At 31.4% G+C, this 119,506-nt stretch overlaps 8 protein-coding genes and 1 long non-coding RNA gene across 14 annotated transcripts; 3 read left to right on the forward strand and 6 right to left on the reverse strand.

Annotated features, from left to right (window-relative positions):
* Positions 1-7,164: 7,164 nt before the first annotated feature.
* Positions 7,165-10,556, forward strand: LOC107368965 (uncharacterized). Its single transcript, XM_015936865.3, has 2 exons — positions 7,165-7,980; positions 9,044-10,556. Exons 1-2 carry the CDS (start codon positions 7,588-7,590, stop codon positions 10,214-10,216), a joined length of 1,566 nt encoding a protein of 521 aa, XP_015792351.2. The 5' UTR covers positions 7,165-7,587; the 3' UTR covers positions 10,217-10,556.
* A 23-nt stretch (positions 10,557-10,579) lies between these two features.
* On the reverse strand, positions 10,580-64,841 carry LOC107368964 (prolactin-releasing peptide receptor-like). 5 transcript variants are annotated; one of them, XM_089267675.1, is made up of 5 exons: positions 64,702-64,841; positions 64,252-64,542; positions 63,033-64,176; positions 39,262-39,554; positions 10,580-13,388 (listed from the first exon to the last, which is right to left on the reverse strand). In XM_089267675.1, the coding sequence occupies exon 5, from the start codon at positions 12,669-12,671 to the stop codon at positions 10,914-10,916; it is 1,758 nt and encodes a 585-aa protein (XP_089123801.1). In that variant the 5' UTR covers positions 12,672-13,388; positions 39,262-39,554; positions 63,033-64,176; positions 64,252-64,542; positions 64,702-64,841; the 3' UTR covers positions 10,580-10,913. The 5 variants fall into 5 exon arrangements, 4 of the variants coding, with proteins under 4 accessions (XP_089123801.1, XP_015792350.1, XP_025018003.1 ...); XM_015936864.3 differs by lacking the exons at positions 64,252-64,542; positions 64,702-64,841 and having other exon boundaries at positions 39,262-39,389; positions 39,452-39,554; positions 63,033-63,459; XR_016198755.1 differs by lacking the exons at positions 10,580-13,388; positions 39,262-39,554 and having other exon boundaries at positions 63,600-64,173.
* Positions 64,842-65,440: 599 nt separating this feature from the next.
* Positions 65,441-76,179, reverse strand: LOC107368910 (carbonic anhydrase 2). Of its 2 annotated transcripts, none has more exons than XM_015936806.3 (6): positions 75,531-76,179; positions 73,987-74,202; positions 70,611-70,729; positions 70,052-70,268; positions 68,432-68,535; positions 65,441-67,296 (listed from the first exon to the last, which is right to left on the reverse strand). In XM_015936806.3, exons 1-6 carry the CDS (start codon positions 75,583-75,585, stop codon positions 67,171-67,173), a joined length of 837 nt encoding a protein of 278 aa, XP_015792292.1. In that variant the 5' UTR covers positions 75,586-76,179; the 3' UTR covers positions 65,441-67,170. The 2 variants fall into 2 exon arrangements, with proteins under 2 accessions (XP_015792292.1, XP_025018004.1); XM_025162236.2 differs by lacking the exon at positions 75,531-76,179 and adding an exon at positions 74,572-75,227.
* A 4-nt stretch (positions 76,180-76,183) lies between these two features.
* On the forward strand, positions 76,184-77,578 carry LOC107368916 (uncharacterized). Its single transcript, XR_001570231.3, has 3 exons — positions 76,184-76,675; positions 76,951-77,126; positions 77,208-77,578. It is a non-coding gene; the product is annotated as an uncharacterized LOC107368916 (long non-coding RNA).
* A 597-nt stretch (positions 77,579-78,175) lies between these two features.
* On the reverse strand, positions 78,176-79,834 carry LOC107368908 (transmembrane protein 177). Its single transcript, XM_015936803.3, has 2 exons — positions 79,632-79,834; positions 78,176-79,565 (listed from the first exon to the last, which is right to left on the reverse strand). The coding sequence occupies exons 1-2, from the start codon at positions 79,775-79,777 to the stop codon at positions 78,737-78,739; spliced, it is 975 nt and encodes a 324-aa protein (XP_015792289.2). The 5' UTR covers positions 79,778-79,834; the 3' UTR covers positions 78,176-78,736.
* An 893-nt stretch (positions 79,835-80,727) lies between these two features.
* On the forward strand, positions 80,728-81,595 carry LOC107368914 (protein LSM12 homolog A). Its single transcript, XM_015936810.3, has 2 exons — positions 80,728-81,174; positions 81,230-81,595. The coding sequence occupies exons 1-2, from the start codon at positions 80,872-80,874 to the stop codon at positions 81,536-81,538; spliced, it is 612 nt and encodes a 203-aa protein (XP_015792296.1). The 5' UTR covers positions 80,728-80,871; the 3' UTR covers positions 81,539-81,595.
* On the reverse strand, positions 81,192-82,609 carry Rala (Ras-like protein A). The gene is made up of 2 exons (XM_015936809.3): positions 82,482-82,609; positions 81,192-82,063 (listed from the first exon to the last, which is right to left on the reverse strand). The coding sequence occupies exons 1-2, from the start codon at positions 82,596-82,598 to the stop codon at positions 81,557-81,559; spliced, it is 624 nt and encodes a 207-aa protein (XP_015792295.1). The 5' UTR covers positions 82,599-82,609; the 3' UTR covers positions 81,192-81,556.
* A 376-nt stretch (positions 82,610-82,985) lies between these two features.
* On the reverse strand, positions 82,986-84,212 carry Polr2E (DNA-directed RNA polymerases I, II, and III subunit Rpb5). The gene is made up of 6 exons (XM_015936807.3): positions 84,058-84,212; positions 83,904-83,992; positions 83,766-83,827; positions 83,480-83,700; positions 83,278-83,415; positions 82,986-83,192 (listed from the first exon to the last, which is right to left on the reverse strand). Exons 1-6 carry the CDS (start codon positions 84,112-84,114, stop codon positions 83,127-83,129), a joined length of 633 nt encoding a protein of 210 aa, XP_015792293.1. The 5' UTR covers positions 84,115-84,212; the 3' UTR covers positions 82,986-83,126.
* A 987-nt stretch (positions 84,213-85,199) lies between these two features.
* On the reverse strand, positions 85,200-115,402 carry LOC107368907 (uncharacterized). The gene is made up of 5 exons (XM_015936802.3): positions 114,768-115,402; positions 113,534-113,666; positions 101,073-101,145; positions 87,722-87,824; positions 85,200-87,633 (listed from the first exon to the last, which is right to left on the reverse strand). Exons 1-5 carry the CDS (start codon positions 114,864-114,866, stop codon positions 86,596-86,598), a joined length of 1,446 nt encoding a protein of 481 aa, XP_015792288.2. The 5' UTR covers positions 114,867-115,402; the 3' UTR covers positions 85,200-86,595.
* Positions 115,403-119,506: the final 4,104 nt, after the last annotated feature.

Consider the following 119,506-nt stretch of genomic DNA (forward strand, 5'->3'; position numbering starts at 1 on the left):
CAAATCAAGTAGAGAGGATCAATATTTTTGGGACCAAAAGCTACAAATATTTTATATGTTTAGATAATATAAATTTTTTATTCTTTTTATGAATAAATACCTTAAAATTGCCAATAATATGTTGGTTCAGATTTTGAATTGTTAAGCCAGCCAATGTCCAAATTAACCAATTGGTCAAAATACAAATAATAATTGACTTTAACAACTTAATAATACGACTTGCAATATTAAAATACCAATTTTTCAGTTAACTCTTTACTCGAAAGACGGTTTAGATTATGCTTCTAAACCAACAATAAACCATCAACCTGAATAACCAAAAAGTTTTTTCCCCAAAGTCAATAGTAAAAGATACGGATTCTACTTTTTTTCCCCTACCCTGTTTGAACGGTAATTTCTCAGTAACCTGAAGTCCGAGAAAGCTCGATCTATTTTTTGCGATTGAAGTTCAATGAGAGCTTTCATCCTATGTGAAAATTTCTTTTAGAACCCGTTTAGTTTGGCCACAATCTTCCCGCAAAAATTTCATAGTTTGACTTTTTATACATGTATGTATTGTATAGATTGATAAATTAAATTGCCAACAATGTTTTACATAAATTACTGGTCCAACAATTAGACATCAACCAAATTCTATATTTTTTCACCCAGTTCTAATTTTCATGAATTTCTCAGAGGGCATGAGATTCTGAGGACAGGTTTCCTATTTTTCGTCGTTGTAGTTGAATCAGGGCTATCATACTGTGTAATTTTTTTCTTAGAAACCGCTCAGTTCGGCCACAATGTTGACGCAAAAATTTGGTACTTTGACTTTACAGAAAAATGGCTTTTCGGTTAAAAACTTGTCGATGCATATCGAAGCTGTATTTATTCATGGTAAATTCAGTATTACTTTTGACGATTTGAATGGATTCATAGTTTATAGCAAACAAAACTCAACCCAATAAAATTGATCAACTCCAGTTGACATTCACATGCACCAGATGTCGACAGTAAAGTTTATTTCCATTCAAGTTTATACTTTTATTGATGATTTATAATGATGATGATCCATTATCACCGAATAAATATGATGAAAAATGATGTAAAACTAAAATGCAATCAATTTTTCCATTCAATTGATTCCTTCGATCTGCTTGGACAGCTAATCAGAAGCTCATTGATGAGAAATTGATAAAAATATATATTTATTGACGCTATTGAATAATAATTGTGATAATTGATTAATTTTTAAGCCCTATTCTTGACGCTATCAAACTAATTATCAAGTTGATCGAAATCTTTCATGTCTTTTCATTCTTCTGCCAACACAAGATTCTATTGAAAAGCGATTGAAGCAACCTCGTAATAACCGTGATTAATCATGATTGTATAAGAAAAGCATTTTGTCTCTAACAAACTTCTTCTAAGGCGAAATACAAAACGTCAAAACAACAGAAAGTAAAAGCAATAAACAGAAGATGAAAGGCAAAAAATTGTATAATCAAAGGGTAATCAACAAGCAGACAGAGTGATACATCAACATCAGAACAGAAAAAAAGAAATGCAATGATTTTTAACAATATTTACTTGATTATAATGAAACTTTTTCTTCCTTTTTTGCGTTCAAATGACAAAGAATGGATGCTCAATAATCATGGGTGAAATGATGATGATGAAGAAACAAGAAAAAGAAATAAAATTCAACCCAAATGAGTGTTAAATGAAGCATCATTTTATGTTCATTGATTGATCAAATGATCAATATAATCAAGTTTGGCAATAAGTAGACAGAGATGGATAAAAAGAGAAAGAAGACCAAAAAATCCAATCAGAAGTCAGATTAAATGATCGGCAAGGTGAGACTATTAATAGAGGGTCAATTTTGAATAAAGCAACAAAGTAATGCTGGTCGAGCAATGAAAATGTCTGCCTTAAATGTTGTTTCAGCATTCAACTTTATTGGCTATAAATCATCTTTCGCAACCAAAGGAAAAACATTTTGACCAATAGTGTCCATTAAACTTTCCCTTTGTTGGACAATTTGCATGAATGGGCCAATTTTTCAGCTTACTTTTTAACGATTTGCTCTTGAAATAAGCGATTATTGAGCAATTGAATTATGAATAATGTGAGCGTTTGATTACTTGAAACTTTATGTGTTGAGTCCGAACCTCTTTATTCAGATGTTATACTCGGAGGGTAAGGTATAAAAAGCCAGTTCATCAGAGCATTTCATCTTTCTCGATGCAAAGATTGAGCTGGAAAATGTTCTGTCATCGAAAGTTTAAACTAATACTTCACCTTCTAGTTCACTTGCATATACTATTCAATCAATTACAGGAAAAATGGAATAATGGACAATGTTCTTCTCGATTATTAGGAGTTAAATGATTGATTCAACGTTTTGTTTTTCTTTCTTAATTCTTGAATCCAACTGAGAATCTAATCAATTGAAACATTGAGTGAGAAAATAATGAACCAAAAATTGTCATGAAGTGTTTATGAAAAGATTTTACCAATTATTCCCAAAACAAGATTAAACTACAGTACCGGTCAATGAAACTGTCAGTTTCTACATAAAATTCAAAATTGAATATCTCCTGATCTACTTCTGATAAAATCATGATTATGATTTCATTTTGTTTTTGAACATCTAAAAATATGTTTTAGATTTCTCTCACAATTTTATTCAGACAATTTAGTAAATTAAAACTGATTTAAAACGTAACCTCTGTCTAAATTTGATGCAAAAGATTTGAAGTTTATTTTTGATTGAAGTAGATAGATGCTCGAAGCAAAAATAAATCTGAAGCTAAATCCAATAAAGGACATTCTAAATCTGAGACAAAAGTTCAGTTATCGCGGAAATCTTAATCGCAATTAGCCTTAGAATAGGAAAATTATCAAAATTTTAGTTGAATCAATAGATGGCGCTCTTAATTTTTCGTTTATTTTGGCCTAGTTCCACTGTTTTAAGCCCTTTTAAACGAATTTTTCCATCATTTTTTGACCTAATAAGCCGCATCAATTATCGAATATGAAAATAATGTTCAATTTTTGCCGTTTTAACCTCTTTCAAAATTCTAAAATTTAAACTTAACTTATTTAGAAAGCGGTGATTGACTTTGAACGGTCTATAAAGCACGAAGAAGACAATAATTTTATATTTTGAATGCATTAATAGCTAGATTATTCCTTAATTTATTTTTTTCTTAAATATCAAAATTAAAAATCTTGTAATAACTTTGCAGCATTGAAAAATCTGACTGACAGTTTCATTGACCGCTACTGTATATTGTAAGTCTCCTGGAATAATCGATTCAAATTACAACAGTTTACTACTCATCATTCGCAGTATCTCACCTAAGTTAGAATAGATTTGTTAATTATTTTGCTTCCGGTAACAAGATTTTAAGATTAAAAAAGTAAAGAAGATTACCGTGTTTCCGCACAATCAAGCAAAGGGCTTAATTATGATTAATTTTACTTTTAAGCCACTTTTGGCACTCATAGATATGTACTGTGCTTTTAAAGTGATCTCGTTTCTTGCTAACGGTTTGACTTACACAATTACCGAATTCATTTTCGTAGTTAACGCAAATTTGTCTCTGATTTATGAATTAAACTGATTTGACGATAGACAATTTCCCCTATTCGATTTGCATCCTGCATCAATAAACATGGTTCTGTACTTGCGACTTACGGAGATACATCAGAAATTCTTGTTAGGAACCAAATCAACTTTAATCATTGGAATATTCAGATGATTGAGTTTCTCCTGGATTTAGCCAAAAAATGTTGGCGATGAATGAAATAAGGTCGCAAGAAACCTTCATATTGGCAGGATGAAAAACAAAGTGCAAAGATGTCCAGTTATTGTGTTCATCAAATTCATCCCAGTATTAAAGGTTTCCTCTGGTAATGATAATATCCATTATCATCATTGATCAATTGTTTACTCAACAATTCTTTTTTTTTCATCAAAACACCAGATGATGGAATAGGCAAAGAAAAATAACAACAAATACTTTGATGAAACATTATTTGCTCAAGATGAAAGTAGCAAAAAGTGTTGCAGTCTCACTGTGAGTGTTCACCTCACAATCGAACCTTATATCAACAACAGATGAACGCAAATACAAACAATAAATAGAGAGACCAGAGGAAAGGTTTTTTCACCTCAACATCATGATCATCAATGACAAGACCATGGTCAGTTGAAACAAAATCGCCCTTCGAACCCTTAATTCAATTCGACCAATTTTCACTTTTACCTTTCTCGATTCATCAGACAACCCATCAGCCAACTATTCAAAAGGGATTTCTTTTTTTCGCACTTACCATTGTTATGTTGAGCATTATTATACTTATTAATACAATATTATAAACAGTGTTTACTCAGCTTCATCAATTATATTCAATTATATCTTGCAGTTCTGTTAGCAGTAAAATGATACAAAAAAGATGGAGAGAAGTCCATCATCATGATTATATATATTATTGCCTTACTTTGTTGATTTGTAACACCTTTTAACAAGATTACAAAAAACTGTTACCTTGTTAACGATAATTTGTTGGTCTTGTTGATCAGCTTGCAATGAATATCCAGCCAATATAAACATTAATATCGAACCTTACTTTATAATACTATTTATTTACTATTTACTGGTTCAGCAGTTTTTTCCTTCTTTTTATCCTTTCCATTTCTGCTCTTCATCAGAATTCAATGATTACGATAAACTGTGAAACTTGATTAACTTGAAACAATATCTACTATCAACAGTTATATCAATTCGTAATCAACTTGTATTCAAAACGCGTGATGATAAAACACTCTCTATGGCCCATTGATCCTGTTTTTTTTATCAACATCTTTTTCCCTCCTTTCTTTACATCACTCTTGATTGTTCAAGGATACATCGAGTCATTTGATTAATCAAATGAATCAAGTATCTAATTGGTAACCCAGTAAATTTATCCCTTTAATAATGGAAATACAAGTGGAACTTTTAGCTGCTGTTAATAACGTGGTGATAAATACTGAATAAAGAAGTCAATGTTTGACACAAATTGCGATTCTTAACGAAAATTATTGCATTTTCTCATTTATTATTAAACTATTAGACAACAAATTGGATACTCGACTTGAAATGAGCTAATTGATTGAATGCAAAAAAAGTCAACTGAAGTGTTGGCCGAATGCATAATGTTTGGATGGAAAAGTTTTGTAAGAAAACTGAGAAATGACAAATGTAACTAAATATTGAATTATCTAGTTGAGCTAATCAGAACTGTCTACATGATTTGTTATCTGAATGGAAATTGATTTGTTGGAAATGGAAAACACCAAAACCTTGATAATCATGGGTGCAACCCATGAGATTCATGGAATTGATCGGGAGATTATCTGAACACAAGAAACAATGAGTAAGACTGCAAATAAAATTCAATGGAATTATAAAGATAAAGATTCTTTTCTCATTTGGTCCACGCAGATGACGAATAGTTCCTTGTGGTTTTTGTTTGCACTACTAGCCCATTCTGCTAATGCATGAATTTTCAGGATAATTCTGTGAATCAGCAAAGATTTTATCTCGACGACATTGAAAATGGCGATTGCTCTTGATTTTTGTTTCTCAACCAATTATCTCGATTAAACAATGAAACTGTGATTGTGGGTAGAGAACGGAATCTAAAGGGAAATTCAACTGAAGAGTTAACCCAACAGGTTCACATGATGTTTCATTAAAGTCAGTATATTAAACATTCTTCTTACCCACACGAAGTTTATCAGAATTTCATTGCAAATCAAATTGTTATGAAGTGTATGAAAAAGAAATGATGGAAAATCAATTTTGATCAATTTTTGTTTCTTTTTGATTTACTTTTTGTTTTTCTGATTTCAATAACCAAACAAAATTGTTTTCACTTACTGGACTTACGAAACTGGACAATGAAGTAAGAAAAATCAATTCCAATTGAAATGTTCACTTGTGTATGAATTGTATCTTAATGGAAAAAAATGAATTCAAGAAATAAAAATGAAAAAAATGTTCATTGGCTTATCATGACATTAGACTTGCAACAGTCATGCATTTCAATAAATTGACATTTCAAGTTTATATAAGCTCGCAAGATCAATAAGGCAAACTCAATATTAAATGACATATTTTCACCCAATGTGATGGACAAAAGTTTTTCAATTCTCATGAAAACTCGAGATAAATTCAATTGTTGCTCATCAGATACAATATTAATTTTCGGTTGAAATTAGCAATGTAAAAGTTCATTTGGAAACAAACTGAAAGTAAATAAAAATTGAATAAAAGATGAAATTGGATGAGCATAAAAGACTAGAGAAACAAAAAATCAAATTAATTTCATTTCATGGTTAACTTTATGTTGATCCAATTGACATTAAAAACCCTGTTTTCCCTATTAACTCCATAATCATCACCCACTCATTGCTTCATCCTTTACCCTGTAATCATTAGCAAGGTGGTTCAAGTCACTTAATTGATCAACTGTTTGATTTAAATTGCTTTTTTGGATAACATTTCATCTAATTTTCATTCCATTAGAATGGAGAAAAAAAGAGAAATCAAATGTTTAGTCAGAAAAAAAATATCATGTAATTCAGGTTGAAATTGCAATTTTAAATGGTTTGCAAGAAAAACTAAACAAATAAAGTTTAAAATTGCAAAGCAAATGATTGTTCAGCTTTACATGGAAATCGATAATTACGTTGGAAATAAAAGTTATCACAGAAAGTGTATCATCAGATGAACAGAACCAAAACTCTGATTACTGATACAGAACAATGGTGAGAAGATAATAAAAGAATGGAAAATTCATGGAGAAACAACATTGGTGCCAAAAGTTATCTAAATTTTACGAGATTTTCAAATAAATTCATTTCTTTTTTCCTTCCGTATTCACTTTTCATGGAACAATAACCCTTTTTTGAGCAACGAAAAAAAAAGTTTACCAATTTGACTGAAAACTAGACAGAAGATGAAATTATCTGAAATTTGAAAAAATAATAATACATTTAATGTTATCAATGTCTATCAACTCCTCCTCTCTAATAATTAACTATTTTGTTATTTGCAATCAATTGCATAATGAAAAGTTTGCTTGATATAAAAATGTTGATCATTAAATTTCGTTTCATCTGTTAACCCGTTCATATTGATTCAGATGACAGTTGAATTTACCTTTACAGTTTCTTTCAATTTACCATTTACATTCAGTTTCAGTTGATCATCATTAACATTAACATTATTATGCTCATCTCATTACATCCATTATAAACCATAATTAACCATTAACAAGTTGAATATTTTTACGTCAACTTTTGTTACTCTTGTTCAACAATAACATTAAATGTAAAAAGTTGTAAAAGTTGACTTCGTTATTTACAGCATAAAAAGTCGCCTCTAATTAATCTTGTTTTATGACTTTCAAAAGAAACTTTATTCAACCTTACACACACACAGACAGAAAATACGTTTTGTAAACACTAGTTTGCTATCAAATATTTGATTCATAATCAAGTGTAAATTGTGATTATCTAAGCAATAAACTGGAACACACAAGGACAATATGGTAAACAAATTGGTTTATTCTTGGATAACATTGATTATCCTGCTAAGTGATGTTTCACTTGATACAATTCAGTTGAGCCAAGGAATGCCGATGCAAGGGAACACCGAGAGTAAAGTTTATGGGGAAAAGTGGAGGCCTCAGTATCACTTTTCACCTCCAACATCATGGATCAACGATCCAAATGGATTGACTTATTCCAATGGTAAATACCATTTGTTTTATCAATATCATCCAGACTCACTGGTATGGGGTCCTATGCACTGGGGCCATGCTACATCGAGTGACCTTTTACGGTGGGAAAATGAGCCCATTGCCTTGTATCCTGACCAGGGTGGAGCAGCCTTTTCAGGCTCGGCTGTCATTGACTCAACCAACATAACTGGTCTTCAGGTAAGACTGTCAACTCTCATCTCTCCTTTTACACCGATTGACTCTTGACTGTCTTTTCACTTGAATTGACTTTCAACTTTTCACTTTTCAGTTTAAAAGTTTTTGTCTTTACTTGGGTGTTATTTCAATTGTATTTGTTTATATCGCTTTCGGTTATTGCTGCCATTATTATTGTTATGTTTATTTCATTTGATGAAAGCTTCAACTGTTTACCAGAAGCAAAATAGACAACCCAATAACATTGTAATCAATGTGCTGGAACCCAATTCAATTGAAAATAGTAAATTGTTTCCATTGATCAATTGAGTGAAGATAATCAATAATCTGTTCCATTCTTTTTGCTCATCATCATCATTTTCCTTCATCTCCCATCTAATAATATTATCTAATCTCACTCACTTTACTGTCTTACCAGTTCAAGGTCAATACAATAAATGTCCTCAGAATAATTTCTCGATAACTAAATTATTCTTTGTTTTTCTTCCCATTTTCAGATCATTTTACTTCTCTTTCATTTCTCACCATTTGTCCAAACCAATTCATCTTCCTCTAGCCATAACGGTTCAACCAATATCAATTGATAAAGTTAACCTTTATTGTTTCCTCTTTCGCTTTCACAATCAGAGGCTGCTCAAGATTCACCACTTTTTATCATCCAAACTGAAAAAGTCCAACTGAGAATTGTTATCAATGAACTTTGTTCGCCAATCAGTTTACTTGCTTTTTTTGTTCATTTCCTAATTATGATAATAATTGAACAAATGAAAAGTTCACATTTGTATCCAAGCCATGACTACAGAATCTTTATGTCTTTTCATTCACTCATTGATGGTCACTTACAATTTGTTAGTTGATAAAATTACCTAAAGTAAAGATAAAGCATTTATTTTTCTGGTCTTTTGATCATCTGAGTTTGATGGGCGAACTGAAAACCAAAGTTCAATGTTTTTTTACAAAAAGCTTTGTCAATGAAAAGACAGTCTAAAAATTGAGAGAATTGCAGTTAATTTGTTCGTTTATCCAAACAATTTATTAATCATTTATTTTCCAAATACTTTTCCAGAAAACGGCAAATTCAAATGTTTTGGTTGCAATATTTACTCGAAGCAACGACTCATCACCAACTCCACAGACCCAGCACTTGGCTTACAGCTACGATGGTATAACATTCAACAATTATGAAAATAACCCAATCCTGGTTGACCCATCAAAACGCGATTTCCGTGATCCTGCTCTCCTTAAATACGGCGATGGTTACATCATGTCACTTGCCGCTGGTGATGCAGCCATGTTTTACAAGTCAACCAACCTAATTGATTGGACCTATTTGAGTAGTTTCGGAGAGAAGCCAAGTCAAGGTTCACATGGAGGTGTCTGGGAATGTCCTGCTTTGATACGATTTGAGGTCGATGGTCGTGAGCTCTGGGTACTGTTAATAAGCATAAATCCAGGAGGTCCAACTGTTGGTTCAGCAACCCAATACTTTGTTGGAACGTTTGATGGAACACGATTCATAAACGAAAATCCGGCCGAACGAGTTCTCTGGTTAGACTGGGGTCCAGACAATTATGCTGCTGCTATGTACACCAACATTCCTTCACCCAAACCTACCATGGTTGCATGGATGAACAACTGGAACTATGCTGCAAATGAACCAACCACACCATGGAGAGGACAGATGACTCTACCTCGATCCATGGAATTGGTAAAGACGAGTGATAATGATTACCATGTGCAAACCTTTCCAATCGAAGACGTTAAAAACTTGCGAGAATCCCTTTTATACGAATTCAAAGGTGAACCAGTAACTGAATCATTGGCCATCCAGCACAACTCAGATCGATACCATTTAGAGTGCAGCTTCAAGTCTAACCGTACAAGTTTCGGTGCCGTCAAAATAAAACTGATGAACCAAGCAAGCGGCGAACAGGTTACTATGAATTTGGACAATCTTCGAATCGAAGTAGATCGAAGTCAATCCGGGCTGACAAACTTTTCTTCCGACTTTACCAAATTAATTCGAGGTTCCCGTATCTTACCCAGTCCTCAACTCTCTGTTGACCTGTTTTTCGATTCGTCAGCCGTCGAACTCTTTTACGACAAAGGTCTCTCTTCCTTTACTTACCTTGTCTTTCCAACCCAACCCTATGATCTTATCTCAATTGAATGTACCGATTGTACAATAAGTTCATTAAGCATGTACCAAATGAAGTCCATTTGGAAAAATGATTCCTGAAAAGGAACAAAGTTCAATTGTATGATAAAGTTCAATTTGCTGTATGATTATGTAAGATGCATTTTATGCAAAAAAAAGATTTGCAAAAAGATATTCAAGTGTAAAAATTTGACTAGAAAAAGGTAAAAATCCATTTTCTCGTCTTCTAAAAACATAGCATTCTAAAAGGGTTCCCAAAAAGCCTAACTTTATTCATTTATTCAATCAATCATTTCACCCTCAACGACCATGTTGTCCTTTTGCTTAGCAAAACTCAAACCTGCACAAATTGAACCTTTCAATGGGATCCACAAAATGTGTTACAATGAAAGATGAAATAAAAAATGATTTGATTAATCGAGTTTACAAAGTGTTTCAAAAATGTTTCAATAATAAGCTATAGACATTTATTGGTTTTGTCGGTATTAACAATAATATTAATTGCGTTTATGTATCAATAACTGTACAACAGATGAACAATTTTTATTCTTGTCACAAAATGGAAATAAATGTTGAACATTTGTGAATATCTGCGATTATCAACAGATTCGAGAACGAGAAGCGAAAACAAAAACAAATAAACTCGAGTTGCGAGTAAATATAACGTTAGTTGGCGTAAAATACTATCATTGACGCTAGCCGCGTTTCACTTTTCACCTCGTTGGCCGAGTATCACTTGACGATAGCTTGAGATTGAGTCGACACTTGGTTCACACAGCTACACAACTTGAGAAGCAACTGAATCACCGAGAGCTGATCGAACGGTATCAGAGTCTGAATTGTAAGTCAATGAGGTTACCGCTCGTGTGCCCAACAGTGAACAGCTTGGGTTTACTTTTTTGTTTGAACACTGTTGTTGCTCAGTCAACTCGATTGACTCGCGATTAAACTCTTCCTTGGTATTGAGCTGGTCCGAGAAAAGTGAACCTTCCACAGTTTTGGTGGTTGGCGTTGTCGTTAAACTAGACATTGTATTTGTTGGACTCAACGGTAACGAGGTTGGCATTGAAACTATCTCTTTACCCAGTTTAGTTTCCATGGTTGCTGTTGTTATTGGTCGCTTTTCATCATCATCATTGTCTTGCTCATTCTCATCTTGACCAGCGGTGAGGCAGGATTTTTGTGAATCACAGGTACGATGGATAAGCTCATGGCCGTTACAAGTTTTGTCTGATTTGGCTGAATCTCGATTATTACCGATTAACATGGTTTCATTCGTTTTACAGGCACCTTCACCTTCTTGCCCATTGGCTGGTAAAAGGCCGGCACCGGCAACCGAAGTACCTCGACGATAGGAAAAGGGTGGCCCTGAATTGGTATAACAGGGAAGAACTTGTTTAAACTCTTTTCTAAAATTTTCATTCAACCACGCATATAAAAAGGGATTGTAACAGGTGGACGACATGGCCACGGCATGGACAAGGAAAAAGAAAGGCTTAAAGTATCGCCACTCTGAGGCTGGAATATAAAAATCAGTGACCAAATTGTGTATATTCAAGGGTAACCACGAGATTCCAAATATGGCCACCATGGCTATCAACATGCGATTAGTTCGCTTGGTTCGTTCCCTTTCAATTTCATCCTTTTTAACCGACTTTTCTCCCGGCTTGGATCGAGCTCGATCTCGAAGTTTACCGCAAACTCGAATATAACAAAAGGTTATTATGGTAAAAGGTATAACAAACTGTAACACGCTTGTTGAAAAGCCAAAAGCTTTACGTGACTCTTCAACGGGCCAAAACTCGTCGCACAACCAGCGTTCATCTTGATCAGAAGCCATTTTAACAAAAAGTCCGTATGGAAGGGTCAAGAGAGCGGCCGAGATCCAGACAAAGGTGATTATGGTTAGGCAAACGTTGATTCGCATTCGCGGTTTAAAGGGATAAATGATGACAAAAAATCGATCAATTGCTATGGACATTAAGGTGAATGCTGAAATGTACACGGAAACTCCTTGAGCATAGGGAACAAGGTGACACAATATCCTACCGAAGACCCATTCCTTGTAAAAAATGAGATACAAGGGCGTTATGGGCACGGAAAAGATGCACAACAAGATGTCCGATAAAGCCAGGTTGGTGATGAAAAGGTTTGTCACGGTGTGCATTTGCTTGTTACGAAAGACTACATAACAAACAAGTGTGTTGCCACAAATTCCGACGAGAAATATTAGCGCATAGAGGCAATAAAAGAATACTTGGAGTGCCGGGCGATGTTCAAGGTAATCATCGTCCAGTTCGGTTCGCCTTGCAAACGGCTTTTCAATGTCCAATGAAAGAGTTATGTTGTTGAAAAGAGTATAATTTTTTAAACTAATCAGCCCACTATTGGACAAATTGACCATCGAAAAGTCGAGCAGGGAAAGATTTTTAATCAACCCTAGCAAAGTTTCCATTTCAGTGTCGCCATTTGATGAAAAGGTCGACACCGTGACGGGCAAAGGTGTACTTGAAGGTTGACTTGAAGTCGAACTCATGATGAAAGAGAAGCGAAAAGAAGGGCAAAAAATAGGTTGAGCTTTGGACCAACAATGGCAAACGATGAGAACTTAACTTTTAAAATTCACTTTCGACTGTTCACAATGATGGCACAAGAGTAGAAATTTTTAATCCAATTGTTCACAGAAACACGAAAATCTTTTTCATTCCATGGATGGTTCATGATTCACCATTTGAACACTTATCACAATCTTGCTGTGTTTCAAGATAACATTTTCACTCCCAGCCTTTGGATTTTGAGTGGTAAAAGTGAATGGAAAACAATGTCAGGGAAAAGTGTTGCATGTAAATATTGTATCGATAATTGATAAGTAGAGTTGTTTCAACCTGTTGTAATCATTTAATGGGAAGACAACAAGATTCAGAGAGTAAATGGTTCCACCTGAATATGAGTAAAAACGTTCAACGTTTCAACTTTTCTTTTCCTAATTTTGGCCTTTACTCTCTCTTCAAGCATTAGTATTATTAGCAGATAATTGAACTTTTTCCCCAATTCTTTGGAAACTCTGAACACACAAAACACATTTCAAGTGCTCATTTCCTTGTTGATTTTTTGTGGAAACACAAATTAGTTTATTGCTGCTTCTATTGTTGCCGATAAAATGATAATCGTCATCATTAGAATCTTTTTGTTTCTCCAACTTTTCCTCCTCCAAGTTCACCCATTTCCTATTCAGATGGATCCAAGTGATAATCTGTGTAAAGAAGAAGACGAAAGTGAGAAATTGTAAGCAACCAAACAACAGTTAAGATGAAAAGGAAATTCAGAAAACAGAGAAAGAAAAAACATTTTCTTCTTCTAAACATATCTAACTTCCGATTTGTTTACAAGACCTTTTCTTCAGTTTTATTCATCAATTCCACCTCAGTCTTTCCATGAGTCAGGAAAACGAAAAAAAAGCTCAGAAAAAAAAACTTTTGTCTTTTGACGATCAATTGTCAAGATAAAGTTGATTAACTGCAACTTTTATTCTCAAATTGAACAATCAAATTAACATCTTTTTCTTCGGTCAATCCTGTGCATTCATTATGTTATCACTTGAGCTTTTACCCTGAAATGTATACAACATGAACCTTGTTCAAGTTGAACGATCATGTTTTCCCATCAAATATTGTTCTAATGTTACAAAGTTATTAGTTTTTCATTTCATTCCCATTCATCATAATCGCATTTCTTGCATTTCTTTACTTATTCATCGAGTAAATGTCAACAAATTAAGATTCAAATGATTCCTTTCAACGAACATTTTCAATGGATTAAATATTGAACATGAATTTTGGCTCCTCAAATGATAATGTTTCCAGTTTTGAGTAAATACTTTTGCTTTGCTTTAAAAGTATTTGCTTTGTTGTTACATGAAACTAAATGAAAGATAATCTTGTTTAACCTTTTTTCTGTTCATTTTCCTTTTTTTCCATGCAACATCTTTTCTCTTGCCCTGAATTCAGAATCGAGTGAAGAGAAAAAAAATTTCTTGTTTTACGTTACTTCGTCCTTTTCAATACACTTTCATTCATTCCCTTGTTTAATGGTGTAACTTTAGACTTGGTTTCATCTTGTTTGTTTGTTTCATTTGAAAGGTCAAACTTTTCCTCCATTTCTCTTGATGAGACGAGCAAATGAAAAATGAAAAGGCTCATGAGATGAAAATGAATATGAAGAGACTTTTATTTCCTGGTTAGGTTATATCAAATATCATCTGTGCAAAATTTGCTCACTTTTCAAGCTTTGCCCATCACATCGTCTTCATCATTCATATTACATTAAATTATTAAATTTGAATGTAAAGTTTGAAATAAATTTTCACTTTAATTTCGTTTATTGCTCTTTTTAAACCTGAGCTCAACCAGGAATAACATTTCACCTGGCTAATTGAATAGTCTTTTGAAAGTCTCCAAAGTAAACTTAACTCGAAATGAGCTGGTGAATGAAAAGGAAACGAGTTGATAACATCATCAGATAATGAAATGATCATCATTAGCAACATTTGGTTTCAACATTTTTCCTCTTTTTTTCGTTCTCTTTCAAATTCCATTAGTTCATTGAAGTGCAATTGGACAAAAATATCCTCAGATTTCACACTTTTTGTCATATTCATTGGCCCAACAAGTTGCTCGTACAGTAAACTTAGCCAATCATTTGCTCGGTTGAACTGGATAAAGCATAAGAGATCAATCTAGGTTGAAAGTGCTCTTCAGAAGAAAGGAAAACTTTGCGGAAAAAGTTGAAACTTGATTAACTGTTGATGAAATTTTACTACAGTTTTAAACGAAACGAAGTTAATTCAATGCAACAGCTTGAGCCATCAATTTTACAATCATAATGCAAAGTAACCTTGCGATGTAACATTAAAATATCTGGTCCAGTGGCTCAACTCTGCGACCAAAAAAGCCAATTGCAATATCAAGTAAAGCCAATTCATTATTTAAAGTGAGATTAAAAGTGAAAAATTAAGCTAAATGAGGCGCTATGATGGATGATTAAAGAGTTAAAGATAACTGAAAAAGTTTAATTAATAGTCGCAACAAGTGATGCAGAAAGTTGCTTGAAATTTAAATGAAATTAAAACTCAATTTAACCAACGGAATAATTTGCAGTTTTAGTTTAGAAAAATTTCTCGAACGAAAATGTAATCATGATTTACGATTGCAAATTCATTTTAGAATTATTTACTTTATCATTCTTAAAATGCAAAGTTGTTAAAAAGTATGAATTATCGCGTTTTCGTTGACAGTTTCAAGTCGTTCAATTATGCGCTCATCTAATCTGAATACATTTCTGGTGAAATTTATGATCTGATTCATCTTCAACCTTTAAACCTGAAAACGGAAATTAAACTTTTCCGCAAAACTGAACATTCCATTTCAGATTCGCCATTACTCGAGCTTATGCAACTTTGGCACCAAAAGTACTAGAAAGGGTAAAATAAATCTTGAATCTCACGATTTCGAAGATTGTTCAACATGAGGAATGATATGAATTTGATAGCATTAAAGTTGCATAGACATTTAATCCTCTTTAAATATATTTCCCATAAAATTGGATATGATTTGTCATTTTGCCCATTCTTTTCAAATTCAAAGTTCATCTCATAAAATGCTGATAAACGTCAGTGAATCAATCAAAACATGTAACATTGAATCAACAGAAAATCTGAGATTTCAAATGTCCTCGAAAACTTCAAACTCGAGAAATTGGAAAAAAAAGTTTCGGTTAAACACACAGTTTTCCTTGGGTAATGCACAGTTCAAACAGTCGAAAGTTTTCAAGTTTCATTTGCAAATATTAAACGATTAAAACGGAAATTGTATAATATTTGTATTTATTATTGAAACGATCGGTCGAAAGAGAAAAGCATTTCCTCTGTCAATTTTCGCTTGCAAGTATATTTACAATTTATTGATGGAATTATTCTTGAGATAAACTTTTTCCCTGGCAGAATAAACAGCTCATATATTCTTGCATTTCCTGACGATCCAATTTCATTTCTTTACTTTCAACTTGATCCATTCAAGGTTGGTCCATTTAACCATGAAAAATGTGTACCTTTTCCCCTTCAATTTTACCCATAAAAGGTAAAGAGAGAAGGAGAAGCCAGAGAAAAGGTAATAACGAAAGATACCTTAGAGAACATTAGAATTGCAATAAGTTGAAAGATAATGATGATAATAGTGTGAATAAGTTTTGCTCTCTTCTACTTTTTGGGTGAAACTCATTTCAATATGTATGAATATAATGTATTAAGAGTTGACTGATGAGAGCGAAAGTGAACCAAAGAAAAAGATGAAAAGAAATTTTCTCCGATTTGTTGCTCTTCTTCTTTTTTTCCAACATATACAATTGTATTATCGAAATGATTGAGAATCAGAATTGGCAATTGAATAATAAATTTACTTGCAAACGAACTCGGAATCTTGCAGAAAATTTATTGAACCTCGAACAAAATAACAGAAGCAATTGCTGTCAATGGGAATAAAGAATCGCATTATCAATTCGCAGAGAATCATGAGAATTTCATGTTTATCATTTTCTTTTCGAGCAACAGATTATTCTTCATCTTGTTTTCCTTGCAACTTTTCTGGTCAATATTTTTTTCCATTGTCATCTGAACTTGTTTTCCTTCATTACAACTGAACAACTTGGAACAAGTTTTTTTTCCCTGAAAATTTCATTCGAAAATGGTAAAGAGAATTTGAAAGAAAAAAGAAATTTTTTCTCTTTACTTTTTCAATTCTCTTCATTAGCATGATATTATTCTGCAACATATTAGTACAAATTATACTTGTTATTATCATTATTAGCATCATTATGATTCAGTGATAATGCAACATTTGGTTCAACATTTTTAATGAACAGTAAAGAGATTTTGTGTGAATTTTCCTGTTTTTTCATTTCTTTTTTTTCGACTCTTAATGAAACTAATCAAATATAAACTTCATTTTTGTGATTTCTGTTTACTCGATGAATTATTAAATTGTACAAGTTGATTGTTTCCATGTTGAATCTTTTTGTTTCAAGTTTCAATTATTTTCGGCTCAATTAATAGTCTGATTCAATTTCACCGTAAAAATAGAAATTCTGGTCTTTTCTCGTTTCCATAATGAGATGTTATCTACTTTTCCTGTAATCAACAAATCAAGTTTATTTCAACAGAAAATTTTTGATTCGCTTCAAATTGAGTTACATGATTACCTTAACATGAAATCCTTTTAAGATTCCAAGTTAATGATCATCTAATTTTACCCAAAATAGATTAACATTTAACATTTTAAAGATGCAACAATAACTTTTCAGTGTCGAGTTGAAATTCAAGTTGGAAATGAGTTATTGATCACATCTCTTCCATGAATCAGTTAAACTTCAAACTGTTGAACTTTACTGAAACAATTTCAATATCTAAATGGAAACATAAATGATATCGAATTTCGAGCAAATTTTAAAATAAATTCTAATTTCAGTGCAAGCAGCTGGACTCAGGAAGAACAGAAATTGGCTCAGAAAACTTGACAATATATTTAAAAGCAAAACTACTCGATTGCTCAATTCATGGATCGTATTGCATGGATGATCAATTTTTCTTTAAAAATTCGAGTTTTAAAGATTCACACTTGATGTGATCTTTCATGGAAAATTGACCATGAAATTGGAATACAAAAAACAGATTCTTGGTAGTTTATCGATTCAATGTTATTCAACTTTTTTCCAAGAGAATCAGTTGCTAGATAGTTTTCAATCAATTTAGTTTTTCATTGAAATCATTGAAAGGTTCCTCAAAGTTCTGTAGCACCAATTGTCCACGAGTTAGAACAGGCTTAAAGGACAAAAAAGTCTAGTTTACACGATTATCCAAAAACTAAACAGATCGCAAAAATAATAAGGTCCATCATCCATCGAGAAACTATGTAATATTAAATTCATTATACAAACATTGTGTATAAACAATGAAGTATTAATAGTTCATTCAAGATGAACAGCTTTTCAAAGCAAAATAATCAAAATTTTGTAAACAGAACTCTTGAATTTAATCGAATCAGATCTGATCAGAAATAATTTTTGCCATCCAGATGGACTTCAAATTGTTATATAATTTCCCACACCAGATTCAAGGAATTTCATATATGATGAAAGTCGTTCAAAAGCGGCACTGGGGTCTCGAATTTCACTTAACTCTGGAAAAAAACGATCAGAATCAAAAGATAACACATTCAGAGATTCAGTATTTTCAAGAAGAGATTCCATGAGAATTCAAATTTTACCTGAAACTAGAAAATTTTTGAGCCAAATCATTTTAATCTCTTCAAGACTTTCATTGCAAAATTAGATTGTTATTTTTATGAAAAAAATCTCTTTGTTTCATTCAAACCTTAATCCATTTTTTAAACTTTAATTTTCACACATTTTCTAGTTTACTTGAATAATTTGACGAAAGCAAAGGATTAATTCAACTCATTTTAATCTTTGGTTTCATTTGTTTAAATTATACTAAAGATTTCATTTCATTTTCCATTATTTTTAACCATTTCTCATCATTCCTCACCACAGATCAATTTTTCAGTCCTTTTGTTTGAGGTTCATTGTGTAACTGAGTTTTCCTGCAATTCAATGAAATGTAAATGACAAGTAATTACACAGAAAGGTTGAGATAGTTGATGAGACCAACAGAGAAAACAAAGAACAAGAAAAGAAGAAAAAAAAGATGTTGAGACAATTTCATCACCATTTTCATCTTCATCATGAATTTCCATCTTTTCTTCCTTCTTTACTTCAAGTATTCCAACTTGTTCATCTTTTTTCATCTTATTCATCAACAATCTGATTTGCATTTTTCCTACTTTCAACTTCACATTAACTTCATTCTACTTGGAATGTTAATGATGAACAGGCAATAAAGAAAAAAGTTACTGTTAATGCTAACATGATAATATTATTGGAAGAAAAGAAAAATTCTTTCATCATAAGGTAATTTCAAGGTATTTTTCAAGACATGATTTTAATCAGATAATCATAAACATGGAATGTTACCAAATGGACAAACCCACACACAACTTGATATTGCAAATGTCGATTGAAACTTTTGCCCTTCCAGATAAACATTCATTCCAAGAATTTTCCATTCCCTGGAAGAGAAAAAAATGTTTCAAGAAAAACAAACCAATTGAACTGTGAAATGAAAATTTCAAACTCAATCAGGCAAACCATTAAAAGGCTATAATTAGCAAACTTTATAATTACTTTATACTTAGTTTCATGATACATTTAATGTTATTAACTGAGCAATTAAGCTAATTTTATATGTTAATTTTGTTGGAATAAAAATCAATGAGAAATTCAACTTTTCTTAATTTCATGATTAAACATCAATTGATATCTAATGGCATTATAACTTCACTTTGTTTAATATTCTTGTTACCATTAATTGTACTTTCATATTAATAATTCATGTTACTTCTGGTTCACTCTAATTTCATGTTGTTTTATTGAATTATAATCAATTATAGCTTTTACAACATTCAGTTTATTGCAACAACACTTTACTGATTATAGATGATTGAAACTACTTTTATCGTTTAATAACAACGAGAAATCGATGAAATCAATAGGAAAAAGATTTGATGTAAACAACGAAATATTTGTAAACCAGAAAATTTAATAAATTTATCTTCTTATCTGGATCAAAGGGAATCCATTGATTTATAAAATGAACTGAAATTGATTAGAATGGCTTTGCAAGCATTTATCAAGTTTGCTTTTATTTATTAAATTGTTTGTAAAAAAGAATTACGATTTAAATCTTTAATCATCGTAAAGAATTGATTAAAGATCTGCAATTCCAGACTCGAGTTTTCAGTGAATATCTTTTGGGAATAACAGGTTAGAATGAGACAGAATGATGAATCTCTCATGTTATTATTCACAGTTAAATGATGAACATTTACTTATTGAACAAAATTCGTACAATAATCAAATGGATTGAGAATGAATCTTCGAACAGTTAATTAATAGTTGAAGACAATAAAGCAATAAACACGGCTAATTACTTGCTGCTTTAGGCATTTCGAAGAAAAGCTAAATAGAAATGGAAATGAATGTAAATAAGGAAAGTTCGAGGACGGAATGGACTTGGAGAAGTGACGAAGTACTGTGTTCCTCGAGTCTGGAAAACATGGAATCGGAAAATCTTGATCTTGAAGATTCGCTTTTCCGTTTTGGCGTCAAAAGCTGAATCAATCTCAATGGCTTTTCAATTTAGTTTTAAATTGAAATCATTTCGACTTTGGAATGAAAATCAAAAATCATTTTATCTTGAATTTCGAGATTTTCCATTGATTTTCAATCGGAAAATGGGAAAACTTTAAACCACTTGTTCAGGTGAGTTTACTTGAAAGAAAAGCACTAAAACACTCGATCAAAGCCAACAAAAGCTACTCAGTAAAAGGTGAGTAAACCCATGAAAAATAGAGTGACAATCCTTAAAGAGGTTGACTGTCAAAATGCTTCACCATTCAATTATCCTTGTAACCTGATTTAGGTTGTCCTGCATTGTGGCCATGAAAATGGTTCAAATGGTTGTCCCATGTTTTCCCTTAAATCCTTTTCTCTTTCCCCTGAAACTTTGATATTGAACATTTCATTATTAAACACTCACCAAATGGAAGTCTTGATAATATTGATGAGTTATGAACTGAATGAAATGTTATCAAATATCAAATAATAGTCAAAATGTAGGAAAAGGACGAAAAAAATGTTCAATTTTTCTCTGCCTTTTTTAGGTGTTTTCAACTCATGTGAAGCTTTTAATGAAATTAATTCAAACTGAATACCAAATGAGTTGAGAATTATTACTTCTCTTCTATTTTCTGTCTTCTTCTTGCCTTAATTGCATCGGTAAAAAGCTAATGTTTCTCATATTGTCAAAAATGTCATCACTTATCAATGTTGATGTTATTATTGGGAAAGGTTGTGACAAGTAAAGGACTACATTTGACTCTGATGCACTCGTTTATTGGAAAAGTGAAATTGAATGAAAAATTGTAACCTGTGATGACAGTAAAGAAATATAATGAAAATAGTAAATGAACATTCTGAAGATAGTCGAGATTAACTGAATTATAGATTATTGTTAAACCCTATTTTTTCAGTTCTCAACTTTATTACATTGGCATTACACTCGAATGCCAAATGTAATAAAGTTGATGAAAAACGGCAAATGAAATGAAGTGACATTAAACAATGAATTGTAATAAAAATATAACTCATCCATTTGTGTCTATACTTTGAGAAAAGTGTCAACAAACGAATCTTTTTCTTCCATTTCAATCTTTTCCTTTTCCCTTGCAAGCTTCAATTAGACTTCATCAATACATTAATGGCCTGGGAACGTTCAACCTGCAACAGCAATCTCTTACTCTGCAAGGTTCATGGAAAAGGCACTTTATGCAAAGTAAAACAAGAAAAAAGTTCTTTGTTATTGGAATGGGAAAATTTCTAGATCCAGGTAAGAATTGGATGATGGAAAGGTTGATGGGAAGAGTAAAGTTCCAATTTTCCATCGATTCAAGGTGTCTTCGGCAGAATCTAGTTGATGAATGTTTTTCAATATCAAGGTTGGCCAAGAAACGAGTTGAATTGAAATGTTTGGCCAATGTTTAATGTCTAAAACACTCGAGATTCATTTTTTTAAACTTTTCTCTCCATCATCATGATCATTTTGATCATGTTCATCATCCTATTGCTTGTAATCGTCATCATCTTTACCATGCTTTTCAAAGTTTATTTGCTTAACATCATTACGTCAAAAGAGTTTAAAAGAGCTTTGTTAAGAGAGAGAGAGAGAGTTGAGATGATGGTGATTGGAATGACAAAAAACAGATTAGGCGAAGAATAAGAGTTCCATGTTGATGATGAATAGAAATGACATGGGAAGAAAACATGATAAATGGAAAACAATGTTAAGGTTATGGTTAGAATGATGAATGCAATAAAAATAGTGAACAAAATAAGGTGAAAGTGAAAAGCAGAATCAGGTAAAAAGAAGGTAAAAAATGGCATTGAAAATGTTACTTTATGTGTTTCATGAATATTAGGTTCATCATCCATTAGCAAACACTATTCAAGATTCAATGAATATACATGAAGTTAACCATGTTTTTGTGTTTTACGTTTTCTCTTCTTCATGTTCTTCCTTTAGCTTTCCATGTTTTATTTACATTTTTCCAATGAGACTAAAGATGATGATCCAAGAGTGTGTAAACTAAGTAAGTCTTGAGGAGCATCATGATGAATGATGAATGACGGTGATGATGGCAAATGAAGAGCTTGATGAATGAACAAATTTTCGAGTTTGACTTTAATCAAAAGTAAACATGAATTTGTGGTTCAACTTGCTTGTTTAATTTGCTTCGTTTTTTTTACACAAATTTAAAGAGTCAGCTCAATTATATTGATGGTTTTTACGCCTAAAACAAGATAAACAACAATTTTCAACTCTTTCAAAACGTTTAAATCACTTCAATTTTCAAGTGAATTTCAATGTTCAAATCATTCATCTTGCTACAAAGATAGTCAACATGTAAATTAATGAAAAACCAGTAAATTACTTGGCACACAGATGTTGAGCTGCTAAACCAACAATGTTTTTCAATTTTCTAGAATCCAAATTTGCAGCTTTACAATTTCGCTCTGATCAAGGTTCAAGGAAAAAAATGAGAAAAATTCATTTCGAAAAGTGGAGAGAAAATACAAATCAATTTGAAAATCCCTGAAAAAATGATGGAATATTTCAAATAAACAATGATATGGAACTAGCGATTCTTATTTAGTTTAAACCCGATTCTACTCACTTGGAATATACTTTTGAATTTAGCCCAACCTCGTTGAGCCAATTATCCGGTGTCAACCAATGTCATATATCAATGAGAAGCACATAATTTCACCGAGTTTAGACTAACAGTTAATCACTGAAATAAGAATCTTTAAATTGACCATTTCGACTGAAACGAGGAAACATAAATTAAATTAAAGAAACGTTATTAACAGCAAGGTGATTGGCAAACATGAAAAATGCAGCAATAGAGGAAGTTGTGCAAAAAATGCTTCTAGTTTTGATTGTTTCTATGTGAACACATTAGACAGCGCGTATTTCAATTTTAAATCAATTAAATATTATTTTTAATATTTTTTCCAATAAAATTTCAGTTTAAAATTTGAGTGTTTTTTCTTCGCTTTTTTTCCTCTATTTTGACTCTAAGAGCGATACGATTGGATAATAAAAAGACGTTTGAGTTAGGTGATGAGATACTGAAAGCATTCTAAGCTGGAGCTCGTTTACATCGTTATTGATCATTAATGACCAGTAATCAAATCTCCAAGAGCAACTGATAATAAGATGTTCGAGCTTCATTATAGTGACGAAATGAGCGACTTGGGTGTGATTCAGGCACAGTCTATCGGTTATTGCAAAATGCTCTGAAATTCTATTCAAGTTGAATGAATGGAAGCACATTGAAATGTTCAATAGTTAATCAAGAGTACAAGTAATCAATCAAGATAAACTTGAAATGCTGAGACTTTCAAATTGACTGGAATAAGCTTTAATGTAAAGCTTTTTCTTTTCTTTTTGATTAAATCAAGATTAATTTTGAATGAACCCATTAAAATGCACATTCAAAGGGTTGGCAGAAGGAAAAGTCAGGATAATCAAAAGCACATTAAACTGTGCAATAAATCTTTAAAGGTAAGTTTCTTGAGACAACAAAAGGCTTTGAAGAGTTTGCTTTATTGAATATGAATTTCATTTGCATTTTCAATCTCGAGTTTATTAAATTGAACCACAGAGATTCCCATTCAAAAACTAATCATTCTCAATTATCTTTCAACAATGGAATAATTCGCAGAGTTGACTTTTGACTGTTTCACTTCTCTCTCGTTTCAGTCTCCCCTGAGTTTAATCGTCATCAATTTGATATCAACTCACCAAGATATGAACAGAAACTCGAAACGAACAAGAAAAACAGAAATAAAATGAACTCAAGAAGAACCAGCAAAATCGCCTTTTCTCGAATTTTTAATGAGCTTCTTTGGAATCAAAAATTTATGCTGATTTCGATTATGAATTTCGTCTTTAAATTTTTCTTTTACTTCATAAGATATTCAATAAAGAAGAGTTAAAGTTCTGTTTCATTAAAAATTGATGATCACTTCAGAAAAGAAATAATTGCATTGAAAAATCTTATTCGATGATGATCTTCAAAAATGCATTTCATCTCGATTGCAATTAGCTCTTTTTGCGAACTTTTTCAATCTGATAAAATGCAAAATTCGAATGCAAATAATTTACTTTTCTTATGATCGCATTGTGTTCAAAAATACATAAGTTGTTCGGAATGAGCATTAAAAATTACATTAAAAGTTTATTTCATGAGAATATTTCCTATTCATTTGTAGATCTTCCTTATTGTCAAGAGACGATGATGGAGACGAGATTTCATGAATTATGAAATGATTAATCAAATGCAGAAGCAGAAAAAAAGGTAAAACTTGAAATTAATTAAATTAATCGAGACAAATTAGCTTAAATTCAAGTTCATTCATCATTCCAACTTTTTTGTTTCATCAATTTTCTCATCAATATTTATGTTTTTATGTTATATTTAGTTATTTTTGTCTAGCAGAAAGTCATTAAAGGCTAATTTGGTTATTTAATAATATATTTCTGCAGTGAAAGTGATTCCAATCCAAGAATATTTAATCCTTCAAATAATTCAAATTTCGTTGCTAATTCACTGTCGTTATTTAAGCAACTCCGGAGTTTGCAATTCTAATTGAAAATTGAACATATTTGCAGCCTTCTTGTTTAATGTCAAAGCAAAAGTCTTAGTCTTTGGACTGTCGAATGCGAACGATTCAATTCGATTTGCTGCTTCGTCATGTGATTATGCTGGAATATCATCGATATGAGTTTTCATCTTCCAATGACACTTCTTTTCAATATTTCCCTCAAAAAATTGGAGCAACAAAGTTAACGAACTGAAAGAAACTGTGAAAACACTCAAAATTTGCAAAGTTTCTAGAGTTTACAAAAGTTTGAAAAAGTTTCGAGATTTTAAAATTACTCTAACTGGTCGAGAAACGAAAAGGTTTTACCAACAGAGTTCGAGTGTTTGATTGCCAAGTGCCTGTTGGATGACAAAATTAAGGTAAAAGTTGAGCTGTGAATCAGTTAAAGTCACCAAAAGGAAGAGCTGAGTAGAAAGGAAAAGATTGCCATAAATCAAATTTGATTCAATCAAATGAAATTTCCTGAACTATTGATAGACTTTGAAGAGGGAATAAGATGAAAAAAGTTTACTTCTAATACTTTTACCAAAAGTGAAACCATAAATAACCATTTGGGTTCATTTTATTCTCAAAACGATTGGCAACTTGATTAACTGTAATTGAACTTTTCCTATCAAACAATTTGAACAATTGATAAACGTGCTTAGTAAATCTAAACTTTTGCTTTGCACGATTTTTTTATTTCTCCAGATTGACAATTTGCAGAATCACCAAGAAAAGAGTTAAAGAGCAAAGAACGAACATGAAAGAAGAAGAAGAAACAATTTTGTTTTTTCGGTTAACTATCATTTTCTTTCACCTACTAATCTTTATTATGCTGGCCAAGTTAATCAACTTAATGGTCAGTTCTCAAGTCAATGGTAAACATATTGAAATTGAATCATCATCGCTTTAGCATTAGCGAGTTGTCAGATTAGCAGGTGAAATGCAAATTCATAATTCATAAAACTTCTAGTTAATGTGTTAACGTTTAGGTAATTATTATCATTGCCAGTTTCTTCGCCTTCTTAACCAAATGAAATAAAACAAAAATCTAATAATAACTATAACAATGATGATAATAAGGATCAAATTAACTGTAAGGAGAGAAAAGAAGAGAAAAAGTTCACAAGAAAAAGTATCAATTACGATTTAGTTGAAATTAATGGTTGTAACCAAATCGAAATGAAGATGAATTGACAGTCTTTGGCGTTTTTGTTTCTCCATCTTCTTGGGAAAGAAGATGGCAAGAGAAGAAAAAGAAGAAGAAAAAAAGGGTTTCGAATTGGTTCTTTAATAGTTTCCTTTGTACAATCATTTAAGAGATGCTTTCATCTGAAGAAAAAAGAATGAGAAGAAGAAGAAGAAGAAAGAAAATCGAGAAGAGATGCTAATGATGAAAGAGAAGAGTAAAATGATTGTTTTCGTGTAAATAAAAGAGAATGAAGATGAAGGAAAAAAGATGAATGAGAATGGAACGAACCTTCCTTTTTCTTCTCTTCTCTTCTCGTATTTCTCGAACGTCTGAATTCCCTGATTCTACATGGTCTTCTTTTGTCTTTTTTTCTCTTCTATTCCCTGTAAATAACGAGTTCTTTGCTATTCTAATACTTTTTCAATTCACTTGCAAAGTGAACAACAAATAATGCTAACCTTTTACCGTTTCCAGCCTTGTCTACACAATATGCTAATCGAATGACATATTCATGTTTTCCTCATTCCTTCAGTGTTTGTCCCTTTAATGTCAAGTCGCAACACTTGCAACAGCTAATGGTTATTCAATGAGCTTCATGAACAAACCTTTTAGTGACACAAATATGTATCAACTGAAATATGTATCAAAACTATTCAACTTTTCTAGAAACAAAAAGATTCGTAATTGATTTTGAACATTTGTCTGGATAGATCGATGGAAAACTTTTTCTCAAACATTGCTTTTCTCACCAAACTCTACAAAAATGGAGAAAACATTGAGTTTATGGATTTAGTTTTGATTATTTGCTGAAAAGTATTATTGAATTTCATTGACTCATTCATTAAACATATTGAATCGTTTCGTGTTCATTCATATTAAGTAATCGGGAAGAAGTTTGAATCTGATAGTTAAATTAACTTTTGCCTTTTATTCCAAGTTGATTATTCATTTACTTCTTTAATGGAGCAGAAAATGAAAACAATAAATTGCTTTATTATGATATTATTATTACCATGATTATTACTATTATTACCATTATTATTGGAAACTGGGAATTGATTGAAGAGAAAAGATAATGAAGCAGAAATGAGCAAATACATGGCAAAGTTGAGTTTGGCTATTGAATGGCGATGAATAATTTGCTTCAGGTCAAGTGATGATTACATTGGTAAAGATGATTTTTGTGTAAATGAAAAGGATTGACTGTCAATTATGTTAATAGTTTATGATGGTGATGATGCTCTAGTCATCCATATAAATGCTTTTAACCCAAGCAAAATATTGACTCAATTGATTCTATTATTGGATTGGTATAACTTGCGAAAAGTTGCGAATTAATGTTCAGTGAAAACGAAAGTAAAACGAAAAGGATTGCCCAACGAAAATCTGGTTAAAAAGAGAATCACTTGTTTACTTTATAATTGCAATTGCAATTGAAAAAGATTGATCCATTGATTTGCTATTCATTGAAAACTAACCTCATAAAAGCCGTTCACTAGTAAAGTTGCAAACTTTGTTTCCTCGAGTTTCTTTTACCGAGCTTGATACAACTCTTTTGCTTTCAACCAATTTTGCCTGAATTTATATTGATCTCTATCGACAAGAAGAAGAATAGTGTTATTATTGTGTGTAAAATTAAACTCTTTTTGCACTTTTATGTTTCTTTTGTAATAAGAGTTATGAAAATGTTTGCTTTAGGAAATGGATAAACTTTAGATTTGATGACCTTTTCGCATGAATTTCTGTCCAAAAAGAATGAAAAATGTTTATACTTTGCAAATGGACATTTACTTTTGTCGATTTTCCTCTTTAAATTGCAAAATCCTTTTCATCTTTACTTGAATCATTTATTTACGATATTCAAGATGGTAATCTGAGTTAGATCAGTTTCTGCATAAAAATGTTTCGAAAAACAACTTTGCGCTTCTAACAAGCTTCTAAAATGGTTACAAAGAGCTTTTGTGCCAGCATTTCTTCCAACGTAAAACCCAAGTAACAGTTTTACGCTAGTTTTTTACATAAGTTAATATTCTGCAAATCGTTTGAAACAGCTTTTCTCAACGAAATCATGAGATTCCAGAACTCAAAATATACAGCTTTGCATATGAAACGAAACTCATCTCGTATTCAATTGCAGAGAAAATATCATTTTTGGTTTAAACATTTTGCAATTGAAATTAAACAGAACAGAAAATATAAAAAGATTTTATACTTTTCAAGAAACTAAAAACTAAACTTTTCATAAATCAGTCAACCTAAAACTTTGCATTCAGATCAGTCTTTTATTTTATGCAAAACCTAATTAAAACTAATTAGTCAAGTAAAACTTTTGATAATATAAAACCAGGAGATCTCCATACAAACTCCTTCTCAGGTCAAGTTAGCTATCCATGAACAACCAACCTCCAAGCGCTCAATATTAATATACTATTAGAGTTGATTATTCGTTAACCTTTTGTTTGATATTGGATGGGAGGAAACGAAGGCAAAGGGAAATTGTGAGATTAGCTTGGGTTCAAGCGTTAAATTGAGTCCTGAATGGTGCACCTTTAGGCTATGATTTCTTGCTTCTCTTACGATAAAGTTTCGTTTCAATTTGATAAAGAGAGAGAAGAGAGAGGAGAAAAAATTGCAGAATATCAATCCCTGAAGGGATTGAAGGATTGTTGGTTATGATGGTGAATTCAATAAGGTTAAGATGAATCAAATAAAACAAAACACATGGTCAATATTCAGACCAAACAGACATGAAGTCAAAATATTCAATTTAAACAAGTTTATTCAAAATTGTTAAAGATGATGAAGAAGCAATTGACAGATTCAACTAAAAGTAAATTAACACCAAGAGGACAATACAGTAATGATACAAAAACTAGTTAAGTTTAAACAGACGACAAAAGTACACCATCGACATACAATATACACCATAACCTGTTAAGGTGACATTTTAGGTATTTATAGTAGGCAGGTAAGACAGCCCTTTTGAGTCCTCGGTGAGTAAGAGTTTGTTTGACGGTTAAGATGGACAAGTGGAAGAAAACCAAGGAATGTGAGTTCCTCTAGGGATTTGTGTTTGTTGATAGCAAGAGGTTGAAAATAGCTTAAGCAGGTAAAAATGGTCAAGTTGAAGGGTCAAAATAGCTTCTAGCTTTAAGGGGTGAAATTGGGTGTTTTAGTAAGTTAGAATAGGTGAATAGTAAATGATTAAAAGAAAGATTAAGTTATTAGGTTGAGTGGTTGAGATACAGTGGACACTTTCCCTAGGACTTTGAAGGAGTCATAGTTCATGGAGAAACTGAGGTTTTCTCATGAACTATGAGTCGTACAGGTAAACAAATGTTACCACCAGATTTGTCTCAACGAGAGGAAGCTAACGATATGTAGAAATATCGAGGAATAATAGAGGTTCCTGATTCAGTAGCTACATATGGAGAAAAAGTCAAAAAGTCAAAAATTGAAATGAATTTAGATTAAAGGTAAATCATGACTAATAAGTCATATTGAACATTTAGATAGATAGAAAGGTTAGTTTAAGTTATAGTAAAACAAGTAATGTTGATATTTTCAACCAACAGCCTCCCTTGCTAGGAACAAACACAATTAACTGATGTTGAGCAAATTGATACATTTACTCAAATTTGCTGGTGTTAACGATTTGGTTAACATATCGGCTGGTTGTTTAGTTGTCGGAATGTATTCAATTCTTATTTTACCATTCTCTTGATGGTCTCTAATAAAATGAAAACGCATATCAATATGCTTGGTCAGTTTTGGTAAGCAACTATTTTTCGATAAAAGTATCGCTCCTTGATTGTCGCTGTAAATGGTGATTGGAGTGGTCAAGTTAACATGTAATTCAGTTAGCAACTGAATGTACCACAAAACATCTTTAGTACATTCACTAATTGAAACGTATTCTGCTTCGGTAGTTGATAGGGCAACACTTTTCTGGAGTCTTGAAGCCCAAGAAACTGGTGAATCTCCAAGTGTCACAGTAAAACCATTTGTTGACTTTCTTTTAACGAGATCACCACCAAAGTCAGCATCACAATAACCATTTAATTGAAGATCAGGATTGGGATAATTGTAGATGATGCCATGATCAATTGTACCTTTAAGGTACCGGAAGATTTTCTTGATTGCTCCCCAGTGAATGTCATTATAACACGAATTGAATTGACTTGCTTTGTTGACCTGAAAGGTAATATCAGGTCGAGAGATGATAGAGAGGTACAGAAGAGCACCAACAGCCTCTTGATATGGAATCGATGCATCAGGTGGATCATTAGTTGCAATCAGTTTAATGTTAGGATCGCCAGGAGAACCAATTGGTTTGCAATTTTCCATGTGGAAACGTTTCAGCAATGATTTAATGTAAGCTGATTGCTTGATTTTAATTGATGAACGATCTGGACTCTGGATAATCTCCATACCTACAAAAACTTGAGGAGATTGGAACTTCATATCGAAAGCTTTTGACAAGACATTAGTTAATTTTTCAAGTTCACTTTTGTTAGTACTAACAACAAGTCCATCGTCAACATAAATGACACAAATAGTTAGGGAATTTTGATTATTGACGAAAATACATTGATCAGCTTTGCATTGAGTGAATTTATGGTTTGAGAAGAACTCAACAATTTTTGCATTCCACTGTCGTGGAGCTTGTTTCAGGCCATACAAGCCTTTCTTTAATTTAAACACTTTACCACTTTTATCGTCAAATCCAACTGGTTGCTGCATAAAGATCTCTTCATAGAGATCACCATAAAGAAATGCAGTTTTAACGTCAAACTGTAACAAATACATTTTATTAGCGGCAGCAATTGAAAGTATTGCTCGTATTGAGTCGTAACGAGCAACTGGACTGTAAGTCTCGAAGTAGTCCACTCCATATTTTTGAGAGTAACCTTTAGCTACCAATCTAGCTTTGAACCTCTCAATAGTTCCATCACTTTTTCGTTTGATTCGGTAAACCCATCGACAGGAAATTACTCGTTTACCTTTTGGAAGTTCAACTAAGTCATAAACATTGTTATCATTTAAAGATTTCATTTCATCTTTCATTGCGTTTAACCAATTAACTGAGTCTGTTGAACTCATCGCTTCATCATAACTTAATGGTTCCAATATATTGTCAGAAATTGAAGCAAGACACATGTTAACAAATGAATTTCCTTTTAAATTTAGGTTGGTTACTTCGTCCTCATCAAGTGGGTCATAAATGATAGTCTCATCACTATCAGAGTCATTGTCATCTTCATTTTCATTTTCATCATTCACTCCACATAATTTTTTCAAGTTAACAACTTCGTCATTATTAACACTATCAATTGTAGCTTCTCCATTGTCATCATTTTCGGAAAACTTGACATTACAAGTTACACTAATTTTGTTTGTAAAGGGATCGTAAACACGATAGTTTTTTGTTGATTCGGTGTAACCGATAAATATACACTTCTTAGACTTTGCGTCCCACTTCTTCCTTTGTTGATCAGGTATTTTAACATAGACAACACAACCAAACACTCGAAGATGGTCGTAACAAGGTTTTTTATTGTACCAAAGCTCATATGGTGTTATACCTTTATGTTTTTTGTTAATTACTAAATTCATGACATAAACAGCAGTGTTCATGGCTTCGGCCCACAGTCTTTTAGGTAATTTACTTCTGAACAACATCGATCGAGCTAATTCAGCAATCGACCGATTCTCTCTCTCAATCAGTCCATTTTGTTGAGGAGTATAAGGACAACTCAACTCGTGAGTAATAACATGGTTTTTCAAAATTGCTTCAACTTTACAATTAACAAACTCTAGTCCATTGTCGGACCTCATTATTTTTACCTTTGAACTGGTAACCTTTTCTGTTTCTTTAACATATTCATCAATTTTAGTAAAAGTATCTGATTTATGAGTAATGAAGTAAATTGATCGAAGTGAACTGAACTCATCTTTAATAACTAATGCATAATTTGAACCTCTGATTGATGACACTTCCATTGGACCAACTAGATCACAATGGAAAGCTTCACCAACCTTTATCTCTCTAGGTACTGCAGTCTTGAATGACTTGGAACACATTTTACCCTTCATACATCCATCACAAACAAATTTATTAGGATCACAATCAATCTTTATTCTAGGTAACAAACCTTCTTTGGACATTTCAATGATTTTATGGACATTAACATGGGCAAGTCGTTTATGCCACTCACTTAGTGATGCATCTCTAGCAATCAAAGCAAAATTATTTTCATCTTTTCTTGTCTTCAAATTTAAAACAAAGGAATTACCAACTGGTCTGCAAGTCATCAATACTCTACCAGTCTTACTATCAGAAATTTCAGTTCCTTCTAATGAGGAGAATAACTTGTAACCTTTTTTCATTGCTTGCATCCAGGAGAACAGATTGAATTTACCAAGTCGAGGGGTAAATAACACATTTTCAAGTTTACACTTATTCCATTTTTCACCATCAAAACATTCAGCTAATACTGTACCTTTAGCTATACCAGTAATTTTATTTCCATCTCCAATAGTCAAAGGTATTGGCTCTTCCAATTCAACAAATTCACTAAAACTATTAATGTCACTGGTACAGTGATAAGAACAACCTGAGTCCCAATACCAAACTAACTCATTTGATCTATTTTCATGAGCTGTATAAGCAATATCATGTTCGTTACTCATTTCATTTTCATTGTTATTTAAAGCTACATTAGCTTGTTGATTGTTATTTCTGTTTGAATAATTATTTCTATTGCTGGGTAAGTTTACATTGTTAGGACGCTGAAAGTTTCTATTTCCTCTGAAATTATTGTTGTTATTGCTCGAGTAATTATGTCTGTTAGAGTTGTTGTTGTTATTGGAATAGTTGTTACTTCTGTTTTGATTGGTGCATCTGTTTGAATTATTTCTGAAGTTATTTGATTGAGAATTCAGATTGTTTCTTTGATTGTAGTGATTGTTATTTCTATTGAAATTATTGTTGTTGTTTGCTCTTCTTCTACAATCATTCTTCAGGTGTCCTTTAAGACCACAATTGAAACAAAATTTATCTTTCACATTATAATGAATTTTATTCGCAGGTTTAACTAACAAGGCTTCACCTTTCTTACTTGGGTTACCTTCATTTATACGTTTCTCTGTTCGCAAGAGATTAGCTTTCAACTGAGCTAGCGTAATTGAATCACCTGTATCTATTCTCATTTCAATATTTTGTCGGAAATTTTCATAAATAATCGGTAAATCATCTAAAACTTTCATTACAAGATTTTCTTCATCAACATCAATTTTACGATCTTTATTTAACTTAATAGCAGTCTCAAGTTCGGAGAAATAACTAGCAACTGTATGAGCCGAAGTGAACTTTACTTCAATGATTTTTCTCTTGACACTGAATGAGCTTTGTTTAGTTCGCTCTTCTTTAAAATTAATGATATTGGTAAACATTTCATGAGCAGTGGTAGCATTAATAAATAAACTTGTTAGACTTACATCTTCGGAATCGATGCTAAGCATGATTAATTGTTGAGCAGTGGAATCCTTGACATCCCATTCATTGATTTCGGTGTTTCTTCTGGTGATGTCACGTTGAGTGAGAGTAAGAATCTCATCAGCATTATATTCAGATGGACGTGATGATGAACCGTCGAGGACTTGAAGTATTCCTTTGGATTTACAGATGGTTTCGATGGATCTTTTCCAAACATAATAATTTGATTTGGTTAATTTAATTACTTGGATATCGTTGGTAATCATGATGGTGTTGTCGGTGATGAATATTCAGAAAGATGATGTACAAATGTAAACACAATAGCCAATATTCAGGCTCAAAGATTTAGTATCAAAATACTGGTGACAAACAAACACAAGTCAGCAAAGCGTGACCCTGCCCATAACCTGTTGGTTATGATGGTGAATTCAATAAGGTTAAGATGAATCAAATAAAACAAAACACATGGTCAATATTCAGACCAAACAGACATGAAGTCAAAATATTCAATTTAAACAAGTTTATTCAAAATTGTTAAAGATGATGAAGAAGCAATTGACAGATTCAACTAAAAGTAAATTAACACCAAGAGGACAATACAGTAATGATACAAAAACTAGTTAAGTTTAAACAGACGACAAAAGTACACCATCGACATACAATATACACCATAACCTGTTAAGGTGACATTTTAGGTATTTATAGTAGGCAGGTAAGACAGCCCTTTTGAGTCCTCGGTGAGTAAGAGTTTGTTTGACGGTTAAGATGGACAAGTGGAAGAAAACCAAGGAATGTGAGTTCCTCTAGGGATTTGTGTTTGTTGATAGCAAGAGGTTGAAAATAGCTTAAGCAGGTAAAAATGGTCAAGTTGAAGGGTCAAAATAGCTTCTAGCTTTAAGGGGTGAAATTGGGTGTTTTAGTAAGTTAGAATAGGTGAATAGTAAATGATTAAAAGAAAGATTAAGTTATTAGGTTGAGTGGTTGAGATACAGTGGACACTTTCCCTAGGACTTTGAAGGAGTCATAGTTCATGGAGAAACTGAGGTTTTCTCATGAACTATGAGTCGTACAGGTAAACAAATGTTACCACCAGATTTGTCTCAACGAGAGGAAGCTAACGATATGTAGAAATATCGAGGAATAATAGAGGTTCCTGATTCAGTAGCTACATATGGAGAAAAAGTCAAAAAGTCAAAAATTGAAATGAATTTAGATTAAAGGTAAATCATGACTAATAAGTCATATTGAACATTTAGATAGATAGAAAGGTTAGTTTAAGTTATAGTAAAACAAGTAATGTTGATATTTTCAACCAACAAGGATAATATTTATATACAAATAAACGACATTGAGGGATGAAAATTTATACATATTAGCAATATGATAACCTTAAGTAAAAAACTTGTTTCTCTGGAATAAATGTTTTCTCGGTCAACTTTATCCATGCAATCATCATCATCTTCTTCGACCAATCATTTTCTGCTGATTTTGTGCTCAAAAAGTTTACTTGAAATATTGATCTTTGCCTTTTCTGAGTAAATAGATTTACTTTTTATATTAACCTTGTTAGAAGAGCGAGAGAGTGCCAGAGTGATAAAGATAATAATTTAATGAATAATATATTAATTTATTCAATAAAAGACTTTCATTGAATGAGTAACATCAGGAGAAAATGTAAACTGGAAAAGAAAATGAAATCTCAAGTTGCCTTTTATAATTGGTCGATTCTGTAGAGTAAGTGATTCAATTTTTATGATGAAATGAAGAAACAATTATTGTTGAAACATGAAAATCAGATTGTTATTGATCGCAATTATGTAACAATAAAAAGGAAACTTGTATCATGTTCAACATGAAATTAGGTTCAACAGATTTGGGGAATAACAATTGGAAATTATAATGGAATATCTGATTGAAACGATTGAATGAGAATATCAATGATATAATGATATTCGAGAAGCACTAAACATGAAATGCAAATAAATATAAATAGAAGAGTCAAAATTAAAGTTCAAGTATGCCTCAACTCAAGTTACTAATAATTCTTGCCTCATCAACTGAATTTGATATTTGCAAGCAACATTAAAAATTACAAAAGTTTATTTCATGACAATATTTCAACAGACAATTTTCCCTATTCACTTGCAAATCCTCCTTGAATTGAATCCCAGGAAAAGGTTAAAAGTTACGAACAAATTAACACCAAGAATCAGGTGCATCTCACCTGTGAAAGTGATTAATGATGCTAATGACAATGATCATAATGATGTTAACACTGAACAAGTGTTTAATCAAATAATTAGATTAATATGAAATGCTAATTCTGCTCCAATGGATAAACTATTAACTTCATTTACCCAGAAAAACTTGCTGACTGAAACAGAATCCTTTTTCGCTATAAAATTGCGAAAGTAAGTGATGATTTTGAGCACAACGAAAGAATCTTCCAGTTAGCTTTTGACTCGAAATGGACGAAAGAAGACGGGAAAACGAAAATGTTATCTTGTTTCCTGTCTCAACCCTTTCGATGTGAAATTACTTTTCTTACTTTTCTCAACTTTTCATCTTCTTGTTAGCATCCTTTTTCACCTTTAACTTTTCACTTTAACAGATGCTAACTTTTACCTTTTCACCAAAGGTTATCAATCAAATTTGTTCACCTTCTTCTTAATCAATGTTCATCAATTTTCTCATCACCCACTTATCCATAGTTTGGTCTTCCATCAACTGTCAGCTTTCCATCGCACTCCAAGCTCATTCATCATTCCCTGTTGGCTGAAACGATGAGAGAGAGAGAGAAAAACTGATATTGTTTACAAGTAAACAAAGAAAAAAAAGAGAATCAAAAGAAAAGGATAAAATCAAAGCTTATAACAATCCAAATAAACGATAAACTCTTGAACCTCATGTTTCACTGGAAAAAAGTGTACTAATGAAATTGTTGGTGAAACTCACCAATCAATAGTGAAAAGAGAAAAGGAAAAGTTTAAAGGAATCATGAAAATGGATTATAAAGTGATGAAAAGATGAGCAAAAAAGCGAGTGAAAAAGAGATAAGGAAAATCATGAAATATCTAATATAATCTGATGAGAAAAGTGAAATGGTTTTTTCTTTACAGGGAATTGTGACAGTCATGATGAGAAGCAAATTACTCGAGAAGAAAAAAGTTGCACATTCTTGTCATCAAACTCTTCTTCTCAGCATTTTATTATTATTATCATGAGGAAAAAATGTATTCCATAAAATGATGAGAGGAGAAAGTTGCAATGAAATTTTCTTCCTCTTTTTACTGACACTAATAAAAGCCCTCCAGAGATACTTGAATCATCATGAGTAGTGAAATTAGTAGTTAAATGAAAAAAAAGTTGAATCCATAAAAAAAGCAAAATTGAATTTTCTCCACCAGATTTGAACTTTCGAACTCAACATTTTTCTTCGAATCGGTAAATTGATAAGATTGATTGGAACGAACATTTGGCTCTTCATTGTGTTCATGATAAAGTTGCAAGGAATGAATCATGAACATTTCTCGTGATTTCTTTTCATGATAATTTTCGACCAGCAGTTATCATTATCATGGTAATGATGATTACTGTTTGGCTTTTTGTTGAGCAAAACTAATGAGGGAAAAGTTTGGATTTTGGTAATAAAATGAGAATAACAAGTTTCCATAAAGTGCATTAAAATGGGGAAAACAAAGAGAAGAAAAAAATGACTTTTGTTGGAATGATGATCATGATGGTCATGATGATGGTTATGAGAATTTTGGATGAAAATGAGAGGAGAAAGAAAGTCAATCAAAATTGAGTTATCAAGTGTTGCTACTCAATTTATGGTTACAAGAATTGCTATGTGTGTTGACCATTTTCTTGTGTCTGTTGAGGTCAATCCTCTGTGGACAAATAGTTGCCTCTTGTTAGACCATTTGTTGGATCTTGTCTTAATTGACCATCATTAACAGTTTTACCAGTTATAAGATGAAAGAGTTGTTGAAAAAGAGTCCAACTCTTGGTGTAATTCATTTCAATGGTTGACACCTTTTTTTTGCCTTTTGCGTTTTCTTCCTTCTTCAACTCCAGACTCAATTATTGTTCACTTAATTTATGGTTCAACCCTTTTTGTTTCATTTCATCCCAAATGTTGACCAAACTCCAAGATTAATTGCAAAATAAAACGCTCAAGAACAACATGGAAAAATATTAGTTTACCTTAATTTTTTCCTCATTTTCGTTGCACAAGCTGAACAATAATAAATGAATAATTGGATGGATAAAATTTCAAAAATTGTTACCCAACAAATTAATCATAACATTCAGTTGTTTATCCAGTTATGCAATGGCCAAGTTTGTATCAAGTTCAATAAAATTGTGGCAATTAATTGCTTCCCAAGTGCTTTATTATTTTTGTTAATTATGAATTGATGAACCAAGTGAGAAGGTTAGTTTTTTTTAAATTCACCGCTACAATGATTGAGCGTTGCATTCATAATTTACAGAGCAGTCTCAATACGAACGATATTTTACATTATTTTTCATTTCATCCTAGAAAATATGATTTGCCTTTGATGTCTCGTCACTGGTAGATTGTTTAAAGGATATTTTTCTTGTGCAAAAGAGTTTATACATGAATAGTCTCTCTGTAGTCTCACCTATGGAAACCTTGTTACGACTTTTACTTCCTCTAAATGATCAAGTTTGAACATCTTTCCTGCACAAAACAGTCTCACAAACCGTTGCCTAGTTTCAATTGACCAGCATGGTTAAATTGGTATATCTTTACAGCGAAGACGATATTTCATTTAGATTTTTAATCTTACAAGCGAAGTGCCTGTAGATTTCGATGCAATATCTTTACTTAGAAGGGCTCAAGTATCTAACCTAACCCAACCTAATCTAACCTGACACCGCACTAACGAAACAAAGTAAAAGTACATAAATTTATCTGATTTCTCGTCATCAAATACAAGATGAGCCAGAAAAATTGCAAAAAACTGTTCAAGCAAGGGCATCTCCCTTGTTAGGAAATTTACTACGTAGGTAAAGCCCTTTCTTGATATTCAACACATTAATTGGCTTTGTTGCTATTTTCATCTCGGGTTTATTTGCCATCTTAATTTCATTGTCTGTCAAATCTATTGTACTCATTACATCAACAATTTTACAATTTCGTCTTATGTTGTTAGTTAATTATGCAAGTTGTAAAATTTTGAATAAAGGTTAATTTATCCAGTTGAGTTGTCTGATTGAACAATGGTTCAAACAAAATCAACTTTAACAAAGAATCGCTGGAAGGAAAGTTATTTTGAATAGAAATTACAAGTTTCCGTTGAATCGAGCAACAGTCTTCTAATTTTTCTCAACTTTCTCTCTCTAATCCTTAATTCATCTTGCAACAATTAATCAAATTGTCACTCCAACCAATTGTCCAATGCTATCTTGAATCCTAATTCCAATTTCCCCTTTTCCATGCAAACTTTTCTTCTCCTTTTCCCAATTCTCTCGATATTCAAAGGTTAATACCAGACTAAAGAAGGTTATTCAAGGTTGATTAAATCTCACCTTTATCTGTCAACTTGGCAACTTGAAAGTAAACTTGAAACTTTGTCCAATCGCATCTGATTTTCCCTGTTGGCACAACGTTACTTCACACAGAAACTGGATCAATCTCAATTACAACAGATTAATCACTAAAATGGAAGAGTTGATTAGAGCAATTTTATCCACCATTAAATTATCATGAAAACCATACAGCTTTCTCCTTCTTCCAACTGAACAATCCAAGAAAAGGGAAACCAGATAAACGAACTTGTAAACCATACAGAATCAGAAGCTCGAAACATTCCAAATCGATTCTGTTCAAAGAAAAAGAAGAAGAAGAAAAAAAGAAAGATATTGATTCTGTTGTCATTCCATGAACATTTGAATTTTCAATGCTTGTAAATGTTTCCATAAGAGAGGTGAGAATATTATTCTTTATCATTCCCAGATTTATCAGATTATGCAATATTTGGCTCGACATTTCCTCAAAAGTAAACTAAGAAGCGAATGAGAAAAAAACTCATAACATTTTGATCCTCTTTTCTTTTACTCTGAAAATGTATTGATATAACAAGATGAGAAAAGAAAATTTTTTATCAGAATTTAAAGCGCAACAAGAAAAATTTTCTTCTTCAGTTTCAATTCTTTTCGAAAAACTCTTGAAATATACTTTTTCCATGGTAATAGCATGATGAGAGGAGAAATTATTTCCATTATTATTAGTATCATTTTTTATTATTATGATTATCATTTCAATTTGGAGGGAAAAAGTTAAATCTCTTGAAAGAGAAAAAGTAAACCAAAAGAAAAAGTTGAAACTTGAATTGAATTTTAAAGCATTTTTTCCATGACAGATTCAGTGAGGAAAGAAGAGAAAGGAATAGAGAAAATTCAATTATATTATTATGTGAATCGAAAAGAGAAAAGTGGAAAAAATATTTCAAATCAATTGTCAATCTTTACCAATGATTTAATTTCATGTAAAGGAATGAAAGTATCATTTGGAATTGAAATTTGTAAAGTTGAACAATTTGCAATTTTGGACAACTTTTTGGTTCAAAATTCCATTTTTTATCCTTTAATCATTTCATCCGATTCAAGTTGAAAAGTCAATTTAATTGTCAACTTTATCAGTCTTCATTTGCTTCATCAATTTCAAGAGCTTTATGAGCTTTAGTTACTCATTAAAAAGTTAATCAATGTCGAGAGGAAAAGTTGATAAACAATAATGAAACTTAAACCGGGACTCAATCCCAGTTGATTTGAAATGTTGTTTTAAATGAGCTTTGATTTATCCTCTTCTGTCATCATTTGTGGTCATTGTCAAGCGACTCATTAAAAAGTTTTTCAACTTTTCGAGAGAAAAAAATTCTGTTTTCGAAAAAAATTTCAACTAAACCTTCAAGGCAATGATTGCAACTTAAATTGGCACCAATTTTGTTGATTCTCATTCTTTACCTGAGGAAATAATCAGTTGAATAAAGTTGAATATCATTTGGCAAGGTGAATATCAACTGAGAAAATCAAAGTATTTTTTTGTTGCCAAAAAAGAAGTAAAATGTTTGATTGTGAAAACTTTGAAAAGATTAGGTTTTATGAAATGGAAATTGAAAAACAAGTGGAAAACTGAATAAAAGAAAATCAGAGAAATGAATTTTTAGATTCCCTGAAGGTTACCAGAATAGAGGGAAAAAAGGTTTTTGCCATTTCTTCATGAGAAGAAAAAGGAAAGAGAAAGATTGAAGAGAATAAGTTGAGAGAAGAGAAAAAAGAGAAAAAATAATACAAATTGTTCAGATAACTCAGGCTAATATGGATGATAGCTTATTTACTGAGCAACAATTTGAATAAAGAATTGTTTTGCAAGAAAAATGGCTCAAATAGAATGGATATTTTAATATCTAATTGGTAATAAATTATGAGTTTTGTGCTCTTTTCAAGCGATTACAATGAAAAGAAAGTTTCATTGTTGACTTTGAGTATAAATAAAAAGGAAATATCATGTTAATATCATGTGAATGGAGTTATTCCGATTTCAGTTTCTTTCCTTGAAAATGCTTTGAATTTTCAATGTCAATTTGATTTACGAACACAACAAAAGGGTCAATTTTGGGTTTTCTCAGCTTGAATAGAATCTACAATTGAATTAGCTCAATGAAAATGTATTAAAGTTATCAGAGTTTTTCACTCCCAGTGTCTTTTGTTTCACTTGTAGCTAGTTGCAGTTGCAGGCTGCCAAACTGTTTGGTAACAAGTCGAGTGAAAAGTTTAGCTTGTCTGGACAAATTGAGAGAAACAAGGTTAAACAAGTTTCTATGATTTTTATTGTCAACATTTAAACTCTATCTTTTAGTTTTCATTTTTAGTTCAACATTTTCTCAGTCAATTGTGATCTTCTTTTGTTCGCTTTCGGTGCAAATTTGAATCCTCATTTTCAATGTTATCTTATTCATACAAAAGGTAAACAGTTGAAGTTCAACTTTTGAAATGACAGTGCAAAGGCAAACAAAAGTAAAAGATACAACTTGGCTGTGCAATTGATCATGTTTAATAATGATGACAAAATTTTCTGTTTCAAGTTGATTTGCTCAAGATTTACACAGACGACTATCAATCAACACTCCAAATTATCTGAAAATGTTTCCTGGTTCTGTCAATAGCTCAAGACTAAAATAGAATCGAAAATGAACTGAAGATTTTATTTACAGAAATTGAAATTCATTGCTGCATTAAACATAAGGTACATCAATGGCGAGACTATAGTTATGATAGTTTCAATGATTTTTGCACGATCTTTTTCTAGAAATAAGTAAATATTAGGAGTTCACAAGATTTTCAATGTTTCAACCGAATAATTATCATAATTTTGTGAGTCAAAGCATATTGTTACAAGTTAACTTTGAAAAGAGATCAAGTTGAATGAACATTAATTTATTAAGCTAATTAAGTTTTGATATTTATTCAACATACACTTTTGTACGAAAATAGAAAATTTGATCTCTCAAAATAAGTGCATTGGTTTTTACAATAGTATCAAGTTTTGTGGAAAAATCTGTAACCATAATTGTACAAAAACTAATCAGTTTCATCGAAAAATATCGATCAGAGAAACTTTTTTTCTTTAATGAACTTCCATTTATACTCCTACGAACTCACTGGCTCTCAACGCTCAACTCGAAAGTAAATTGTTTTCAACCCTTTTCTCAAAACTACGTATTACGATAAGTCAAACATCGAATAACCACAATTTCGCTATTCTTTTCTTTAGCAAACGATGATTCGAATACTTTCAATTGTTTGAGTATCCATTCTGAGTATCATTATAAGAATATTGACGGTTAATGGTTGAACAATTTTTGCATGTCGATCAATACATTGTGCACCATTTGAGTGGTCAATGGTTTGAACTGTTATTTCATATTTATCGCATTTCTATCAAACTATATATTCTTATTGATAAATATCTTTGCAATATGAGCCGAAACCTTCGAAACATTGATCAAAGTGCAAAAAGCGCAGCAAGAGAAAATATTTAATGACACAAAACTGTACAATGTTTGAAGAAAGTGAACAAATGAGAAATTGGCTTTGATGCTTGGCTTGATGGTAACAGAAAGTCAGGGAAACAAAAATGCTGATAGCAACAGTTTCCATTGAAGAGTCATCAATCATTTGGTGCAAAATTTTCATTTCCAAATAAAAGGACGTAAACGCTGGAAGCAATCAATTCATTTCAACCTTATCAAGATAATAACTTAATTAACGTGCCAATTACACAAAATTCATTTTCACCAGCATTTAGTGACACAGCATGAAGCAGAAATACTCGGGTGAAACAGAAAAAAAACTCGATAAACAAATGGAGTAGACGAAAGAGTGGAAAAAGAAAATCACAGAACAAAAAATTGTACAGAAAGAGAAAGTTAATGAAAAGCGTTAATGAAACACGCTCAAGCAGATCAATTGATTAGAGAAATAAAAGAATGTAATTAAAGGAACATTGATTGATTACAGAAAATTTTGAAACTATTCAAGTCTCGAATCTATGGAACAACAAAAAATGCGTTCGTTTTTATCAACTTTTTTCTCTCTTTGCCTTCTTCAACCTTTTCTCGAATCGTAAACAAAAGAAAATCGAAGATTTCATGAATCAATGAACAATGACATTGGCAAAGTATTAATTATATTGCATTAAATCAAATGAAATGCAATTTGACATAAAGATTAATCTGCAAAACCTTCAGATGTAATTAATCAAAGTTGGTAACATGTTTTTCGTTTCCTTCATCCATTTGCCTTCTGATCAGTTTGATTTACAAAAGAAGAAGAAAGATTCGGAGTGAATTTGATTAAAATGTAACTTTCAACGTTTCCAGCGAATAATGTTGAACCTGTTTACAGATTCGTTGACAATAATAATATTATCAAGTGAACATTTGATAGCCTAAAGAAACAAGAGGCAAACAATATAACATAATAAAGAAGATAATCTACAAGAGTTTAATAACTTTTCATCCTTTTCTCTTCTTCTTCTCGCCTTCTTTTTTCCATCTTCTTCATCCATTGTCTTGTTCATTGATCGATAAATAAGATGAGTAAACATGAAGGCAAACAGAGACAACAGAAAATCTGTTCAGATGAAAGATCAAATGTAAATAATGTTTGACATTGATAAAGTTTCTCACTTTTTACATTTTCTTTTTTAACTTTGTTTTATTCTGTTTGTCATCTTTTTTCGCTACTCATTCAGTAAATGTGCTTTTGTTTTGTCATGATAAATGCTGTGCAAATTCATGATGAAATTTGCTATTTGTAAAAGAGCAAAAGAAGTTGATTTAGTCTGTTTTCCTCTTTAATAAAGGATAATTTTTTGTCTAAATATGTTGCAAGTCTGAAGATTAGTTTTTTTAGACTGGGATTGCATTTAATCATGAATATTTGAATAACAAGATCTCGGCAAGCACACGAGACAAATGTAACAACTTCGCATTATCTGTAGAGTTTCGATTGTAACCTGCAAAAGACCTCCAATAACCTTGAAAATTTGTTATATCGTATATCGAGTTTGAACTGATTGTGCTTGGCCGTTCGTCTGTAAACTTGAGGCTTAGATAGGTTACCGAGTCTGAAAATGAAGGAGCCCATTTTAACGGAGTAAGCTTGGAATCAAAAGGAAAGAAGGAAAAGAAGGCAGAAAAACAAAAAAAAAATCTGTGTTTATTGCTGTTTTTTAGATTTCACAAGTTGAAAAACTTTTTACTCTTTGCAAAATTTTTGAAAAAAGTTTTAAAACTTTTGAAATCTAAAAAACAGTAAAAAACAAAGAAAATCGCCAGCATTCAATGATGCTCAGAAGCACATGCTGAATCAGTATAAGTATCAACTACAGACTTCTAAGCTTATTCGAGTGATTAACGAGAAATAACCTTTAAATATCTTGATATACCTTGAAAAACGTACAAAAGTTTCGACCAATAGATATTGTACAAATTAGCTGAAATGCCCTGTAGTTTAAAGAAAAGGCTCAATAAGAAATTTCACTGAATTTTAATGTGAATTTGTTGCTGGGAAGATTATTGTAATTGGAATTGCTGGATTATGAGAAATTTATTGCTCATTTGACTATTTTTCCGTTCCTTTTGAATTTTAAAGCTAAAATGAAATTCTCATGGGATTTTGTGCTCAAATGTCTTCTGCTTTGTGTGTTACTATTGATCTCATGTGTTTATTCTCATAATGAGTATTCATGAATGGTTAAGAAAGTGAGAGTGAGAGTGAGACAAAGAGAGAGAGAGGGAGGGAGAGCAAAACGGGTTCATGTGAATGAATCGGAGAAAATGAACGAATAAAAGTAAGACGATGAAGATATTAATGATTCTTGCATTTTCTGTTCATCTTGATAATTAATGAGTTGAAGAGGAAGAGGAAATTCATCCCTTACACCTTTTTAAATCATTTGATTAAGAAGAGAGGAAAATGAGGAAATTAATCTTGAGACTAATAATGAGGATTCTTTGCGCCAAAAATTGAAGCACAAAAAAAGGAAACAATCAAAATGTCAAGTTAACAATGAATTTTCATCTAAAAATGGATCAAAAATGATAACAAACTTTTCTTCTCCATACATTATAACATACATTATTAAATAAGGATGAAGCAACTGGTGATTAAAAGAGTATTGAAATGTTCATTTTTTAAGCTACATTTTCCTTCTTACAAAATGTTATTAATGAAGGAAAATAAGAAAAATGTTGACAAAAAGACTAATGATGAAGATTGAAAAATTATCACAAATGAATCAGCAAACAGCCATCTTCATGTTCGCTAATTTTATCATCAAAATGTTTTCCTGTTATAATTAGCCCAAAAGCTTCCAGTTAGTTCATTCTCCAGCACTTCGACCTCGAATGTGTCGAATGAGCTGGTTAACAGTTGAGCAAACTTGTAGCTCATTTCATGAACAATAGTTTTTGAAATAACTTCAGAAGTTATTATAGATTTTGATAAAGATAATTCATTTCAATATAATACGAATCAAGTGTGTGAAAAATGTGACTGATTTGGTCGACATCGAATATGAATTTTTCTCGAGATGAACCAGAATATTTCATGAACACATGAGTAAATTATTGCTCTTGTCTCATGACAGAAAAGTTATCAAATTGTACTGAAAGATTGAAATTTAATCAATAGCAATTATTAACCTTTGATAACCTACAGCTGTTATCCACTGTAATTGCATGTTGAGGCCAACTCGATGGTATTAATTTGACATTATTGGTATTTCTGTTACCACTTTGTTGGAGTGAAAACTCATCATAACTAATCGAAAAATAACTCATCATTTCACAGTTTATTCCTAACTTTTCTTCTTTTCTTTTCGTCTTCATTTTCTTTTCTCATTTTTTGTCCTCTGTCAACCTCATGTAATGCTGAGCAAAAAAAAGTGAAGGGAAAAAAGTGGTTGATACAGCTAATAATTGAAGCTAATTGAACCATTTTTTGCTCTTCCCCAATCCTAGGCTTTTGCTTCTCATTCCAGGCAAGTAATTAATATTAAGAAAGTCGAAGGAGAGAAAAAAGTAAACTCTGAAGAAACTGAATCAAATTGAAATAATCTAATGGTTAATGAGCAAATGTCGAGATTTTCATCAATTTGCTTTTGTGCATTTGTTTGCTCAAAGTCAACTTGAATGTAAATGGATTGACAAAAAGATGATAAACTGTAACTGCTTGTTAATAGGCTTTTCCTTATTTTCATTTATTGACACTAATTTGATTGAAGAGAGGAAAAGTGTTGAGAAGAAGGCCAAGAAAAAATGAAGGAAAAAAATTGTTGAGTAAACATGATCTCGATGTTGATGCAAACCTGAACAAGTTCATGTTGAACAATCATGTCGACGTCAAAAGACACGTTGAAACAGCAACTTTTACCATCCAAAAATGGATCAACCAAAAATGGGCAAAATCTACTTTTACAAAACTTTGCTCAACTTTGAGTCAAAAGTGTTTTACTTCACTTTCATCAATTTTGTTTCAAATTTTCATCAACTCAGTTCAATGGTTCAACTTGAATATGCAAATTGTAAAGGTGAAACCAGAAATTGGATGTCATTAAAATATCAATATTTAACTTTCAATACTTTCTAGTTTTCACTTTTAATATCACTTGCACTTATACCAATAAATGAATGTTTTATGCCAATTTTGCTTTTGAAAAACTGAGATAACATTGATATCATTCAAGGTGAGAGAAATAAGTCATTTTTTGAATTCAGAGAAACTCTAACCTTTCAGTTTTTCTTCTGTTACAGTTGACATTTGCTTTCACCAGTAGAGCTTCATGATAGTGCACAATTTAACCTGAAATATTGAAACAGCTTACATGCTATTTATGATTCCATAACGACATTCAAATTGAACTAACCATGAATAAAGAAAAATGTAATCTTTTTCGTACATTTTCTTCTCTCTAATCGAATCTGATAGACTTTCATTTTTTCATCATTGGAATTATCGTCTCAATGGAAAATAAAAGGTTGCAAATTTTTTTTGCTTCAAATATGAAACTCTTTTAAACTAAATTTTTTAAAACTCATTTTTCCACTTTACTTTTTAACCTTTAAAGTTTTCACCTTGAAATGTTGGATAAAAAAGTAAACTTTTTCGTTTCTTTGCTTTCAACTTTGAAAGATTTTCAGACTTTATAGCTGAGTTCATCAAATGGTGAAATGAAAAGGTAAACTAAGATAAGGTTGATTTGTTTCAGCGAAATAACAATTATCTTGACTTGTTGATAATAGTCAACTTTATCGTAAAATTTTAAACGAAAGAAGTTTAAGGCTGAAAGATTCAAAGACCAATATTGAGTGGATTTCCTTCTCAATTGATTTTCCTTTTGAAAACCTGAATCTGAACACCAAGCCAAGGCAACCAAAGTCCAAGGGACACAAGTGTTCTCCTTAAAGTCACATTTACTTTGGTCACAATTCAAAATCAATCAGGCAAGTCAGGAACAAAACTTTTTTCACATTTCTTTGGATCGACAAAAAAGTTTCCTCTTCGATTTTAAAATGTTTACAACAAATTTCAACTCTTTTTGTTCATATTTTTGCAGATATTTTCCCTTTAATTTGTCTCTAGACATTTCCGATTGAAGTTAATTTTCATTTTTTGAAAAACTAATATTAACTCAAGAGTTGTCATCATAACTTCAAAATTTTATGAGCTCATCATGAGCTTTGAAGCACCTGAACTTTTCTTCTGTTCCTTTATTTTCACAAATGAACTATATCCACCTTTCACATTGCATCAAAAAACACCTTTTGTTTGCGAGTTATTTAATCAGAAAAATAACAACTCTCATCAAGATCATTTCGGAAAAATCTTGATAAGACACAATGTTGTCTGATGGGGATGGGATAATGGTGTACAAGCCGATTTCCAGAATGTTCTGATGCTGCCAAATTTGGCCCTCTCTATAGTGTTGCTTGTGACCCTTAGAAACAGTTTTTTCTGCTTTCTTTTCTTAACCTCATTGTGGAAAGATTGCACTATAATAAATATAAAATGCCCAGGTCTTGGAAAAAGAAAAAGGAGAGAATTTTCTTGATGAAAAAAGAAACTTCTTAATAATTTTTTCAAAAAAATTGATAATTTTTACAAATTACTATCTCGCTCTTTGAGCTGCTCAATTCAAGCCTCTAGTGGATTGGGGTTTTTCGGTCTTGTATCAATGATTGATCCTCTTTGAGCTGCTATACAACTGCTCTAAAAATGTTGAATATTGCTCATTGGTTATTATATTAGATCCGCTGCCCTAGCTATTGCTTCGTGAACAGATTCTGATTCTTGAAAAGCAGCCTGTGCTTCTCTTGGATCCATCAGATATTCTTTCGTTCAGCAATATTCAACATTTAAGAGCCTTCTGAGATGATTCCGACAGCTTTTGCAATAGCTTTACCAGTAATGGGATGATCAACAGTGAAAATAATAACTTTAATGGCAGCACTTGGACATTTAGCGACAGCATCGAGTTTAGCAGCTCGAAGAGGATCAATCATCGATACAAGACCAAAAAACCCTAATCCACTAGAGGCTTGAATCGAGCAGCTCGAAGAGCGAGAACCAAATTTGTAAAAATTATCAATTTTCGGCAAAAAAATCATTAAAAAGTTTCTTTTTCATAAAGAAAATTGTCTTCTTTTTCGTTGTCACGGACACGGCAGGATTGTGTCCCAGAACGGGCAGTTTTATAATTATAAGAGACCAAACTTGAAAATAAAGCAAAATATATTGCTCCAGAATCGCCAGTTGTCCCAGTACGGACGAGTTGGGTCCAGAACAGGACTTTTGATAACTACTTATATAAAAGATATTGACGCAATATTCAACGCTGTCACTGCTAAAACTTACCGGCGCTCTTTAGCACGCTAAATATGAAAACGATTTCTTTGCCGAAGATTGATCACTAAACCATCTCGCGTGTGAAGCTGGAATATGATTAACCACCTGACTTACCTGAATCGATCTTTTTTGAATATGAAACTCTAATAATGGTTACAACGACCTGAAATCAATTGAAAATTTGCTTCATTTTGATACAACGATGTTTTTGATGACGTTGACCCTATGTTTCTAGCGATGCTATATCGTAGTTCATATTGTTATTTGCTGATCAAAACTATCAACACATATCGGTTGATTCGATATACAGTGTTAGCACATCACTAGCTATAACTTTACTTTTGATGTTGTATGTAAGTAAACATATGTGCAGAAAAATAAGCTGGCTCACGATCTTCTCGATTTTGAGTAATTGAAATATAGCAAGCAAATCTGCATAAGAAAAATCTGTTTGAATAATTCTGAGTAGGCCATTTGGAAATTCTTTTCGACATCCCCTTTTTATGTAATTACTTTTCTTTCCAAATGAAAAATTTCATTGAATCTACTTATTTTACTCTCATTGCCCGCAAAATTGTAAATCGAATATAATTTATTCATTTTTCTTGTTAATTTATCTTTTTTCATTTTCAGACGGAATTGAATTCAATGAATTGAAATATTTGCTGAAGAATCATGTTTAACCAATTATCTTGAGCAGAATGCTCATAAATTTTACGCTCAAAAACAAGTTAACAAAAATGGTATTCAATTTCGTTCGTAAATAAATGTTGCACAGAAACACACCAGAACTGTTTAACCCTTAAGATAATTTTCTCCTTTTTTCCTGCTCTCCTGAAATTCCTTTGAGATAATCAAATTGCCCCATGGTTATGGTGAGTATAATGAATTTCTTATCAATAAATGAAAGGCCTTAAGAAAACACGAAAGAGAAACAGAATGAAGAAAAGAAAGCGAAATAAATTCCTGGATTCCACCGAAAAGAGAAGAAGAAAAAAAATGAAAAAAGATGAGACAGAACATAATAATACTGCTAATAATAGAGAATAAAAATAACGATGAAAAATAATGGAAACTGAATGACAAAATTTAACCCCAAACTATTGCTTATCATGATGGAAACCATCATCATTTTACTATTCAACATGATATTTCAACAAGTTTATGCCAAACAATAATGATATAAAACTGAGAATCATGAGAATAAATAAATTCCAATGATAAACATTTCTATCTGTCTTGCTATTTTTACAACTGAGAAAAGAAGAAAAGTGTTCATGAAATTTTTTCATTTTCTTTACATTTCTTTTCTTTCCACTCATTGGAACACATGAAAGTGCAAGAAAAACCAAAAAGGAAAAAATGAAAATAACATGAAAATTCACTGCCAATTCTGTCTATAATGATAATCTAACGATTTCAAAGGTTCATAATGATTCTCATTTTTCAAATGCTTCTTGTCTCTATTCAAGTCTTGGAACAATGAAAAGAAAAAAACAAATTATCATTTGGAAATATTCCGATCAACGATTATCATGACAGTTGTATTGCCCATAACTGACATCAATGATAATCAAGAGCATTTCGTCAATAGTATCGATCCTTTTATCGATAATGAAATATCGAGAAAATGAATTTTTCGTCAATCTCATTGAAAATTGTCAATTGACGAGTGAACAAGTGAAGTGGATTACGATGAATCAAAGACGAAAATTATCTTCAAGTGTACAGAAAGAAACTCGAAATATTTATCTTCAAGAGTTTCATCCTCTCACCTCAACAATGTAACAATTTATCTCGACACATTTCACTCCCTGAACAAGAAAACAACATCATTCCCTGTTTCCCACTTTAGAGATAACACATTTTCTACTCCCAGTCTCGATAAAAATTATCGCTTAATCCAACTATAGAAACGAATAAAGCAAGAAAATTGTACAAAATTAGACGAAGTTCATTTTCGTTGAGTAACAAAATGAACTAAAAGTCGAAAAAAGAGAAAAAAAATTGAAATGTTTTACTGATTTTAAATTATTCCAGGGTAAAATAAATGAATGGATTATTCTCGTTGAATTCATTCTCATTGAAACCCTTTTCACTTGGCTCCACACAGAATAGAGATAAAAAAGAATTTCCAATTTTTATAACATTCTTTTCAATATCATTATTTTGCTTCATTTTCATCGTGAAACATGAACAAATTTAATCAATACCATGAAATGATAACAAAGTACTTTGTTGCTTCTCAATAAGAAGGCAAAAAACTCCAAGTTTGATACAAAACTAATAAGTATTACTTTATATAAATAAGTAATTTGTCTTTTGCTAAACTCCCAGTTGAATTTGACTCTCAAATTTTTCGTTGTTTACATTCTGATTCTCAGATATTTCGACACAATTTTTTTCTCTTCTTCTTCTCCCATGCACTTGTTTTGCTCACTTTCATGTTCTTTCATCATTCTCATTCCCTGGAAATAAAGAGAAGAGGAAATGTTAACCCAGCACAAAATTTTCTTGTGATGTTTAATATATATTTATGCATCATTCCATAAACATGAGTTTCTACTTTTGAAATTTTGATATCAAGATAATTATGATGAACATGATGAACATGACGATGAACACGATATATTTGATGATAATGATCAAGATGGAGAAGCATAATATTTCCAATGTTGGAGAGAGAAAAAAGAAAAAGAAAATTTTCCTTTTTACTCGGACTGACTGGGAGTGAGATAACATTTGAATATCATTATTGCAATAATATTTACTTGTAATGAATCAGTTTATCAAAAGACTTTGTAACATTATCATGATGATAATCAATTTAGAATACAATATTTCTCCCTGATTCAATTAACCAGTTACAGAGTTTCTTTGTTTATTCAATTTACTTTTTCCATGATAATCAACATTCAACTCATTTGGAACATGAAATTTAATCAGATTCTTTTTGAAGGTCGCCTTTCATGGAAAAAATAATTTTTCATTTTGTCAATATTTTCAGAGTTTCCTTTTCTCATTTAATCGTGATTGGGGAAAATGAAAATTTTCATGAAATTTCGACTTCTACTTAAAATTCAGCAAAAAGGAAAAGTTGACTTTCGATTAATTTGAACCAATTTAAATTCAGTTTGAAAGGAAAATTCAAATTACAAGTTGAAATTTAATTGTCATATTAATGAGGAAAAAATGAAATTAATGAGAACATGAAAAGCTCCAACATTTTTCATGGAAATTCATTTTTTTACTCTTTCCTTTCACATAAAAGGCCAACTCTGTAAAGAGGAAAATTAGAGTTGAACTAAATATGCGCATTGAATGTTTCAACTTTTGCATCATGAAAAAGAAATTAAACATTTTTCTTCTTTTTTTGCCTGCATTTTGCTCGAACATGATTAATGATTGAAACTATCTGGTTGAATAAACGTTTGTTAATCGATTAAAGATCAACAAGAGAGTTGATTAAGCTGCAATCGATACTTGTGAGTGAATATTAAATGTTTATCTGAATCAAGTCGAGAGAAGAAAAACTTTTTCGCTTCGATAAATGAATCAATATGGAATAACCTTTTCTCTCACATTTTCCTGATTAATAGTTGAACCACAAATTGTTTAATCATTTAGATGAACCAGCTTTGATTGGTTTCTGCAAAGGTTTATCCATCTTTACTATTGAAAAAGATTTGGAGAAATTCGGAAAAAAATTCGGTTCTTCATCAACTTTTTGACACTTTTGGTTGGAGCTCAAACAACATTTGTATTTTTCAACTTTGCACTTTGAAGACTTTTGAACGTCTTCAATTTCATTCTTCATGATGAAACATAACCATGTTGATGGTGAAGGCAAGCAGAATGGAAAAATGTCTATTTACTTTTTCCATCTTTTGATGAAGCTGAATGATAAATCGTGTGATCATGGAAAGTCAGCGAAAGAAGAAGACAGAAGAAGAGTGAAAAAAATCGAGAGATATTTATGTGATTATAATCTGTTTAAGTGTATCTGTTTGTGAATAAACCAGTCACAAAGAAACTTGAGTAATAGTTCGAGGCTAAACATATTTTTTGAGTCGCCTTTTTGTTCAATGCGATATCAATGAATCTAATGCTACATCTGGAAATTGTTCAAGCTGACAATTGTAACTCAGTTGCAGTCGTAATAATGCTGCTCTGGAAACAACGCTGTCAAATGGTTTACTTTTACAAATTAGACATATGCGAAAATACTGTTTACTTCATCCAAGACAAAGTCGATCTCGAAGGCAGAAAGAAACTCGACAAAAAATAGTTATTTTCATGATAAACACGATGGCAAACAACTTTCCTTCACAATTTGTACCAAATTATCGTTTAAAACAGATTTTCGTTTGGAAGAGAAACGGTAAAAGAATAAAAGGAAAGTTCGAGTTTTTAAAATTGTTTGGAATTTCGAAGATCGATAGAAATTCTGCATCAAAATGTACATATCGAGCTCATGCCATTTAAAGTGTCTTTTGCGTGAAATGAAATTGCTTTCCAATTACACAAAATTGCACCTTGAGACTATTTTGACAGTTCAATTGATGTTTTACCAGCTTTACGAGTTGCAATTTTCAGTTAATAGGAAACATTGGCCAACTGATTGGGTTCACTGGGATCAATTTGAATAATATTGCAAATAAATTCATGTTTTAAGCATTCACAGAATAGCGTAGATTTGCTATTGAAACACAATAATAGTCTGGGACTTTTTGTTGGTTTTTCCAGGCGCTAATGTTGAAAAATGAATGATAAAATTTGATTTGGTTTGGATGAATAGTAGAGAGGATTTTGTCAAATGTCACACAAATTTTGTCTGATCTCAATGAAAAAGCTGTCAAACAATCGTATTCAATGAAATTTCCATCATTTTATCAAGTAAAATTGAATTAAATAGTGTCAAGAACACAATTGAAGAAACTGTTTCAACTTCAAGATCAATGATTTCCCCAGTAAAGTACAGAATTTGACAAAAAAAAATTCTCTTTTCTCGACCATTCTCTTGATCCTTTCCATTTAAACTCGAGAAATGTTGCAAAATGGATTTTTAATGGGCAAACACCAAAAACTGTTCAATCCAAGTAAACACTTTAGACATTGAAGTTTAACTTGAACGAATCGATCCAAAGTAGCAAACTTGCAACTTAATCACTGTGAATTCAAGTCTTCAATTTACAAGAATAAATCATGTCAAACGGCGATAAATCATCCAAAACATTTCCTCATTGTCCAAGTAAAATGCGATTCAATTTGATTCTTCATTTCTCAAAGGTCAATACAAACTGACAATAATAAGATGCAAACCAAATCTTGATCAAGCAAAGTTCAGTCAATAAGAAATAAAATGTTTCAAAAATATGTCGATTAATATTCAGGGAAATGTAAATTCGAAGAATCTATTTCAATCTTCTTCATTCGCTTCAACTTCACGACGAGTCTAGCATTCGATTCGAAATCGACTTTGATCATAAAAAGTAAAATTCATCATTAAGAGAACAAAAAAATCGTTGAAAAAATATTCAAATGGACATCGTCTTCTCGGTCCACTGTAAATCATTCCAATGACATGAAAAGCAAACATGATAAACTGTTTTATTTTTGAGGCGAAAAACAGAATCGAAAGCAGAGAAAAATGAAAGTAAAAAACAAAATAAATCAAAACTTTGATACAAAAAGTGAAAAATTGAATTTGATAACTTAATTTATATTGATAAAGAAGAGACGAAAACAAAGAAATACATGAAAATGTTGAACACAGAGATGGAGTGAAAGGAACAGGGAAAAAGAAAAATTATCTTAACATTCTCATTGTTATCGCTACATGATACACTTACAGTTGCACATGATACTCGCTGAGAGCAACAAAAGAAGGTTCAATAAATCACACAAAATATCTATTCAAGCAAAGTATTATCATTATTTGATAAATTGAACTTGAACAAGCAAAAAGAAAAGGTAAAGGAAACTTTGCCAATCGTGAAAAGCCAAAAGCGCAAGAATGAAAAAATTTGCGAAAAAAGGCGAAAATTTATTTCCATTTGAAAAATGTTTAAAAAGTTTCAATAAAACACTTTCAATCGCTCAACATGAAACTGCATCTGTTGAACCTCCCAATGATTCAGATTTCCAGTTATCATTAACATTCCAAATTACAATGGAAATTCAACTTTTATTATTGTTGCAAAGTTTAGTCTAAATTGTATGTAATTAGTATTACAAGTTATCGTTAGTTTCAACAATTTATCACATTTGATGTAAAGAAACAATTTATTAAAATCTCTTTCACTTTTATTCTCATGTTAACAAATTGTTATTCATAGCATTGATTTTATCTCATCTTTTTTACTTTCCTTTGCCAGATTCACTTTCAATTCCCTCATGATTATTATTATTATTGCCATCATTTGTATTTTATCATTTCCAGAATTATCAATCTTCTCATGATTTATGAACTTGAAATTTATCAAATTTCTGTTCTTCTCTCTTTTTTCCTTTTTTCATTAAATATTCAGTGAAAATTGTTTCAAGTTTTCAATGTTTGTTGAACATCAATTATTCAGATTCAGTTTCATCTTTTTTTCTCCTCATCTCATCTTTACCCTCATTTACCATGAATTCATTAATTTTGTTTTGAAACTTTTCTTCTTCTTCTTCTTCACCAATTTGCTCGATATAATTGGTTTAAGTAAATATTGAAGTAAATGTTGGTCAAAAAAGAAACTCGAGTTTCAAGTGAATGTTTGATTAACTGGTTAAACAAATATTACATTCCAATAGAGAAACATTTACTTTGATTTTTGTTTTTCTTGAGCTCATTCATCTGAATCATTCCATCAACTGTATATTTTACCAACAATTTGCACAAAATTAATTGAAAAATATTAACCAACGATAATTAATCATTGGACTCTTCTTTTGCTCAAGGTTCACCTTTTATTTGCCAAAACAGATGGGTAAGTCTTGAAAACTGGGTAATTACAGTAATTATGCTTGACTTGCATTGAGTGTCTGTCAGGTTGAATTAACTCTGGAATGGGAATTGAATGAAAAATGTTTCAACTCGCATTAATTGTGAGTCATGTTGATTGGCAAATATATAAGTTGATCATTTCATAATTATAATACAATTTTGTCTGCTTTCAACTTTTACGGCTTTACGGTCAAGTACCTGAAGCTTGGCTGATTCTCAAGGGAAGACGATGAGCCTTTAGGTTGAGTCAATCCATTAAGTCCAAGTCAGGGAAATGAAAGAGTTTTGTCATTTCTGGGAAAATTTTTATTCCTTCATGGACAGTCTGATGAAGAAAGTGATCTTTTCTGTAAGAGATGAAATGCACTCCAAGAAATCACAAGATAACTCATTTGATCGAAATAGATTGATAGTGAATTAATGTTCTTACGGCGTTAAAATTAGGTGATGAATGATGAAGTACTTGGATTGCTGATAATCAAAATAACAAGGAAACTTGATGATTGGAATGAAGAGCTTGGAAAATTTGGACAGAAATCATTTGATGAGAAAATTGACTCAAATTTTCTTGAAATTTGAGGTTTAAAATTAATGGTGAGCAACGAATTTTCGAGCTCTTTAGCTTGCTATATCAATCATTTTGCTCACCTTGATTCGTATTTTGATTGTTGCAAGTTTCGTTTACTCATAGTTGATTGTTTCTGCAAAAAATTTTTCTTCCAAAATAACATCAGTTTTTCATCAATCACCACATGATAAACTAAAAAATCAATCAAATAAACTTTAATCTCTCAATCTATCAATTGATATTATATTGAGTTGTTTTACGAAGCAATCCAGAACTTATTGAATTCAATCTTCTTTTCACATTAACTTTCGGTGTGATGACGAAAATTTTCGTTGAAACAGAACATTTTCTTATAAAATCCTTAGCACATTCCGAATAGACTTCAATACCGCAAGTCTTGCAGCTTGTTTGTACCTAAAAGAATCGAAAGGTAAAGTTCGAAAAACTGCGTTTCGAACAGAAAGTTTCATTTAATCGAACTTGACTGGCATTTTTTTCGTCGAAAAACTTTTTCCTCGAGTTTTACGAATGCACCTGAAGGCTGAAAAGTTTTTACCCAAAAAAACATAATGTTACTTTTTTTGCCTTTAATGTAAGACTTTTTATATCAAATTTGAAGGAAAAGGAAATTAGATTTGATCAGAATCTTGTTAATAGAACAAGTAAACCTGATTTGATTCTCATGAGGCAACAAAATGTTGGAACAAAAAGGTTAGAAGAAAAGAGCGCGCAAAAAGCGATTCCTTCCATTGAGTGATCTCTTCACATATCAACCTTTTAAATTGAATTAAATTTAATTTGGTAAACTTTTACTTCAATTTCAAACACTTGTAAAGTCAACGTTGGTTATAATTAAATTTACAAACACAAGGTTTTGCTGTTTCATCTCGACCCATTATAAAAGAGAGAATCTCAAGTTTCTTGTTTTTTTCCAAGAAAAACATTTACTATTCTTGCCATTCCATCATTTTCAAGTTACGACTCAAGTAAAAGTGTCAACTGAAACATTGCTATTCAACTGGTTGCTCAGTTGTGGTCAGCAAAAGTCACCTTTACCAGTGAAAAAGACTTATTTTAATCTCAATTTTTTCTCCTTTCTTTCGTTTCATTTGGTTCTGTTGAACATTTTTTGCTACAATTTACTGTTTACTGTTTAACTTATAACTTTTTTGTTCCCATGATTGTTATTACTGTTACTTTTTGTTTCATCCACATCAACCACTAATCCAAGTTATTTATAGCATTACGAGTAAATTGTCTTGACTAACCTCAAACATTATTAATCAGTGTATTAATATTGTTATGGTAAGGTATTAGATTGATTGAGGTTAATGAAGTTAAGCTTTGCTCTGTGAAATGCAAGGAAATTGAATTTACTCCAATGAATATTATCGTCGGATGAAATGTCTCTGTTCATGAACTGTTTAGTTCTGTGATTCCAATTGCAATTGATTTTGATGAGGGAAAAGTGATTGATTCAGGGCAAAGGGTTTTATTAATAGAAATTTGTTTACAGAAGAATAAGAAAATTTAAGATTCGTTTTTTAATCGAAATTTATTTCCTCTCGAGAGATTATTCGAGATTCGAGTTGGTTAATAGTTAAGAATGAACAGTCTGATTGATTTATTTATCATGTATAAATGTTTCAAAAATGTTAATCTTTAATCAACAAGTTTAGTTCAGTTTTGCTTCGCCTTACTTTTTTGCAAGTTTATTTAAAGGTTAACCAGATTCTGTTTTTTCAACTTTTCAATTTACTCTAATTTAATCTTGAGTTTATCATGCACAAGATGTTGTTGCTGGATTCAAGTTGACACTTCTCTTGTTGCAAATGCGATCAGATGCCTGGTTAAAGGTTGAAAGGTTAAGTGATATGCAACAATGCTATTGAACTTGTCTAAACGAGTGAACATTTGGAGAAAAGGTTTTGCACAAATTTTCTGGTAAAAGATAATTTTATGTAAATAAACGAGTCAAGTTTCATGAGTTACTAAGGTTCAAAGAGTTGATTATTCAATTGATGAAGGAAAAGATGAAACGTCGAGACTTTCAGTTTTGCCAGTTGAAGCTGACAAGTGAAAGAAAAGAGTTTTGCCTTTAAGCATCTTTCAAGTTGCATGATAAGAAGAAGCAAAATTTTGTGAACATCTTTTTGATTTTGATTCATGATTTGAATGTAGCCACGAGTCGAGTTTCATTGATCAGTTGAAACTGTAAATATTTTTTGGTGTCAACAAGAATTTATCATCAATTCTGAAGTAAATAAACACCAATTAGTTTGATGCCTGTGTTGGAAGAGACTTGGATTTGTGTTTCTTCAGAAAACGCTCAAGCAGCTTCATTAGCAGCTTATTCATGGAGTTAAAGATTCATCTTTTTCACCTAATTTGGTTTTGCAAATCGTTCGAAATGCGTTTACGAGTAGCTTCAGAAGTTGATTGATGATTGATGTCCTAAAGGCTGGTTGTTGAGTAACTTGGAAATGGTTAATCAACCCTTCGTTATCAGTGATAATTGCAGTTCAAGAATCATAGATTTGTTTCTAACTCAATTTTCTAATATCATGATTATCAGCATCCATGCTTGACCGCCTTTACATTCCCTTTGTGTTCTGTATTTGAATCTGTGTTCATTTACTAATTGGTTTGTAACAAGATTAAACATTTACTCTGATGGAACCAAAATTATGATGAGCTTTTTATCGGTTGCCTTTGTTCACTCTACAGATTATAAGGTTTCTCTGATGATACCTTTAATGAAACAGTGAAAAGATGAAAATGACAAAACTATCTCATCATGATATAATTAAGTAAAAAGGTAAAGTTGGAAAATGTAATCTTCCGTCTGTCATTATTTCAGTAAGAATAAAATCGAAAAAAGGAAAAGCAGGAAATTTTGATTGAGTTATTGGATTATTTTCACGCAAATCAGTTGATCGTTTCATTAAAACTTAATCTTGACATTGAAAATATTGAAAGTCATTTTCCTGAAGAAAAAATAAAATGTAATTTGAATTGAAAGAAAAAAAAGATTTCCCTAAAAAACACATTCTTCATTCAATATGTTGATGAGCAAAGAAACTGGAATCTAGTTGAACATTTGATGAACAGAGAATCGCAATTTTCATAAATTGATTAACAAATGAACTGCAACTGTTAGGGAAACTTGAAATTATTTTCATATATTTAGATATTTAATGACAGTTACCAGGCAACAAAATTAACAGTGAAAAAACGTAAACCTTTAATTATGGTTCTAATCATTTCACGTTTGACAGAGAAACCATTGGCTTCAAACATTGAGAGTTGAAAAGCCAATTGAAGTTAATAATGGAAATAAAGAAAAGGGTTGAACAAAGTTGAAGTCAAATGTTGAGTTTAAAATCTAATGATTTACCGATAATCTCGAGTGTAAAGGCAAAAGTCGCAATTGGGTAAAAATGTAAATTGAGTTTGGGTTAAACATTTTACTTGTCAACTGCATAATGCACATTGAATAAGGTAAAGTGAAAAGGACAAGAAGAGACCCAAAAAGGCATTGATAACAAGATGAAGGCTGCAAATGCTAATCAACATGAAAAGTAGTTCGGGTTAATTGTAATTAAATGTACGTGTCTCTGTCTTTCATTTAACCTCAGAAGGGAATAGTTGATAATCAAGGTTGCAAGTGGTGAGACGAGGCCAGTGGAGAAAGTGGAGAAAAGTGAATAAAAAGAGAAAACAAAGTTATCATCAGATGATCATCATCATGATTACCATGTTTGCCTTTCTGATATCGAGTTATTTATCATTTTTTCCTGTCTCTCTCTTCATGTCACCAATCTTTTGCTTCTCAAGGGATTATCTTACAATGTTATAAACTTTCATGTTGAGAGACGAAAAATGATAAAACAATTGATCCATTGTTGCGTGTATTTAATCATTTGTTTTCATCTTCTTTCCCTTCATCTTCATTCTTCTGTCAATTTCCAGTTGACACAAGATTCTCATTGCATATAACAACATCATCAAGATTCTCAGATTGAACAATTTTCCTTTCATCTGATGATGGAAACTTATCATCAAGTATTAACTAAGATGAGATTATGGACTATTAACTTTTTTTTAGTAAACTTCAAGTTCGAAATTTTTTTTCCTTTTCCCTTTGCTCTTCTTGTCATCTCGAGAAAAAAAATTGCATTTTCATTCTTAACCATTTGTTCAATTGTCTGAAAACACCGATTCATTCTGTTGTTTCGATTGAAAAGAAAATCAATTTTAATTTCTAATGAATGCACGCAAAAGTTTTCAAAACTCAATCTTTCATTTCTCATCAAAATGTTAATTTCAGGTGGAAAAAATTTCAAATCAAAAAGCCTTTGTAAAAGTGTAAATTAACAGAGAAACTTTCGATTTTTTCACTTTACTATAAATGCTAAATTGAACATTTAAATTTGATCGTTTTCACGGCCGTTTAAACTTGTTTATCAGTTGATATTGTTCAATATCTGAATAACAATATCATCATCATTATCATGGGAAAAAAAGAAGAAGAAAGGCGATAAAAAACGAAAAGAAATTGACTTTGAAAGATAATCTGGTTCAATTTACAATTGATTTTATGTGTTACCAGAAAAAGTATAAAGTCGAGAATATGTTATTAAACTGGGAAAACATTATCAATATTAAGAGCTACTTTTATTGGGAATTTAACTCAGAATGATGAGCAATTCATTATGATCATGAAGAAAGTGGAGGAAGAAAGATGTTTGATTTTCTTTTCTGAACATGATATCATTAGAAAAAGGTTGAAATTAAAAAAAGAAAAGTAGAGTGAACTTTTACTGGGAAGAAATGAGATGATGGAAAAAGAGGAATCAAATTTGATTCAATAAAAGCTCATAAGCAATTGAATAATAATCCAATAACTATTTAATAATCACTTGATTACTTTAATAACTGATGAATAAATCTGTTCGTCTTTTTTGTTCCATTAAAGTTTCAATTATCTAATCTTGAATGATGATTAAAGTTGCCCAAATGATTTGTTGAAAGCTTTAGACTTTCATTTATTCCAGTCAATTTGGACGCTTTCAAGATCAAACTCAATATTTATGGTAATTCTTAGAATATCTTTTCTCATTATTAATCATTGAATTTCTGTCTTCCCTGAAAACATATAATTTACTTTCAACCTTTAATTGTTGCTCAACTGAATCGACTCTTTGTTGCATCGTGATTGGAAGCTTCGTTTAAAAGATGAATGAAAAGTTGGAAACAGAAGATTTCTTTGAAAATAGTGATTTCGATCGAAATTTCGTTCGATTTATATTGGAAAAAAAGTCTCAAAAAATTTCGAAGAAACATTCCGAACACGTTTATCTCCAGAACTTGATATGATGAAGAGTATACAGAAAATTCTGTCGAATGAAATTTAAATCGAAAAGCCAAAAAAATAATATCGAACGATTATTTCCATGGAATTGGGAAACATTCCGAAAACCAGGAAATTTTCGTTTTTCATATTCTTCATGTTATCCATTGGAACCTTCAGAACTTTTCACATCCAATGTCTAATGAAAGGTTGACTGGAATCATTAGAGGAATGACAATGAAAAATATTGATTTCAATAAAAGCTTTTGTCTCAATTTATTTCATTTCTTGTTAACATTGTTTCATCAGTTTTCACTGAGAAAATGGTGAAAATTTGAATCGATTGAAAATAATTTAAACTGTTTAATGATGTTGACTCTTCATTAAAAGCGCCAAACAAGGAAATCAATCATTTTCACATTTCTTTAGTTTTCTGTTGTACTTTAATCACTCTGTAAATGATGATATAATTAGATAACATTTTCTCTATTGATTTAGTATTTACTTCTTTGTTGCTATTATTTTCATCTGAAGAAAAGTTTCAACTTTAAAATTGGGGAAAAATGAGCTTAAAAAGCGGTAAAAAAGTGAAAATGTTGAAACTACATTTTCAAGTTTCCTTTAAAAGCTTGTGAAAGTGAAATCAATTGGTTGAGCCAAGAATGAAAAAACGTTAACTTCAATCGACTTTTCTGTATCAAAATGATTCTAGGTTTTTCACTTCAATGAACTACGATTGAGTCTTTTTTGTCTTCACATGCTTCTTACATGGAAAGTTAATCTGTTTCAGAGTTATCATTGTCTATTGTCAGACATTTGTTCAAATTGGGAACAAAACTTTTCCTCAACATTTCGATCAACCTTTTTCGTTAATCTTTATCTTTTGGACATTTCACTTTTGTTTAATCAGGCGACTTTAAAGGCAATGGACATTGTCGAGTATCAATGTCAGATGTTTAAAAGACATTTTTACTTACAATTCAATCTAATTGGCCATTTTGGATTGGAAAGGTTCGCCTTTTCAGGTTACTGTTTCCGCTGGTAAACTTATCCGTTTTGGGTTTTCAAATGTTTTTTTAACACCACTTAATGGTTATGTTGATGGTAACAATTAATTGTATCAATTTGAAGATCACTTGAGTGCAAAGATTAACCTTCGTGGTTCTTGGTTCAGTTTAGGTTTTAATGTTGTCTAAGGTTGGTCAAGTTAAACATATAATCACAGCATTGATATTAATTGACTTTACTGAATAACAATTACCTTTTTTATCCTGTTTCTAGGTTAACTTGATGACTTTGATTAACACTTCGTAAACTGTTTCGACTTTTCTAGATGTGTTTGTCAACTGTCCAAAGTTTGACCGTTTATCCTCACTGAAAATTGTCAGGGAAAAAACTGTTTCAATGGGAAATCGAGTATAGACTAACAGTAATTTGCTTTCAAATCTTGAAAGCTTTTCAGCTACAATCTTTTCTCTCTCTCTTTTTTCATCTCAACTCTTTTACTCGACTCTGTCTACATTTTGTACAATGAGATTGCGCTTGCAATAGTGAATTACATGTACTTTTATTTTGGTGAAAAAACGAATGGTTTTATAAGATCACAAATGACTTCTGAATTTAGATTTACAAGCTAGATTGAAATCTTTTCTCTGGAAATTCGACAATTGAAAAAATAAATTAATGGAAAAGATTCGAGAGAAAACTTGAACGGTTCAGTTTCTCATTTTGTTGGAGCTTCTTTCATCATACATGAGTTTCATTTTGATCACACAATTTTTATAAAGAGTTCAACTCTTTGATTCATGAAGGATTGGTCGTTAGTTTAACCGCTTTCAAGATCTTTAGTTTACAATGTTGATTCTTGGCCAAAATTCAGGAATTATTAATGGATGTGCAACTGCTACTCCTTCATAGGGTGAATTGGTAATGAATTGGACAATACAAGATAATCAGCTAAACACTTGGACCAATTGAATCAAATTGAGGCAGGTTGAGTTCCACTTTAACATAGAGCTGGTTGTTGACCATAATTCAGTCCTGAAAGTGAAAGGCTGTGCAATGTAAACTTGATTGTAACACGTGCTGTTCCATGTAAACATTTGATGAGTTTACTTTCTGCTAAGATGATAAGAAAACATATTAACAACATTAACTTGTGTATATGTAAATTACGTGAAGTGCATAATTCGGTACATTGAGGATGTAAGTTATGGCTTGATGTGAATTTTTTAAGAAAACTCAAATTTGATAACAACAAATTCTCTTAAAATAATGGCAGTCTATTAATAAGGTAAGATAAACCATTTACAGCCAGTGTTATTAAAGACCAGAGAGCTGTTAAATATTTGCCATCACCAAACAAAAAAGCGCGGAAAATCCCTTTTCTTGAGTCTCTTCCCTCGTGGCTTGAAAATACTAGTTGAACCAAGGTGGGCAAATAAATATTGCAGACATTTGCCATAAGTTGAATGACATTAAGAAAATCTGAGGAAAAATAATTATGTGAAAATAACATTATTATTAGATTAACAGGTGGAATAAATGTAGAAGTCGAAGGAAGAAAAGCAAATCTTTCAAGGTAACTCTGGTTCAAAAGATATTAAACGAAAACATGGAAATTACATTTATATTAAAATAGCTTACCATTTAAATAGAGTTTCCTCAACCAGAATTGAGCACAGAATCTATGTAAATATGGTTATTAAATTGTTACAAAGAAAAACTTACAATGTTATTAATACCAGAACTAAAAATTTTAGATACCGAAGCTAGCCGAGTTTTGCTGTGGTGGCTGGCTACTGTCAAAATTGGTATGTGGCTGGCTGAAAGCTAGCTGGCAGTAGCTAAGCTAGCTTTGCTGCTAAATTCCCACTAAGGTGGCTAGTCATTGAAAAAGAGCAATATGATTGTTAAATTTCTTCATTAATGAAGTAAAATGTATAGTAAACTTGAAATGAAAGAAGTACATAAAGTTCAACTTGAAATTTGCAAAGTTTCATTGATCAAGAAAATTTTGTTTACTCTTGAAGGATTGAGTTGAAAATATTTTAAAAATGAAGAAAGTTACAAGGAAGCAAAAGTATCGTCTAAAATTGATTTAAATGAAATGATTGTCCTTCAATAGATCTTTTCGAGTCATAAAAAGCCTGAACGAATTAAATTCGTAATAAAAAAGTGGCAAGCTAGCTAGTAGTTTCAAGCTACTTTAGCCAGATAACGTTCTGGCTACAGCCACACGAGTATTCAGGTGGCTGGCTAGCTAGCTTGTTTTCACTAGCTTCGGTATCTAAAAAATTTACATTTACATGACTAACAGTTTTTCATTGAAACCGGTAAATTTTACGAAGTAAACGCCATCTCTTGATTCAGAAAGAAATTAGACTTTTGATAAAATCGAAAATTGTTTTTAATTTTAAAATAATTACTTTTGCAATTGATTTTTGATTGATCATCTAAATGATAATTATTGAAATATTGAATAACAGCTGAATTAACAATTGTTGAGCTACATTTCAACTGTTAAAGTAAAATAATAATCAAAGAAGGAACAAATAATATTAAATCTAACAATTGATCAAATAGAAGTAACAATAAAAGAAATATTCAATAATAGCAATTAATACTAACAAGTAAAACGCTTGATACAATTCAAATTATTAAATTAATGTAACTAAACAGTTGACCAGAAATGCAATTTGAGAGAAATTTGGAAATCCAAGAAATCTCCCGACTACATGCAATATAGACAAAATTAAATTAATCTGGTCAACTGATTGAGATTACATTGTACAACATTATTGTCTAATCAGAACAAGTTTAACAAATTTAACAATCTTTTCGTTGGCCAACAATTAACTGAAAAATAAAAAGGTCTTTACAATGGCTTTCTTCGGTGAAAAATACATTCAAATACATTTTGATACATTCATTTGAACATTTGTTTGTCCATAATCATCACAATTAGCTCAGTCAGCGATTAACAATTTCATTTTTCATCGCATTTCCAATCATTTTAAACTTCCAACAATTGCATATAATGTTGACTTTGTTGCAAATGGTAATTAATTGTATATTGCAGCACCAATTATTACAATGAGAGGAGAAAATTGTAAATCCTTTCGTTGCTTGGCTTTTAAGAGGTTAAATATTTACAAATAATAATTTTCATTTCAATTTTCCCTTTGCTATACAGGGTAAAATATCTCTATAATAATACTTTGATTATATTCAGATCTATCAGGAAATTTTGAACAGAAAATTTCGTCAGTCCAAGGAATTCCTTGTGTTTCCATAAAGTAGCTGCTTATTGCTTGACACTTTTGATCTTCTCGATTAAACTATAATTTCCAGCGATTGATCACTCCAGTCCATAATGGTACCTTTGCTTGGTAATACATTGTTGAATGTAAATGTAGACTTCATTCAAAATAACAATATGTTGATTGAAATATATATTAAATGTAACAATAAAATATAATCAGCTATTTTGTGACTTTCATGTCTAATATAAGATGCTTTTTGCTGGGTTGTTTGTCTTGTGCTTTGAAATCATCAGTGTTTATAATTAACAGGATAGAGAGCAAAAAATCAGGTCAAAGTGGTGGTTTTCATGAAGTAGACTCAGGCAGGAAGGTGAAGGGTATTTTACCAAAAAAGGTGAACAGGTTAACAACTCGAAAGACTTTGAATTAGTAGAGAGCTATTAAAGGTTTAGGATTCTTTTACGTCTATGAATTTTGCTTTGAATATCCTTGGTTTCTCAATTGAGACTCGTTGTTTGAGGTTTAAAACTCACTATATGTTGCATTGGACTCGAAAATAGAGGCTTTCTCCTTTCATTAAGACTATTTTTTTTCGTCGTCGATTCTTGATTGTCTTTGACAGTGTTTTTACACGATTGGCGGATTCAATAGATAAGGAAGAGTTACGATACGAGGACTCTAAAGGACCTTTGAAGCTACACTTGTTGGGTTTGTTTGGCATGGTTATCCTTTAAATTTGTAGGTTGGGTTCATTTTCCTCTTCCTCAAGCTTGTAAAATCTGTCTTTACATTCAGATTAAAAAATAGTCATTTGTCGACAGATTTCATCAGCTTCTCCTTCATTCTTTATTTAGCGAACGTAAGTAACCTCACGTCCATTCAATGGCTGAGGTAATCGATAGTTTTGGGCAAGTCCATGTGATTCTTTATTCTCCATTGCTTTGGTTGTGCACATTAACTGTCTCATTGAAACGATCTAGGAAGGAAGGAAAAAATGGAAAATGAAAAAACAGATTAGAATAAATTTTGAATGAGATTGAATGAGATATAAGAATAATGAATGTGATTACAGATAATGCACAAAAGCTCATCATTTCTAAATAATGATTGAAATAAACAAAGAACCTGACAAAGTTCAATGATCCCAATATCTGCTAAAATTGATTAGAGATACCATTCAATAATTATCTTGAACATAAATGATCAGAAATGAGGACAAAAAAATAACGAATTATTACCACCAAAACAACATCCAAACATAGTAAAATTTAGCGTGTTGAATGTAACAAAAACAATCTCAAAATTACACAAATTATAATCTATATTCAACGGTCTGAATAAACTGGTTCAAGATTCAATTGAAAAACAGGAAGAATACAGAAAGCAAAAGTGATTATCAAATTAACTCGAAAATAATTGTCAATTAAGACTCTAATTGATTGGTGCGAAATACTAATGAAAGGTTAATTAAAATGTAAATTAAACATCCTTAAGATGTTTGAAGACTCTATGACTACAAAGTTGATATAAAGCTTGAAATGTACAGCAATAGATGTCACTGTAAATATCAAATTTCCAATTGGGAATCGGTTAATTTGATAAGTTGAATCTTCGTTGAGACGTTGGATGATTATGGTCATTGCGCATTCCTAGTAACGAACAGTAAGGGATCTTATTGTTTTAAATACAGGAAGAAATGTTTGTGTCATCAATATATAATACTAAATGGATGAAAACTATTGACGAAAGGAAAAAGATATTTCTCATGGAATAAGCTGAGAGAGAAGGAAAAAGTAGAAAAAGTGGAAAAAGAAAAAGAAGGAAGAAAAATGATATATTCTTATATTATCCTTTTTCTTCTCATTTTTTCCTCTTTCCAGTTTACTTTCTTCATCCTTCCCTGTTATCGATTAAAAGTGATAGCTTGGTAACATGATGAGCAAAGAGGCAAAGTGAAAGAAACTGGATCCATTTTGGAGCAAATTATCATTCCAAGATTGTATTCAATCAAAATGGTCCATTGAAAGCTCAGACTTAGAGCCATTTGTAATACAATAAAGATTGGGTCGGACTGGGATAAACAAATTTTCAGGTTTCACTGGACTCCTCACCTGATCAACAGTTACTGTTACAGGATTTTCAAAGACGATCCAAGTTACAGATTCATAGTATGGCGATGTTGTCAATGATCCTTCATACGTGAAATATGATTTCTCTAAAAAATAGAAAAGGAAAAAGAAACAAAAAATTAGTAAAGGTAAATTAGATTTGGATGAGTTGGATGAAAATCGATAAATCAGTCTATTCAATATTCAACATTGAAATGTCATTTTTTCATAATTCATTTTGTTTGGTTTCTCGATATTTGCATAAAATAACTTGCATTCGGAAAATGGTGAATCTATTGGTAAATGAATGGATTAACACTCAGTTTATATTGATGATAATGATGATTAATTATTTAAGCAGTTTATTAGCAACACCAAGTGTCATTATAATTTAAGTGACCCTAATTAGAAGCATGTTAAACACGGGAAATGAGGTCAAAAAACGAAGACAAATTTGATTGAATAATGTAAACAACTGATTAATGGAAAGCAAAAGCATCAATAAACAAAAATTGATTGAAAAGCTGTTGGCAAGCAATTTGATTGTAAAATTGAATCAATGAACAACAATAAAAAGCCTTTTCAACATTAAGAAACTGTATGTTGACCTGATTAAAATGAAAGTAAATCAAGTTAAACAATTTAACAATTTGTTGATCCCTAAACCATTGAAAATTATTTAACACAATCTTAATGTTGCCCATAAACATCAATATAAATGGATAACTTTCAATGGTAAAATTAACAATAGCAATAACATGAAGAGAGTCAACAATAATGGTTACATCTTAATCAAGGTAACAATAATTGAACATTTAATGAAAGAAGTAAACTCTTTATTTCCTTTTTACTAAATTAAGATTTTCTACTTTCTAAGCCTTTATCAAGGATTCCAATGGTGGTCAGATTGGGATAAAATTGGATCAAGATAAAGAAAACATTACTCTGAATGGAATAAAGGAAATGAATAAGATTCTGTAAGTCTGAACAAATAAAGTTCACAAGTGAAAACACTGATAGACTTGCAACGTTTTTACCTGTAAACCTGGAAAATGTAAAAGCAAATTGATCAACATTTTCATCATCTTTTCATCTTAACCCTTTTTACATGTTCAATCTTTCCATGATTCGTCGATTCTTTGAATACCTTTTCCTTCCTGAGAATGAAAATGATAAATTTTGCTTTTCTTTCTCCTCTCTTCAACTTGCTTTCATTAACTTGATACATCGGATGATTTACCATGATATTACTTACAGGCATTGAGTAATAATCTGACAAGAATAGCAACAATGGAAAATTTAAATGTGACAAAAAAATGGTTTGATTAATTTGTAAATTATTTTCATTCCTTGGATTTGAGGGAAAAATCAGAAGACCTGAAATCACGTTCTCAATGGATTGGTAAGCAAATGGTTCAAGATTGCCAGTCACATGGTGATTCAATCATGTACTCATATGCATCATGATTAAAAGGATCACAAATAAATGGTTACAAAACGATAAGTTGAGGGTAAAGGGAAAGGCATGTTGTTGAATAACATGAGGCAATAGGGAAAAAGATGTGAATATTGAAATGATAATTCATTGACTGATAAATCTTTCGAGTGTTGCTCAATTCTTACTTTCAGGGAAAAATCCTGCGAGTGAGATCGCCTCTGAAATGGTTGTCTTCTCCTCTTTATACTTGATCGACTTTAGATTTTTGACAATCTTTTCAACTTGATCATTCTTCTTGTTTCCAATCTCCAAGAAAACGGCAATTACGGATAAACCTAAATCCTTTTGAACGGCTTCACCAAATGATGAAAATAAGGTTGAATTGTAATGGACAAAGTGAAGCTAAAAGATGAAGAAAAGCAAGTTATTAATAAATTAGCTTCAAATTTATAATTAATGATTATACTGTTAATGGATCTCACAATTAACAAATTGCTTCTTAGCTTAATTAAAGAGTCAATTTGAACAAAATGAACAAATTTTTCAAAAATTGGTTACACTTGTTTAACAGTTTTTAAGGATAACAGGTAACAATTAATGGTAAAAATTAAGTGTTTAAATATTGAAAAATGGATTTTTAATTATTAATCTCTCATGAAGCTCTAGTTTCATATTGATTTTTGATGAACCTTTGAACTTTATAACTTTCTGAGTAAACTCTATTAACAAGATTTAATTATTTACCTCAGCTGCATAGGAATGGCCATCAATTGTGTGTTCAGAGCCACAGGACGAATCACATCCCCAATGAGCATGAAACTGAACCAATTTATATTTATATGTCAAAGGTCCATCGGTCAGTGCTGTGAGAGTAAAGAGATGAAATTTAATGTCCATTTAAAGAGATGAATCGAAATGAATAATGGCACAGTTTATTCAAACCTTGAGGTCGATCGATAAGAGTTTGAAATGTTCAAGGTAACATGAGCATCACATGAGAATCAATTAAAAGGCAAACAAAAGTTGCTAATCAAACTGATGAAAGGTTAACATTTAAATAGAAAATCAGATTTTCCCTGTTGACAGTCGAGTGCAAAATAAGTTGAAATGTTTGACAATTTTTTTTTCATTAAACTGAAAGTTCCAAAGTCGTTAATTATGGAGACAAATTGATGAAAATTTTATCGAGAAAATGGTTTATTCGAACAAGATGAATTGTAAATGAACTGGGAACAATTTACTTTATCTAAGGATAAATATTGAATTACAAGTAAACATGATGAATTTATCATGAACTTTCACTTTACCTTTGGAAGATTATTGAGTATATTGAATGACATGTAAACAATAAAGGAATCAACATTAAAATTTCAAGCAATTATTCAACTTATTCATGTTTTTTAATCAATTCAATAAACAAGATTCTCAACTGTTCATCAAAGCAAACAAAACTAATAAAAACTGCAATCAGCAAAAATAATAAAAATAATTAACAGTGAGAAAGTAATTTCAATGCAAATTCAATGTTTGATGAAATTGAATTTACCTAAGGTGATGAAACATTAATCATAATAGCAATGAATAAAGCAAGTGAATTAAATGAACCATTAATATAATTAAAGTACAAGCTTTTTATAAAATGAACAATAATTGTCAGTTATGATAAATATTAATAAATATAAATTGTGAGAGACATTAATAACAAAAACTTAATTGAATATCAAATTGTTGACAAAATTATCGACAAACGAAGAGATGAAAGGATCACTTAAAAAGTCACTTGGAGTTATAATAATGATAAAATAATATTGACAAATATTGATAAACAAAATGTTAACAAAAAGCTTACAATCGATTGATGTTTGACTTGCATTAAAAGTTATTACATGAGAATGGAACGTCAAGAATTCTCGAGTTTCTTATAAAAAATTGAATACTGGATACAAAATGAATATTCATGAAATAATGGAAATAATGGAAATGATGAAATGCAATAATAATGATAACGCCCAGAGTTATTATCTCGTTCAACTTTCGTTTAAGCCTTATTTTGGTCTTGGGAGTTGAAAAGTATATAACATTTTATTAAATTAGATGAGCATTTTTTGTTTGAGTCTTTGAGTGGCTTAAGCATCATGTTCAATATGAATGGAGATAATCATGAAGCCACTTATCAGAATAAATGAATAGATCAACACTTTATGTTGAACAATTTTTTTCTCCTTTTCCTTTGCTTTTTATTAAAATATATTACTCTTGATATACATTTTTTTCTGCCTGCATTATTATTATTTTATTATTACTTTCTTTTCGCAGATGATATTCAATATAATATCAACTTGTTAGACACGCAAAGAGTCAAAGCTTTCAATGCTTTTATGCTTTGCACTAGAAATGAGACGAAAAATGTTCAACTCTTGAATCGACAGTTGATTTTGGCTCAAGAGTCAGTTCAAGTCGGAAGTTATTCAATATTGAAAAATGATGACTAAATATTATTCATCTGATGGTAAAAACTGATACAATTGCACTTGGGATTGAGCGATGAAATTGGGTTGAATAATTCAATTTATCAGGTTAACTTATTGATTGAAATTGGATTGATTTTTGGCCTGAAAAAAGGGAAAAGTTGAGTATCATTAATTGAAAGTAAAGGTTACTCGACATGAAAGTGAATTGAATGGGTAATCTGTTTGTCTCTTCAATTGTCGTAATTATCAGTTCAATTAATTATTCAGCCAATTGTTGGTGTTAAGTCGAGCAGAAGAGACGATTCTTGAAGAAACTGATTGATTGAATTTGATTAAATTGATTGCAACAATAAAATTGGGCAAAACGAAGCAAATCAAGGCAATCAAAAGAAAGGGAGAAAAGTTCTGAAGAATTGATTAACCTTGAAAGAGAGAAAAAAAAATGTTCAACTTGAAACGTAACAATGTAAAGTCTAGGTTTTGCTGAGTAAAGGTGAAAACCTACGTAAATATTGAAAGGTTACTTCTGTCAAAGTCAATTGTGTTAATATGAAAATTGATTTGTAAATTGAAAATAAGTGAAGTTTTATGCTTAAAAATGTTCAATTGATACAAAAGTGGCAAATGAATCAAATGAAAGGAAATAAAACAGTTAATCAGTTTTATTAACCTTGTTAATGAGATAAATACGTGTTTACATTTGATGTTAATCAGGTAAAATAATGAAAATGGATACATTGAAAGGTGACTATTTATTGCTGAAACAGTTTAAACAGGTATTATAAGTGACACAATCAATTGGGAAATGCAAGTAACAACAAGAGCCTAAGGCTGATTGAGAGAAGTGAAATTAATGAATCTCCATGAAAACTCTTTTTCTTATTCAATGTTAATGATTAGATTAACCATCGCAAGATAATCTATGGATCGATTAATTGATAGTGATGAGACGAATTGAGATATTAATCAATCGATATCTGATTTTGAACAGAAAAGGTAATCGCATTAAAATTTTATCACAAAGATGAGGAAAATTGATTTGAAAGACATTTCAATGTTCAATGAGATATGGATTTTTCATTGAATGAAAACAAATCAATTGTCATAAAGGTTTCCCTGTTTACCCATTTCATAAGAAAATGAAGAAAAAATGAAATTTTCTTTTTTCCAGCAAAAAAAAGTGAATTTTTCATGTGACCATTGTTGTTATTACAATTGTTTAATTGTAATAAAGTACACACATTGAGAGTCATTAATCATCGATACATTTAACATTACCTTTTCAAGGTTAATTTGGTTTAATGTTTTCTCGTTTTATTTACGAAAAATCGATCGATTAGTTGATTGATGATTAGCAACTTGAGATGTTGAGGTACTTTTGCATTTCGACTTTGCCAGTTTGTCAACATGTCTAGCAATAAAGACGTTCATGAGAGAAATGAAGTGAAATTTAGGTGAAAAAAGGTTGAAAGGGAAACATGATGATATGAATAATGTTCATGTTTGTTTTTCAGGAGAAAATATTTCATCATGATGAGCACATTTTCAGTGTAAATAATTGAACAATAAACTCTTTGAGTGTGAAATTTGTACACCATTAAAATTGAGTGCCTTTTAGTTTAAAGATGTTCAATTGTGTTCATATTTACCTGTTTTATCCGCAATGTGTGGTGGAATGTTGACTGTCCATCCATGGCCCGAGTTGACCATTTCAAGGTTTTCGATGAGAGTTGGAAACTCGTAGCGCAAGGGTCGGGCAACCAAATGTTTCTTTACCAAACATGTTGATCGGTCAATGTTGATGGGCGATTGACGTTTACCTGGAGCCAGTGTTGGACTATTGAATTGGGTCCACTTGGCTGGCCCTGGATTCAAATGTAAAGTGGTTCAAAAGAGGAAGGAAAAAGAGTTAAGAGTGGTTCAACTTCAACTGTATTCGATTAACAATAATACTTGACAATTAATGAACAATTTCACAGACTAAATGTTGGGATTTTTCATTTACATTTGGCTTCTTTAAATCTTTGCCTTCACATTTTTAACAATCAAAGTTAATATTTATCCAATTGTTGTATTTATTTAGGATTTTTAAACATTTTTTCACGTCTTTAACATTAACATTTGTAGTTGTTAATTAACATGAAAATACGGTGAAACAGAGACGTTTAATGGACACAATTTGAGTACAGAACATGAAATTCACATGAAATGATTGATAAACTAGTTGAACTAACAATGGTCAGACCGAGGTGCTATTGCTTGAGCCATAAAAATTGGTCTCAACGGAATACGATTAGTAATGGCTGGAGCAATTAACCGTTTCATTGTCATTTGTAACATTTAGTTGATTAAAACAAAGGTAAAAGATGATGTAACGAGTCTGATGATGAAGGTAGTAAATAAAGTTGATGATGATGTTTAGTTTTTTGGCAACTGTAAGGGTAACAAGTGAAGCAAGATGGTCGAGATTCACAAAAGTGGAGAAAAATTTGCGTCAAGAAAATTGTATTTTCACACAAATGTGATTCTCTGAAAGACACGATTAAATTGCAAGAAAGGATTGTGAAACTAACAGTGATGAGTGAATGAAAAGAGACAGGTAAATAGGTACAGGTAATATAAATATTATCAAGGGCATTTTCCTGTCATAAGGTTTACATCTAGAAGTGTTGAATCAAAGTAGAAACATTGTTAGTTGATCATCATCAAATTTTTATTAATCTTTGCTCATTTATTGTATATCATTCAAACTTATCTTCGTCCTTACATAGAAGGTTGGTTCACAATGAAAATCGATTCAAATTGATAAATCAAGTGGATTAATTAAGTATTAATAATATCGATGGATTCATAAACAACAATTCCCTTTCAATGTGAAATTGTTCAGAAAAGGAGAGAAGAAGAAAAAATCGTTTAAGATTATCAACAAAATTCATCAATACATTCAATTACGTAACAATTATCAATATCCTCATGTTACCTAATTACTCATAATCAGGTTAAAAAATGAAAGGAGGGAAAATATGAAATGAAGTACAATCTATTATTTACCAAATGATATAAAATGTACATTTTACGGACAATTTGAAAAGATCAAAAAAATCGAAGGATAGTTTTTGTAATGTAAATGTCAACTGAAAGTCTGTATGTCAAGCATGAAATGTTTAGGTAAAATTGTAATTAAGTTACTTACCAATTTCTGGTCCACTAGGAGCTGGTGCTGGTTGTTGACAAACTGAGGTACTCATGATGGTTGAACAAGTTTACAAAGAAACAAAATCAAGTGTCCTTTGGTTAAATTTGTAGGTCAACTGAAGAGATTGGCTGAAGAAAGAAAGACAAGTTCAGAGATGAACCAAAACGAAAACGAAAAAAAAGAAAGAGAAAAAAGAGCAACTTTGAGATGAATGGGTTTAGAGAGACATTTGGGTATAAAGATGGAGATGAGAACAATTTAACTGTTGTTGATGAGATTTAAATTGGATGGTTAAAGATGTTTGATGTTGCTGTTTGAAGGTTCGAGGAAAGAGTAAAGATGTTCAGAGCAATGGAACTTATATTAGAACAGTGAATAATATACATAAAAATAGAGAGAAAAGATGAGAAGAGTGAAAATGGAAAAGAAACTTGCAACTAGATTAACTTCAACTCCCTTTTTATATTTTTTTTGATGGTTCAAAGTTATTGACAAGAGTTGCTAATGTTGACAACAGATAATCAAAAGTAATTGTAATTGGGAGAGAGAGTCAAAATTATCCTAATTCGGTTTCAATTCAAATTCTCTCTCAATCTCTCTCTTTCTCTCTCTTTCACTCCTTTAACATCACATCATTTTAGTCTTCGTTTTTACAGTAAACCCAACATCAGTATTTCCTCTCGCGCCTTCATCAACCATCTCTCCTCCTTTTCAACATGTAAACAAACTCTTTTCAACCAATCACATCGACTCTTTACACTTTTACATGCACTGCCACCTACAAGCGCCTTTTTCAAATCTCTTTAACCAGATGATTGACATTTTTTTTTCTCTGTGTTTCTTCATTCTCTTTTGTTTACTATTTTTTCATCAAATTGTTCAAATTAAAATTGCGTGATTCATTCAATATTGTTTTTCAAGGACAATTGTACAAAACAATTGCTATTCTGAACTGGAAATCATTGTAATGATGGTGATTACTTTAAAATGTAATACATCATTAGGCCAAGAAATGAGAAAGAAAAAAGGTAAATGTAATTTCAGCCCATTGATTGTCCATTAAATTTCCTCTGATTGTTTCGTTTTCCTGTGCTTTAATTACCTGCCATTGTATACTGTCTAATTATGTTGGAAAAAATGAGGTAAGTCTGGGTTTAATTTTGTTTTCTCGCTCTTCGTCTCAAATTTTATTTGTACTGAATTATTCACACGATAACTCTGTTTTTCAACTCTTTCTTGTGTTTTCCTTTTCGCTTCATTTAGTTGCCAATTTTACTTTTTCTGTTTCTTCTTCTCTTCCTTTTTTTTAAATTATTTTTCTTTTCGCTGGTTTCTACCACTGGTAACTCAATCATTGTTATCCCAAGGACAATTGATTATTTTATCTAATATTTCAATTTTGTTTTCCTTTTTGCAGAACCGGAAATGCTTGATTGGTTGTTATCCTCACAACATGGGAAATATAATCATGGTTCCTCGGTAAATCAATTGACATACAAACTGTGATTGTGTACCGTTGAGTGTGTTACCAATTCATTATGCTTTCCATAACCTTCCAACTATCGTATGACTGCTATTATAAATAAATTAATGGTAATCACTTGTGCAGTTTTGTTGTACATGCATCAAAATTTGAATTAATATTTAACTTTTCTCTCTTTTCCCTTCCAACAGTGAAACTCATGGTTTGTGTTTTACTTACGAGCTACTCAGATTGGATACCGAGTGCAAATAAAGTCTCTGTTAATCTGCCAAATGGAAAACAATAGCCAAGTTGAATAGTTTTCAGTCTGTAAAATGGATCAAATGATTTAAAGTTCAAGGTGGTTCAATGCTAGTACCAATCTCTTTAAAAGACGCAATTTCGACCATTATACTGCTTCTTTAGAAGTAAAAAACACTAATGGCGTAAGCGATTTTCCGATTTCAAGCTAAAAGGATTGTTTTAGTTGAGATTTGATTATTTTCTATTCTACTCCTTTGATTTAATTCAAGTTTAGCTTTTGAAACTGTCAAATCTGCTTCAATTATAAAGTTGTTTGTTCCTCGAGTGTTTCAAAAACCATTTGTTACTGAAAATCAAGCCGATAAGAATGAAGTGTTTCTAAGTGATATAAATTTTCCTGGCCATGAATAAGCAATTTTTCTTGATTGTTTCACCGTACAATCAGGAATATTAATTGATGCAAACAGTTCCAGGTATATTTAATGTAAACTGATTTCTTCGTTACCTTTAATACCCTAATCAAGGACAAGATCTTAGTTTATTGTACTATTTAATTTACTAACTTTGTATCCATTTATTTTCACTCTCATCATATCTTTTATTGCCTGGTAAAGGTTTGATTGATTTCGCATCAAAGAGATTCTGCAATGATTAACTATAATTAACAGCTCGATATCGGAAAATGCTGTAATTAATAAATTGGTTAATTGCTATGAACTTGTAACTATAGACTATCTTGAGCTATTCTTGTAAGATCAGTCGCTCAAATTATACTTCGCTTGTATTTATAAATTATTAATGAATTTCCATCCAAAATTTATTGATTTTTTCCAAGGGCTTTAACAATGTTAATGGTTCTATCCATTCTTGAATAAAAGAATCAAATCAATAATGGATATCGCAAAAAAATTGTAAATTTTATATCTAAAGTTACATTTATTGATATTTTTCTACAGTTTGATTTCAGTTATTGAATCGCAATTTGTTTTATCCAAGGACTCGAAAGTTCATCTCATGAATTGATTCTTTGTTTCTCGATAACTGATGATTGATGCCGTTTCTCGTTAGCTATCGATTGTTCATAGCTAACATCAAGATGATTGGAAAATTAAAAGTCGATGATTGCATTTGTCTTGATTGAAGCTAAAGAGCATTTTCATGTTTCGCTCAGAGTTGGCATCTCGATATAAATCTCGATTGATGGGCTCAATCAAACCAATGGAGATCATTAATGAACACAATGGATAGTCTTTTTTCGCCCAAATTAATGAGAGACTTAATGATAAGCAAATTATAATTTGGCAAAATCACGAGAAGATGGTGAATCTATTTTCTATCATGGTGAATCGTTTCCTTGTTCATTCAATTATAGACATCGGAATTGGTTGAATCATGAAAATTGTGATGATCCATGAAATAACTGTCAAATGGCTGGTTGCAGTCCAAACGAAGAAACCAATTTTTAATTAAATCTTAATCACAGCGACTCTTGAATTATCACAGGAGTTTCTTTTTCCCATTCTTCAATCACATTTTTGCAATTAGTTAACCTGTCCTTAAGTGGTATGACAACTTTCTTGAAAGCTGCAAATGGGGAACCATCTTCATTATAACGCTCAGGACCATCAACGAGAAGCTCTCGCATAAGTTTATTACGCTCAATCAGCTTTTCATAATATTCAATAGCACCTAATCTGTAGTCATTATTAGGTTGTTTCAAGGTTCGATCATCAGAACGCATCATACAATCGTGAGCTATTATACTTTTAATAGTCACAAAGACAGGTATTAATGTGCAAGCTAAAATAACTGAGAGAATCGTCAAGCCGGCAGCTTTACCAAATAATAAAATCATTTTAGATTCCAAAAGACTATACGCAGCGATGGTTGAGGCAACCATGAACAGGGTGAAGAAATCGATGAGAATGGCTTCTATAGAATCTGCATGAATTATACCTCTAGCAATGGCGAATTTGCGAGCTTCTTTGCTCAATATGATTGTTCTTATTAGCTTTTGACCGTTTTCCGATTTGTACCAATCCTGATCAATGAATCTTTTCTCACCAACGATTGAGGTAACAACTGCTGGGTCAACATCTTCTTCTTTATCATAAATAAAAGTATATGGTAATCCAACTCTAGCTCCATGAGCCATGTCCAGGTAACCAAGTGTTATGACATCTAATGATTTGACGATAAAAAATTTGATTGCCATCTTTTTTTTCTCTAGCATTTTCACGTCTTTACGTATGTCGTCTGCGAATTGATGGAGATCGTATGGGACTGCCACAAGTTTATTATCAGCGCTGCGGTAAAAATTAGTAAAGTTAAAAAAAATTGAAATGCACTTAATGAGAGGAAATGTTCATTACCTTTTTAATGAATGCAATTTTTCATTGGAAGCCAATCCTAATGAGTTAACGAGTGGATTGTAAAAGATCACACCGCCACCAAGAACAGCCATCACACCGATTTTTAGCTTGCTAAAAGCATATTTCCCAGTTTGATTGAAAAGCATCTTAAAAACACGATTCAATATTTACTGCCAATTATTATCATATCATTTAAATCAACATCTCACATGTGTTTTAATCTGAGGGACCGATACCTTGTTACATACTGCATCGTATTTTAACGCCGGCATTGGTAACCATGTAATATGACATTTAAAACATGTAATCTTGCATATTTTATTGTAATTCAATTAAGATTACAATTTCTAATCCTGGGTTGGATACTTAGTTAAAGGGAATAAGAAATCATACCAAAGATAGCATATAAAAAGTGGATTGATTTTTACCGGTACTTTTGAAAGAGAAGCTCCAACAAAATGTCAAAGCCAGCAAACATTATGATCGCTGGCTTTGGTCATAGGTCTGATGAAATTGAATCAAATGATAATTAATAGCCTATTTCAAAGCTTGTTGATCCTTCGACCGATCACATTCATAATTGTTGTTGACTTTAGTAGTTTGTAGTTTCATAGTTGCAGCAAAGGTCTGCTAATGAGTTCTACATTGTGTCCATTATTTTCGGTAACATGTACCAATAGCTTTGGATCACTTCTTCAGATATACGAAACTCCTATAGGTGATATCTAAGGAGATAATGAATAAAATTTAAGTAAAATTAATTTTTTTGAACTCAGAAGCTTGCAAAAGCTATTGAATGTCTTTTGATTTTCGCTAACTAGAGTATTTAACTCTGTTAAACTTACCTTTGTGAGTAAGCTTAAAGATGATGATAGATAATGGATGAAGTACTTAGGCATATCTTTTTAAAATTGATTTATTTGGAGTGAAAATTTCGATTATGGATTGAAATTGTAACAAATTAAGTTTAAAATATCATTTTAAATAAAATAATGGTTTTATCACATTCAACAGTGTAACTCCATCTCTTGCATTCTTTGTGCATCAACAAAGCTTCTATTATTACAAGCTTATAAGCTGCTTCCTCAGGACAAGCCAATAAAATTACCACACAGTTTCACCCCTTTTTGTGTTCTGATTTATAAACAGTGAGTTTAAATTAATATTGTTTATTTTTGCAATTTATCAACTCGTGATTTACAATTCTGTGTTAACTATAAGTACTGTTGTTAATTAATTCATGAAGAACTTTATTAATAGCAACTCAAACCTAATCATGTCGGAAGATGCTGAATTCATGTTTACAGCAGGTTCTATTATATCTTTAATTACATGTCATGAAGGTGTCTACGAAGGAGAGGTTTTAGCCTTTGATTATCATAAAAAAATATTGCTAATCAAATGTCCGGCTAGCTCGGGACAAGCAAGTCTAAATGATGTCCATCTAATTAATTTGAGCAATGTAACGGACGTTAAAATAAAAAAGGAAGTAAAAAAAGAGGACCTTAATTCAACATCGCTTCCCCACCTAAATATAAACAAAGTAAGTAGATCATCACATTGAGAGATTAAATTACATTTTATTTTACTTTGGACAGGTTGAGCTGAGAAAAAAACAAGCTATTGAGGAGCGAAAACGGTTAGCCAAAGCTTTTGACTCTGGAGTCACTGATGAAGGTATCGAAGTCTTTCTGCATCTGTCAAAAACCATCGATGCTGTTACTTGGGAGGGTAAAAATATTATCGTGATGAAAAATGTTGTCATCCAACCACCATATAAACCCGAGAATTGTATTCCAAGTAATAGTTCAAATATGGCCGGAGACAAAAGGAACGTGAACTCAGCCAAAGTTTTGGAAGCCGTTTCCTACATCAAACAGTTGTTGGAAAAATATTGGAACAATTAATCAATTATGGAACAATCTTTAAAATAATAAACATTTAGATTTTCTCTTTTTCTTTGATTTCTTGGCTTTAGGTCCATTACTTGTAGCTGCTTCAGCCATTTTCTTTTTATAAATATCTTTCATTAAAGTGTAGAAAATGGTATCCACGTTAACCCGAGTTTTAGCACTCGTTTCAATGTATGGCACTCCCCAAGAATCAGCTAATCTTTGAGCTTCAGACTTAGGTACGACTCGTTTGTCGTCGAGATCAGCCTTATTACCAACAAGAAGAAAAGGGATTTTCACATCGTCTCCTTTAACTCTTAAGATTTGCTCACGAAATTCATGGGTAGCTTGAAAGCTTTCAATCTCGAGGATTGAGAAGACACAAAGGAAACCTTCACCGCTACGAAAGTAATTATCTCGAATAGCAGCATAATCTTCTTGACCAGCAGTGTCCAAGATATCCACCATGACAACCTCTCCATCAACATTGGCTGGTTTACGATAGACATCGGCTTTGGTTGGCTCATAATCTTCAATAAACTGCACAGATCACAATCGTGGAAGGAAACGAAAAGGCAAAGAGAAAGCAAATAGAGTAGAAGGAGGAGAGGTCGAGAGAAAGAGAAAGAAAAAAATGAAAGAGAGAGAGAAGAGAGAAAATAAAGAAGAAAGGAGAGAGAAAGAGAAAAAGCGAGACGAAAAAAACAGGGCCAAGGGAATGGCGAGAAAGAAAAAAAATGAGAACTCAATGTAACAATAAAATATGACAAATGAACACAATTAGGACAGGCGAACAAGTTAATGACAATTAACACAGTCAAAACTCAAACATTGAAGGAAAGAGAAGAGAACAGATGTTGGAAAGAGATTTCGGTTAGTGTGTAATGGAAAGGGAATTTTTGTTTAAAAATGTTAGTGTACAAAAGAAGAGAAAGGGTAGTTAATCGTAAATCATTACCTCGTCATAAAGAAATTGTAGGGTCAACGCTGATTTACCAACACCTCCAGTACCAACCATAATAACTTTGAGGACTGGTAAATCCTTATTATTGTGATGGACAGTTTTACCAGCCATTTTGGTGAATTTGTTTTGATTTTGATGGGAGGATTTCACTCTCAAGACAAGACAAATATTTTTTCCATTCGTAATTTTTCTTTACTTTCACCAGGTGTCACGCGCAGCAAATAACCCCGCTTTTTACAATTTTTAAAACATCTTAAAAATAAATATTGAGACTGTTTATAAATCACAGACCACACAAAAGGTGAAACCAAAGAGTAATAAAGTTCATACTCTATTATGCTATAATTTTTTATTTCACCTGACTCAATGCAAATACATTATGTTTGTTGGGTTTGTCATTCTGTAAGAGCCGGCACACAAAGTGCCGGCAAAATCAATCCACTTTTATATGCTATCTTGGGTAAGATTTTTTATTGCCTTTAATTAAGAAACAAACTCTGATGGAAAATTGTAACTTTAATCGAATTACAATAAAAGCATTGACATTTTGAATATGGTATTTTTTAACAATGCCGGTGTTAATTAGAAAACTGGAAATTTTTTGGTCACTTTATCTTTGATCGTGTAAACTCAAAGCTTTCAAACTACCAATCGATATGAAATGTATCGTCCAGCTGTTTCTGAAGGTCTAATGATTTTTACAACCTGAAAGAGATAAAAATGAAAGTTAAATTCAATTCGTATTGCTTCAGTTTGAATGTAAACAACAAAAATGGAATGTAAACATTACCTGTCCTCGCTTCAATCCATAGTATCGAGCAACTGGGTCACTTGCTTGAATTCTCATCAATTGATTTTCTTTCAATTTATACTTTGTCAAAAGTTCGGACTTCTCTTCAGGCGTTAAAACTACATGTTCTGGAACAAGCTGTTGAAAGGATGGTAAAAATTAGCCAAAAATAATTTCAAATAAGAAATAGAAAGTAAATTACCTCATGTTCAGTGATGTTAATCAAAAGTTCAGATTCCAGAAACTGCTCTAAAATATATTTTGGTGCCATGTCTACAAGAGCTTGCTTAGCACTAGGTGTCATGCCCATTTGTACAACAATTAAGGCTCTTGAAATGTTTTCTTCTTGCATCCTTTGACAATAATTTTTCACTGTTTTGATTCCAATCTTAGGTTCGTCCGGAAAGAAAACAAACATTTGATCTAAACGGAGGTAAAAAAATCTAAATGAATATTGTGACATTTAAAAGTTGTCATGAATAACTTACCAGTTGGGTCATCATTATGAGCGACCAAAACAATTAAATCACTTCTAGATGGATGTCGCTCGCTAAACACAAAATGCAAGAATAATGTTAAGTTAGTTAAGTTGGATGTACTTTTAAAGATAAAATCTAATGGCATACCTTGGTTTATCACCGAACTGCTCCTTAAATTGTTCTAAAGTCTGGTCAAGTTCATCTTGAGTCACAAGATATCCTCTGTCATGGCAAAGCTAGCAAAAATAAAACAATAAGGTGAATATTTACATACATACCAAAAATCTTTAGTCAAACTTACTTGCATAATTGTTTTTCTAATCCTCCATAATTTGTAAATGTCAGCTTCGTCATCCATTTTGAATTTAAATCTAATTCCAGGCAAAAAAGACGATGAGTTTTGTCAGAATATGAGAAATGTGATGAAATAGACTTAAGCTGCTCAACTTGAGCATGGAAAAAATTTTAAATCCCAAAAATCGATATTGAAAAGACAACGATAGCGATGGTGATGCATCGATACATCGTTAAAAAGTAAACAAGAAAAATTATTTTGTGAAGCTAAAGAAGTCAAATCGCTTAATACGGCCTTAATCAATGGCGTATTGATACACAATTAATAGAAGCTTTACTGTATCGTCACCAAATTAAACCGTCTCACCTCTACTTCAAAAGGCTTTTAGTTTTGTCTTCAAGATGGTGAAATTTAGTGAAATTGAAAATAAACAACTGGATCCTAGAGAATTTGAATATCGAATGAACGTTAAAATTCGTAAAATTATTTCAAAATGCCTAAAGGATGATGTAAGTAAAGATGCAGATGATAAGACCATCAACAGACTGAAAGAAATCATGGACAAAGAGGAAAGTGATAAACAAATGGTTTCGTACGATGAGCTGACTGACGTACACAAATGTTTACAGAAGCTGGACCCTTCATATGACTTGTTTTTTCATCAATTACTTGAGGAGACAAATGTAATCATTCCAACTAGTAACAAGAAACCTGAACTGCAAGCTAGGCTGATTAAGTTAAAATGTGAAGCTGCTGCGAAAGAATACAAGAAAATGTCCAATGGAATATGTTTGGCATCAGCAAATTCAAAAGAAAATAAAAATTTATCCAAAGAAGTGAAAGAAATCAAATCGCTTATTACGGCTTTAATTAATGGTCTATTGGTGGTATTATGCTCATTTTACTTCATTTATAAAGTTGTTGAGTATTCATTACCCAAGCAAGATATACCTTTCCAGATAATTGTTGCTTTAGCTGCATCCACTGTGATAGCGATCGCAGAGCTGTATTTTTTCATTCGAGTCATGTAAATAATTTAAAAATATCGTTTCTTTTATCTTTTGTAACATAAGATATGCACTTATATTGCATAAAATAGTCATTGCTTGTAATCGAGAAAAATTAAAAGTAAATCAAGAACTAAAATATATTTTTCGATATTCATTTTTAATAAATAAAATAATTAGATATACACATAAATAATCAATGATATATAATCAATGAGACATTAAATTAAGTCATGACTGATGTATTCGTTTACCAGTGTAGATGAGAGAAGTACCAATGTTGGATTGCTTTGCAAAATTAGATTCCATTGTTTTTGCATTCAAAGTGTGAACTGTTGTACAAGTTTTTAACTAATTTTAACCATTTTGTGTCCAGCAATGAGTGATTAATCATAACGATTAGGCCGGAAAAAGAAGAGAATCAACATTGGAAATGATGAAATAAATATTAAGAAATGATGGTGGTGTGAAGATAGAGATTGGGTGAAGTCAGACAGACATCATAAACATTGCCAAAATGTTTCTCAATTCATTGGACCTTTCCAAATTGCCAGGTAAACCCATAAAACCAGCAAAGTTATTGTTTAAAAATTTAATCCAATGATGATTTATCCAGTCGATTTGGAAGCATAGATGAATTGTACTCTTTTGGGTTACTTTCAATATTCAATGTACTAAGAATATCTTTTACGATTGAACAATCTTTGGCAAGTTGAATTAACAGTTGTTTACAGTCAAAGTAATGATGAATCACAATGGAGCAAATAACATGATGAAAATAAAGATGACTGAATGATCAAGATGGAAATGAACAATTATCTTGAAAATCAAGTATTTTTCACAGACTTGGCTTTAGTGTAAAATGTAATGAGCTGGAATGGTACAAACAATGTTCAACTTGCCAAAATTTAATCTCCTTAATCAACATTTTTAAATATAAAATCATACAATCCGGTCAAGGTAATGATCCATTGTTTACTTTGCGTATCTTTGAAAATCTGTTTACAACTCTTTGACTTAAAATTGGGTGAACCAAGATTTAATGAAGATTGTATTTGTTCCAATTACATTTTCTTGAACCATCCTGCTTACTTTAATAACAAAGATGTTAATTATTGAAATTAACCAGAGAATCCGAAAGGAAACAATGATTATGATTATCGCAAAGGCACACTTCAAAATGATTTATGGCTAAATAATAACAATTATTTAGATATGGATTGCAACTTTCAATTGATTTAACCATGAAGTTGGAAAGACAAGAAATGTCAAACAGGAAAAATCAAGTCAAATGGTTGAGTCGTTTGGGTCGTTAAATTGTCCAATCTATCAACGTTTCCAAGTGTCATCTTCAAATTTCATGTCAAATTTGGTTCCTAATTTTCGTCTCAATATTTTCCATTGGGAATATTTCTTGTTGCTCTAGATTCGTCAAGTGTGACTTTGCGTGTAAAATTGTCTTCTTTTTACAACCAAGAGTGCTAATTGTTTTCATCTTATTTACTGGTTCGATTTGATCCTTTCTCGATAATCATAATCATTGATTGGTTGAGAAAATGTCATCATTTAAAGAGAATAGAGAATCTCTTAATGGTTCAGAATCGAAAAACAGGGAATCGGATTTGAAAAATAGGCTCTCATTGAGAGAAGGACTTTGAATGGTTGTTCCATTGGAGGTTGCATTGGTTGTAACTGTGGTCACTGGATTTACTGTTAATGTTGACGGACCGTTTATTAAATTGTTGACTGATTTATTGTTAATGACAGAAGGGAAATTCAATTTTCCATTGGTCACTGGTAAAGAGGTAGGTTTTATGGTTTGAAATGAAGGTTGAATCAAATTGTTTGAGCTGTTGCTGTTTTTCACATTACAATTGGTTGTACTGGAATTGACCTGTTTATCCTTGCAATTCAGTTTATCTTCTTCCTGTAAAGCGCAAAGTTTACCAACCATTCCAAGCAACTTTTCCTGATTCAATTCAATCGTTGAAATACGATCAGTAAGATTATACATCTTCTCCTCCAAACATTTCAATGAAGTCACCAAACTTTCATACTGATTATCAGATATATGGACAAGAGACTCTCGGCATAGATGGTGACTATTGTTGTTATTGCCATTAGATGAATTGTAATGTACATTATTGGACGCATTATTGTTGCTCTCATTGATGTTCATATTGTTACTGGTTGTGTTTGTGTGAGCACTTAGACTATTGATACTATTAATGGTACTGCTATTGATTATATTGTTAGTTGTAGTTCGATCATCTAAGCAACCCTCATCAGTCGATTGTTGGATGCTTCCAAAGGTAGGTGTTGGCGGTGTGTTTGGACGATTATTCAGATGACTGGGACTAACGGGTGTCAATGAGGATTCAGTGTTTGTCGGACTTCCTAAGCTTTCATTGTCGGTTGCTCGTTTATTGCCGATAGGATTTGTTGTCACATTTCTCTGGTTACGATTTGGACTTGATTCGTCTTGGATTGAGCCAGTTGTATTGTATGGTACGCTTAGTTTGTGGCAAACTTCAAATGCTTGACCGATTGTCCTGACAATCCTCATTGCTTGAGACTGTAAAGAAAATGAAGAGGAAATTAAAACCAGGAAAATGAAGCTTATAATTCTTGTTAGGAAAGGAAGGAAAAGTGTTGAAGCTTACCTTTTTGGGTGTTTTAAAGACACAACATTTGAAAACATTGGATTCCCTGGCAATGTAGGAAAATATCTTCATGTCCAATGAATCATGAGAAACGTAAAAAATTCTGGATTGGGAGAGAGGAAAAAATGATGATTAAATGGTTGAAGAAAACAGAGTTTAAAGATTATAAAGGTTACAGAGAGTGATGTAATTTAATGTAATTTCACCCGAAAATGATATTTTTGGGTTTCAACTCTGCCAATGAAAAGATTTGTTCAAATTTCGTTTTGTCCTTTTAATAAATTGACTCGATCAATCTTACTGAATTTCATCATGTCGTGGTTTCATCAGTCAACATTGACATTTTTTAAATCAATTTTAAAAAGTAATTTCTCTTCCATTCAATGACAACCAACTATCATTTGCTTTCCAAATTATTAACACAATTTTGAGCGATAAAATTGAATGTAAAATTGATAGAAAATGATGAAATTGATGAAATGAAAATATGAAATGATTCCATGTTTAGCTGAATGTGACACTTAATTTTTGAATATTTGGGTAACTTGAGTAAGTACTGAAATAAAGAAGAGGCAAAAAGATGGAAACACAATTATGAAACTGAAATTTCAACATGTCATTCAATCAGCTTGCTCAATGAAATATGATCGGTTGAAACATGAAATAGGCTTAAACAAATGCAAATGAGTGATTGACAGCAATCAAAAGATTATCTAATAAAGCCTTCAACTAATTGATAATAAGCTTCGGTATAATGAGAATTAACACTTTGATGAACATCTAATTCGCGATCAACCTTTAATAATTAATTTCAATGGACAACATTAATCAAGCATTTTCTTTGTTTTCATTTTTGCTTACAAAAAAATCTCTCAACCATTAATCATTTCTCAACAATCAGATTATCTGGTCTTTTAACCAACAATCAGATGAAAATTAAATGTAACATTTAATCATTAGGCCATGTTGAAAAATTGCTCGAGATTGATCATTAATCGAAACAAAGCAATGAAAGTGATTGTTGGTTAACAAGGCGAACAATGATTCCAACAATTGATCAACTTTCGAAACATAAGTTTTCCATGAAATCGTTTGATCAAAAATTAACTTCAATTGATTGGTTAAATTATTTAAACTTCTGATGATAACTCGATTTTTCAGAGAATTCTGAGTCAAAGGTTATCAATCAAAGTGAATAAATTGTCCTAAATGATGGAATAATATTGAAAGTTGAAAATAAATTGGAAAAGTGAAAAATTTGAACAAAGTCAAAAAGTAACTTCATTAATGTTTAATAAGTTTTTGCTTTTGATTCGAAGGGAAAATTTTCCCAATAAGATTACTAACGATAATTTAAATGGAAAGTGAGTGGGAAGGGAATGAAGATTATGAAGAGGAAAGATGATAAGGTTGAGGATAGAATTGAAAAGTCAATTTAAAAGGCAAATCAAGTATATAAACATTAAGTTAGCTAAATGTTCAGTGAGATCTTTTTTTATGCAAACAGTTCATTGATTTGAACAGTTTGAACACAGCTTTTTGCATCTCCTTTTCATCATCGTTATTGTTTACATTCAAACTTTCAATCAAATAATACAATTTCATGGTATATTTAACATGATAAACAAAACTAGCCTTTAGTCTATTGAAGACTTTTCTTTTGCTTCTTTGCAAAGTAAATGAAAAGAGTCGCAATTAAAGTGTCTAAATAAACACTGATAAATTATCCAATCCGTAAATGATCAACAAATGGTTTGCACAACTGCAATCCATCACAATTTACAATCAAAGCACGACATGACTGTTCATTTCCCAATGTTATAGAGTTAGAATGCAGACAGTTTCTGAAATATTGAGTTTAGAAAGATTAATCCTGAGAAGTTCTTTGAAAAAGTTAAGAAATGCAGAAAAGGCTCAGTCAATTGAAGTGGCTCATTGACTGTTGAAAACTTTACAACGAGATTGCAATATTCTGAAGTTTCTTTACATCGATATTGTAACTTGCTAAGCAGATCATGTTTATAAGATTAATCAGATGAGCTTAGACTGGATAACAGTATTGAACGTGAGTTCAATTGAAACGAAAGTTCAATCGCCAATACAAAGTATTGGAATTAAAAACTCTGGAATCGCATATTCACACATCATTAATTTCAAGAGTTATAATGAAACGCTTCAAAATTAGCAAAAAAATATGGAACAACTGAAAGTGTTCAAAGCAACAGGGCAAGATTAGCATCAGGAATGAAATTCGAAAAGAATATTCATTCAACAAAATCTATTTGTGAGATTCAAAATATAACAACATGAAGTTATTTGATTGCAAGAAAAGGTGTCGATTTGAATGGCTCCATGAAAAGATAAATCTTCTGAAGTAAGATTCGATTATTGCTTGGGTTAATAGATTTGATCTCATTTCAGATCAGATTTCAGTTCTGGTCATTATTTTTCGATTCTCATAGTTTCCATAATGTTTATGCACTACAATGAAACGTCAATACAAATAAGCTGAGAGTATTGGGTTATGAATCAACCTCTTGGATAGCGATTTGAATGGCAAAGAAATAATGAAATGAATAGTCAATGAATTAATTAGAAAAGTTAATGTATTCATTAATTGACTTTAAACCTTTTCTTTAACTATCAAGAAAATTTGCATAGAAAATGGTGCTTTTCAATTTTGCTTTTCTAGTTAATTATCATTCTTTAATGAAGTTGAAAGGCTGAGACTGAAAAAGTGAAAAAAATGTAACCATGAAAGTTTAGTTGAATAATTGGCATTGAAAGTAAATTGACAACAAAATGATGAACAAGATATAAGCTTAAAATAACTGGAAAACTTTCATTAATATTATCCTGAACAATGAAAGATATTTAGATGCATGGATAACGAGAAACAGTTATTGTCTCTGTTACCAGTAATTTCAGAATAATAATAAAAATGTTGATTGTTAAACTATCTACAAGAGAATGAAAAGAAAAACTTTGTTCGATTTTTTGCTCTCTTTTGGCAAACATGGGAAGAAGAAGAGGAAAAAAAGAGTTGAGGATCAATATTATAAGGTTATCCAAGCTCAAGATGATTTGATGAAGGAATTAAAAGCAACACAAAAGGAATACACAAAGTCTGTCAAATAGTGTTCAGATTCAATTGAAGCTTGAAGAACAGGAAGAAGAGACAAAAAATAATAGTTAGCAAAGGGATAAAGGGAGTGAAGATGCTGGGATAATATTAGACATTTATTGTACATTTCAAATATTGTACCAAGTTGATCATCTTTAAACTCAATGTTGACAGAAAAATACGTTTCAAGTTAGTTTGATTCAATTACAGGGAATAAAAACTTTTCACACAAATTAATTGTCGACTCGTTATCTTGAAATATCGCATTTAACTTTCATTGTTTCCTTGATGAAGAAAAAAACGAATAAAAAAAGGTGAGATTCTCATGGTAGATTTCATTGTCTATAAATAACAGGTTTATCATCACATCATTTTATTTATGAATGATGAAAGGTTTAATCAGGTTTCTTCTTGTTTCACTAAAAGTTTGTCAAAAGAAGACAAGTTTTGTTCATTCATCAACTTGATAATGAGTTGATCATAGAGACTTTGACAGAATGGAAGTTTAAAGATTTCAGAGTTGATTTGATTAAAGAAACTGTTGGAGTTTACTTGGATTGTTATTCTTAGTCTGGGAGTTGGTTTTATCAGTTTTATGTTTGAAATGTAAGGTTTGGAATTACTAATTGTTGGTTTAATAGAAAGGTCAAAAGTTGTGTAGTTTGGGAAAAAAAAGTTGACTGAAAAAGAATTGAATTTAAATTGAAACTGTGACAGGGAAAAGGCAGATTAACAGTTTGATGGGTTGAACGAAGTGGAAAATATGGTAAAAAACGATTTAATCACAGATGAAATTGAAACGGTTCGTAAGTGATATTGTCATAGGAATAGATTCAAAATAGGATTGAAGAGCTTTTATTTTCATAGTTTCAATTGAATGTCACTTGGATTGATGTTGAGAAAAGGTTTTCAGAGGAAAAGATTGACAGGGAAGAAGATGAATAAAAGGACGAAAATAAAGATGAGAAGAGCATCTTTTGCGTATCTAAATGGCTGACTTAACTTTTTAAAGACAGAAGACAATTGAAATGGAGTGAAAACAAATGTTTAGCTGCTAAATGATCTTGATAGACGTGAAAATGCATGGAAATGTGTTATAAGTTGAAACTGTTTACTGACCCAAATGAATTTCATCGTTACTTTAGTTGGCTCAAGTTAACCAATGGATTCATGAAAGCAAACTGAGTCTTTGACTTTTCGTCTGGATCAAGAGTTTACTTGCATTCCAGTGAAATATGTTCATAACTATTCATCTCTCTTGTCATTAGGATTTTAAGGTCAAGATAATTATACAAAGTATAGTGAAGCTTTTAAGTGAATGTTTAAGAATAAAATTCCTTGAACTTCATGGGATTGAGCAACACAAGGAGAGATTCACTTAAAAGGCATTATACATTCAATTGTTATGATAAATTGAATTATCAGTTTAAAAGTAAATATAATTTGATTGTTTTAGTACATTTTTGGTTGTAAAACAAACCAAACAATAAATTTAATCCTGATTGAAATACATTTTGCTTATTCTTCTTCTTTGCATGAAAAGGTTTAAAAAACTGATGCAAGTTATTGAAACAGACTTTGTAAATGATTATTTTAAGAGGCAAAGGAAATGAACTTTACCATGGAAAACCATTAAATATATTAATAATACTTTGCATTTTGCGTTTACATTTGATATCTTGAAGCATTTTGTACATTTATTATTTGCATGATCAGATAAATGCTGGAAATGTGCATTTATCTAACTTTTGTCAGACGATACAAGATTTATTGTGCATTTGAATAAATTTCTAATGCATTTGCTTCGATTATAATTTAATTGTGAGAATTATCACCAAGCAAGTGATTTCATATTCGGAGAGAAATGGCGATTAAACTTTTTATGAAATTAATGTGCAAACTGAATAGATCTTTTCGAGATCAATAGGACTAATTTCGAATCTAAACGAGATTCGCTTTGTTTGCAATGATAGTTAAGGTGCAACTGATTTTATTAGTAACTAGGTTGTTAACATGATAAACAAGTTGTTATGGTTTGTTTGATCAACAATTTTAGCATCAAACATAAGATTATTCCGAATTGTGATTAAACTTGAATTAAGATGTTTGCAGAGTAAAAGGAGAAAAGGTTCGATTTGATTGAAAGAAAGCAATTAAATGGAAAAAATTTAGTTGCAAGTTTCAACTGATCCGAAATTCAGGTAAATAATCTCATGAAAGAATTTACTAAAGAGAAAGAATTTCTATTTTTGCGAATGATTAATGAAAAGGTCGTCAGCAAACTTGGAATTATATCAGATAATTAGAGGCAAGTTGTTTGAGAAGCGAAATACTTTACAAATTAAAACACTTTTTGAGCTTGATTAAGTTCGTCATTTAGATTAATCAGAGAATGAACTTGGGTTAGCATGAGAACTCAGAAGAATTTAGAAATCGGAATAGCCCAGTGATCTTAGAAGAATCGAATTCGTTCACCAATTTTTGAAATTCGTCTATTCGCAATAATAAACTCCAATCACTGCTCTGAAATTGATTTCTGACAGAAAGTTTATCAATCAAGATTCCGATGGAATTCAAAGATTGTTTGCAAACAGAACTTTCTAGAGATTCCATGTTAGGCTCCTGCGATATGGAAAATCAGTTTTATATTGAATGCTGTCCCAATCGGAATGTTGTTTTTACTTCACTCATGCATATTTAAGAATCATTAAGATCTCATCAATCATGAAATTTAAATTCTCCTCAATGTCCATCAATAAGTTTTCAACGGAATCTCTCATAATTTTAAACATTAATCGCAATGGAAGAAGGCAAAGTATTGAAAGATGAAATTGAAAGTCAATGAAAAGTAAAAATGAATTGCAATTCAATGAACTGCAGTTTAATCAGAAATCAATCTTAAATTGATCATTTATCGATTCAACCATTTCTCATGATCAATAATGATGTGTGCTGTAAAGATGTTGAAACAGATTAGATCATTACTTATAATTAACACATTTTCCCCTGACACCAGAACATTCATAAATAATGATAATGTAGATGACAATTTGTCATTTCATTCACTTTTTTATACGCTTTTGAATGCGAAAAATAATAAGGTATAAAATGATTTATTAATAATAAAGTGATGATGAAAAATGATATGAAAATGGTGAAACGAAAAATCAATGTGATTCATGATGGATCGAGGAAAATAGTTCAAGAAAATTATGCCAACAACCTGTTAATAAACTGAACACCATAGAATCCCAGGTGAAAATTGAATGAAATTTTCATCTTTTATTCAGTTTCATATCGAACAATAATTAAACTTTTCAAATTAGCGATCATTTCAATTGAATAATTGTAAGAATAGTTCAAGTCGAAAGAAATGAAAAGTAAAATTTGCTTTGCATTATTATACAATTTATCATCATTTTACTTGATATTGATCAGTAAAAGTTGAACAAACATTTCAAGTAAACTTCAATTCTCAAGAATAACATTGAGTAAATGAATAAAATATTTCATGTAAAAAACTGGAAAATGCTGACATTCAAACATTTTTACATTCCTTTTAATAAGCAAACGAAAGCAACTTTACCATTTAATAATCAAATATAGAAATATATACATTTATATATTAATGAATTTGTTCAGTATTTATGAACATGGAATTTTCAATTGTTTCAAATGAATTTGTCGAATGAAAGATTTTGTCAAAGTTAAAGTTTAATTTGAGGCAAGAAAATGCCAACTTTTTGACATTCGCTTCAGGGAAGTAAAAAAAATCAATTCAACCGATAACTTGAAATATTGAAAATTGCAACAAAATGCTTTGATTTAGAAAGGGAAAAAAGCTTGAGAAGAGATTGTAATTGAGCGATAGAAAAAAGTTCATTGAATAAATTGAAAGATTGTTAAACTTCATGGAGAAATGTGAATAATTGATGAACGAAAATGATGAAAAGTAAATCAAATTCTGTGTTGACAAAAAGTTGAAAAAAGAAAGAAAATGAATTTTTATGGAAAATTCTGCATTCGTTAGTTCATCCAGAATCTCATTAGAAATTCGAGTTTCAAATGATCATTTCAAAGTCGATTTTAAAGTTGAATATTTCACTCGAACTTGAAACAGAATCTTGAAAATTGGTCGAAATTTCATCAATACTAATGGATAGATTAACGTTATTGCTTGAAGCAATTAACTCGATTGCAACCGAAATAAGAAGAAAAATAATCCAAACAATAAACTTGAATAAGTTAATTTAATGATGAAGTACGACAAACAGAAAGTAATAAAAGGTAAGAATAGATATTAATTTAGTTGATTGGAGTAATTAGAGTAATGAATGTCTTTTGTACTGGATCAAGGCTCGGATCACTTGAGACTCGATCGAGTTGAACATAAGTGAAAAGGTTTCTTGATTTTTACATCTTTTGTTTTCTCATAAGAATGGGTACAATTATGAATGCAAATTAATCTTGATCGCATTTTAATGTATTCAAATTGGAGTGAAAAAAGAATGAAAATTTGCATTCAATTTTCTTGAGATTGAAAGGCGAAGGAAATCGTGTTTCCCTGTTTATTGACAGGACATTTTGTAATGAGCGAGTGAATTCATCATTAGCGAATTGATGTAACTCAATTATTGAGTTAACCCAAAGTTAAACATTGAATTTGTCATTGGCAAGATTAATCTTTAAATCTTTCCATTTCTGCCTTTTTTCACTGTCTACAAGAGTAACCTAAATATCGAGATAATCGATAAATTATAATATATGGTCAGAGATAAATTGATAATTTACTTTTGCTTTGCCAGTTTATTGGCTTAAGGAGTTGCCTGGAAATTGAGCATTTCTTTCAGGATAACACATGGAATGTTTATCAATCAACTTTCACATGCTTGGAATAAGATTCAATTCTCATTCCCAAAGCTAGCAGATTAAACAAAAGACTAAGCTCAATAAACATCGGCTCTTTTCATTATTGCCAACACAAGAAAACTTGTTAAACAGTGGATAGAGACCAAGATGAAAGGTTAAAGTTGCTTCGATTCTGATAAATATTCATCTATAACTAAAGGTCCGTTCAGATGAAACTCGAAAGTTTACTATTAATAGGAACATTGAGAAAGATGGAAATTCATCATTAGATTATTTTGCATTATTAGGCAAAACCATCAAGTGATTGATTAAACATGAAATATATAAAAGTTTATTTTGAGATTCTAATTACGTTAAAAGGTTTTGATTTATTGTTGCGAAAATGGTTCGACCTGAAAGACTGAACTTGGAGTTTGGTGTGATTAAAGTTTACTCCGAATTTCACCTTAACTACAAAACTAATTTAGTTTGTATATTGAAACGGAAATTATGTCTAAAGTGTAAATTAAATTCACGATTTTGCATTTTAATATTTAATCGATTTGAGAAAAGTGTTGGTGAAAAAACTGATTGCTTTTGTCCTATTTTTTGCGTCTTTTTTGAAGTTTCAAGATTGTCGGTTTCAAGGTAACCAAAATGAGAAGCAACAATGAATTGAAACCGGAAGAAAAGTAGAACCAGCCAACATTGATTAAAGTAAGGAACGGAAATCTTGAGCACAAAAAGGATAAAGCTAATGGTAAAGGAAAAGTAAGATTGTATAGTTTCAGTTTTCAAGTAAAAGTAATAAAAAAAGGTTGACTGAAGGGAAGGCAACTGATAGGAAGGTAAAGGGAATCAACAGGGAGTGATAATAGCTTGGAGTTGGATATTGAAAAAATGGAGATAAAAGTGTGAGAATTGTTTGCACTTGTTCATCTTGATGAGAAAAGGAGAAAGTTGTAACAAAAAATTATTGTCGAGATTAAAATGATTAAATTGTTTGAGAAGTATCAATGAAATTGAGAAATATTTCCTTCCAAACAACTGACAATTGAAGCAAAGTAAACAATAATTTTGCAGCAACAGAATTTCTTATTGCTTTCATGATTAAACAGGGAAAATGCATAAATTTAAAGAAAAATTTCGTTATATTAAAAGTTGCAAGTTTGGAACAAGAAAAAATGAATTTTCATCCAATGATATTAGCATAATATGATCAATCAGTTGAATAAAGGTTGAAGTTAATTGACTGATTGAAGGCTGGAAAAAGTTCATCAGATTATTTCAAGAAAAGTTGACAATTTTTCTTGCTAATAACGAGATTAACCCAAACTATTGTTTGCAACCTTTTCGCAACTTTGAGCTGATAAATTGGATACAAGAATGAAAGGATCAACAGAAAAGGTTGATCATGTTAGTTGATGAGATTTAGTGGAAAGGAAAAAATGATTTTGATAAAGTAGAGCGATATTATTGAATGGGATTGATGCACAATGAAAAGCCTTTTCATCAACGGATTTCAACAAGATAGTCACTTTGAATGAATCAAATGGTGAAAGTATTAACAATATTATTATTGGTTTCATTAATGGTTCCAATGTTCAGTGTTGATTCAATAGAAGATGAACAAGAAGATAATATTAACGTTGTCCATTGAGATGAGGTTGAAAGCGAAAAGCTTATAATCAGAAAGATGGTAAAATTGATTGGGAAAAGATGAATCAATCTTAATTAAGGTAGACCAAAAGTTTGGTGGAAAAGATGAAATTAAACAAAAAAAATTGTGATAATTATAATACTGATTAAAGGGTAACATTGAAATAGTCACGGATCATTTGGTTAACACTATTAGGGAAGAAAAGTTTCATCCTCTAATCCAGAGATTGATTCAATTTTTTTCATCATAACTCGCTTAATCATAACCAATCTTATCAGTTACCGAACAAGTCTTTCAGTTCAACATTTTCTCATTTCAGTTAATCTTCTCTATCACCATTATCATTTTTCCTTATCCATGGCTGAAACTTGTCCAGGCAAAAATCTGTGGAAATGTCCAAACTTAATATAAACATTCTTTCAATGTTACAAGAAAAATGTTCTGATGGATTGAAACAAGCAATGTTTAAATAATAAATCAATAACTCGAACCTTGTTGACTTCAAGGAAATAATTTCATCAAATTTACACTGAATCAACTTAAGAAGTAAAATATTTCAAGTTATTATTTGAAGTTCAAAATTGCAATCAAATGAAACCATCAAAATGATCAAAGAATACTCAACAACTCATTTAAATTGATCAATCCTTAAATAATGAAATCCTATTAGAGATTCAACTTTTACATTTGAAACGTTTCGAGCAATTCATTTTGCAAACTTTGAACTACAGTAAAGTTAGTAAAATGTGTAAACATACTTTTTACACAAAATTTAGAGGCAAACCAAAGTTGGTGAACAATAAAACAAGTAAATAAAATGATCTTCAGATTCTATGCCATTTTAACATAATAACTATAATAAAAGTTATAAAATCATGAAAAGGAAAATGGAATCATTAAGAAAGCACAAATTGAGGATTGTTAAACTTTACGAGCGTCAGACAAAGCTCGAGATTAGCTATAAACGTCAAGTTCAATGATGAGAAACAATAAGTTGGAAATGTTCAGATTTAAGAAGAATAATGAATGACAATTTATCGCCCACATCAGCCCAGTTGAGGGCAACAATGAAAGTGTTACCAATCGAGTTTATCTCTACATGAACAGAGAGCAAAGAGTTTTCATGGTTTGATGGAATGAAATTGGTGAAAAAATTGCAAATATTCATCCTTCAATAAATTTGCAACTTTACAATGCTATTTTATTGGCCATAACAATTTGATTGCAATTTGATTTGTTTTACATTATTGAATAGCTTTTGTTGAATAAAGAAGAAGAAAAACTCGAATCATGTTAACATTGTTTTCTATTGTCTCTTGATTGTGTATCAAATCAGCAAAATTTTCATCCAATCAAACAATGAACTTATATAACAATTTTTCGACATTAGTTCTGAGTTTTGTTTCGAAATTTTCATCTGGTTCATTTTTTTTCTTAAATAACTTCATTTATTTGCTAGTTTTTTACTTTTCATTTCATGATTGACTAAATTTTTTCTTTACTTACAATTCTTTTGTTCATTTCACCTTTCGCCTTACACACTGAGCAATGGAAGCAAGTTCATCTCTCTTTATCTCCCTGAGGCTCAATCATGAAGTCTTAAAGACTATAGACTCAATTTGGTTTGAGTAGGAAGAAAAAGGTTAAGAAAAGAAATGATGAGGAATGATGTAAAGATGATGTTACAGTATGAAGATGTTGCAGGCAAATAAAAATAACAAGTCAAGTTGAGTAATAATATCAAATTGAACAATATTGCTGGCTAATAATATTTGATTGTGTGATTCAACGTAATCTTCAGCAATGATTGGAATCAGCAGAAAATTTGAGAAACAATTTGCTGATTACATTCTCATCATGGAAACAGTAATGAAACAATAAATATCTAATTTAATTAGTAGTTTAGTAGATTTAATAGGAAAGCTTTGATTGCTTTTACTTTTGGATCAAAAATTGCTGGTCAAACAAATGTTGTGTTTTGATTGATCCAAACTGCTTGTGATACTTTGCAATTGATTGCCAATTTGGATCAACAATAATAAGTTCAATTAAGAGTTAAACTTTTTGATTGAGCAAAATGGTCAAATAATGATGGAACTCGAGAATCGGGAAAAAACAATGAAATCAATTAGACAAGAGTAAGCTTGTTTAGCTATTTTAGGTTGACCACAAAATGGACATTTGCAATATCAATCGATGGCTTTTAATGATGAAAATGGTTAATCACTTACAGAAGGTCAGTAATGATCAGACGAAGACATTAGAAGAAGTTGAAACTCGATTGTTATTTTGCGGCAATCTTTTGAGGAGAAAATTCTGTAAATGAATTTCTTCTTTTCATAATTATCATCATTTTCAACTTTTCTGGATCATTTTTTTCCTTCTTCTTGTGAAACATTTCCAGACGAAATTCCCTGTTCATTTGAATCATTAATAACGCTTGAAAGTAACGAACGAAAAGCCACTTGGATCATTTTTTTCTTCTTTTCTTTTTCTTCTGTTGGCATACAGAACCGGAAACATTCCATTAACGTCGGAAGTTGCAGGGAATTCATTTGACAACAAAAGTAACACTTTCTTATTGGGTCAGAGTCTATTTAATGTTAACAAAAGGGTTCAAATTGTTGGCTTTAGTTGGCTACATGAAGCTGCGAATTTCATGGAGAATCATTTTTTTTTCGTTACTCAGTGATTAATTTATCAACTAAATAATGGAATGAAATTTATTCCAAAACTAATGATCAATTCATTGCAATATTTGCAACAATTCTTATTCTTGTTCTGAACGTTTACTCTTTGTTGTTGGTCAACTTTTGTAATTAGTTTCATTGTTGGTCATCTTTTTCCTGTCATAACAATGAATCTGAAAATGTCAACCTTTGGTTTGGAAAAGCAAATTATGATGAAAATTGTTCATCCAGTTGTTTTGATCAACAATTGTCTACTGTTATTGACACTTAACAGTGAAATGTGATCACGATTGGGTTACATATGCAAATGAATACCAAACATTGTACAACAGTTATCATTACATGACAATTGATATTGGCTATTGGGAGACAATGAATGTAAAAATGATCAATATGTTTGATCGTTTGATGAGATTTGTTGGTCAAGATATGAGATGATTTAACCAACATTCATTGTATCTCATAAATGATGAAAGTAATGTTCGGTAAATAACAGGGTTAACCATCATTTTTGCTATTCTCATTGATATTTATCATTACCATCATGTTGCTAGTAATTATTTTTATTCATCTCAATCAACAATAATACTCTTTGAACAAGCAAACAAACGGCAAACAAAAACTTTTTTTTCTTCTTCTTTTGCAAAACCTAAATGATAATCATCGAGTTTTAGTATTTAATTTGTTGATGTAACAGAAAGGAGCAAATGAAGAAAAGTTAATTTCGTTACTCGCAAAATGAATCATTTCTTTACCTTCTCTTCATGAACATCTTTCAATTGTGTCGATATTATTGGTTATGTTGGAACTACGATAATCCAATTTTATCAAGTTAGTTTTTCGGATGAATGAACCAACACAATTGTAAGCAATCAATTTGATCATTAGTATCAACTAAATTATAGCTCTTATAATTGCTTTTCTTGGGATAAAGCTTTTTGTGATAATTTACGCTTCCATCAGAAGTAAGAGTTTCATCTGAATAGATGATTAATTGGCTCTCTTTTGTAAGAAAAGGTTCAAGCTTACCTGTAAATTGGATGGTGCATGAGTGTCACTCGAGTCGCAACTTTGGCCTTTTCTCGAAGACCAACTTTGACACCTGAAAGATGAGATGAACATTAGATTATTTGAGCATCAAGTTTGGAGGGAAATTTATTCAGCTAAATGTAAACATATTTAATCCAAGCAACTCTGGTAAAAATGAAAAGTTGAACCATTTGATGCAAAGTTGACCAATTTCCTTAATCTCTGTTGATCAATGTTAATGAATAGCAATTTACAACTCTGTTGGCTAGGAATTTATTTCAAGGATTAAGACCAAGTTGGTCAAGAGTCAGTTTAATCCATGTTAAGCTATTCTTTGGAAACAATTTTATGCTGTATCAACTATTAATGCCATTAATCTCGAGAATGTGCAAATGGTTCGAACAAACTGAAAGTCGAATTTTACAATTTCAAGCTTTCTTGACCTCATCTTGTAAAGTTTACATGAAATCTGGAAAATTCAAGTTTCTCTTTAAAGTTTTCACCCTGGTTAAACGTACCTTTGAGAGTTTAAACAATTGCTAAACAGGTACAATAAAAGTGATGAGAATGTTGGCATTGAATGAATAATGATTGGAAGAGTTTCTTCAGGTTGATAAAAGGCTTGAAGTTGAACCTTTAAACCGTAAAACTAAAGTTTCGAAAATTTATATAAATGGAAATTGTTTGCTCATAAAATTCAAATGAAATGATAACGAAAATGTTGATTATTTGGAAAGGAAAAATGCATTAAAATCAAGATTAATTGTTGAAGTTAAGATTAAACACTATGAAGGGTTCAATGAGCATTCAACTGTCAGTTATTAATAAATGCTGGAATCTCTTAACTCCCAGGTGATAATGAGATAATGATAAAGTTGAAGAAATATTAGTTTTCCTTTTCGCAATCAAATTATTGGTGAGAGTGTTTGGCTTCATCTCAACCATTTATTCTGATAATTATTGATATAATTCCAATGGTGAATAGTTGGGAATTAATAGGAAATAGCAAAATGGTTTCCAGGAGATTGAAAGTAGTTGGTAATTATTCAACGATTCATCTTTTCCTTCATCATATCAAATCATCAAATGTGCCTGTTATTGAAAATGAATTAACATATCCAAATGAGCCTTTATTGATGCCAACAACAGTAATGAGAAGGATAATTGAATTGAGTAAATAACTCTTTTCCATGAGAAGAGTTGTTAAGAGATTATTCAAGTAAACAGAAGTTGTAAGAAGATTAAATCGATATCAAGATTGTCAATGATGTTGATGGTGAATGAACATTCAAGAATGAAAATCAATCAATCAACCAATTGTATTTGATTGATTTACGTTGACGCTTTTATTCTCATCATTTCATGTGTTCACATCTTTTCTCTGTAAATGAGTTTTGAATGAACAACGATAAAACTCTGTCGATAGAGTGATTTTTCAATGGTAAAGTCGTGCTTAATTGCTACAAGAAAGATATTTGTTGCTTTGCAAATGGATTATAAATGAAGGCAATACTAACGATGGATTATTAATGAACCAAGTGATATCACTTTAGATCAATAATGCTCATGAGATTGAGCTATAATTGTCTGATACTCTTCAAGAGAAACTAATTGCAATTTGAATTGACGGTGAAACTCAGCAGTGTTTGGAAAGTTCGGATTGAGTTTCGAGGTTTTATTTGCAATGCGAAATAATCTGAATTTGGTCCAGTCATTATTTGAACTTGTGGCATTTAAGTCAAGAAAAAGACAGATTTACTGAGTTGTTTTGAATTTTGCTTTTCTCAGCAAAACATTTTCGAGTGGAACAAAAGTGTCAAAAGTGCGTATCAATCAAAGTGGTTTAAATATTTACATTCAAATGAGACCACAATTTGTTTACCAATTCAAGTGAGGAAATTTCATTTTCCATCGTTTATCATTGTTATGGAACAAATTACCTTCAATTGTTAACATTTTCCAAGAGAAACATTTGGTAACATTGAAATGAGTCTGAATACCATTTTGAAAGACGTGAAAGAAGAGCAAAAAGTCAATGAAAAAGCGTTGAACCTAAATTGTTATCTAGTTTAATAAAGAGGACAATTTATCTCCTTTTTTAAGTGAAAGGTTTAGGTTTTGAATGTAAAAGTAAAACTGAGTTTAAAAGAGTAAAATTGTTGACTTCAACAACGTTTAGGAAAAGGCTCAACTTTTTCCTCCTTCAATGCAATTCAATCTTTAAATGAAAAGAGTAACTGAATGCATGTTTCATCGTAACTCTGGTTTTGATAATCTCTTTTTAAATGATCACATTTTGCTATTTAACAAGCAAAAATCATAAAATAAATTGGAACCAAAATGAACTTCCACGAACAGAAAAGTGTTTCAATTTCAGCGCATCATGGAGAATGAAGCAAAATGAATTTAGAAATTAGTCGATTCGATTTAACAAATTTCTTGACGAGGAATGAAACGGAAATTTGATCATTCTTTCAACTTTGATAAGTTTTCAATGCATTCTGAAGTATCTCGATATAAAAGTGAACTTTTCAAGTTGCACATCGAATTGTCAGAAACAAGATTGACTAATATATATTTATAAGATTACGATATTGTTCATGACTGTGATTCAATAAAACATGTTTGCTTCGAGTTTTTTCATTTCGTAACAATCGATTCGAGATGATATGAAACAGTAAATTGATAATCTCGGTTCAATATTGTATGATTATAGTGATAATGAGATGGCATCAATAGGCAAGTCTAAATTGATGTCATAATAGTTGAATAAAGAGTAAACTAATTTCTTGGAAAAGAAAAAATTTTCACCTTTTTTTTCTTTCATGATGTCTTCTGATAGAATGAAGCCTTTTTCTCTGCTTTCAGGTTATGATAACTATCAGTGTGTTAAATCGTTGATGTTCAGCAGCCGTTAAGGCGATGCCATGAAAATTAACTGAATGTGAATCAAAGGCAAGTTATGGGAAAAAAGTGGAAATGAATCAAATCAACTTTTTGACTCATTAAACATCATTAACGCTCTTGAAGCAAGAAAAGCTCATCAACAACTGATTTAACTTGATGGTGATTATCATGTTTAAGTCGATGGTTCAGCCTTTTCATGAAAGTTTATTGTAAAGTCAAGAAATTCTCATTTCAATTTACAAAATTATTAACTCTATTTATTGAGGATTGAGATATAATTTTGATTATTCTCTCGAATTAACTTGACAATTTAATCTGTTCAAAAGAGATTAACTTTAATGCAACTTGAGTTACCTTGGAAGGTAAACTCATAACCTTTTTTACCTCTTTGCACATTTTTTTAGCGAAAAAAGTAAATCAAAATGAAGATGACATTCTAATAACATTGCAACCTGAACAAAATCACAATTAAGGTTGAAATCGATTGTCTAATAAATCATAATAAATCTCGAGATTCAAAATTAGATTAAGTAAATGATAGAAATGAAGAGAAGATCATTTCAGAGAAAACTTTGATCTTAGAAGTTCTCTAATTTCGTTTCAATTCGACACAGTTCATAGTCGACAGTTTGAACTTGATTTAGATTGAGATTCCAATTTCATTTGATTAAGTGATGAACTTGTTTCTCTGTGTAGTTAATTAATCGATTGAACTTGTGTTGATGGATCAATTGGATTATTCAATTTCTATTTTTATCTTTGGTCGTTATTTTGGTTCTTGATTTTTGCGTTTGATTAAAAGTATTTCAAAGCTCAATGCTATAAATTATTGATTGGACAACAAATTACCTCAAGAGTTTATTAAGATTTCATTCGAGTGTAATGCTCTTTGAACATTATGCGAATACTCAGCTTGCTGTTAGTCAACAGTAAGACATTTTAAGTATGCTATTGAATGAACAAGTTGAAATCTGGTTAAAATTGAACTGAGAAAAAAAAGTTAGATCAACAAATTAAATCTTGAATTTCATGAATATTTGTGAGAAGAGAGGAGAAATTATGAAAACATGATAAATGATTTATAAGCAAACAAGTATTCACTGTGAACATTGAATCCCTGATAACTGATTTAATTATAAACTGAATATCTCAATGAGGTTGAAATAGATGTTGAAATGAATCTAAATAATTTTCATTATTTTGTGCGACAATAAACTCTTGAAATGAATAAGGATTCGATTTCAAGTCGATTCCAATAATTGAAATGATAATCAGATTAGAATTGAAAGTTTGAAATTATCCTCACGAACGTTTTGGATTTGACAAAAGAAAAGTTCAAAGTTGAATTATTTGACATGGAAAAATAAACTTTGTTCATTGTCATGGATAGCAATCATGAAAAAAAACTTATTGCAAGAAGGTGATGTTATTTGAAAGGTTTATTTCGATAGTTATTCTGAATATTCTGTTTACTTTCATTTTCTCATTTCAATCAATCATGAAGATAATCAAAAACTTAGATATTGCCAGGGAAAATGTGAATACCTCAGGGATTGCGAGGTTATAGAGCCCCACAAAGTGTTGGTTTTCCACCTGAAGGGTGTCACGGATAAAATTGGAAATTATCGCATCTTAGATAATGATAACAATAACAAAGGGAAGAAACAAAAAAAACTTCGTTAGAAGTCACTTTTCAGCTTTTCATAATCTAACAAAAGATCCAATTTTATGGACATAAAAATAAGAGTAATTAATACAAAAAAAATCTTGATTTTCAGGAAATTGAAATACGTTCAGAGTCGTTTCGGTTTTTTTGTAAACTCAGAAATTGTGATTGAAAAACAATGAAATTAATTATTCACTTGGTATAGACTTGTTGACAAATTTTCAGATTTGAATGTCGACCCTTTGAAGTATACAACGTGATTAAATATTTAATGTCAACCAAATTGAATGGGTTCTCGAGACCAATCAACTCTCAAGGTCATTCAAGATCACTCCGTTATTCGGCCTTTAAATGACATTTGAAAACCATTTACTGACAAGCAAATTTTTTCAGTCACATGTTCACAACTCTAACCATTGCAAGATAACTGAACGGTATGGAAACACTCATATCCTCAAGCTAGCATGAGTTGTGAACATCTAACAAACTCTGACCAATCTGAAAAATTGTGTACTCAGAAATGACCGTCAAATGTCAATTAAAGGTTAAATGAACTCGAGCATTCGAACATATGATTCTTCAATCTTCGCAAGCTCATGGTCAAGTCTGAGATCTTTTGCATAAACCGTTCGGGAGATATACCTACTAACCTCCGTTAAAGCTAGCTGAATAGTCCGGTACATGATTCAAGTAGAGGAAAACCGGAGCAACATGTTTGAATGAAGTACGGGCAGTGAAATGAACGCTGCTTATATTGCAATTTGAACTAATTACAGTAACATAATTAAGCTTGCTTCATATGTAGTTGTTCTGTTGTCTTCGTAAAGTTGCACACTTTTTTTTGTATTTTCACTCAAAACTGATCTGAAAAAAGGATGATTGATTTTTGAAAATTGATATGCTGGTTGCTATAACGAGACTCATAAATACAAAAAATCCAAATACATCCAGATTAATATCTCATTTTTTTGTAAAATCACAAATTGTGATTGAAAAACAATGAAATGCATAAATTGATTGGTAACGACTTGTTGGCAAATTTCAGATTTGAATGTCGACCTTTGAAGTATTCAACTTGATTAAATATTCAATGTCAACCAACTTCTTTAGTATAACCTCGGAAATTGCATTCGAAAGCTAATATTGATTTGCAAGACTTGATGGGTTTTTAGCCTTCGATTCAGAATCACTGGACAAGCTATTAGCATAGAATTTGAAATTGGTGAATAGTTTGATTAATCAAGTTACTGTTGAAAGGTTTAACAGGTTTGATGTCAAAAGCTTCAGAAAAGAGTTTAAAATAAGCTTTGGTCATTCATCGAATGTACAGTTTGCTGATAAAAATGTGGCTGAAAAGTGAAAAAATGAAGATTTGCTGACAAAGATGATGTTACTTTAACACAGTAAATCAATTGAGATAAAAGATAAACGGATTTTGGTTAGAACTTGAAAGCATCTTGAGTGGAGTTAAAACCATTTTAACGTTTAAAATGAAAATCTCATTGAAATTTGATTCAAAAATGTGATTTTGATAAGTCTAATGATGATGTGTTCATGAAAGAGTGACACAGTTTTCATCTTAAGGTAACATTGTTTCAAATTTCACTCATTTTGAGGATTAATTTACTCAAATGATACTTGATCTTAGTAAGGTAAGATTGTCAAGATTCATTACTTGTCATTGTGAGTTCAATTTCAATTACGATAACAGCTTCGAGCGAGAAATTTTCATTAAATTTTGAAATTTCCAACGGAAAAAAGTAAATATGAAATCGGCTCTGATTAATCTTTAATTTTCTCGAAAGAGGTTGATCAAGAACATTATTAGCACAAAAAGAATTGACTATTTTCTTACTGAACTTTTCTGGATAGTGTCAACATTGAAACTTCTCATGAGAATAGAAAAACTAATTGAAATTTAGACTGAAAAAAGTAACACCAAAATGCTCATAAATCATATTCAAATGCAATCAATCAAAAAAAATTCATCGACTAAACAAAATAATTCATCTTTAATAAGTTTCAAAGACAACTTTTTTCATCATTTTCGTTGACGAAAGTAATTTTGGAAAAGTTTACTCGAATTGACTTGAATTAAGATGTTTGAATATTAATGGGCAAAGCTGAAATTGAAGACAAGCAAGAAAAAAGTTTCTTGATAAATGATGAAATTGATTGAAATATTAATAACCATTGATTTATAATCATCAAAGTTCAACAGATATTTTCTCTGATATTCTGTAATCGAAGTGATTTACAGATTATTGATAATTTTTTTCTGATGAAATAATTAATTCCCATCGGAATATTTTTAATGTTGATTCTTGGATAAGGTATGGAACGAGAAGAAATATCAAATGAAAAGATGACAGGAAAAAAGACAAAGAACATGAAAAGAGCGAGAAAAAGAAGTGACATCTCAAAGAGAAATATCATTTTGTTATAATAATTCTTTTCGTTTTTTTTCTTTCTTTGGTTCATCACAAATAACTCTTTTCCAGCTCAGTTATCCTTTCCTGAAAAGCATGATTATTATTGGAAAGGCGTTGGAAAATCGAAACCTATTGACATTCAATTCTGAATTCAAAAGGATAAAAGGTAAAACAAAAAAAAGTTTCACATCAATATAAATGTTATTGATATTGAAAATGAAATTTCCTTCTCAAGAATACATTTCAACTCCCAGAAGCAGTTTTGATAATATTTTCATTTTACTAGAGAAAAATAAATTGTGATTCAACAATTTATCAGTTTTTTACTTCTTCTGTTCATAAATACAATTTAAATCTGTAAAGGTTGAGATTGGAAGAAAAATAAACGCCAAATTGCGATAAGTTTGTATTTCAAGTTTTCGTGAGTTTCAATGATTGAACTTTTCTAATTTTCTGGAACAAAGTTGTTCGTGGTTTTCAATAAAAACTTTATTCTTCACTCCCACTTCTTAATGCACTTTGATAAATTGTCTGTAAAAGGGTGGAAAAAGTTCTGTTGGTTATTTGTTGAGATTTTTTCTTCTTTCTCTTTGTTTTTACAGATTTGATTTGAATTTAGAGAAGATTTTTTTTGTTCATGGAAAAATAAATAAAAAAGAATAGGAAAAAGCTATATATTTTGAATGTGCACTTATGCGTGTTACTAAATCATGAAGTAAGATGATTCTGAGTTTATGTTTTTTCTTTTGGATAGCAAAAAGTTTCAATCATATTAACATGAAGTTTGATTCTTTGCTCTGTGGCAAAACTTTGTTTTTATTTTCTGGATAAATAGACATTTGAGAAAGCATTAAGTCCATCTTGTTAGTCTTTGGAGGATTGGGTTGACAGAAAATTTTTGATTTTCAAGAATCAAAATCATGATTTGGAAGAGGATAAAATTCAACTTATTTACTCTCGACGGTCAGTTGGTCAATAAGTTGATCAAAATGCTCTTTCAAGATGGACTTTTGCAAAAGGTTAGTTTTGCAAATTGGAGTGAATTTAATTGCATGGCATTTAATGATTTTCAGGGTGAAACCAAAAGTTTCATTGCAAGTGTTGTAAATGGGAAAAGAAGAAAAGATTTGTCAATTTTTCCATTCTTTCCTCTTCTTCTTTTTCTGATTGTAAAAGTGAGGAGAAAAGAAAATGAAAAATTGAATTTTCGGCAAAAATGATAAAGTTTTGATGAGCTTTAGAGAGGAAAATATAATGATGAAAGGTTTTTATCATTTTTTACAAGATGGAAGTTGAAACAGTCTCTTCAATCTGATCAGTCTACTGTGACTGTAAATGCACATTTCAGATAATGTTATTGCCATAATTGCAGTTTACTATCAATCAAAGTTGGTTCATGGTGAAGAGGAATGAAGATTATTTCAAGGATGATTATGATTGGAAAGATGTTCATCAAGATGTTCATTGAGATGCTCGAGATGAGGATGATTCATCATCATGAAACCCTCATGAGCAAGATGGACAATCATTTAGATAAGACACTGGGAAAGAGTTTCAATGTTGGAGGAGTTGGAAATTGAATTTTCAGGTTAAATCTCATAACTTTTCAGCATTGTTACAGCTTCACTTGAGCTTCAGACGTTGGGATGACTAGGAAGAGGATGAGGAAAAACATAGACAATGAAGAGAGTCGAGAATAGGCTTTCATTGTTAGCATCAATTCAATTATTAGATTAACGTCTTGTTTTTTTTCTCTGCTTCTTCCTTCTTTCTTTTTACTTACTTTTCTGCCTGAAAATAAGTGAAAGTTGAGAAATGTATTACAAGATGAGGAACATGGGAAATGAATAGAGAAAAAGGAAAAGGTTGAAAGATTCAGATAAAAAGATTATATATCATGAAAGTTTGAAAGAAAGCATGGCAAGAAAATTGAAAATTATGTTCACTGGCAGGTCCAAGTGTATTCCTTGGTGAATAATAAATATTCATGTAATTACCTTAAATAGGGTAATCTAATAATTTGATAATTAACCATTCTCTGGTTCTCTTTAATTTCAGTGTTTATTGGTTATAAAGTTAACAATTAAAATTAATCAATCCTTTTCATGTTGCAGAAGCGTAAACATTTCAACATTAAATCATTATTTTCCGTCTATTTAATGATGATTGTTGAACAATTAATAGCTTTGTTTGCTTCAATGATTGTAACTCAAAGCAGAAAACTTTTCAATGTCTAATTCAAGATTAATGACAAAACTTTTTTGCAAAACAATTAAAAACTTTAATCAATTTACATTCAACATTTTAATTGTTAGAAAGTAAAATTGTCCAAAAAATTGACAACCATTTATGGTAAAAGTATTCAGATAAATCGCGATTTTCCAGAAATTTGAATGGATGAAGAAAAATCGAAAATCTTTTTTTGATAAAAATTGTGATTCAAAAGAAATTGAAATTCGAGTTTGAAGCTCATAAAGTTGTTTTTTATCAACTTTGCATTGAACTTTGTTTTCGAATTAGCATCTACTCCGAATGTTGAGGGAAATGTTCAGAATAAGGGCGAAAATTGATGAGCAATGAGATAAATTCCGATAAACTGAATTCGTTTGGAAATGTTTTTACGAATTGTCTCAATGCAATCATTTCTCATAGTAATTTTACAATCTGATATTATTTTTTAGACAAACTGATTGTTAAAATATATATAAATAACTAATGATTTGTCAACTTGTTCAAGTTCTGGATGGAGTAATTTCATGTTTAAAGCATGAGCTAAGAAGAGAAACTTTAAAACAACAAAATCAACAATAAGCCTGAGTTTTGTGTCTCAAAGGGGAAACAAAAATAGGTCCAAGGTAATAACATATCATTGTCGAGTCGTTATTTGGTATTATTTTTATCTACTTTTCAAGGTAATCAAAGTTTCCTTTAACCAGGAGTAAAGACAAGTTTGCCAAATTTACAGATGAACATAAAAACTCTGGTCAAGTAAAGAAGCAAATAAATTACAGTTACCAGTGAAAAGGTAGAAACAATGATTCAGATTATATTATAAAGGTTAGGAAACAAGTGAATGTGTTGGGATGAATGTTGTGATATTACAGGTTTAGGGCCGATCCGATGAACCAAAAAATGTTAAAAATGTTGGTTAAATCTTTGTTAGTTGGCAATGTTTGTTTGATTTTGTTACGTCAGCAACATTAACACTGTCCGATCAAAAAATTAACAATCATTTCATTCATGCGCTTTTACATTTTTTCAGATTAAATTTCTTATCTTTTGATTATAAATTATTTTTAGTTACCTTTTAAAATCATTAAAAAACAAAAGATGGCGCTTTCTAATTAAGATTTAAAATGACATTAATCAAAATTGATTAATTTTAACAAACATTGCCAATAAACAAACATTTTGACAAACATTTTAGTTCATCGGATCGGCCCTTACTTGTCATACAAGTCAAGTTAAAGTTACCTCATGTATTCAATTCAACCATAACCATCATAACGCTTTCATCTCAATTTAACATTTTTCATTTTCTGTTCTAATACAAATTCAATAATGAATACGAGATACATGAGAATTTCAGATTTGAGCTTCAAAAGCATTCGTTGTTTCACTAGAGCTTTCAATCTGTTGACATTGATTTAAGAAATATTGAATGCCATGTTTAATCATGAAAAACTGGTGGACAGAATTGGACTTGAATAGCTCGGAAAAGCATCGTTAGGAAATTATTTTGATTAAAGTTAAATAGCTCATGAATGGAACTTTGCTTTTATGCTTTGAAATGTTAGAGCCTGAAGTCTGTAAATTTGATCATGGATTGATCTTAATTTGAAACCAATAGTTCAATAATGAATATGAAAGGTTACCTGTTTGGCTAACAAAGGGAATGATCATGAGACACATGAAAGCCATATAAACCAAAAGATATTGGAATTGGAATGATGAAAGCAATGAAAGCAATTCTGTTCATCATTATCGTCATGATATATGGGTTGAAGGTGAAGTTGGTGAAATGAGAATATCAAAACTTAAATGAAATAACAAGAATTAATCTTATAAATAAGCTTACTGCGATCAACTGTCAAATGTTATTGCATTGTGATTGTGAATAAAGTCCTTTTGGTGTTTGATCAGCGAAAAAATTCACTCATTTTGATAGGAAAAGAAATGAAAGATTAATAAACTCATTATTCAATTTTCCATGTCGAAGGAAATTTTTGTTTCTCATAATTGAATGAAAGTGGGAAAATTTTTGGTCAATCAATCGATAGAGAGTTTAGACAAAAAGCAATGAATTAAGAAACACAATTTGGTAATGTTAATGCAGAATATAAGGCTTCAGAAGTTCAATGGATATGAGAATGATCACTGTTAGGCTGCCAATGTAAGAATCTGAATTTACGTCTGAAACCAATCAAAAGATTTCCGGTTTCATCGTAAATCAATTTGAACATGAGATTAAGGGCCAGTTAAGGAAAAAAGGTGGAGGTGACTCTCAGTGAAGCAATTTGAATTATTGTTGATGTAAACATGAAACTGAATATCATAATGCATCATCGTTTGATAATGTAAAGGTAATCCCAACCTTGGAAGAAGATTAACTTATTATGATTTGCAAATGAATTTCATGTTGTCCAATTTGTTTGTTTGATTATTTATATTTGTTCAAGTCATTATAAGTGCGATAGTTAAACCTGAGAAGCAACATTTATGAATAATGTTGATGTAAATTGCATTGAAACTGGCCAATGAATTGAAACAAGCTTTTCATGGTTAACAGGATTACAAAGTTGTATTAATTTGAGGTTCATTGTGAATGGTTGAAACTTTTTCATCCAAAATCCAGAAAACTTTGGATGAGAGATTGGCCTAAAAATATGAAATTGTTTTCAATTTTGTAACTTGGAAAGCTTTTCATTGGGTCAAAAAATGGAAATCATTCAGAGTTGGTCTTGGGTTTGTTTCAATTCATGGACAAGTGTTGTTAATAATTTAACGAAACAATGAAAAACCTATCAACAGTTCATTAGTAGAGAAATGTTTATGTAGATTAAGGATAATGAGTCTATTGATATTGACACTTAATTTACATGGGATTGATGCTCAAGAGAAATGTCACAAGTTTTTCTGTCAACTAGATTCTACTTTTTTTGAAGGTGAAAAAAGCGAAAATACGAAGAGAACATTAGAGGAAAAAGTTGAGCCCATTAAATTATTAAGATTTTTGAAGGAAAGAGACGTTGATCTGAAAATAAAGCACTTTCTCCATCATGAGTTGGGTGTATAATCAAGGTTTTCATTATGATTTGGAGGTTGGTGGGTAAAGTTGCTTGGAAATGTACCAAAGAGTTACAAAATTGAAGACGATGATAATGTTTACAATTTAGCTCAATGAAGGGAAATGTTAATGGGGAAAAAAGTACATGAAAAAGGGTTACAAAACTAACCTTCAAGTGAAATTTCAATGGTTACTTTACGCTTTTTAATGGCTTTCGATTTAAATTCATGTCGTATTCGTCTCATGGCAGCTACGATTTCCACTCTTGAATTAGGCCGAGGAACCTCACATACACCAATAAACTGTAAAATAGTTTGACAAAAAAATGGGTAAAAGAGAGAGAAAAGAGAGATAAATTAGCAAATTGGCTCGAGGAAAATCATTAATAGTCAATGGTGATAATCGGAAGTTGAAGTGAAAAGCAAAAGGTTAATGATGTTTGTATTCAAGTCAATGTGGTGACAATGAAGATTGGGTGAAAACCAGGGTTAAACTGGTTAAATTAGATCTAACCATTTAAGATTAGCAAATTTTTATTTTTCTGGTTAAACCAGGAATTGGGATGAGAAGCATTTGAAGTAAAAAAACAGTGAAAGTTGAAAATACATTGAGCATGAAAACCTAATTTTTGGGGTAAAAAACGTTGGTTTAGTTCTAGTTTAGTTGACAACTAATGATTTGAACAATGATAATAAAATAAAGTTAATGATGGTTAAATTGGAAAGTGTTTTACGGCAAACAAAAGGCTAAAGTAAAAAGGATGAGTAAAAGGGTAAACCAGAGAATGGAGAAGATGGAAAGTTACCAGTGAAAAAAGGATAAGTGTTGTGCATATGAAGAGGGTAAAACAGGTTGACAAAAACTAAGAGTTTAACTTTTTCTGTTTTATTTCCAATTCCATTTTTCTTGTGATTATTTCTGTTATTGACTAATGCATGCAATATTGAGGTTGACTCATCGTTTTTTCTCATGTTTGATGGTTTTTGAAACATTGATTTTTGCCAGGAAAAAAATGGTTTGCTTCAATAGCAACGCACTCACAAGAGAGAAAAAGAAAACAAAACATTTTCTGATGAGTTGATGGTTAAACCACATTGTTTCAATCTTTTACTACATTGTTTTGTATTAATTGTTGATAAATGATTGACTATTGATGAACAGTAACAAGACCACAGATGTGAACAGAGAAAAATGGGAATCAATGAAAGAGAAAAGTGTTGAGAGAGAAAAAGAAAGCTGCAAGTGAAAAATATGTGTAACACCATTAATACACAGTTGCTGGTAGGAGAAATAATGCTTTTTATCCACAGGGTATTTTGATGGTTTAATGATCATTGGCTTCATTTGCTTTTCAATTATCTCAATTTTGCCAAATAATATCAATGGGAATAATGTTGGGTTACCTTTGCATTAAATGTGATCCCATGTTGGAAGGCTTCATCCGAGTAAAGAGCAATTCGGGAATCATATTCGTCTAAATAAATATATTTTCGTGATGGCATGGCGGTGATCGTTGATGGAAACACTGAGGACAGAGATTCAATTCACTGACTAATGGTGACTAATGACGATGACTTGTGGTGATGGTTAATGGTTGTCTTGTTGGAGATCCAGTTGGTGGAGATGGAAATGTCGGAAATGGTTTAGAGTATAAGAATGGGAAAATGACGGGACAAAAAAAAGGTGTAGTAGTTTTTTTATATAAATGTTTGGAGAAGGTGGAAATAAAGAAGACCAAAGAGAGGAAAAGAAAATTTAACTTCTTTGATGGTAAGCCCAATGGATGTTGCTAAAAAGGCTTTATAACTCTCATCACACTTTGACTGTTAACCACGATTACCATTATTATCATCATCATCATGGACAAGATTGTTTTGGTATATTCCTGATGATACAGATTGAAACATAATCACAACATAAACATGAGAAAGAGAAAAAAGTTGGAAGAGTAAAAAAAAGTGAGTTAAGAAAGGAAAAGTATGTGAAAATACTCTGGATGAAACTCACACAACTTTACTCCAACTTTCTTGCACAGCCTCGGTAAAAGGCCTTACTTCAGTAAGAACAAAGAGTAAAGAAGAGAGAGAGTTTATGTTCAACTTATGCCCACTGGAGGGCGACAACCGAAAAATTGAGATTAAAACAGGAAGTTCTCTTTAATTTAACAGGTTTTTTAATTTAATTGTTTTTTGTGATAATTGATTGTGATTAGATTTATTATTACTACCTCAGCTTTGTTACCACCTCAATACCCTGGGAAAATCACCTGCTTTATTTATTTCTTCTTGTAACCCATCAGAAATGGTTGGTATTTGCAGTTCCATTTTCCATGGTTTCTTACCCATGCTTGTTCTCCCATTTCATCATCTTCTAAATTTAGTGGATTGTAAATCCACTTGATTTTAATTATATTGAATTTATACCTTTATGTTTCATAACTCACAGTAACAGAAAACGTAACTTTGTACCATAACTTACATTTATTCTGATTTCTATATGAATCATTTAATTTAATTAACAGGCTGATCCTCAACCTTTTGTGGCAATGGAAGCCTCCAAGCTGAAAGTCGACCTGTTGCTGAAATATCTATACAAAGGCCAGCCCAATATGGTGCGTATTAAGGCTACATCACTTGAAACACAGAAAGAATTAGTGGGAGAGATCCTATCACTTATGCAGAATTCTAAATCATTTGAGTCACTCGCTGATGATAAAAAGAAGAAGCGAGTCTGCCATGCTCTCAGAGGAATTTTGGAAGCTGCTCCAGCAGATGATGAAGTCTTCTCCGCTTATCGAGATCAACTTGCTATTATAATTGAAGAGCGTGCTATTTCCTTGGGGAAAAAGCGCAAACCCACCAACCAGCGTGACTTCGCTACGAGTGAGACCTTTAATGCTGCGGCTAAAATCCAAAAAACTTACCAACCTGATGACACAGAGATACCAGCTAAATGGCTCAAATGGACCTCTTCTCTTAGAGAACCAGTCGTTTTCATTAACGCAGCGGACCCTGAAAAGGCTTCAGCCATTCGAGAAAAAATTGAATTAAATAAAATTAATGCTCTAATTACTGCAGAGATCACCAGCCTACGAGTCAGTGGTGATAAGATTCTAACTAAGTTGACTAATTCGGCTCAAGAACCCATATTCATCAGAGAAGTTAAAGCTATTATCCCTGATGCCGCGCCCTATGTTCCAGAACTGTTGGACCCGATGGTCATGGTGCTTCGTGTGGCCCAGACCACAAACACGGAAGAATTCATCTCAGATTTACGTAAATTTAATAAATTTAATGCTGAAGATAAAATCCTTTTCCACAAGAGCTTCCCTGTAGCTGGTACTAATTTGAAAAATATTGTTCTCCGAGTCTCGCCAGCTATTCGAGATGAGCTGGAGACTAGACGAGGCCGCTTTCTCTATCGTTGTACCACAGTTAAAGCGGTCGACTATTTTGGCTTAATTAAATGTAATCGCTGCCTTCGCTTTTCACACCTTCGTTCTGAATGCGCTTCCCAATCTTTATGCAAGATCTGTGCGGACTACCATAGGACAGAAATCTGCCCTAACAAATTAAATTCACAAAAATACAAGTGTGCGTCATGTGGACAAGAAGGCCATCGTGCTACTGATAAGAAGGATTGTGAAGAATACCTCAAGCAACTCCGTTATTATGTCTCAATCACGAACTATGCCTACAACTACATTATTTTGGACTAACCTTTTTCCCAAGGGCTACATTTCACTATTAATTTAATTTATCACACCAGATTCCTATATCTGGGTCATTGTTATTTCTTTTTCACTTTCGTTTCATAAAATCTTTTTCATGCTCAATTCCCTTCTCTACTTACCTTACTTTTCTATGTTTGAGTGGGTTAATCCCCCCTCACCCATTCATTTGTTGATTTTCAATCTGTTTTTTCTTTCTTCTTTATTTTTCTCTTTTTTGTTGAATTAAATTAAATTTATTTTTTATCTTTTGAACTGAATTTATTCTGTTTAATAGTGATTATTTTGTCTGAAGATTTAATACAAATTGAGGTTATGCGGCTTTAAAGCTTGTACAGGCATATGTATTTGCTGCTGTCAGCCAAATTAGGCCGGTAAGGAGTCAGATTGAGAGGTGCACCTATGGGCAGTGGTCGGAGGAAGCCCTGTAGTGACCCAATTTGTCTCAAACTGCGGTGTTTTAGAAAGACCAATTTTAGTTCCTCCTCTGTTCCCAAAACGCTTCCTAGCTTGCTCATTAGGGCTGTGGTGTCCATTCCGGGACTCAACTGCACTCGGTGTATGCGATTCTCGTAAAAGAGCTTGAGCACCAGGCTGTTGGGAACCTTTTTGATATTTCCGTAGACATCTGTTTAGGAATAACATTATATTAGTCTCAAAGTTTCATTTCCCTTCTAATTCAATTTAATTAACTCTCGGGGCTTAGCTATCTAATACTTACATTTTTCGTTTTCAACAGCACCGTTGAAAGAGATGAAATGCTTTTGTACATCTTCCAGAGCCGGTCGTTGTTCATTTTTTCCTTTTTCAACTCCTGAAATGTCTTTCTCTCCACTGGGATTTCCTCCCGCAGCCAATTTGGATAAGCATTCAGGTAGATGCTTGATATAATTGTTTGGATTGAGAAATAATCGGCAGCTGTGGCATTTTACTTTAATTATATTATAAAACTCCTCCTCGGTCTCTGAGGGTTCTCGTAACATTGGCTGTTTAAAGTTGGAGGTGCATCCCTCGATGGGACAATCAACTCTCCAAGTTCCACTTTTGTTGATCACCTTCTTGTTCGCGTTACTGCTGTGTGCGCTAATACAGGTTCCACAAAAGGCGCGTTGACAGTACTCCTGCCCGAACCCTCCATCATGGATCAGGTATCCTTGGACCACATTGTGACAAATAGCGCACAAAAAATATCGGCCTTTTTCATCCATTACACATTGGCTGGGAGATATAATGAAACAACTCATGTTTCTTAGTTGCTTTAGCCACTAAAGTAAAATTAAATTGAATTTTATCAGGGGCACACAGATTGAAAATTTATTTAGACGAGTTTTTTATCGTTGTTCACCTTTCCACGACTAAATGGGTTATGACGAGCTTTTGACGCGTTTACTTCCTCACCCTTCGTTTTTGACGCTATTTCGCTTCCTCTACCCTTTTTCTTTTGTACGAACGCGAACAATAAATTGAATTCAAGACGCCTCGCAAACAAACTGATTTATTAAGCTCCTATTACATGAAAAGTTACTTGATTTTTTCTTTGAGCTGATTTTTTGAATTTAATTGAATTTCTTTTCTCTGGGTTTATTTCCCCCTATTCTTCTATCTCCTCTATCTCGAAAACATGATCATTGTTTAAGCACGATTCCTTGTTTAACCCTTGGACGTAACAAACCCTAGTCTCCACTCCATTAATGGGCCAGGTCCCTTTTCGGCAGACGTTTATTGGGGCTCCAACAGGAATGTTAGCCAAGAACTCATCAAAAGTTATCTCCCCTTCGAAACATTTTACCTCCAGGCTGACCAAATCCATGTTAACGGCGAAATTAAAGTGAGCTTGCATTCTTTGAAGCAAAGCCTGGTGCTCAAACCCTGGGCTTACCCTTACTTCGGTTTTTCGTCTTGGGATGTGAACCATTAGCCTCATGTTCCTCGGCAAGGCAAACACCCGCGCGTAATTCACTGTAGAAGAGTAGAAATCGTTTCATTTTAACTTAATTTAATTTAGAGGCGCATTTAGTCATACTTACTGTTTCCAGTGACGTTTGGGGTGGCCTTAGCTACTACCATCAGGTTCTTCTCGTACAGAGTATTCTCACCGGCTTCTGGATGATTCAGAATGGGCCCTTGAAGATCAATGAAAGATAACTCGTTGGTGGGTTTTTTGATACAAACAGCAACATGTTTGGCATAATCAAAGGGATTGTATCCTCCTAGACATCCTCGACAGGTTACCACAATCTCTCGATAAGCCTCCAATTCCAGAGGTGAGATGCTCCTCAACATGTGTAGGTGAAGCGGTTGTACACACCCACGAACCGGACAAGGAACCACCAATTTAATTAAAGGTCCAGCCAACGGCTTGCTGGTGACTCGATATTTGTCCCAAATACATTCAACGCAAAAGGACCGCTT

The sequence above is a fragment of the Tetranychus urticae genome, chromosome 2, assembly GCF_039701765.1.
Source record: "Tetranychus urticae isolate SD_2017Ah chromosome 2, NJAU_TeUrti_SD_1.0, whole genome shotgun sequence".
NCBI lineage: Eukaryota > Metazoa > Arthropoda > Arachnida > Trombidiformes > Tetranychidae > Tetranychus > Tetranychus urticae.

Bases quoted from the DNA above. Each gene is read 5' to 3' on its own strand.
- LOC107368965 (XM_015936865.3), top strand. From the start codon at position 7,588: ATGGTAAACAAATTGGTTTATTCTTGGATAACATTGATTATCCTGCTA. The intron at 7,981-9,043 runs GTAAGACTGTCA...ATACTTTTCCAG, and splicing joins CCAACATAACTGGTCTTCAG to AAAACGGCAAATTCAAATGT.
- LOC107368964 (XM_089267675.1), bottom strand. From the start codon at position 12,671: ATGAGTTCGACTTCAAGTCAACCTTCAAGTACACCTTTGCCCGTCACG.
- LOC107368910 (XM_025162236.2), bottom strand. From the start codon at position 74,677: ATGTTACAAATGACAATGAAACGGTTAATTGCTCCAGCCATTACTAAT. The intron at 70,730-73,986 runs GTAAATATGAAC...TTACTCTCACAG, and splicing joins ACACATTGCGGATAAAACAG to CACTGACCGATGGACCTTTG. The intron at 67,297-68,431 runs GTGAGGAGTCCA...CTTCCTTCCTAG, and splicing joins TAACAGTAACTGTTGATCAG to ATCGTTTCAATGAGACAGTT.
- LOC107368908 (XM_015936803.3), bottom strand. From the start codon at position 79,777: ATGCTTTTCAATCAAACTGGGAAATATGCTTTTAGCAAGCTAAAAATC. The intron at 79,566-79,631 runs GTAATGAACATT...TTTTTACCGCAG, and splicing joins AAATTGCATTCATTAAAAAG to CGCTGATAATAAACTTGTGG.
- LOC107368914 (XM_015936810.3), top strand. From the start codon at position 80,872: ATGAAGAACTTTATTAATAGCAACTCAAACCTAATCATGTCGGAAGAT. The intron at 81,175-81,229 runs GTAAGTAGATCA...TACTTTGGACAG, and splicing joins CCCACCTAAATATAAACAAA to GTTGAGCTGAGAAAAAAACA.
- Rala (XM_015936809.3), bottom strand. From the start codon at position 82,598: ATGGCTGGTAAAACTGTCCATCACAATAATAAGGATTTACCAGTCCTC. The intron at 82,064-82,481 runs GTAATGATTTAC...TGATCTGTGCAG, and splicing joins TACAATTTCTTTATGACGAG to TTTATTGAAGATTATGAGCC.
- Polr2E (XM_015936807.3), bottom strand. From the start codon at position 84,114: ATGGATGACGAAGCTGACATTTACAAATTATGGAGGATTAGAAAAACA. The intron at 83,993-84,057 runs GTAAGTTTGACT...TATTTTTGCTAG, and splicing joins TTAGAAAAACAATTATGCAA to CTTTGCCATGACAGAGGATA. The intron at 83,701-83,765 runs GTAAGTTATTCA...ACCTCCGTTTAG, and splicing joins TCATAATGATGACCCAACTG to ATCAAATGTTTGTTTTCTTT.
- LOC107368907 (XM_015936802.3), bottom strand. From the start codon at position 114,866: ATGCCATCACGAAAATATATTTATTTAGACGAATATGATTCCCGAATT. The intron at 113,667-114,767 runs GTAACCCAACAT...ACTATTTTACAG, and splicing joins GGATCACATTTAATGCAAAG to TTTATTGGTGTATGTGAGGT. The intron at 101,146-113,533 runs GTTAGTTTTGTA...CTCATCTTTCAG, and splicing joins CATTGAAATTTCACTTGAAG to GTGTCAAAGTTGGTCTTCGA.